This window comes from Schistocerca piceifrons, chromosome 1 (assembly GCF_021461385.2).
Source record: "Schistocerca piceifrons isolate TAMUIC-IGC-003096 chromosome 1, iqSchPice1.1, whole genome shotgun sequence".
Taxonomy (NCBI): domain Eukaryota; kingdom Metazoa; phylum Arthropoda; class Insecta; order Orthoptera; family Acrididae; genus Schistocerca; species Schistocerca piceifrons.
Window position 1 is genome coordinate 1,082,419,797 of NC_060138.1, and position 144,179 is coordinate 1,082,563,975.

A 144,179-nucleotide genomic window follows, 5' to 3' on the forward strand; every position below is an offset into this window, starting at 1 on the left:
TCGCAAGATTACTACCGTATTGTTACGCCGAGGAAGAAGATACAAAGACAAGGCAGATATGAAAAAATATACATAAAACAATTAGAAACTTCTAAATAACAAACAATATTCAACCAGTGGACAATTCGCTATAAAGAGTCTCAGTATATTTTAAATAGTGGATTCAACCGGTTGTCTGTAATATCTACTCTAGGAATGTAGTACACAACACATACCCATCTACTTAACCTCATTGATTCAGTGAGGCATACAAAACCAGCGAACATTTGAATACAAATAATTACATCCTTATAACATTGAAAACCAGCGATCGCTAGAACGCAAATCATTACGTTGTTACTGAGAGAGTGGTAAATGTAAAAATACATTAGAAATGTGACCCTAATTGCGTAGTAAAATATTCAACGTATGAGAGTCATAGTTTGAACTCAAATTGCCTTACAAGAATATGTGGTGATGCACAGACAAATTAAGTTTAGAATAACAATATATTATACAGAGTATATATCTATAATCAATTATCTTAGAAAATAGATTAAGGAAAGGCAAACATACATTTCTAGCATTTGTAGACTTAGAGAAAGCTTTTGACAATGTTTATTGGAATACTCTCTTTCAAATTCAGAAGGTGGCAGGGGTAAGATACAGTGAGCGAATGGCTATTTACAATTTGTACAGAAACCAGATGGCAGTTATAAGAGTCGAGGGGCATGAAAGGGAAGCAGTGGTTGGGAAGGGAGTGAGACAGGGTTGTAGCCTCTCCCCGATGTTATTATCTGTATATTGAGCAAGCAGTGAAGGAAACAAAAGAAAAATTCGGAGTAGGAATTGAAACCCATGGAGAAGAAATAAAAATTTTGAGGTTCGCCGATGACATTGTAATTCTGTCAGAGACAGCAAAGGACCTGGAAGAGCAGCTGAACGGAATGGACAGTGTCTTGAAAGGAGGATATAAGATGAACATCAACAAAAGCAAAACAAGGATAATGGAATGTAGTCGAATTAAAACGGGTGATGCTGCAGGAATTAGATTATGAAATGAGACGCTTATTGTAGTAAATGAGTTTTGCTATTTGGGGAGAAAAATAACTGATGATGGTCGAAGTGGGGACGATATAAAATGTAGACTGGCAATGGCAAGGAAAGCGTTTCTGAAGAAGAGAAATTTGTTAACATTTAGTATAGATTTAAGTGTCAGGAAGTCGTTTCTGAAAGTATTTGTATAGAGTGTAGCCTTGTATGGAAGTTGAAGATTAGACGGTAGATCACATAACTAATGAGGAGGTATTGAACAGAATTGGGGAGAAGAGAAATTTGTGGCACAACTTGACAAGAAGAATGGATCGGTTGGGAGGACATATTCTGAGGCATCAAGGGATCACCAATTTAGTATTGGAGGGCAGCGTGGAAGGTAAAAATCGTAGAGGGAGACCAAGAGATGAATACACTAAACAGATTCAGAAGGATGTAGGTTGCAGTAGGTACTGGGAGATGAAGAAGCTTGCACCGGATAGCGTAGCATGGAGAGCTGCGTCAAACCAGTCTCTGCACTGGAGACCACAACAACAACGTATCTATAATCAAATGATTCAAATCATCGTCATCAACATCAGCAGCATCTGTTTCGCCACCAATAATATTTTAGGAGGAATAGTAATTTCACGAGGTGGTACTACAGTCTAATTGGAATAAATCGTTATGTATAACATGTAAACAAATTTTACTGGTTACAGAGACACAGTTGGTTACAGAGGTAGGTCTGAGCTTCCATTTCGTGCGTTGGTACCCAAGTTACTATGGATTTATTTACCAAATGTCATTTTAGTTTTGAAGTCCAGGTTGTTAAATTGAACTTCCAACAAGAACATATTCTGTGACTGCGTGGTGTAGTATGGTGGCCAATTAACTGAGTAGGCCTGTTGCGTCACCGCATCGTCCTACAAGGCCCCGTTATCCAGAATTTTCTGAAAAAGAGCTTCCAGAGTTGTTAGAGGAGATCCCTTAGGCTACAGTGATGGGTATGTTCTTCCAGAGGGCCACCTCCTCCCCATTCTAGTCGTCAGACCTAACATAACGTTGCTTGATTTGTGGCTCGGCAGAAATGATCACGCTTATTGATCACCAAGGTTCCTGGACTTTTCTCTTTTAGATTTTCTGAGTTCCGGTGTGGTTGAAAGGAGAAGTATACAAGATAAACACAAGAGATGGATTCATTGTTCCGATCATGAATATTGCTGTCCTCATAAACAAAAGCCAAGAAGACCTCGAGAGAGCTACACACTGTGTTGTCAAGAGAATTCGAAAGTGCATTGAAGTCGAAGGTGGAATTCATGAAATTCATGTTTGAAAATCATTTGCATTTGTTTAACATTTTCTGTGAAATTTTTTTTGGAGTGTATGCTATCAGCTGTAACTCTGTCTCCAATAAAAATTGGAGCGATGTTGCATGGAATGTGTACTGGAAATCATCTATACTACCACTTCTTAAAACACTTCCTATTCCTACTGAGTAATCTTGTCAGAATAAGCTCACTAAGTCGATTGGAGTTTCGAAGATAAAATAGTTACTCGTGCAGTAGTGTGCTTTGAAATGAACGTGTAAACGTGATGCATTAATATTACGAAGCAGGCATACATATTTTCTTTGTATGCAGGTGGAGGTAACTAACAGAAACCATCAAAATTATGTCCGGAATGGGTAAAAAAATTACCGTGCTGTTTACGCCAAGTTATAGCAGACAATGTGGTGAATTTCATGGCGTACGTAACTATTTCTTAACTTTTACGACTTTCGATTTGCGACGCCAGTTTTGGTCTTCTTTTATTTTTTTTATAGAACTGCATATTTTTTTCCTGCGACAGTCAGCGTCGACCTGTCCTACGTCGTATGCACTTCTCGCCTAGACGTGCTACGAGTAGCCGCAATTCGAATACTACCGTCAATTTATTTACGTTTATTTAAGTTTGTCAGTAATTGTACAGCTGATAAGAGTAACAACAAATAGGTCCAGTATGGGCTGAAATTATCTTACGGCAGCGAAACTTTGTACATATTCTAGTTCGTTAATGCGAAACCGATTTACGCTGCAAAAGAATTCTTACAATTTTGGTCACCAGATGCAAATATGGCGGTTTGAGTGCAAGAAAGACGTATAGTAATGTTTCCATGTGTAATAGATTATGAATGGGACGTGGACAAGGAAGATCAAACAACTGAGAAAGACATACTGTTCATTTTACTACTAACAACCGCTTATCCAGTTTGCTCAATATGAGCATTGGAGACGTCGATGAAATGCTGTCAGGTGCAGATTTTCACCTGGTGGCCGAAATTGGAATTAATTTTTTCCAGGATTAATTGGTTCCGCATTAACGCATTAGCACATCTACCAATTTTTGCTGTCATACGATAATTATAGCCCACACTGGACCTCCGTGTGTAACAGCACTTTAATTTCAACCACATAATATAAGAAAAATAAGTAAAAGCAAATACATAGGACACTTAGTTGATAAGGTTTTTATAAGGATCTCATTTGCGGGAATGTGGCGTTGGAATGCGAAATATATTTTAAGGTCAGATCATTTCATAGCAGCTTTAGCTGCAAACAGGTGAATCTGGAATACCGGATCTCCTCAGTCCATTACATACCATTTATAATGGTGTGGTGTTATTGGCCATGAGACCACTTTAGGGGTTGTTCGACCGCTTGGTGCAAGTCTTTCCGCTTGACGCCACTTCGGCAAATTGTACGTATTCATGATAAAGGTGACTTGAAACGATTAGGACAACAGAAGCACCCAGTGTCCGGCTGGGAACCGAACCTGGGACCCTGTGATCGAGGGGAGCGACTGCAGTTGCGAGAAAGAGCCGATACTTCAGCAGCTAGGAGGGCTGACAGGTGTGATTCTCAGAGAACCAACATTGTTTGCGCACCTTGCATATCAAGGCAAGCGTCGCTTGTACACGTTGTGCAGTGAAAAGCGGGTTGGCCACGTGGAGCAGCTCGTATAGAGCGCACAGTTCGGAGCTCACTGGCTCCGCTGTGTGCGTGTCTTGAAGGGGAAGATACGAAAGTGTGCAAGCTTCCTACTTTCTTTTGTGATCAGGACTTTAATAAAAATGGCAAGGTAATGTTAATCAGAACACAGGTAGGAGTTGTGATCTAAATAACAATAGATTTATTCATTCTTAACATCACAAGACACATAAAATGGCTAAAGAAACGTCACACAAACATTTTTTTGACAAACGCTTTCACTAATATGGGTGTATGGTGGACAAAGTGATCCACTGTGGATCGATACACGACACTAATCAGAACAATAATCGCTTTATCTGACTTCACACAGCCGGCCGAAGTGGCCGTGCGGTTAAAGGCGCTGCAGTCTGGAACCGCAAGACCGCTACGGTCGCAGGTTCGAATCCTGCCTCGGGCATGGATGTTTGTGATGTCCTTAGGTTAGTTAGGTTTAACTAGTTCTACGTTCTAGGCGACTAATGACCTCAGCAGTTGAGTCCCATAGTGCTCCGAGCCATTTTTTTTTTTACTTCACACACTTGCATCCGGGGTATAACATTAAACCTACGCCACAATCAAGCATCTATACTATTCCATAAAGAAAAATATGGCTCCAAATAACAGGGTGCTGAGCAGCATATAATGGAGCCTTACGCCGTAGCAGCGAATACCTTACCCTCCTGGTGGTCAGGGCGGCACACCACGATGCGTTCGGCGATTGAAGTCATGGACGGCAGCAATCTGTTATTAATGGCACGCGCCCGAAATATGCAAGTCCGTGGGTTCGCGTTCGGCAAATTCGGAACGCAGGTATTTCCCTATGAGCCTCTGAAACCCCGGTGATTCCAGTGTGCAGGTGGTCCCGCTTGCTGGGCTGCCGATCTAATTTGACTCCCTGCCACGACTACGCGTCACGGAATATGTCAAATGTTTAGACGCCAACTCAAAACAAATAAATACACCCGTTGTGTGCGTAATGATCGAGGCAGTACCTCTGACGGTTCAGATGGTGACTGGCACAGGCTCTAAGTGGCATACTAGCAAAGGACATAAGTCTCACCGGTTAGGTAAAGACCTGCAATTCTTTACTCTCTTTTTATCAGCTTTCCTCGCCAGCTCAGTAGCAAAGCACATTTACATCTTAGACTACTCCCACTTTAGCACAAGCCAGTCACGAGCTGGAGCGCCGCATTCGAAGATGGGAGACTGGCCCTTGCTCTGCATACACGTATTTGATCAATCATAGACTTTAAAGTTAATTTGGAGAAAATGAAAAAAGAAAGATTCAGCTCTGCGGCCTCTTTCCCACGCTTTTACGCAATTTCTTTTCCTAACAACACTATCTGGATTGAACCACAGCCCTCCATAAAAAGATCGTTATCTCCCCTGTTCCGTCCATTTCGAACTTTCCAAAGAACGGCCATAAACTCACTAAAAGCCTCGTGCTTTCACTAATATTTTTTTGTAACAGAGTCTGGACGCCTGGGCGCCAGTGACCTGCCGCACGGAAATTCGCAGAAAGCTCACAGTTGTCTCATCAGCTTCCTGCCTAACAACGGCCCATCCTCTGCTTTATTGCCAGTTTTAAATGCTCTCCCCATAGCAGCTGCGACTTCTCGGTGGTAGTCAGCCTACCTGACGCTGCCGCCGACCAACCGGCGCCATCCAACGTGTCTGCACAATGACACCGCCGAATTTGGCGGTCCGCAAATGTTGTCGCCCAGGTTTCCGCAGAAACAACGCTTCCCTCGGCCCTCAGCCGCCTTACGCTTTTACTGCAGTCGTTTAAATTGTGACCCTATTACTTTGAACGCAGGTAACGCTGACCGCTATTCCTTCATTAGAGCACACAAGCAAGACCGTCAACTACTGTCCACCTACTCATCATGATGTATGAAGTCAGATCGTATCCAGGTATAGAAGCCAAGTAATAAAGATGAATAATCTAAGAACACCACGCAGCAAATACCACATTAGAAGTGAGAGAGTCATGCAATATCTCAAGGCATTTGATGTTTAAACTTATTTTAGATACAAACGGTACATTTCTGAACTTGATTCCATAATCAAAACTTTGTCTACAAAGTGTTGTCTACAAATTTCAGAAATTTGTATAGGAATTGTGAAACACCAAATAGAATTGTTGGATACATTTTACATGGCTTGTTTCTGAAGAGTTGAAGGGACAGTAGAAGAAAATATCTGCAGGGCTAGATACAACTAAGTAACAATTGGGAGCCTGAGCTGTGCTGCAAAAAAGGAAGTTTTGGATTGATAATAGCAATTATAACGCTCAGAAACACCATTCCCAGCCTTTGACACCATTTTTAACAATAAAAATAGTGCAATTACTCTAAACAGTAGTAATATTGATTTGATACAAACCACAAGAAATCTTCAAGAGTGAAGAAATCTGTTTTAGTGGCTAGATAAAGATTAATAACACAACAAATATTCTGACACATTACTACAGTGTTACAGAGCGTTTATCGGGATAAAAAAATGTTCAAATGTGTGTAAAATCTTATGGGACTTAACTGCTAAGGTCATCAGTCCCTACGCTTACACACTACTTAACCTAAATTATCCTAAGGACAAACACACACACCCATGTCCCAGGGAGGACTCGAACCTCCGCCGATACTTATCAGGATAGTCTACACTATTCCTTGGCTGTTGTTCTACACGTTTGGAAAATTTCAGCATATGCTGAGATGGCAAAAGTCATGGGATAACGATATCCACTTATACATATGGCGGTAGTATCGAATACACTAGGTATAAAAGGGCAGTGAGCTGCGTTACTGCTAAAACTACGTGCTAGAGAAACCAAATTGCAATTTAACCGCAGATACTCAAAAGAGATAGGAAGCTGGGGATCTTTGCTGATGGATGAACTCGTGGTTGGTACATAATTTTAATTTCAACTACAGGACAAATGTAATTATTACAAAATTACAAATCAGAATAACAATATGAAAATTTTAATTCAGACCTTTGTCCTCTGAAGAAAATATACAACTGACTTTAACCAGAAAAACTATGTGATTGAATTATGAATTAACATAAACAGTATTTTTAAAATAATAATTAAATTTGATTGAAAAAGGAACATTTTCACCACCATAAGCAGACTATTAAGTTCATTGCTTTTGTAACCAAAATTTACACAACTCTAATGATTCAGCTTAAGTTACTTAAGAAAAGATCTCGTCCGTCCCAGCGGACAGGCCGTATACTTAACTAAAGGATGGAAGCGCGGCTTATACACGGTGGTACTCGGAACAAACGAGTAGAAAGCAACCGCCAAGCAATTTCGAAGATCATCATGCTGCAAGCCAGGGCAGAAAACACGCCGAACACACACTATATCTCAGCCTGCCCGCCAAGGCGACAAACCCCAGCTGCCCCAACTACCAGACCATTCCTGTAACAGCAAATAATTCACGCGGCAGACAAATGAAACTCGTGATTCACCTTTTTCAAGACCATGCAAGGCTTAGTAAATACGTGACTATCTGTAACATGACTGAAAACCAAACTGAGACATTTTCTGAATAAAAGACAAAATTACATTGACTTGACAAAAACTCTGCCCTTCATATTGGTCTAAACCCAAAATTGGGCGAAGAGCACATTAATTAACAAACTACATAGCCCGCCCGGTTGGCCGTGCAGTCTAACACACGGCTTTCCACTGCCCCTTATAATAACAATAGTTAACCAACTATTACCAGTTACAACCTCTGTTGTTGTACAAGAAAAATTAATCTTAGCTCCTACAAAAGTAATAGGTCCATTTAGTAGCTCTTCTTGTGCTACATTATTAGGAGTAACAGTAAATGTATCCACAGTCTTGTACATAGGCATTCTTGATCTTCCTGCATATCTTCTCCTCCTGTACGGCATGGCTGTGTGCTCAGTGCGGCTGCCTGGAGTCGAATGAGCATGCAGCTGCCTGTACTGCAGAAGTTCCTACTGATAAGCGCCGCCACACTGGGCGCGACAGGAAGTCGCGAGCAAAAAATCCGACATGGCGGCAGGAAGCTGTATTTTTTCCAGCGGATCGCGCTTAGTTAGAACTATAGCGCGATCCTCCGAGCTCTAGCGGCGGCCGAGCGAAACTCGTTCAAGGTCACCCAGCCAATTTGTGTCGAGGTCCAGTGAACCGGCCATTCTGGATATTTTTTAGTCGGTTTTCCATTTGCCTCGGCGAATGCGGGCTGGTTGCCCTTATTCCGCCTCAGTTACACTATGTCGGCGATTGCTGCGCAAACAAGTTCTCCACGTACGCGTACACCACCATTACTCTACCACGCAAACATAGGGGTTACACTCGTCTGGTGTGAGACGTTCCCTGGGGGGTCCACCGGGGGCCGAACCGCACAATAACCCTGGGTTCGGTGTGGGGCGGCGGAGTGGTGAAGTAGACTGCGGTAGTCGTCGTGGGGTTGTGCACCACTGCAGCTGCGGCGGAGACAGAGCCTCTCCGTCGTTTCCAGGTCCCCGGTTAATATACAATACAATACAATACAATACAACATACTACATCAAATTAACACTGCAAGGAAACTTTAAACCAAGCAGTAAAACTCTAGACTTCGCAAGTTCAGTATAACATTTAACTGATCTCCGGCAGATACAACATGCCACCATAAGTTTCACAAATCTTCACATGTAACAGCAGAATATGAATCATATGTAACTTAATGTTTCCAATTACGCGACGAGGAGCTGTCCAGTATGAGATGACGGAACCGCCACCGTTTCGCACGCAAATGCGGTGACTGATCAGCACCGCACACCCGGGGCATAGCAAAACGGCGAGGCCCAGACACAGCGGATAGAGACGAGGGCCTGCTTTCAAAATGGCCGATCGGAGAGAGAACCCGGCCATACACCAACCCGGAAAACCAAAGCTGAAACGTCAGAGATACAAGAGCAGACGAGTGTCGATATCAGCTATGCAAGTGGAGCCTAACTAGCGCCTGTCGCTATGGCTCAGGCAGTGCATTGGTGAAGCTGTCATTTGTACACACGTGATTCAAGGGAAAATTATGGCCGCATGACTGGAATTAACAGATTCTCAATGCGGAGTGGTAAGGGAGCTAGATGCATGCGACATCCCATTTCGGAAATCGTTGGGAGTTCAGTATTCCGACATCCGCAGCGTCAAGAGTGTGCCGAGAATACCACATTTCAGGTGTTACCTCTCACCACGCAAAACGCAGTGGCAGACGGTTTTCACTTAACGACCGAGAGCAGCAACGTTTACGTACAGTTGTCAGTGCTAACAGACACGCAACACTGCTAGAAATAACCGCAGAAATCATCATGGGTCGTACGATGAACGTGTCCATTAGGACAGTTCAAAAATGGTTCAAATAACTCTGAGCCCTATGGGACTTAAATTCTGTGGTCATCAGTCCCCTACAACGTAGAGCTACTTAAACCTAACTAATCTAAGGACATCACACACATCCATGCCCGAGGCAGGATTCGAACCTGCGACCGTAGCGGTCACGCGGTTTCAGACTGTAGCGCCTAGAACCGCTCGGCCACTCCAGGCGGCGGACTTTATGTTCCCAACCAATGATGGAATTCTTATGTATGACAATATGCCTAGTCAACGTGCCGCAACTGTTCGCCATTGGTTTAATTCGAGCGACATGAATCCAAACGAAAACTTACAAACCATAATACAAAAGTCAATTCGTACACATAATTCTGCACTGGCAACACTTTCGCAGTTATGGACGGCTATAAAGACAACCTGACTCAGAACTTCTACAGGAGGCGTCTTGATTCTATGTCACGTCGAGTTGTTGCACTACGCCGAAGAAGGAGGTCCGACACGATTGTTGGAAAGTATATCATGACTTCTCACTTACACCCTTTCTGACCTGGTCGTACGCACTGCTTCGATTGGGATGTGTGTGTCTCCTCTTGGTGCAAGCTAACCGACGACTATTGTAATTGTTCCATGTTATCATGCATACTAGCTCTGGGACGAAGTTGACATCTGAGCAGGTTCCACACATGTAATACCGCAGACAGAACTAGAGATAGTGCTGACCGCGGGAGTACGTCAGCATCATGCAGTCAGCTCGTAGGGATACGTGGCGTGTGTCGACGAGCATTGTCCCGTTGATACGTGGCAGTATTATACGGTTGTGCCGTCATTGTTCCCCCAAGTCATGCCCGATGGCTTCCCACACCAGGAATACTCAACTGTGCCTCTCCAAAGCATTGGAAGAGCGAGACCTGTCACCAACTCGTCTTCATACGAGCTTCCGATGGTCATCTGGGGTAATGGGCCGGCAGAATCGCGAGTCATCACTGAACAAACTTCAACGGCATGCGTCAGCAGTACATACTCGCCAGTCAGGTCAGCACTGCATTGTGTCGTGGTGTTAACGGCAGCCTATGCGCGGTACTGTAATTCCTCTAGTCCAGCTGCTGATAGTCTGTGGCCAATGGTGCAGTGTTCTACAGAACGTAGCAAGAGTCCGTTACTTGTATGAATGAAGAGTCTCACGTCAATAACATAGAATTTAATGTTCTCGGGTTTCCGACAGCGTCAATTGCTTAAAACTACACGAGCTTTCGGTCAAGCATTCCTTGGCCATTGTCAAGTGGTATGACTGCCAACGGTCTGTTGGTACACCCTTATACAGGGTGTTTCAAAAATGACCGGTATATTTAAAACAGAAATAAAAACTAAACGAGCAGCGATAGAAATACACCGTTTGTTGCAATATGCTTGGAACAACAGTACATTTTCTGGCAGACAAACTTTCGAAATTACAGTAGTTACAATTTTCAACAGATGGTGCTGCAAGTGATGTGAAAGATATAGAAGACAATGCAGTCTGTGGGTGCGCCATTCTGTACGTCGTCTTTCTGCTGTAAGCGTGTGCTGTTCACAACATGCAAGTGTGCTGTAGACAACATGGTTTATTCCTTAGAATAGAGGATTTTTCTGGTGTTGGAATTCCACCGCCTAGAACACAGTGTTGTTGCAACAAGACGAAGTTTTCAACGGAGGTTTAATGTAACCAAAGTACCGAAAAGCGATACAATAAAGGATCTGTTTGAAAAATTTCAATGGACTGGGAACGTAACGGATGAACGTGCTGGAAAGGTAGGGCGACCGCGTACGGCAACCACAGAGGGCAACGTGCAGCTAGTGCAGCAGGTGATCCAACAGCGGCCTCGGGTTTCCGTTCGCCGTGTTGCAGCTGCGGTCCAAATGACGCCAACATCCACGTATCGTCTCATGCGCCAGAGTTTACACCTCTATCCATACAAAATTCAAACGCGGCAACCCCTCAGCGCCGCTACCATTGCTACACGAGAGAAATTCGCTAACGATATAGTGCACAGGATTGATGACGGCGATATGCATGTGGGCAGCATTTGGTTTACTGACGAAGCTTATTTTTACCTGGACGGCTTCGTCAATTAACAGAACTGGCGCATATGGGGAACCAAAAAGCCCCATGTTGCAGTCCCATCGTCCCTGCATCCTCAAAAAGTACTGGTCTGGGCCGCCATTTCTTCCAAAGGAATCATTGGCCCATTTTTCAGATCCGAAACGATTACTGCATCACGCTATCTGGACATTCTTCGTGAATTTGTGGCGGTACAAACTGCCTTAGACGACACTGTGAACACCTCGTGGTTTATGCAAGATGGTGCCCGGCCACATCGCACGGCCAACGTCTTTAATTTCCTGAATGAATATTTCGATGATCGTGTGATTGCTTTGGGCTATCCGAAACATACAGGAGGCGGCGTGGATTGGCCTCCCTATTCGCCAGACATGAACCCCTGTGACTTCTTTCTGTGGGGACACTTGAAAGACCAGGTGTACCGCCAGAATCCAGAAACAATTGAACAGCTGAAGCAGTACATCTCATCTGAATGTGAAGCCATTCCGCCAGACACGTTGTCAAAGGTTTCGGGTAATTTCATTCAGAGACTACGCCATATTATTGCTACGCATGGTGGATATGTGGAAAATATCGTACTATAGTGTTTCCCAGACCGCAGCGCCATCTGTTGTTGAAAATTGTAACTACTGTAATTTCGAATGTTTGTCTGCCTGAAAATGTACTGTTGTCCCAAGCATATTGCAACAAACGGTGTATTTCTATCGCTGCTCGTTTAGTTTTTATTGCCGTTTCAAATATACCGGTCATTTTTGAAACACCCTGTAGACGCCAGCTGCCGGCTGTGACGTCACTGGTGGCCGTGACATTGCCATATATGGGCATGTTTTGAGTCGGCTTTCGATGTGCCCTCTTCAATAGCGCAATCGCTGGATCCCACTCTGCGCTGAGCTGCAAGCCATCGTGTCTATTCAGGGTGTCTGTGGTAATTTTTATATCAATAGCTTCCTTTATTAAACTGTCCCAGAAGCCATTAGTGCGAGCCACGACAGAGGTATCGTCAAATTTTATATGGTGACCGTTTCTTAACGCATGCTCAGCTAATGCAGATTTCTCTGGATAGCGTAGGCGATAATACCTTTCATGTTCTTTCCTGTGTTGTTCCACAGTGCGCACTGTTTGTCCGATGTACTTCTGGCCACACTCACAAGGTATTTCCTAGACTCCAGGTGTTCTGAGACCTACTGTATCCTTAACTGGTCTCAGTAATTGACGGATTTTCGTTGAGGTCCTGAAGATTGATTTGATCGTGTCTTTTCAACAGGCGATTTATCTTGCCTGACACAGAGCCACAGAATGGCAGCAGAGCAAGTTTCTTTTCCTGCTCTTCGTCGGTGGTCTTATTCTGATATTTCCCAGAAATCACTTCTTTCACTTGAGGGGCGCTGTAGCCGTTATTCCTGAAAACCTTGCATAGGTGGCTGAGTACATGGGTTAGGTTATCGTCGTCTGATATTACTCTTGCACGATGCACCAATGTTCGTAATATTGTGGTCTCATGTGATGGATGATGATGGCTGGTGGCATGCAGGTACAAGTCTGTGTGGGTGGGTTTTCTGTAGACGCTGTGGCCAAGGCACCCACTTCGTTTACGGTGGACAAGGACGCCAAGGAAGTGCAATGCATTATCTTCTTCCACCTTCATGGTGAACTGGATATTACTGTTGATGAAATTGAGGTGTTCCAAAAACTCGTCTAGTTTCTCGAGTCCGTGTGACCAAATGACGAACGTGTCGTCAACGTATCGAAAGAAACACTTCGGCTTCAATGGCGCAGTATCTATGGCAATAGCCTCAAAATTCTCCATGAAGAGGTTTGAAACAGGTGGAGTCAACGGGCTACCCATTGCTACGCCGTCTGTCTGATCGTAATAATGGCCGCTGTACACGAAATAGGAGGACGTAAGAGTGTGCCTAAATAGCTCGACCACGTCACTTACAAAGTACTGGGAAATTAGGTCCAAAGCGTCTTTGATAGGCACATTCGTAAACAGCGCCACTACATGAAAACTGACCATAATATCATCCTCACTAAGGCGTAGATTAGATTAGATTAGATTAGATTAATACTAGTTCCATGGATCATGAATACGATATTTCGTAATGATGTGGAACGAGTCGAATTTTCTAATACATGACATAATTAGGTTAATTTAAAAACATACCTAAGTTAATATAACAACTTTATTTTTTTGTGTTTTTTGTTTTTCTTTATTTTTTATTTTTATTTTTTTTATTTTTTTATTTTTTTTCTTAATTTATATCTAAAAATTCCTCTATGGAGTAGAAGGAGTTGTCATTCAGAAATTCTTTTAATTGCTTCTTAAATACTTGTTGGTTATCTGTCAGACTTTTGATACTATTTGGTAAGTGACCAAAGACTTTAGTGCCAGTATAATTCACCCCGTTCTGTGCCAAAGTTAGATTTAATCTTGAACAGTGAACATCATCCTTCCTCCTAGTATTGTAGTTATGCACACTACTATTACTTTTGAATTGGGTTTGGTTGTTAATAACAAATTTCATAAGAGAGTATATATACTGAGAAGCTACTGTGAATATCCCTAGATCCTTAAATAAATGTCTGCAGGATGATCTTGGGTGGACTCCAGCTATTATTCTGATTACATGCTTTTGTGCAATAAATGCTTTATTCCTCAGTGATGAATTCCCCCAAAATATGATGCCATATGAAAGCAATGAGTGAAAACAGGCGTAGTAAGCTAATTTACTAAGATGTTTATCACCAAAATTTGCAATGACCCTTATTGCATAAGTAGCTGAAATCAAACGTTTCAGCAGATCATCAATGTGTTTCTTCCAATTTAATCTCTCATCAATGGACGCACCTAAAAATTTGGAATATTCTACCTTAGCTATATGCTTCTGATTAAGGTCTATATTTATTAATGGCGTCATACCATTCGCTGTATGGAACTGTATGTACTGTGTCTTATCAAAATTCAGTGAGAGTCCGTTTACAAGGAACCACTTAGTAATTTTCTGAAAGACAGTATTGACAATTTCATCAGTTAATTCTTGTTTGTCAGGTGTGATTACTACACTTGTATCATCAGCAAAGAGAACTAACTTTGCCTCTTCATGAATATAGAATGGCAAGTCATTAATATACACTCCTGGAAATGGAAAAAAGAACACATTGACACCGGTGTGTCAGACCCACCATACTTGCTCCGGACACTGCGAGAGGGCTGTACAAGCAATGATCACACGCACAGACAGCGGACACACCAGGAACCGCGGTGTTGGCCGTCGAATGGCGCTAGCTGCGCAGCATTTGTGCACCGCCGCCGTCAGTGTCAGCCAGTTTGCCGTGGCATACGGAGCTCCATCGCAGTCTTTAACACTGGTAGCATGCCGCGACAGCGTGGACGTGAACCGTATGTGCAGTTGACGGACTTTGAGCGAGGGCGTATAGTGGGCATGCGGGAGGCCGGGTGGACGTACCGCCGAATTGCTCAACACGTGGGGCGTGAGGTCTCCACAGTACATCGATGTTGTCGCCAGTGGTCGGCGGAAGGTGCACGTGCCCGTCGACCTGGGACCGGACCGCAGCGACGCACGGATGCACGCCAAGACCGTAGGATCCTATGCAGTGCCGTAGGGGACCGCACCGCCACTTCCCAGCAAATAGGGACACTGTTGCTCCTGGGGTATCGGCGAGGACCATTCGCAACCGTCTCCATGAAGCTGGGCTACGGTCCCGCACACCGTTAGGCCGTCTTCCGCTCACGCCCCAACATCGTGCAGCCCGCCTCCAGTGGTGTCGCGACAGGCGTGAATGGAGGGACGAATGGAGACGTGTCGTCTTCAGCGATGAGAGTCGCTTCTGCCTTGGTGCCAATGATGGTCGTATGCGTGTTTGGCGCCGTGCAGGTGAGCGCCACAATCAGGACTGCATACGACCGAGGCACACAGGGCCAACACCCGGCATCATGGTGTGGGGAGCGATCTCCTACACTGGCCGTACACCACTGGTGATCGTCGAGGGGACACTGAATAGTGCACGGTACATCCAAACCGTCATCGAACCCATCGTTCTACCATTCCTAGACCGGCAAGGGAACTTGCTGTTCCAACAGGACAATGCACGTCCGCATGTGCTCTAGAAGGTGTAAGTCAACTATCCTGGCCAGCAAGATCTCCGGATCTGTCCCCCATTGAGCATGTTTGGGACTGGATGAAGCGTCGTCTCACGTGGCCTGCACGTCCAGCACGAACGCTGGTCCAACTGAGGCGCCAGGTGGAAATGGCATGGCAAGCCGTTCCACAGGACTACATCCAGCATCTCTATGATCGTCTCCATGGGAGAATAGCAGCCTGCATTGCTGCGAAAGGTGGATATACACTGTACTAGTGCCGACATTGTGCATGCTCTGTTGCTTGTGTCTATGTGCCTGTGGTTCTGTCAGTGTGATCATGTGACGTATCTGACCCCAGGAATGTGTCAATAAAGTTTCCCCTTCCTGGGACAATGAATTCACGGTGTTCTTATTTCAATTGCCAGGAGTGTATAATAAGAACAACAAAGGACCCAAGACTGACCCTTGTGGAACCCCATTCTTGATAGTTCCCCAGTTTGAGGAATGTGCTGATCTTTGCATGTTATGAGAACTACTTATTTCAACTTTCTGCGCTCTTCCAGTTAGGTACGAATTAAACCATTTGTGCACTGTCCCACTCATGCCACAATACTTGAGCTTGTCTGGCAGAATTTCATGATTTACACAATCAAAAGCCTTTGAGAGATCACAAAAAATCCCAATGGGTGGTGTTCGGTTATTCAGAACATTCAAAATTTGACTGGTGAAAGCATATATGGCATTTTCTGTTGAAAAACCTTTCTGGAAACCAAACTGACATTTTGTTAGTACTTCATTTTTACAGATATGTGAAGCTACTCTTGAATACATTACTTTCTCAAAAATTTTGGATAAAGATGTTAGAAGGGAGATTGGACGGTAATTGTTGACATCAGATCTATCCCCCTTTTTATGCAAAGGTATAACAATAGCATATTTCAGTCTATCAGGGAAAATGCTCTGTTCCAGAGAGCTATTACACAGGTGGCTGAGAATCTTACTTATCTGTTGAGAACAAGCTTTTAGTATTTTGCTGGAAATGCCATCAATTCCATGTGAGTTTTTGCTTTTAAGCAAGTTTATTATTTTCCTAATTTCAGAGGGAGAAGTGGGTGAGATTTCAATTGTATCAAATTGCATGGGTATGGCCTCTTCCATTAACAGCCTAGCATCTTCTAATGAACACCTGGATCCTACTATATCCACAACATTTAGAAAATGATTATTAAAAATATTTTCAACTTCTGACTTTTTGTTCGTAAAGTTTTCATTCAATTTGATGGTAATACTGTCTTCCTCTGCTCTTGGTTGACCTGTTTCTCTTTTAATAATATTCCAAATTGTTTTAATTTTATTATCAGAGTTGCTGATTTCAGACATGATACACATACTCCTGGATTTTTTAATAACTTTTCTTAATATAATACAGTAGTTTTTATAATTTTTGATAGTTTCTGGGTCACTACTCTTTCTTGCTGTCAGATACATTTCCCTTTTCCAGTTACAAGATATTTTTATACCCTTAGTAAGCCATGGTTTGTTACAAGGTTTCTTACGAGTATATTTAACTATTTTCTTGGGGAAGCAGTTTTCAAATGCATTTACAAAAATGTCATGAAATAAATTATATTTTAAATTAGCATCATGTTCACGGTAACCTCATCCCAGTCTAACTGCTGTAGGTTTTCCCTGAAGTTTGCAATTGTTAAATCGTTGACTGAACGTACTACTTTGGAGGACTGTTTAGTATTGCAGAATGGAGCTATGTCATATATTGTAACTAGCTGTGCACCATGATCAGAAAGACCATTCTCAACAGGCTGAGCATTTATCTGGTTAAACTTATCTTGGTCTATAAAGAAGTTATCTATCAGTGAGCTGCTATCCTTTACTACCCGAGTAGGAAAATCAATAACGGGTGTCAAATTGAAAGAACCGAGTAATACTTCAAGGTCATTTTTCCTATTACCCTCTTTCAGGGAATTACATTGAAGTCCCAACAAATAATAATTTGCTTCCCCCTGTCTGACAGATAGCACAACAAGGAGTCCAAATTTTTCAGAAATAGATGAAAATTTCCTGATGGGGACCTATATACAGTTACAATTATAAATGTGCCTTTATTTTTATTTGGGCTCACAGGCACATGCTTCTATATGTTTCTCTACACAAAACTTTTTTGTTTCTATACTTTTTGCACAACGATAACTTTTGACATATATGGCAACTCCTCCTTTCTCCATATTTTCTCTCATTGATTCTGCTGATAAATTCTGCTAAGCTTTTTATATGATGTTCGGAGAGTCCCACATGCTGAGCGAGGGCAGTGCTGCCGTAATTATGGAGTTCGAGGACTATGATACGAAAATTTGTGCGCTACTGAACGAAGATACTTATCGGAAGCTCCCGACATCAAGAATAGTAAGAAAAACATCAGAACTTCTTAAGCGATATTCAGTGAACGATATTGTGGTTAAGAATCTTCTCCCACAGGCGCCTAGACCACCTACTGCTTATGGTTTACCGAACATACACAAGGACGGGACGCCATTTCGCCTTATTGTGTCTGCAACAGGTTCTCCAACATACAAGCTGGCGAAGTACTTGGCCAAGCTCCTCGCTCCACATGTGGGACACTGCGAACGTCTTACGCCTTCACACGCTTTGTATGCAGTACCAGGCCTGGCAGCAACAATGAACAGGATTAACACTAATGCGCTATCACGGTAATTAACACAGAACTGCAATTGTAACCATTTATATCGAAATTACTTGGACATCGGACCTTATATCCTGGACCGTTTTATTTTTTGGGTACCTAGTGTATAGTTTATGTTGATTTAGAAGAGATAGGTAATCCAGAACTAGAGTCAGAATTTAAGAGAGCTTCGGTGGACTTAAGCTCAAATAAGGCAGAAGGGATAGATAACATTCCACCAGGATTACTAAAATCGTCAGGGCTTCACCTGGCAAGAAAACGTTTGTAGTTAGAATGTATGAGTCTGGCGACATACCATCTGACTTTCGTAAAAATATTATCCACACAATTCCGAAGCCTGCAAGGGCTTACAAGTGCGAGAATTATCGTTCAATCAGCTTAATAATGGCTCTGAGCACTATGGGACTTAACTTCTGAGGTCATCAGTCACCTATAACTTAGAACTACTTAAACCTAACTAACCTAAGGATATCATACGCATCCATGCCCGAGGCAGCATTCGAACCTGCGGACGTAGCGGTCGCGCGGTTCCAGAGTGTAGCGCCTAGAACCTCTCGGCCACTCCAGCCGGCTCAGGTTAACAGCTCATGCATCAAAGTTACTTACAAGAATAATGTACAGAAGAAAGGAAAAGAAAATTAGATGACGATCAGTCTGGCTTTAAGAAAGGTAAAGGCACCAGAGTGGCAATTCTGACATTACGATTCATAATGGAAGCAAGACTATAGAAAAGTCAAGACACGTTTACAGGATATTTTGACCTGGGAAAAGCGTTCGACAATGTAAAATGACGCAAGATGTCAGAAATTCTGAGAAAAATAGGAGTAAGCTATGGGGAGAGACGGGTAGTATACAATATTTACAACAGCAAAGAGGGAATAATAAGAATGGACGACCAAGATCGAAGTGCTCGGATTAAAAAGGCTATAAGACAGGGATGCAGTCCTTCGTCCCTGCTGTTCAATCGGTACATAAAGAAGCAATGATGGAAAAAGAGACAGCTTTCAGAGTGGAATAAAATTCAAGGCGAAAGGATATCAGTGATACGATTCGCTGACGACATTGTTATCCTGAATGAAAGTGGACAAGAATTACACGGTCTCCAGAATGGAATGAACAGTTTAATGAGTACAGAGTACAGGTTGAGAATATATCGAAGAAAGATTAAAGTAATGAGAAGAAGGAAAAATGAGAACAGCGAGAAACTTAACATCGGGAATGATGGTCACGAAGTAGATGAAGTTAAGAAATTCTGCTACCTATGCAGGAAGATAACCAATGACGGACAGAGCAAGAAGGACGTCAAAAGCAGACTAGCACTGGACAAAAGAACATTCCTGGCCAATAGAAGTATACTATTATCAAATATAGACCTTAATCTTAGGCACAGATTTCTGAGACTGTACGTTTGGAACACAGCATTGTATGGTAGTGAAACATGGACTGTGAGAGAACTGAAACAGAGAGAATCGAAGCATTTGAGATGTAGTGCTACAGAAGAATGTTGAAAATTAGGTGGACTGATAACGTAAGGAATGAGGAGGTTCCGCACGGAAACGGAGGGGAAAGGAATATGTGGGAAGCACTGTACAAGGAGTAGCGACTTCATGATAGGACGTTGTTAAGACATCAAGGAATGACTTCCATGGTACTAGAGGGAGCTGTAGAGGGAAAGAAGTTTAGAGGAAGACAGAGTTTAAGATACATCCAGCAAACCATTGAGGACGTAGGTTGCAAGTGCTATTGTGAGGTGAAGATTTTGGCGCAGGAGAGGAATTCGTGGCGGGGCTCATCACACCAGTCTGAAGATAAAAACACAACCCACTTTAGTATCTCACTGCACATATAATATATAATATTAACTATTCATTATATCACTGTCCCACTGTTAACATCATCTGTTGTATATCTTCGCAATTAACATTCTTTTTGAAAGATTTTGCATATCAGTGTCACGGTGCACAGCATGTTGTGCAATCGGGAAAAAACAGACCAAATGTTGAACGTAGGGTAAAAGGCGTTGCAGACAAACATCTAGTACACCTCCAACAGCTATCTGAAACTTATGTGGTTTTGTGAGTAAAGCTGACGCATCTAAAATGTACGAGAAGACAGCGGTAAACAGTGATTTCTTTATTGTCACAACCCTTTTTGTTGCATTAAAACAACGTCCTCAGGTGAAAACAGTGTCGCATTAGCGCACCAATACACCCCCAACGTTTGTAGTAAAAAATTAAACTCCTGAAGAGGGGAAGTTGTCAAATAAAACAGGTCATCTGGCCGAATAGCGCGGTGGCACGCCTGTGGTGATTGCAAGGGAACAGCACGGAAGGCGGTGAGGTGTGACAGTAAAGAAGTCACCAATTATAGCTGTCAGCCGGTTCATTTTATTTCAGTTCAGCATGAAATTTAATAGCTGTCGCTGGCCGCATCTCAAAGTTCTGCTCATTAATAGGTTAACAAGTTTTCATGAAGAGGATAGAACTTGCATTCGAGTAATTTTCTGTTGGCAACGCATCTTATAGGACATTACTGCTCTGTCAGACTGCCAACTTTCGTTGTCCTCATTAAACACTTTTTCCAACAGACGTAGAGCTTAAACGTGAAAGTCGTGGCAGCTGGCGTGGAACTTGTTACAGCTTTATACCGCAAGTTCTCAGCAGTGCGTATGCTTCTCTGAGGCTGACAGCACATCCTCTGCAAATGAAGAACTTAGTGACCTTAATTGTAGGCGAAATTTATTTACTTGCGGCAGTTGTACTCCAGTAGCTGAATGCTGTGTCGCGAGCAAACATATTTTTCTCCTTTTTCCTTTGTATTCACAACAAGACAGGTTCCGAGGAAAAAGTCTGTTTAGTGGTTTGTACTTGAAGTTTCTTCGTGTGCTAGCTCATTAGAAAGAAGACCTATTCTCGTTTTTGGAAGTAAATTACACATTTGAGGGCAGGGGAAGCCTCTGTGAAGAACTTGCGGAAATTCATAAAAGTCTATACTCTTGGCAATAAACTGAACATTGTGAGGTCTACTTGACATCAACGAAAGTAATCTCAGTTCCCATGTAGCGAGTGTTCTTTGCGGAAATTTGTTAATTCAAAGAGCCTTTCCTATAATATTTTTAAAACAATAAAATATTGTTTTCACTTTAGATAACTTTCTCGCTTACACATTTCAGCCACTCTTCTCGAAATGCATAAAAGTAGTCAGTTGTTGCCGGCTGCGCTGGCCGAGAGGTTCTAGGCGTTTCAGTCCGGAACCACGCGGCTGCTACGGTCGCAGGTTCGAATCCTGCCTGGGGCATTGATGTGTGTGATGTCCTTAAGTTGGTTAGGTTTACGTAGTTCTAAGTCTAGGGGACTGATGACCTCAGATGTTAAGTCCCATAGTGCTTAGAGCCATCCGAACCATCTGTCAGTTGTTTGTAGAAGAGTTTCATACTATTAGTTTAGCGCCTTCCACTTTGTTCATCAAAAAATATATTGTCAATGCTTTACTCTAAAGTTTAGAAAATAGGCCAAAAGGTGTGTGTTATTCCGCAAGTATTTGTCGAAGTATATCTTAGCACCCTCAACAGCAGTTATTAAAAATAAAAAATAAAGAAGACCTTCTATCGAATTTTCGTTTCACAGTTATTTACAGTCTCTGTTGCAGGACATTGATAGCACCTGCGCTAAGTTAAATACACTCCTGGAAATTGAAATAAGAACACCGTGAATTCATTGTCCCAGGAAGGGGAAACTTTATTGACACATCCCTGGGGTCAGATACATCACATGATCACACTGACAGAACCACAGGCACATAGACACAGGCAACAGAGCATGCACAATGTCGGCACTAGTACAGTGTATATCCACCTTTCGCAGCAATGCAGGCTGCTATTCTCCCATGGAGACGATCGTAGAGATGCTGGATGTAGTCCTGTGGAACGGCTTGCCATGCCATTTCCACCTGGCGCCTCAGTTGGACCAGCGTTCGTGCTGGACGTGCAGACCGCGTGAGACGACGCTTCATCCAGTCCCAAACATGCTCAATGGGGGACAGATCCGGAGATCTTGCTGGCCAGGGTAGTTGACTTACACCTTCTAGAGCACGTTGGGTGGCACGGGATACATGCGGACGTGCATTGTCCTGTTGGAACAGCAAGTTCCCTTGCCGGTCTAGGAATGGTAGAACGATGGGTTCGATGACGGTTTGGATGTACCGTGCACTATTCAGTGTCCCCTCGACGATCAGCAGTGGTGTACGGCCAGTGTAGGAGATCGCTCCCCACACCATGATGCCGGGTGTTGGCCCTGTGTGCCTCGGTCGTATGCAGTCCTGATTGTGGCGCTCACCTGCACGGCGCCAAACACGCATACGACCATCATTGGCACCAAGGCAGAAGCGACTCTCATCGCTGAAGACGACACGTCTCCATTCGTCCCTCCATTCACGCCTGTCGCGACACCACTGGGGCGTAAGCGGAAGACGGCCTAACGGTGTGCGGGACCGTAGCCCAGCTTCATGGAGACGGTTGCGAATGGTCCTCGCCGATACCCCAGGAGCAACAGTGTCCCTAATTTGCTGGGAAGTGGCGGTGCGGCCCCCTACGGCACTGCGTAGGATCCTACGGTCTTGGCGTGCATCCGTGCGTCACTGCGGTCCGGTCCCAGGTCGACGGGCACGTGCACCTTCCGCCGACCACTGGCGACAACATCGATGTACTGTGGAGACCTCACGCCCCACGTGTTGAGCAATTCGGCGGTACGTCCACCCGGCCTCCCGCATGCCCACTATACGCCCTCACTCAAAGTCCGTCAACTGCACATACGGTTCACGTCCACGCTGTCGCGGCATGTTACCAGTGTTAAAGACTGCGATGGAGCTCCGTATGCCACGGCAAACTGGCTGACACTGACGGCGGCGGTGCACAAATGCTGCGCAGCTAGCGCCATTCGACGGCCAACACCGCGGTTCCTGGTGTATCCGCTGTGCCGTGCGTGTGATCATTGCTTGTACAGCCCTCTCGCAGTGTCCGGAGCAAGTATGGTGGGTCTGACACACCGGTGTCAATGTGTTCTTTTTTTCATTTCCAGGAGTGTATTTCTAGTTACAATCAAAATTTTGTTACTTGGAATACGCTGTTATCAACGACAGGAAATCTTCGACATTTAGTCTATAATATTCAATTTATGGACATAAATAAGGAATTAACGAACGCCAAAAATGGTAAAGGCATGGGATTTCTACAAAATTCTTTTTGTTTCTAGATGTAAGGGTGAAAACATAAAAAACACATCTGTAGGTAGAGCTGACGTACATCTCTTGGATAATAATTCTATGTAAATAAAACCTGCCGTACATCTCTTTAAGTATAATTTAATGACTCAGTGTAACCGACCATCACATGCCTCAAAATTGTTCAAATATTCGGAAATACGAAATTTGGTAAGTCTCAGCCTCAAACAGAATGCAATTCTTTGGGCACGCGATTATTGCAGACGAGCCCCCTTGTAGATGATTTCAATTTTATGCTGTATTGAGGAAATTAGACACACTGAGAACCGTGGTCGTAGTACAGTTACAAGATCATGGAGGTATATTCCTCTTTCAAACTAAACGAAAAGCAGTTTGCTTTTGCCATACGCATATCGCTTCTTTTACATGTGAAGCGTCTTCAGTGACCTGTAAAACGTGTTTGCTTCATGCATATAATAAATGCGTTATGTAGTAATTGCAAGTATGCTACAATATTACATTTTCTTTCGTTATTCTCTTGTTTTTAAGGTCAGTAACAAGTATTGCTGCACAATTTTCTTGAAATTAAAATTTCGTTTGCTGTTACGATTTCCGAGGTTGTTAATCCATCTGTGTCGTCGTGGACATGTATTTACTCTGTTTTCACACTCCAGATGGCCGCTTCCTCGACGACATTTATTTCAACACTTTGTAATGAATGCGTGTCTTTACACTTTGTCATGTTGCCAGCTGCTGATGTGTTTATCCTTCGTCTTTTGTTTGTGTTGTGGGGTATATGGCTGGTTTGATATCTGCTCATTTATTTTGTGTGTTTGTATGTGTATGTATGCGCGTGCGTGTTTGTGTGTGTATGTGTGTGTGTGAGAGAGAGAGAGAGAGAGAGAGAGAGAGAGACGGAAGAGGAGAGATTTATTGTTACAATTTGGTAATTAATTACTTCCTCTTTTATTGCAAGGGCTCTTTGCTTAAGAAAATTTTGCTGTTGTTATTGTTCACTCTAATAATTTTAATGTCCTGTTCCATGATGAGTGGTTCATGTCAATGTTTAATCAGGTTTGCGGTAAAGGTAGAACGGCTGTGTTCGTACTTCCAACTTCTTATATGTGCTTTGTACTTAGGTTTGAAGCTCCTGCCTATGTAGGTGGTTCAAATGGTTCAAATGGCTCTGAGCACAATGGGACTTAACAGCTCTGGTCATCAGTCCCCTAGAACTTAGAACTACTTAAACCTAACTAACCTATGGACATCACACAACACCCAGTCATTACGAGGCAGAGAAGGTGGTTCGATTAACCCTCTGCCAGGCTCTTAAGTGTGATTTGCGGAGTAGCCATGTAGATGTAGATTCCCAGATACACTGATTCACTTCCTTGACTTTCTGTCTATATATATTTGCTTCTTGATATTTATCTGGTTTGTCTATTTCTGTTTGTGAATGTGAGTGGAATGTGTTTCTTGTTCTGTAAGCAATATGTAATCCTTGTTTCTTTATTATATCTGCTACTATGTGTGATGATCTGCGTTTGTGTGTTAGTGTGTGCCATTCCTTTCTGTTGTCGTGTCGTGACTTTTATTGTAATAGAAATATTGTGCTGTGGTGTCGCTTGCAAATAGTACGGCCCTCATAAAACCATCAGATTCATACCTGCGTTAGAGTCGTGAAGTCCAAAGCAATCATGGTCCTTCCATTGTCGAAATGGGGCACGTTGTGGTATTCTCTCTCTTACACGGGCTTGACAAGATACCGGTATCAACCAAAACCGAAATGTGAGTTTAGAATTACACTCTCTTTGCGTAATAACTCCTTTTACACAGAAAGTAAATTTCGTCCCTCCTACCTATTTTCAGTGCCTGGACTGTAATGCTAATTGTTTCCATATCCAATGTTGATGTCTATTTGACGTTTGTTGCGCGCCGCCTTCAAGAAGCTGGAATTTTAATTGTCTTCAGTATATTTCATTCACAATGGTAACAGAAGCGCTCTTTTTCCAATACGACAGCAGTCTAAGATTCAATCACTAAAAAGCATACAAACGTACATGTCTGTAAGCTTTCGTGGCCGTTGTCATTGCTGATAAAATTTCCTGAGAAGTTTGTGCCAGCCAATTTCCTCTTAAAATTTGTAAAATTTGTCCAGTGTTCGACGTTTCGTTCCCCCTGCTGGGATCCTCTTACACTGGAATTCCGAAGGAGATGGCGCAGGGGTTGAATGCTGTACTCGCAATCGCGAGGACGACGGTTCATATCCACGACCCATCATGCTCATTTAGATTTTATGTGATTTATCTAGCTCGGTCCTGCGAAATGGTAGCATGATTTCTTTGAAAAGGCTCAGCCGACTTCCTTCCCACTACTCAACCAATTCAAGAATGTGCTCCGTCTCAAATAACCTTGTTGTCTACGGGAAGGTAAGCCCTAGAGATCAAAATACGGTCTTGTTTGCGGAGGTTTTGAGTTTCAAATTTCAATGACGCGTTTCACCTGTGGTAGGCATCTCCAGATTAACTGCAGTGCAAAAAATTACAAAAATAGGTATAAGAAAACTTCCTCATCCCATTTCGTGTTAGAGCGTACTCTACGGAAAAAGATTTTACGAAAACTTACTCACGGGGCACGCCGTCCATAAAAATGATTATACGATTCAAATACACGGGAAAAATGCGATTAGGATATTAAAAGGTTGAAAATCCCAAATGCCTCTCAAATGTGTTCCTGAAAAGAACCGGAATGATGAAAAACTGTAACGAATAAATTTTATGGTTGGATAAACGTGAATTATTTGGATTTAAAAAGGATAGGAAACTAGACCGTGAAAATACATACAGAAAAATCGTTTGGTTACCTTACTCACTGGCATGCACAGCACAGCTTCACGAAGCGGGAGCACAACACATATGAAGGATGCCGTGGTCAAACTCAGAATCTGGAAAATTGAGCCACAAGAGGAAGTAGTGGTGGCATCTTCACCGAGAGGTAGATTAAGGATGCGATCAATTAATGAGCTGAAAAAGTCACTTTACAGCGCCTTGGATGACAACATGAAGCATGTGTGACTGCATCACAAGTGGTTGGCTCCTTATGTAACCCTAAACGTTCGACAACGTCAAATGGTGCAAGATGTTCGAAATGATAACAAAAATGGGATTAACTACAGGGAGAGACAAGTAATGTACAACATGTAAAAGAGCCAAGACGGCCGGCCGCTGTGGCCGAGTGGTTCTAGGCGCTTCAGTCCGGAACCGCGCTGCTGCTACGGCCGCAGGTTCGAATCCTGCCTCGGGCATGGATGTATGTGATGTCCTTAGGTTTAAGTAGTTCTAAGTCTAGGGGACCGATGTCCTCAGATGTTAAGTCCCGTAGTGCTTAGGGCCATTTGAACCATTTTGCAGCCAAGAGGGAATAATCTGAGTGGAAGACCAAGAACGAAGTGCCCTGATAAAAAAAGTTGTGAGACAGGGATGCGGTGTTGCGCCCCAGTATTTAATCTATACATCGAAGAAGCAATGATGGAAATAAAAGAAAGATTCAGGACTGGAATTAAAATTCAAGTTGAAAATATAAAGGTTAAGATTTGCCGATGACATTGCTATCCAGAGTGAAAGTGAAGAAGAATTACATGATATGCTGAAAGGAATGAAAAGTGTAATGAGTACAGACTATAGATTGAGAGTAAGTCGAAGAATGACGAAAGTAATGAGAAGTAGCAGAAATGAGACAAGCGAGAAAAATTAACGTCACGAAGTAGATGAAGTTAAGCAATTCTGCCACCTAGGCAGCAAAATAACCTATCATGGACGGAGCAATAACATAAAAAGGAGATTAGCATTGACAAAAAGAACATTCCTAGCCGAGAGAAATCTAATAGCCTTCACTTGAAGAAGAAATTTCTGTAATGTTCGTTTCGAACACAGCATTGTATGGTAGTGACACACAGACTGTTGGAAAACCGGAAAAGAAGAGAATCGAAGCATTTGAGATGTGGCGCCAAAGACGAATGTTGAAAATTAGGTGGACTGATAACATAAAGAATGGTGAGGTTCCGCGTAGAACTGGAACGGAAAGAAATTTATGGGAAACAGTTACAAGTGGCATGGTTAAGATGATAGGACCATTGTTAAGACGTCGAAGATTATCTGCTATGGTACTAGAGGGAGCTGTAGAGGCAAAGAACTGTAGAGGAAGACAGACACTGTAGTGCATTCCTAGCCGAGAGAAATCTAATAGCCTTCACTTGAAGAAGAAATTTCTGTAATGTTCGTTTCGAGCACAACATTGTATGGTAGTGACACACAGACTGTTGGAAAACCGAAAAACACACAGAGACACACACACACACACACACACACACATACACACACACACACACACACACACACACACACACACACACACATATATATATATATACAGGGCTATTACCAATGATTGAAGAGATTTCATAAATTCACTGTAGCTACATTCATTGACATATGGTCACGACACTCTACAGATACGTAGAAAAACTCATAAAGTTTTGTTCTGCTGACGCCGCACTTCAAGTTTCTGCCGCCAGAGCGCTCTAGAGCGCAGTGAGACAAAATGGCGACAGGAGCCGAGAAAGCGTATGTCGTGCTTGAAATGCACTCACATCAGTCAGTCATAACAGTGCAACGACACTTCAGGACGAAGTTCAACAAAGATCCACCAGGTGCTAACTCCATTCGGCGATGGTATGCGCAGTTTAAAGCTTCTGGATGCCTCTGTAAGGGGAAATCAGCAGGTCGGCCTGCAGTGAGCGAAGAATCGGTTGAACGCGTGCGGGCAAGTTTCACGTATAGTTATGTGAAAGATTCAGTGTTTAAACCTCCTCTGCCAAGAAACGTGCCAGAACTGCGAGCTCGCATCAACAATGCTTTCCAACTCATTGATGGGGACATGCTGCGCCAAGTGTGGGAGGAACTTGATTATCGGCTTGATGTCTGCCGAATCACTAAAGGGACACATATCGAACATTTGTGAATGCCTAAAAAAACTTTTTGAGTTTTTGTATGTGTGTGCAAAGCATTGTGAAAATATCACAAATAATAAAGTTATTGTAGAGCTGTGAAATCGCTTCAATCATTTGTAATAACCCTGTATATGAGGGTAATCCCAAAAGTAAGGTCTATTTTTGTATAGTTACATAGTCCTGTTTATTTCTACAATGGTCTACATTAGTTTATAGCTTGAACATTTAGGTATTTTTCGACATAATCACCATTTCTGTTGATGCATTTTTGTAGATGCTGTGGCAGTTTTTGTATGCCCATGTCATACCAGCTCGCCGCCGTGCTGTTCAGAAAGCTATGAACCTCTTCTTTCACTTCGTCGATGGAGCTGAATCACTTTCCGGCCAAATGTTCTTTCAACCTAGGGAACAGGCGATAGTCATGGGCACCAAGTCAGTAGTATAGAGTGTGTGGGTGATTATGTTCCGCTGAAACTGTTGCAGGAGAGCAACGGTTTACCGAGCGATGTGTGGGCGAGCGTTGTCATGGAGATTGTGTACGCCATTGCTCGACATTCCTCTTCTCCGGTTCTGAATTGCCCGTTTGAGTTTTTTCAGAGTCTCACAGTACCTGTCAGCGTTAATTGTGGTCCCAGCGATTCAGCTCCGACGACGAGGTGAAAGAGGAGGTTCATAAGTTTCTGAACAGCATGGCGGCGAGCTGGTATGACATGGCGCATATAGAAATTGCCACAGCATCTACAAAAATGCATCGACAGAAATGGTGATTATGTCGAAAAATAGCTAAATGTTTGAAAGGTCTCTGTTGGATTCCTTTCATGTTAGTTTCTTAAATCTGTTGTCATTTATGGCATACATTCCACTTCTGAATTTCTCCATCTGGTAGGAGACTGAGCAGTGGAACGTGTTACTTTTACACATAAAAAAGAACGATCTGTTACACTACTACACTTTAAAACACAGTTTATGTGTAATTCATGTCACACAGGCTCATATGGAACCTACATGCACTTTTTTTTATATAGTGTATATGATAAGATACTGTTATCCCCCTTCCCTTCTGTATGAAAGGATGAATGAGCAACTGTATTTCTAGTTCCATGCTTGATGGTAGCAGACAAGCATGTCTGCTAGAGAACAGTAGGACCAACATCAGAACAGGTAGCTATGGTGACTTCCGTTTGTATCTGTGAAGCACCCTTGGTAGGGGCCCACGCCAGTCTGTCCGCGGTGAGCGTCTGACGTGGTAAGATCTCCAGCTAAGCGCGTCTCTGCTAAGTCCGTTGGACAATGGATTTCTTAAGTTCAGCCTAAATGAAAATTTAATCACCCATATTTCAGGTTTAGATCTAAAATATCTCATGTTATCTTAAATTGCAACGCAGTGCAATCCGAGTGTGAATTTCAGAATATCTTCCAGTAGTTGCTTTGTAACTACTTTGTGAGTAAAGTGGAACCATGTGTTTATGATCCGTAACTCTAAGATCATCGATCTTAAATGCCAATGTGCATAAGATTATAACGTCTCGTCTTGACAATATTTTTCAATATAGGAACTTTCCTTTATATTCAACCCACGTGGGGTGTACTTTGTGAGACCAGTACCACATGCTTATACAATTTTTTGACCCATCAGGTTAATAGTAAGACGATAGTAACCAGTTCGAGGTTTTTCTTTTGTAAATTTCATTTCAATGAAATTTATTTTAATTATCAAAATTATTGTCGAGTTACACTCTTTGTGTAAATCAAGTTGACCACATGAAGCATGTGGTGTAATCATCAAAGTAGCCCTCAGCTATTCTTTTTGGGAAGATTTCACAGAGAGTTAGTATGAATTTAGTATACCAGTGTGTGGTAATTTCATGACGGACAGGATTGCGCTACGAATGTAACTTCTTTGGGTGAAAATTGAATCGGTTGGTTGTGGTTAATTTCCTCTTGCATATGTTTCAATGTTCTTTGTGTGTTATTTTATGAATGTAGTGTTGTATGCAGTCCCCCAATCTTGGCTCCATATTTTATGTGTTCTGTAAGATTACAAACTCACAGTTTCACAATCCTAAATAAGGCACCAATTTAATCATGAATCAAGTTCAACATGCTGAAATTTTAACGGAACAGTGATCAATGTTAAAATAAATGTCCAAATACAAACTGATTTATTTCGTTTCATTTAAGTTCTCTTTATATATATATATATATATATATATATATATATATATATATATATATATATATCATTGGTTGTCGTAAGATGACTATTAAAAGAAAGATTATAATTAATGTTAGTCTGGTTGGGAATTTGGTAAGCTAGACTGGATACCTGTTGAAACAGTTGCTCAGTAATGCAGTAATGCAAGGTTAACTTCCCCAGATAGCTCACAGCTTTTAACCCGCTCTTATTGTTTTGAATATCAGCACCGCTTTCAGAGCAACTTAATGCATCAACATTACATGTTCAAGCACTAAACTGATGAAAACAGTTGTAGAAATAACAGGTCAATGTACTTATAGAAATAGGAGACCTTACTTTATATATATATATATATATATATATATATATATATATATATATATACACTCCTGGAAATGGAAAAAAGAACACATTGACACCGGTGTGTCAGACCCACCATACTTGCTCCGGACACTGCGAGAGGGCTGTACAAGCAATGATCACACGCACGGCACAGCGGACACACCAGGAACCGCGGTGTTGGCCGTCGAATGGCGCTAGCTGCGCAGCATTTGTGCACCGCCACCGTCAGTGTCAGCCAGTTTGCCGTGGCATACGGAGCTCCATCGCAGTCTTTAACACTGGTAGCATGCCGCGACAGCGTGGACGTGAACCGTATGTGCAGTTGACGGACTTTGAGCGAGGGCGTATAGTGGGCATGCGGGAGGCCGGGTGGACGTACCGCCGAATTGCTCAACACGTGGGGCGTGAGGTCTCCACAGTACATCGATGTTGTCGCCAGTGGTCGGCGGAAGGTGCACGTGCCCGTCGACCTGGGACCGGACCGCAGCGACGCACGGATGCACGCCAAGACCGTAGGATCCTACGCAGTGCCGTAGGGGACCGCACCGCCACTTCCCAGCAAATTAGGGACACTGTTGCTCCTGGGGTATCGGCGAGGACCATTCGCAACCGTCTCCATGAAGCTGGGCTACGGTCCCGCACACCGTTAGGCCGTCTTCCGCTCACGCCCCAACATCGTGCAGCCCGCCTACAGTGGTGTCGCGACAGGCGTGAATGGAGGGACGAATGGAGACGTGTCGTCTTCAGCGATGAGAGTCGCTTCTGCCTTGGTGCCAATGATGGTCGTATGCGTGTTTGGCGCCGTGCAGGTGAGCGCCACAATCAGGACTGCATACGACCGAGGCACACAGGGCCAACACCCGGCATCATGGTGTGGGGAGCTATCTCCTACACTGGCCGTACACCACTGGTGATCGTCGAGGGGACACTGAATAGTGCACGGTACATCCAAACCGTCATCGAACCCATCGTTCTACCATTCCTAGACCGGCAAGGGAACTTGCTGTTTCAACAGGACAATGCACGTCCGCATGTATCCCGTGCCACCCAACGTGCTCTAGAAGGTGTAAGTCAACTACCCTGACCAGCAAGATCTCCGGATCTGTCCCCCATTGAGCATGTTTGGGACTGGATGAAGCGTCGTCTCACGCGGTCTGCACGTCCAGCACGAACGCTGGTCCAACTGAGGCGCCAGGTGGAAATGGCATGGCAAGCCGTTCCACAGGACTACATCCAGCATCTCTACGATCGTCTCCATGGGAGAATAGCAGCCTGCATTGCTGCGAAAGGCGGATATACACTGTACTAGTGCCGACATTGTGCATGTTCTGTTGCCTGTGTCTACGTGTCTGTGGTTCTGTCAGTGTGATCATGTGATGTATCTGACCCCAGGAATGTGTCAATAAAGTTTCCCCTTCCTGGGACAATGAATTCACGGTGTTCTTATTTCAATTTCCAGGAGTGTATATATCCTTCACCCACAGTTGTCCCAGGATGGCTGAACACTCGGAGCACTTTAGTGGAGTGCTGATGAAGATTCCAAAAGACAAATCGAAATATCAAGCACTGGAGAAGATTTAAGAGTAGATATGGCGCGGCTTGACGAGTCAGGTTTTATAGTCACTGAGTAGTACGTCCCTGAGCTCGGCGTTTCCTCATTGCAGGTCCAGCCCCCGTTAGCTACTCCTCCGAGAAGCGCTCTTCTAGGATGCCGGGAGCGGGCGGCCGCCTACGCCTGCCCTCGCTGGGCACCGACTCGCCCTCCAGGTCCTCCTCTGGGGCTGCCGGCGGCGGCGGCGGCGGCGCGGTCAGCCAGCAGCAGCGCGTCGTGGTGATGGGCGCGGCGCGCGTCGGCAAGTCGGCCATCATATCGCAGTTCCTGTACGACCGCTGGCCGGCCAAGTACCGCCAGACGGTGGAGGAGCTGCACCGCGGCGAGTACGAGCTGCCAGACGGCGCCGCGCTCACGCTCGACATCCTGGACACGGCGGGCGCGCACCAGTTCCCCGCCATGCGCGCCCTCTCCATCGCCACGGCGCACGCCTTCCTGCTCGTCTACGCCATAGACGACGACGCCTCCTGGGATGAGGTGCGCCGCCTCCGGCAGCAGGTGAGCACGGCACCCCTGGCATAACCCCCGATGCCGAATGGGGCCATATGTTGTTGTTGTGGTCTTCAGTCCTGAGACTGGTTTGATGCAGCTCTCCATGCTACTCTATCCTGTGCAAGCTACTTCTTCTCCCAGTACCTACTGCAAACTACATCCTTCTGAATCTGCTTAGTGCATTCATCTCTTGGTCTCCCCCTACGATTTTTACCCTCCACGCTGCCCTCCAATACTTAACTGGTGATCCCTTGATGCTTCAGAACATGTCCTACCAACCGATCCCTTCTTCTAGTCAAGTTGTGGCACAAACTTCTCTTCTCTCCAATCCTTTTCAATACTTCCTCATTAGGTATGTGATCTACCCATCTAATCTTCAGCATTCTTCTGTAGCACCACATTTCCAAAGCTTCTATTCTCTTCTTGTCCAAACTATTTGTCGCCCACGTTTCACTTCAATACATGGCTACACTCCACACAAATACTTTCAGAAACGACTTCCCGACACTTAAACCTATACACGATGTTAACAAATTTCTCTTCTTCAGAAATGCTTTCCTTGCCATTGCCAGTCTACATTTTATATCCTCTCTACTTCGACCATCATCAGTTATTTTGCTCCCCAAATAGCAAAACTCCTTTACTACTTTAAGTGTCTCATTTCCTAATCTAATTCCCTCAGCATCACCCGACTTACTTCGACTACATTCCATTATCCTCGTTTTGCTTTTGTTGATGTTCATCTTATATCCTCCTTTCAAGACACTATCCACTCCGTTTAACTACTCTTCCAAGTCCTTTGCTGTCTCTGACAGAATTACAATGTCATCGGCGAACCTCGAAGTTCTTATTTATGGGGCCATATGTACGAGGGTAATCCCAGATGTAAGGTCTCTTATTTTTTTATACGTACATAGACCTGTTAATTTCTACAGCGATTTACATTTTTCGACATAATCACCATTTCTGTCAATGCATCTTTGTAGACGCTGTGGCAGTTTTTGTATGCCCATGCTATACAATCGCGCCGCCATGCTATTCAGGAAGTTATGAACCCCTTCTTTCACCTCGTCGATGGAGCTGAATCGCTTTCCGGCCAATTTTCTTTTAACATCTACATCTACATTTATACCCCGCAAGCCACCCAACGGTGTGTGGCGGAGGGCACTTTACGTGCCACTGTCATTACCTCCCTTTCCTGTTCCAGTCGCGTATGGTTCACGGGAAGAACGACTGCCGGAAAGCCTCCGTGCGCGCTCGAATCTCTCTAATTTTACATTCGTGAAGTCCTCGGGAGGTGTAAATAGGGGGAAGCAATATATTCGATACCTCATCCAGAAACGCACCCTCTCGAAACCTGGCGAGCAAGTTACACCGCGATGCAGAGCGCCTCTCTTGCAGAGTCTGCCACTTGAGTTTGCTAAATATCTCCGTAACGCTACCACGCTTACCAAATAACCCTGTGACGAAATACGCCGCTCTTCTTTGGATCTTCTCTATCTCCTCCGTCAACCCGATCTGGTACGGATGCCACACTGATGAGCAATACTCAAGTATAGGTCGAAAGAGTGTTTTGTAAGCCACCTCCTTTGTCGATGGACTACATTTTCTAAAGTCTCTCCAAATGAATCTCAACCTGGTACCCGCCTTACCAACAATTAATTTTTTATGATCATTCCACTTCAGATCGTTCCGCACGCATACTCCCAGATATTTTACAGAAGTAACTGCTACCAGTGTTTGTTCCGCTATCATATAATCAAACAATAAAGGATCCTTCTTTCTATGTATTCGCAATACATTGCATTTGTTTATGTTAAGGGTCAGTTGCCACTCCCTGCACCAAGTTCCTATCCGCTGCAGATCTTCCTTCATTTCGCTACAATTTTCTAATGCTGCAACTTCTCTGTATACTACAGCATCATCCGCGAAAAGCCGCATGGAACTTCCGACACTATCTACTAGTTCATTTATATATATAACTTAGGGAACAGGTGATAGTCACTGTGGTTCCAGTGGGCATAAACTCTACCAACAATACCCCTTTCCGATCCCAAAAAACCGTTGTTATGACTTCACCGGCAGACTGTGTTTGTTTAAATTTCCGCGGCTTTGGCGAAGAAGGATGCCTTTACTGGCGTGATTGTTGCTTGGTCGCAGGTGTAAAGTGGTATGCCCAGGTTTCGTAACCGGTGACAACTGAGTCCAGAAAGTTGTTCTGTTCGGCTGCAAGGTGATGAAGCAATGTGCGGGAAGCATCAACTCGTTGCCGCATGTGGTCCTCAGTCTCCATGCGTGGCACCCATCTTGCGCACACCTTCCGGTAGTTCAATGTTTCCGTTAAAATTCTGTGAGCGGTGCTTGGAGAAACCTCAGGAACCAACGAGCAGAGATCATCCAGGGTGATCCGCCGATCTTCACGCATGCTTTTCCCAACCTTCAGCACAGTCTCCTCAGTCACTGACAATCTCCCGCTCCTTTGTTCGTCGTGAATTTCGGTCCGACCAGGTGCATACTCTCTACACCACTTAACGAATATTTTTGTCATCCATGCACGACTCACCATACACTTCCATCAGCTGGCAATGGATTTCAATCTGCGCATTGCCCTTTGCGTTCAAAAACCGAATAACAGCGCGCAGTTCGCACTTGGCGGTAACATTCAACGGTAGCTCCATTTTCAACTGCTGCCAAGCCAAGACTGAGCGCCTCAGCGCGGCGTGCTCAAGTTTACACACAGCGCGTGAAGCACTCTGCATAACAGTGTGACCAACTGCCATACAAACAGAGTTCTGTACTTATAAAAAAGTAGGAGACCTTACTTTTTGGATTACCCTCGTATGTTCTCCACGAAATACACAAGAGCTAGTCACAAACTTTTAATAATCATCAACCAAGTCTTTTAGTTATTACCAATAACAGTTTTTAAAGAAATCAAAGAAACATTTATGAAAATGATACAGGAACTAGCCTCATCAACTCACTCTTCAAAATTAAAAAAAAAAAAAAAAACAGTTGTGACTGTTATAGTTTCCTATTAGAACAAAAGAGTAGATTCCGAAATGGCTATTTATGCAGAAATGACACACGATGAAGGACGTGTCCGAATGGGATGCATATCGGTGGAATCGGTGGATATGACGTACATATACAGACGAACAAATTGATTACGATTTCAGAAACATCGGATGCTTTATTCAAGAGAAAGAGCTCCACGTTTAGAGCAAGTCAATAACGCTTTGTCTACGTCTGGTCCTTATGCAAGCAGTTGACTTGGTATTGACTGCCAGAGTTGTTGAATGTCGAATAAACCTGAAACCGTTTCTTTACCAATACTTTATATTGATTTCAATCACACAGTAATCATCTTCAGCGCAAGACTACATTATGTGATCTCGTAAAATTATGTGCAAAATACAACTGCAAACGCAGGTGTTTATTGTGAAGAATATGCCAGCTAGCAAGTAAGATTAAAACTGGATGTCCACCAACGAAGACAAGCAGTAGAATCTCTCGTCAAATGCGAGCAGGCGTTACCTTGCGGAAATGTGGTCCCAGAATGGCATGACATGAAGGGAAACTAGACTGAGCGTAGCGTGCCATCGAGGTATTGCTGTGCTATAACGGCGCAGCGGATGACAAACAAAGGGGCTGTGCTTTGACAAAAAGGAAATGGTACCCCAGACCACCAATCCCAGTTGTTGGGCTGTATGGTGGGCGACAGTCAGGTTGGTATCCCACCACTGTCGGGGAGTCCGCAGACACGGTTTTGGGGCTCATACGAAGCGGGACTCATCACTGAAGACAATTTTACACCAGTCAATGACATTCCAGGCCGAAGACGTGTCTGGATGCTCCTGGACACAGGTGGGATACTAACCCGATCGTCGTCCGCCATTTGACTCGACGATCAGGGATGGTCTGGGATACCACTTTTCATAACACGACACCTTTGATTGTCATCCGCGGCACGTTTAGAGCGCAGCGGTACATCGTTGATACTCTGCGGTCCATTTTATTGCCCTCCATGGGAAGCCCTATTGGGTTTACATTTCTGCAAGATAGTGCCCGCCCGCACACGGTAAGAGTTTCTACTGCTTGTCTCTGTGGTTGCCAAACCCTACCTTTTCCAGTAAGGTCGCCCAATTTTCTCCCAACTGAGAACGTTTGGAGCATTATGGGTGGGACCATCCAACTACCTTGCAATTTTCACGCTCTAACGCGCCAGTTGGACAGATTTTGGCACGATTTCCCTGAGTGGGACATCATACAACCGTTTCAAGCAATGCCAAACCGATTAACTGCTTACATAACGACCAGAGGTGGACGTTACTGGATTGTTGTTTCTCTTGAATAAATGATAAAATTTTTCCGATATTGTTATCGTTTATTTGTCTGTAAATGATCCATCGATTTCCATGCCATTTAGATAATTCCGTTGTGTTGCCTCTTATTTTTCTTAGCGTGTACAGAATTTTACAGAACGGACGTGAAGGCTACTTAGCGACACATCAAGCTGTTACTGATTTCGATAAAGCTTTTGACGTTAACAGAAACAAACTATGGGACATACTGATTGGAGCTGTGTAACCTATTCATCTTACTGAAGATGTAAAAAGCTTAGACAAAGACACAAAAATAATGATAAAAGTTAGCAATAATAACACTAAGATATCGTAAGGGACTCAGACAGTGTTGTATCCTGTCACCAACCTCATTTAATGTGTATGTACATGATCTGATTCAGAACTGAATATAGCTAGTAAACCCAGGTATGCAGATTAATGGAAATAAATGTCACTATTGTTATGAATGGAGATGATGTAGCAGTTTTGGAAGAAAGTGGTGAGTTACAAAAATCATATATAAATTGTCTCTCTGGGAAAAGAGAATCCAGGGTATAACAAAATGTATGGCTTAAATTACAGGACACATTCCTCTCACGTAGACTAAGAAATTATGTCACATGAACATGGGTCTGGAAATGCTTTGTTTCCCACATTACAACTCATTTTCGCCAACTCTTTATCAGCTGGCTCGTTAACTAATTCTTATTAACTAAGCTTTATTTTCTATGGGTAATCAAGTCCAGTGGCAGTAGTCGTACTGGAAGTTCTTAAGAGTGAGCAGTCGTCTATCTAAAATAGACGCAGGCTTCACAAAGTACAGTCAATGCCGCAAGGTGACAGATATTGCAACACTTGTCTCTACAACTGAGTGGTGCCAGTTATCATAACACTATTGCATATGCTGGAGTATTTGCTCAGCAGAAGTAAGTCCTCTTGCATCGCTGTAAGTTTTCCAGTTAGTGATGGAAGTCGTATTCTGTGACATCGTCTAGGTAGGTCAGGACTAAGAATGCTTTCAGTGATTTATCTGCCACAAGTTGTAATTTTAATCAACAAACCACCAACGTGTAGCTCTAACTGTATCACTCTTTTAGGTCTACCTTACTCATAGCAAGTTGCATCTATCACTTTGTATTCGTACATACAATACACCCAGTTTGTACCTGACCTTTGCAAATAAGACTGCAGCACCAGGATTTCCTGTGGGCACCCCTTCTCCGCCACTTTATCTAAAAACAGTAGAACCTCACATACATCCAAATTAATCTGGACACCCTGGGCTGGGCATACCATGATCCTCTATCTTTGGCGGTGAATGAGGTGAACCATCAAATTTAGCGTGTAGTCATTTTTGTAAATCAACACCTCTCCCATTCTTATCTGAGCGTACTTTCTCAGATCTTCCTATTTCATTGGATAGGGATTGGTGCTGAAACATTTGTACCATGTGTCGGCAGTTGACACGAGGAACTGGACCTCTACGTAATGTCATTTTCAGTCGATACTGATTCCACGGTCATGACACAATGGGAAAAAATCGTAAGACGAAAAAATAATTAACATAAAGTAATGAAAATTCGGGAATACATTTGTCTACTAACATATTAAAGTGATTAACACTGCAAGATCACAGGTTAATGTGTGTGTGAGATAAGCCACTGTAAATGTGAAATTCTGGTACATTAATGACCTGTGTAACCACCAGAATGTTGAATACAAGCATGCAAATGGGCGTGCATTGCGTTGCACAGGTGTCAGGTGTCAGTTTTTTGGGATGGCGTTCCATGCCTGTTGTATCTGTTTGATCAGTACAGGGAGAAACCAACTTTGATTCCGTAAGGAACCGTTGTGCAAAGCGACTGTACACTATAAGGAAGGAAGAGGCATACAGCAATTACCCGCATTCTCATTAATTTTTATTATTCTTGCAAAATCTAGATTTGTGCTGTAAATAGCCATCTTCAGTGCATTTGAGTCTGTTGAATTGTAACCCAGATTCAATGGAATGTTTATTTACTGCTGAAATCTAGATTTACAAGAATAATAAAAACTAATGATATTGCGATTGATTGCTGTGTGCCTCTCTTTCAATAAAGGAACGGTTAATGCTAATTGAGGGTGACGCTGGAGTTGTCACCCGATGATGTCCCATATGTGCTTGATGGGGGACAGATTTGGTGATCGAGCATGTCAATGCGACATGTCGACACCCTGCAGAGCACATTGGTTGACAAGAGCGGTATGTGAGCGTTCATTACCCTGGCAGAAAACACCCCATGGAATGCTGTTCATGAATGGCAGCACAACAGGTCGAATCACCGAACTGAAGTACAAATTTTCATTCAGGTTGGGTAGGGTAACCATGAGAGTGCTCTGCTGTTATATGAAATTGCATCGTAGACAATAAAACCAAGTTTAGGTCAAGTGTTTCCATCACCCAAATAGGGTTTTTTGCAGGTCCTCAAGTGGACACCTTGTAACCGAAACATGGCCGTCACTGGCACTGAGGCAGAACCAGCTTTCATCAGAAAACATAACGGGTCTCTACTCTACCCTGCAAAAAGCTGTTGTTTGACACCACTGAAATGTCAAATGGCGGTGGTTTGGACTTAGTTGAATGCGCAATGTGTGCATCTTGGCTCGGAGCTACCCTTGAAGTAACCGATTAGCAACAGTTGTGACATTGTGGTGCCAACTGCTGCTCTAATTGCTGCTGCAGAAGCAGTACGGTGAGACAGAGCATAAGCCGAACACGATGGTCTTTCCCCCACAGTAGTCCCTGTGGTCATCCAGAGCCCAGTCTTCTTATGACCATACATTCCCGTGACTACCGCTGTCTACAGTCATGTACAGGGGCTACATTCTTGCTAAGTCTTTCTGCAGGATCGCAGCAGCAACATCCAGCCTCTTGCAGCCCTATTACATCTCTTTAAAACTCAGCGACATATGGGTGTGTGTTTTGTTCTTAGCATAAGTTAGTCTAAGTAGTGTGTAAGTCTAGGGACCGATGACCTCAGAAGTTTGGTCCCTTAGGAATTCACACACATTTGAACATTTTATTACACTCGGTGCATTCGGTCGTATTTATGGAATGATGTTATTTTATATAGGGGAAGTTGGGGTATAATCGGCTGTGGGTGTGAAACCAGGAACTCTCATTTTTGTTCCTTAAACAATGAAGACAACAGGAAACTTCAGTACCGTCATGAGACTTGGTGGCGTCAGACGCGATGTTGTTGAGCAAAATGATTTAGTAGATTTTTGTGGTTCTGTATCTTACATTGTGATATTTTGTGTTCAGTAAGGAACTTAAACCATCGTATTAAAATCTCAAACCGGTAATACAATGAATAATACTTTTATCAGGTTTTATGAACATATGTCACATTAAACGTTTCTTCATCTTCTTTCTTATCCAGGAGTAATTTTATAGATGTGGTACAGCTGGGGTAAAGCCTGGTACAAGCAGTGGGGTAAAACCGGCACTGCCTGATATTACCCCATGACTTCGTTACGTATTACTTATATGTGTGACGTAAGAAGTATATGCTTTTAACGGTGCGCTATTTGTGTGTACACGTTTTAATTTTATAATTTAATATAGAATTTACAATTATTTTGCGCTAGTTTATGGATTATTTTTGTCGCTATAATTTGAATAATTATCCCTTATTGAATAGGAGTATTTTCAGTTGAGAGGGGACCATTAAGTGCTTTATACTCTCAGGAAATGAAGAGAGGACTTAGCAGCCATCCGGGAAGAGTGGCGACCCAGTACCAAATGGCTCATTTGATTGGAATGCATATACTGCAACAACAACAACGCAAAATGACCTATATCGATTTAGAAAGACAGGTATTTTCCCACTTGATGCAAATGGTGAGCAGGACTTTGCGCTGTTAAATACAACAGAAAGAGTAATGCAAGATTCCCGGGAAACAAAAGTGTCAGTTATTGTTTGTTCTCCGCATCCTGGCGCGCCCACTGATTTACAGATACAGCCTTCGTTCGCCGTATCACCAAAGAGTGTAAAGCCAGTTCCTCATTACGAAAGACCATTCTCAACCAGATGAAGACGAAAACGCGGCGTGATCGCGCAGTCTTCCTACAAAAATGAATTCAATGTCACAAAAGCGCCTTCCTAGCCGGTTAAAAATTTATTGAAGAATTCCGGGTCTAGAGCATAAAAAAAAGTCGGAACAGTCTGAAAACGTATGGGGAGAAAGCTATTCTGAAGATGAGAATGAAATGTCTTGTCTTCTTTACAAAGAGATCTACTCATAAACAAGAAAATCAGATGATTGAGTAATGTATTTAAAATGCGAGAAGTGGGCCCATGAGGATTGTACAGAGATGATGACTTGCTTGATTGTAGCTGTGTCCCATGCATCAGACAGAAAACATAAAATTACATTTTCCGTTTCTACCCCACAGAGTACCTACTTCTACCCCAAGGTATGGGTAAACCGTATATTGCATAGTGGCGAGTTACATTTAATACAATTTAAACCATAAAAAAAATCTTCATAGTTCATATATGTTGCTCATTCCTCGTTTATCCTTCACTCAAATAAATCTGAAGTCCCAACAATGGAAACTGTCATTGTCATCTTGCTTTCTCCATAGCTAAGAGATTATACCCCAGTTTCTCCTAATTATTGTGTGGTTTTTGCTTATTTTCGAATTAAGAAGTTTGTCAATGTACACATTTGGCATATATTGGACTACTTGTTAATTTTAGTGTTTATTACGAGCACGAAGAATGGACGTGTGTCTGCTATACAAAATCATGGGTAATAAAGCACGATTTAAATTAACTCATTAATTCAGGATTCTTGCTATGTCTGATCATACGTAGGGTAAATTTTTCAGTTGAACACCTGCTTTTTATCCCTTGGATGCATGAGCGTCTTGAGTCGCGAAAGGGAATGAGAGGCGTCTAGAACACCCACACCACACCAAAAATAAAAAAGCGTTTCATAGAACACTGATATCAAAGTTTGGTGGTTTGATGCCACATAATAAATAAGGAACTACTTAACATGATACTGTGAACTTCATTTTAGTACATAAAATACAAAATTATAAAGTACGTTATGATTCATCTGAGATTATACGAAATTTTTGGGTTATACCGTGCTTAAACAGGAATTTCTTCTCATGAAAAATACTATTTTACAAATAATTACCTATGTTTTTGTGAATATTTTTTGTGCATTTGTTGCACGTTCCATCGCTTTTTCTGCCTAATCTATGTGGGCACACGGAACATCTTTTTGGTGATCTTTCAGTTCTCTGTTGGCGAGTAATGTCACAACTTGGCATGGCTTGCAGAAAATTCTTTTGGAGGTGTGAGTTGTTACATTTTGCCCTAATTTCTTGAGGAAAATGCTCCTTTCTTCAGAGCTGCCTTCAAGCTAGTTGGCTATTGCTGTCAAGATAAACATAGTATTTATGGGTACAAATGTCCACATGGCAAAAGGCCACCTTCTTGACGGTCTCTGGCTTCTGGTCAGGAAAACCAGTTCCTTATTTAGTTTTGTTGTTAAGTAAAACTTCTCTGGCTTCATTTTACCTCAACTGTGGCACTGTGGTGCAGAGATCTGAGCTGTATGGCATTTTTGTTTTTTTGGGAATATAATTTAGTTGTAAAACAGTCATCAGGATCGTATGATGAAGATAAAAATTCTCTGGGTCCGGAAGCCTTCATTACTGGTGCGACTTTCTTTTGTTCTCGGTTCGATAACTGTAATCTTTTTGTAACATAGTTCTTCATATAAAGAAACACTCGTGAAAAAATTAACCGTAGTAGAATTTGTTGAGGTTTCTCCAATTGTGTATTTACTGTAGCAAAAGCAACACAAGTTTATTTTGTTTTGTCTGGTAGTTGTCCAAAATATGTATTCATCTTCTCAGATGTAATATCTGCCAATTTTTTTCTTGCTACTAGCAAAGCGCCTACCATCTAAGTTAGTACAATGAGTGATCTCCTCTAACATTCCTGGCGAGGTAAAATAATCTCATGCATTATTAGAGTGACAGTTACAATAACTGCTACTGATTGAAGTCCAATTTTCATGATACTGTGTACTCGAAGTGATTGCGTGGCGGTGGTGTTATATTCCACTGAGTTCCACACCAACCAATAAAGAAATCATTGCTTCTGTAGCCTGCCTTTCCTTTGACGGCTAGGAGGCACGGATTCACTCTCTTCGGGACCAAAGGTGAATCACTATCATCTTCGTGATCAAAAAGAGCTTCAATTTCAAGATTTATTACTTCAAAATATCTATTAATTATGCTGACTTCAGACGACGTTCTTTTTTCTTCTCACTGATGATATGGGATCCATGCTATAAGTGAAGAACAGAAATATCTTCCGTAACTATTCTGTCCGTGAAACTGAACTTATGCTCACCTGAAGCAGTTTTGCCGTAAAGAAATATAATTAAACTCCAAAAGAACACTCAGTTGCAGCTTCTGCGGTACATCTGACTTTTACACGGTGAGTGTAGGAGTACCAACGGTTAACTGTTGTAACTAATCTTGCCTGTATAAGGTGCCATTCCGACTAATAATAGACTACTCGAAAGATGACTTGTTAGCAAGGGGGTCTAACCACTATCATGCATTTGGTGTGTGAAATTACAAAACTAGTAAAGAAAAATGATTAATTGGACTTGCAGCAAATAATGTTTTCCCTTAACGAAGTCGATTGCATTCCCAAATATTATACAGAACGTGAACTAAAATAAATAGTTTTTAATACATTTTAATGGTGAAATGGAAAGTGTCCGGCTCCAAACGACAGCTGTTATGCACCTTGTGATTAAAGTGAGTGCTGGGACTTTGCGATGTCTTTTACAATGTACTAAAAAACTGAACAAGTCTCGAAATCGTATCTCATTTTGTTATATCATGCGTATAAATATTAGGAACTGTCCCTGTTTGTATCGACACTTCCCGCAATTCGTAAAACAAAAAAAAAACAAAAAACAAAAAACAAAAAAACAAAAAAACCAAACTCAGATTCGTATATCGAAACCGATCAATGGTGGCAGGGAATGATTTGACAGTTTAAACTTTATTCTTCAGATTGAAGGTACTATATATACTTATCACAGTAAATATGAACTGCATGCAACGAACTGTCGCTTAGTTAGCGTAACTGAGCTCAAAGTGTGAGTCAAACATCCGCAGACTCTGCTTGCTTATCGAATGTAGTCTCAGTTATGCGACTGGATTTGTGGTTTCCTGTCAGAGAGTTCACAGATGGTAGTAACTGGCGGAAAGTCATCGAGTAAAATAGAAGTCAATGCTGGTGTTTCCCAATGTAATGTTAGAGGACCTCTGCTCTTATATATATATATGAGCAGCCGTCTTAGGTTGTTTGCAGATGCTGTGCTCGTTTATCTTCTAGTAAACAAAAGATCAAAACTAATTGCAGAACGATTTAGACACCTATTTGGCACGAAAATTAGCAATTGACCCTAAGTAATGAAAAGTGTGAGGCCATACATATGAGTGCTAAAAGCAATCCGTTAAACTTTGGTTACACGATAAATCAATCAAATCTGAAGGACGCAAATCAACTACATACCTGGTTATTACCATTACGAACAACTTAAATTGGAAAGAACACACAGAAAATGTTGTGGTGAAGGCGAACCAAAGACTGCGCGCTATGGGCAGAACAACTATAAGATACAACAGATCTACTAAAGTGACTGCCTATACTAGTGCTGTGCTGTGTGGGATCCTTACCAGGTAGGATTAACGGAGTACATCGAGAAAATTCAAAGAAGTGCAGCACGTTTTGTGTTATCGAGAAATAGGGATGAGGGAGTCACAGCCATGATACAGGATTTGGGCTGGAAACCGTTAAAACAAAGGCCGTTTTCGTTGCGGGGGCATCTTGTCACGAAATTTCAATCACCAACTTTCTCCTCCGAATGCGAAAATATTTTGTTGAAGCCGACCTACACAGGGAAAAACTATCATCATACACTACTGGCCATTAAAATTGCTACACCACGAAGATGACGTGCTACAGACGCGAAATTTAACCGACAGGAAGAAGATGCTGTGACTTGTAGATGATTAACTTTTCAGAGCTTTCACACATGGTTGGCGCCGGTGGCGACACCTGCAGCGTGCTGACATGAGGAAATTTTCCAACGGATTTCTCATACACAAACAGCAGTTGACCGGTGTTTCCTCGTGAAACGTTGTTGTGATGCCTCGTGTAACGAGGACAAATGCGTACCATCACGTTTCCGACTTTGATAAAGGTCAGATTGTAGCCTGTCGCGATTGCGGTTTATCGTATCACGATATTGCTGCTCGCGTTGGTCGAGATCCAATGACTGTTACCAGAATATGGAATCGGTGGGTTCAGGAGGGTAATACGGAACGTCGTGCTGGATCCCAACGGCCTAGTATCACTAGCAGTCGAGATGACAGGCATCTTATCCGCATGGCTGTAACGGATCGTGCAGCCACGTCTCGATCCCTGAGTCAATAGATGGGGACATTTGCAAGACAACAACCATCTGCACGAACAGTTTGACGACGTTTGCAGCAGCATGGACTATCAGCTCGGAGACCATGGCTACGGTTACCCTTGACGCTGCATCACAGACAGGAACACCTGCGATGGTGTACTCAGTGACGAACCTGGGTGCACGAATTGAAAAACGTAATTTTTTCGGATGAATCGAGGTTATGTTTACAGCATCATGATGGTCGCATCCGTGTTTGGCGACATCGCGGTGAACGCACATTGGAAGCGTGTATTCGTCATCGCCATACTGGCGTATCACCCGGCGTGATGGTATCGGGTGCCATTGGTTACACGTCTCGGTCACCTCTTGTTCGCATTGACGGCACTTTGGCAGTGGACATTATATTTCAGATGTGTTATGACCCATGGCTCTACCCTTCATTTGATCCCTGCGAAACCTGACATTTCAGCAGGATAATGCACGCCCGCCTGTTGCAGGTGCTGTATGGATACGGAAAATGTTCGACTGCTGCCCTGGCCAGCACATTCTCCAGATTTCTCACCAATTGAAAACGTTTGGTCAATGGTGGCCGAGCAACTGGCTCGTCACAATACGCCAGTCACTACTCTTGATGAACTGTGGTATCGTGTTGAAGCCGCATGGGCAGCTGTACCAGCACACGCCACCCAAGCTCTGTTTGACTCGATGCCCAGGCGTGTCAAGGCCGTTATTCCAGGCAGAGGTGCTTGTTCTGGGTACTGATTTCTCAGGATCTATGCACCAAAATTGCGTGAAAATGTATTCACATGTCAGTTCTAGTATAGTATGTTTGTCCGTTGAATACCCCTTTATCATCTGCATTTCTTCTTGGTGTAGCAATTTTGATGGCCACTAGTGTAATAAAATAAGGGAAATCAGAGTCCGCACGAAAAGATATAGGTGTTCGTTTTCTACCGCACGCTGTTCGAGATTGGAATGATAGAAAATTAGTGTGAAGGTTGTTCGATGAACATTCTGTCAACCACTTAAATGTGATACGGAGACTAGCCATGTAGATGTAGAGATGTAGATGTAGGAGGAGTAATCGGCTGCTTAGAATCCTGTCGCGTCGCTTCTCAGATCAGCGGTCGTGAAGCTGGAACAGCGGTAACGGGGTTCTCATCGTAAGTAGTCGTCGGCGAGCTGTGCGCAGGCCGCGCCCATGGTGTTTCGCAGCCGCCAGCGGCTGACGTGCGCCGGCAGAGCGGCGCCCACTTCGCAGCCCCCTACTACCCTTAATTACCAGCGAGGGCGTGTCCGACAGGGGATACGCTGCGATCCAGCCTTCCGCGTCCCATCCCCCTGTCGGACCCCTAATCCGCCAAACTTCCGTAGACACTCTTTGCCGTAGCGGCGTAACTTTCCCGTGGCAACTTTGTCGCAGTATTGGGTAGATCACAAAAGCCTGCGCCCCGGCCACTGCTTTCGTCCCTGCAGGGCTCACGTTACTGATTTCGCACGTCGACAAATTTCCGTAACAGAAATAATGTCAACCTGCCGCAGAAGTGCTAACATCGGGTGGAATTTAATATATTTCGGAAATATTAACAGGAAATACAGCGCACGCACTTATTAGGGCTCGTCTCTTGCTACAGTAGTCGGCCGCAGTGGCCGAGTTGTTCTTGACGCTTCAGTCAGGAACCGCGCGACCGCTGCTCTCGCAGGTTCGAATCCTGCCTCGGGCATGGATGTGTGAGATGTCCTTAGGTTAGTTAGGTTTAAGTAGTTCTAAGGTCTAGGGGACTCATGACCTCAGATGTTAAGTCCCATAGTGCTTAGAGCCATTTGAACCACTTTTGTTTCTTACTACAGTAGAAGTCCGATACATCGCGATCGGATGTACCGTGGAGTCGGATATAACGCGGCTTAAAGTATGTCTGCCATTATATCATAATATACCCTTTATGAGTCATTTTTGCACTCTCAGCCTATTTTATAAACTTCAGAAAAATCGTATTACAGTCTGCATGTACTCTTTCTGCAGTGTAATTTGATGCTGCAACCTCCAAACTCTCTCAACTACGAGGGTAATCCCAAAAATAAGGTCTCCTATTTTTTTTCTAAATACATAGGCATGTTTATTTCTACAATGGTTTACATCAGTTTACAGCTTGAATATTTACCTGCCGGCCGGAGTGGCCGTGCGGTTCTGGGCGCTACAGTCTGGAACCGAGCGACCGCTACGGTCGCAGGTTCGAATCCTGCCTAGCGCATGGACGTGTGTGATGTCCTTAGGTTAGTTAGGTTTAATTAGTTCTAAGTTCTAGGCGACTGATGACCTCAGAAGTTAATTCGCATAGTGCTCAGAGCCAATTGAACCAATATTTAGCTATTTTTCGACATTATCACCATTCCTGTCGATGCATTTTCGTAGACGCTGTGGCAGTTTCTGTATGCCCATGTCATACCAGCTCGCCGCCATGCTGTTCAGAAAGTTATGAACCTCTTCTTTCACCTCGTCGTCGGACCTGAATCACTTTGCGGCCAAATGTTCTTTTAATCTAGGGAGCAGGTGATAGTCACTGGGCGCCAAGTCAGATCTATAGCTGGGTGGGTGTTCCACTGCAACTGTTGCAGGAGAGTAACGGTTTGCCGAGCGATGTGTGGGTGAGCGTTGTCATGGAGAATGTTCCTCTCAACGTTCCTCTTCTCCGGTTCTGAATTGCCAGTTTGAGTTTTTTCAGAGTCTCACAGTACCTGTCAGCGTTAACTGTGGTCCCAGCGATTCAGCTCCGACGACGAGGTGAAAGAAGAGATTCATAATTTTCTGAACATCATGGCGGCGAGCTGGTATGACATGGGCATACAAAAACTGCCAGAGCCGCTACAAAAATGCATCGACAGAAATGGTGATTATGTCGAAAAATAGCTAAATGTTCAAGCTGTAAACTGAGGCAAACCATTGTGGAAATAAACAGATCTATGTACTTATAAAAAATAGGAGACGTTACTTTTGGGTTTACCCTCGTATAACCAAAATAGATGGACGTAACTGATCTCAACCTTTGGTTTGTCTCACCATCATATCAGCTTTGAATACACTTCTCTCGGTTGACATTGTAGCACAGTCAGCAAAGTGATTATGCAACAGTGGCTGGGAATAGTCGTAATGAGCATTTCATGTGGATCAGAAATTATTTATTTTGTTGTCTGTATTTCTGTGTTTTTTTACTGAGTCATAAAAAGGAAAGCGTTATCTGTTGACAGTGTGAAGAATTGTGAAACTAAAGCAAGTTTATGGCGCGAGAGTGATTTATATGAAGGAACAATTAGGGGATGGATAAAAGGAAATAAACTTAGTAGTTTTGTAAACAAGGTCGAAAGTGATGTGGAAATGCACATAAGAAGCACTAAACTAGGAAAAGACAGTGAACTTTAGAAATAGGTTGAAATAATAAAGAGACGTGAATGTGTACTACTTTCTGAGAAAATTATTAAAGCCCAAGATGAAAATTGCAGTTTGATTTACGTGACAAAAAAGGTTTAATAGCTTCAGACGGTTTGTTTACAAGATAGAAATGTCACCATGGCATTCGCCAAATTACCATTGAACGAGAATCAAGTTCTTCCGACACTGAATCTACAGTGTTTCACAGTTTCTTGATATTCTACACGATGTAACTATAAGTGAAAATTTAAAAATCGTCAAATGTATAATTATGATGAAACAGAGCTCTATTATCGATTGGTTCCAACTAGAACTCTCGATACAAAATTTCAGGAAATATGATGGATTTGAAAAAGGAATAAAAGAATAAAACTCGTCTTAGCCGCGAATAAATCGGGAAACCATCAGCTGAAACCTTCTTGTATGGGTAAAGTAAAAACCAGAGATGTTTAAAGCTTGTAAACGCGTCATCATTATAATTCATTTTCAAGCGTACAAGGAATGCTTGGTTGACATGTGACATTTTCACCAGTTGGTTTCACGAGGAGTTTGTTCTGTCAGTGAGAAAGCACCTACAGTCACTTAAACTGAGAGAAGAAGCTCTACTAATCGGTGATCACTGTCCAGCTAACCCATCTGCTGATGCGTTGCATTCAGGAGATAGAAAAACATAAACCTTGTTTTTGCCAAAAAAAAGGCATTAATTTAGGTGTACACGCTATTTGGTAAGTCTCTGAAATGTTTTACTTCTTATGTTCTTTAAATTTAAATACAGTATCGCTCAGTATGTATAATATTGTACTACACTTTCTTCTTAACTTTGCACTTGTAGTTTGTCATTACACGGTTCACTGTCGATGTACCGCGTGTACGCTCTAACACGGGAGAAAGCATGTGTCCCGACAACCGTGTTATATCGGGATTCTACTATAAATAAAATGTACGTTCCGTTTCAAAGAAAGTGAATTACTTCTTTGCCTAGAGTCATGTCTAATTCGTTGCGAAATAATCGGAAAGTTATACGTCTTTTTTAAAAAAAAAATGTTGATGTATGAATACCCTGGCAGACAAGGGTTTTAGCTTTTTCATGCTCTTCAGAGACAACGCAGTCGTTGCAAGAAGACTACGCCCTCAGGAATTTACTACAAAATTTAACCTACTAGATCGAGTATTTCGAGGTGAAGGCCCTGGAGGAAACCAAACTGATCTTCCATTACGTGGGTGGCACGTTTTCCACATGCATGGGACATGCATAGTACACATACAGTGTACAATGGAAGTGGAACCTGATGGCGTCTTCAAGGTTTCTTGACGACCAGGTGAAAAGACCACCAGACAGCAAGATGGGACATAGCCTACACATACCGATCTATGTCTACACGCCGCCAGTATCCATCACAATTCCCAGTGTGAAAGCGTCTTAAGCACATTTGTTTGATCTATTGGTTGGTTGGTTAGGGGGAGACGACTAAAATCCAAGGTCATCGGTCCCATCGGATTGGGTGAGGGTGGGGAAGGAAATCAGCTGTACCCTTTCAAAGAAACCATCCCGGCAGTTGCTGAAGCAATTTATGGAAATCACGGAAAACCTAAATCCCGATGACCGGACTCGGGTATGAATCGTCGTTCTCCCGAACGCGAGCCCAGTGTGCTAACCACTGCGCCATCTCTCTTGGTAAGCGCACTTGTTTACAGAGCACGATCCATATGCGGCGAAGACAGTCTTCCATTTGAGATGAAGCACCTGGAGACAGAATTCCGAAAGATGAGTACTACAGCAAACAGATAAGGCGTGCTTTCAGACAGGTTGTACGTAGACAACAGCAGGAAGAGAAACAGGATCACAAATCACTAAAGTGCATCGCTTTTGTCGGCAATATCTCCAGAAAAGTAAGCAGAATCCTGGACCGCCACAGTGTCTAATGTGTACCTCGCCAGCCTCGTAAGACCTCGACACAACTACGTTCAGCAAAAAGTATCGGCCTTAGTAAAACACGGTCTATCGAATTACCTGCCAGTGCGGCAAAGCATAAATCGGGGAAGCTGTTCGTCCAACAGAAGAGAAGTTCCTTGAACGTGGACGCCACACTGAATAGCCTTCTTCGCCAAAAATATTGGTATCGTAACATATTCGGTCTTTTCTGTGCTGTATGAGAGTAGCAGAGAGACAGTAACAGTGGAAGAGAGAGGAGACACTGCCAGTGGGAGAGAAAGACAGAGGTGACAGTAGAGTAGGAGAGAGAAAGTGGCAGTGAAAGGGAAATAGAGATGGATGAAGACAATAGCAGTGGGAGCCAAAGGGAGAAGAGATATGGATGGTCAATGAGATACAGTGGCAGTAATGGAGAAAGAGAAACAGGTGAAGATGCAAGTAGTGTGAGCAAAAAAAAAAGAGAGAGGAGGCAGTCGAAATGCAAAATGCAGATGAGTGGAGACCATGTATACGCTTGGGGGATGGGGGGAGGAGGGGGAGTCAGTGGAGCCGCCCAGTCTGTTGTAGTCCATCACTTACGTATAGGGGAGGTCGTATTTTGGACCAAAATGTTAAATACGTGGTTACAAGGAAAAAATAAGTTGGACCCTCCAGAATTTTTTGAGCTGTCCATGTGTGGGGGAGATAGCAGCATTGGCAAAGATAGACAGAGGCAGACAGTGTAAGTGAGAGAGGAAAGAGTGGCAGTGGGATATACTGTAAATAAATGGGAGAAGAGACTCATACACACAATGGCAGTGAGAAGGAGATGCTGAGTATGAAGGCGTAGCTGCAAAGAGAGACTGGGTAAAGCGATTTAGAACGTTCTGCAAATATGTTCGCACACCAAAGTTTTTGTGAGGAAAGTGGAATGACGATTGAGACGCAGCTTGTTTACCACTTTTCTGTAAGAGTCTTTTAAACAGGAACATATTCGTCTCTTTTATGCTCCAAGAGGAGCGGTTTTGCACTGGCTTTTAATATGATCAACTCAGTTTCAGAGTGGTGTGCATTGTGTATTAAACCGGGGACTTAGAAACGACGGAGAGGCTTCGTCCCGCCGTGGCCCTCAGTGGTTCGCAACCCCACAACAGGCCACAGCAGTCCACCCACCCCACCGCCGCCCCACACTGAAGCCAGGGTTATTGTGCAATTCGTCCCTCAGTGCAACCCCCAGGGAACATCTCATACCAGAAGAGTGTAACCCCAAATGTTTGTGTGGTAGAGTAGTTACGGTTTACGCAGTTTCGGAGTTAGCTATACATTTGGTGATTGGTGTGAAAATTGTGTATGATTATGGGAGAAAACAAAAATGTCGTGACAGCCGTAATTTTATATAGAATTGGGTGTAAAAAGAGGAAGAAAGCAGAATTAGAGAAGTGAGTGAATACAGATGAATATGCCGGAGATGGACGACAGAGAAGGATACAGGAAAAAGATAGAAATTCACAAGTGGAGCAAATAAGGGTTTAATGAACATCTCGGAGGAAGAGCGGGAGAGCGTGAAGAAGTTCTGGGGGGAGAAGTGGAAAATGCAATCCGTGAAGCGGCTGCACGTTGTCCTACAGAGACTGAAACGCTAGGGGAAGAAATGGAATGAAACGTTACTGGGCTAGGACCAACCGTCGGGTATACCGGTCGTCTGGTGCAAGTCTTTTTAGTTGATGCCACTTAGCGAATTGTGTGCCGATGAGGATGAAATGATGAAGACAACGGCCACTCCCCAAGCGGAGAAAATCCCCGACCCGGCCGGAAATCTAGCCCGGTCCCCTTACATGGCATGCTACGGAGGTGGACGTGAGGAAAAAAATATTACAATCTAGACCAATAACGTGTCAGAAAATGAGTACAATAAAACTATGATACAACATATACTAAATAAACATAAATCGATAAGGTGAAACTTTAACATGTTACTAAAATAATTAGCATCCAATCAGAGATACGTTTTATTATTGACGAGGGAAATACTGAAGAATCTAACAATGCACAAAGATGTTGACAACAAGGAAATTTTATTTTTGTTTCTTGAGACCACAGCGCGATTATAATTGCATTATGTATAAGAACGTTATCTGATACGGAAGTTGTTCCATTAGGAATTCTTATCGCTGTATGGGAGACGTGATACAACAAAATAATAATTTCTTAAGTACTTTCATTTGTTATACCATCTATCAGAACAGATGGTCGGCGTTTAAACTTGAAAAACTTAGCCAAACTATCACATTGTACTTACGCAATTATACTACCAGTACGGAATCCTCTATTAGATAGAAATACAGCACGTCCATAAACATATCATTACGTCAAAACTAGTTCCGCTAATACACACACGGACGATGAATATGTATGTAGGACATCAATCTACGTCGCCCATTCCCTCTAGTGACAACGCGATCAGTCGCCATGTGAAGCTTCACTGCTCTCTGTATCCGAGCTGAAACGCATGTCTTCAGCAACAGTTGAGCATATTGCTAACAGTAAGATATGGGAGTCAGGCTGCGACTGGTTTCCTTCTTCCCTCTTTCACAAGTTTGATTTAGTGCTACAACTGTAACGAAGCCGTCGTTGAAGCATTAAACTGTAATCTTGTTGTCTCCTTTCACTTTCGTGAAATCGCTTGGAGGACAGCACTAAAGATCTAGAACTTAGTAAGATATTTTCAAGTTTAGTAGTCCCATCTGTAACATACATTCGTCGTTACAGGATTTTGTATTTATTACTTGAGGGAATTACCGCACTGTTTTAGGGAAAATAAAACATTAAGCTCAGAGAGTAGAATCGCGAATTGGAGACAGATAGAACAGGTAGGAAGGTCTAATTGCCTAAGGAATTAGACAGTGTCCAGAGTTCGTGAGAAAGAGGACTCTAAGTCAATTATAAAGATGGAAACATATCACCTTACCAAAGGTGGTTATGTAAAATCCTCAATACATACGTCATGCTCAACTATATGTACCATTACAAATATTGTAATGAAGCACGTTGCAAATATAAGTAAATAACATAGAACGCCATTAAGTAGGCATTAGACACGAAGCCTTATATGCAGTATAATGCCTCATAAAGAAAGGAAACATATGGCAGAAATACTACAATTGATAGGAAATGTGTGAGATCAGTTAAAGTATATGGAGAGAGCAGAAGAAGGCATAAAGAAAGAGCTATAGTGATATGAGACGGTTACAGACACCATTCGGAAGACTCGGAACTCTTTCTGATGCCACCAACAAAGAGTAAGACAACCAATGTCGTCTAGTCAAATCTTTGTATACTTTTTCATTAAAAAATCAAAGGGTTTGGCTCAACGAAATGGAAAAAATATTTCAAATAGCTGCTAATTTCACACGATGACTTCTGTAAATATGACCCTCCGGAGAAGAAACATGGTGGACAAAATGTTACTACTCAAATGCGTAGAGAGGAAAAGAAGGAAGATCTTCGAAAATGAATGCGAGAATATGGCTCACGTTATACAAGGGAAAAAAATTGAAATAATAATCTCCATAACTGCAAAAATCACTAGTTCATTAATTGTGGATTTTGCCGGTCAACCTTGTCGTTTGTCATTGTTAAGTCTACCCATTTAAATCGACCTGAAGGTCTACTACACGTAATATTCACTATGTTTTAAGCCTATTGTGTATGCTAGTTTCATCAGAGCTTCTTTTCCATAGGGGAAGACTATCACTAAGTCACGATCTGCATCTTATTAATTAAAAAAATTCTAAGCGTCCATTTGTTGGAAATAGTGTATCTTAGTGTTTATATAAGTAGTGGAGCATTCATTCGTTTCATGCGGCAGGAATTTTCCTTGCCGCCTCAGAGGGTTTCTGACTGAATGCTGATGTTATCTACTCTCTGCCCTCACTATTGATCTGAGAAAGAAGTCCTGTTTATACCGATCACAAACAGAAAACACAAGAGTAACAAACGAGTACTAACGCATTGTCGGCGACCACTGTACTGAAAAAATATTTGGCTTGCCTTTCAGGACACTTACACGACCGGTAGCCGTAAAACCTTCAAAGGTTAAAGTTAGTCTGCGATGTTTACCCTTTTACGATAATGCACCGCGCTTGGCACATAAACTGTGGGGACAAGACTGTAGTCATACCCACGAGGAATGGCTGCCCCGTGCGTCTCGTAACATGTCCCGACGGGGTGACGTGCTTGGCTGAAGGCTAGCGGCCTCATCTCCAACTAATCCCTAGACCACCTTGCAGACTTATCGAGCAACATATACTGTAGGTGCAGAAACTAACTCTAACAGAAATCAAGATGCATTCGTGCAAAAGCAGAATGTGCCTTCCGTTAGTGAAGCAATTTATTGCTATTATTATTTCTTCCTTACATGTACTTAAAGAGAATAGTTAAACATGATATCTGGCTTAATGGTTTCTACCTTCTTATTCTTCCAATACCTCTTCATGAATTCAATGCTTTTCTTTTTTTCTTCCCACCAAGGTTTTTTTTCTAGGATTCTCAGCAATCTATGCTTCGCAACTAGTGTTAAAACACCAGATGAGATATTATGATTTCTTGTAAATCTTACCTAGTTTCGTCAGTCCCACCTATTTTGGCCTTCTTCGAATTAATTAAGACGAGTAGTATTTTGGTGAGTTTATTGTTGTCCCATAAATACCAGTAAACACTCAGTTGTATAAAGATAGATCTTCCACGTATAAAACAACTCTCATTATGAAACACTGGATGAATAGTGGCAATAACATGCGCTCCACTTTAAGCAAAAACGTGCTTTTCGCTCATGTAAATGTTTAAGACGTTATATCTCCTAATATCGTGTAGAACTTCCTTTTGTCTGGAGTAGTGCATCAGCTCGACATGGCATCGACTCAACGAGTCGTTGGAAGTCTTCTGCAGAAATATTGAGTTATGCTGCCTCGATAGCCGTCCATAATTTCGAAAATGTTGCCAGTGCAGGATTTTGTGCACAAACGGACTTCCCGATGATATACCATAAATTTTCGATGGGATTCGTGTTCTGCAATATGCGTGGCCATATCATTCACTGGAGCTATCCAGAATGTTCTTCAAACCAATCGCAACAATTGTTGCTTCATGAGATGGCGCACTGGCATTCATAAGAATTCTATCGTTGCTTGGGAACATTAATGCAGGTGGTTCAAATGGCTCTAAGCACTATGGGACTTAACATCTGAGGTCATCAGTCCCCTGGACTTAGAACTACTTAAACGCAACTAACCTAAGGACACCACACACATCCATGCCAGAGGCAGGATTCGAACCTGCGACCGTAGCAGCAGCGCGGTTCTAGACTGAAGCGCCTAGATCCGCTCGGTCAAAGCGGCCGGCAAGATTAATTCCATGAATGGCTGGAAATGGCCTCCAAGAAACTAAACATAACCATTTCCAGTCAATGACTGGTTCAGTTGGACCAGAGGACCCAGTCTACTCCATGTAAACACAGCTGACACCACTATGGAGACACCACCAGCTTGAACGATAACTTATTGACAACTTGGGTCCATAGGTTTGTGGGGTCTGCACCACACTCGAATCCGAATCTTCAATCAGCTCTTACCGACTGGTACCATGACTCAACTGATCAGGCCATGATTTTCCAGTCGCCTACGGTCCAACCCACAAGGTGACGAGCGCAGGAGAGGCGCTACAGCCGATGTAGTGTTGTTAGCAAAGGAACTCGCGTCCTTCGTCTGCTGCCGTAGCCCATTAACGCCAGATTTCGCCGCACTGTCCTCACGGATACGCTCATCATACGTCCGACATTGACTTCTGTGGTTGTTTCACGCAGTGTTGATTGCCTGTTATCCGTGACACCTCTATGCAAACACCACCGCTCTCGGTCGTTAAGTGAAGTCAGTCGGCCACTGCGTTACCCATAAAAAGAGCTAATACCTGTAATCTGGTATTCTCGGCACACTCTTGACAGTGTGGTATCGTAATACTGAATTTCCTAATCATCTCTGAAATGAAATGTCCCATGGGTCTATCTTTAATTACCATTCTGCTTTCAAAGTCTGTTTATTTCCTTCGTGCAGCTATAATCACGTCGGACACCTTTTCACAAGCATCACCTGAGTACGACTCACAGCTCCGCCATTGTATTGCCCATTTATACCTAGTGTAAACGGTACTACCGTCGTCTGTATACGTGCGTTTTGCTATCCCATGAGTTTTGTCAGCTCTGTATACTCTGGGCATTTGCTCGGCTGCCTCATGAAAAACGCACAGATAATAACTCTAATACTTACTGCGTTAAACGTGTAATACAAGGTTGATCCTTCGAATGAGAAGATTATGACAGGATTAAAATTTTTTAAATTCGGTCGATAATTACTCGAATTTTGAAAATAAAGTGTTATTTGGCCCTGGAAGCAGTCAGATATGCAACCCGCAACCCGCAGCTGGGTTCCAGGATAACGGTTTAGTAATACTGATGGCCACCGTTTTTCAAACGTCTCTTGCACATGGTTTTGAGAAAGTTATCCATGTAAATGTCAGATGTTCTCTTCTTCATCCAGTTTTCCTTTTATTGTGTTTGATTTCTGTTTCCCCAAGTATTTTCCGGTTCTGTTTTATAGTTTCTGCTACTTTACATATCACTCCAACTGTCTGATGTATGGTGTGTTTGCGGTAAAAAAAATGTCTTGTAATGCTGCAGTTTCACATCGTGGGAAATTAGTTACCCGCGTGAGTCTGAATGTTGAAGTTTCATGCCTTTCTCTAGGTGTACGATATTGCACAGCCCTTATGGTGGTATGAGCTCTCCAATGTACCACCGAGCGAGGTGACGCATTGGTTAGCACACTAGACTCGCATTGGGGTGGACGATGATTCAATCCCGCATCCGGCCATCGTGATTTAGGTTTTCCTTTATTTCCCTAAATCGCTCCAGGCAAATGCCGGGATGGTTCCTTTGAAAGGGCACGGCTGACTTCCTTCCCCGTCCTTCCCTAATCCGATGAGACTGATGACCTCGCAGTTTGCTCTCTTCCCCCAACCCATCCAACCCGCCCTCCAATGTACACCAATGAGCCACAACTGAAAGACCACGTGCTTAAAAATGTGTTCGTCCACATGTTGGTCGCGATACAACAGCGATTCTACATGACACACGAGTAGATACGACAAGTCCGTGGTAGATTTCGAGAGGCATGAGTCATCCAATTCGCCTAAATTGCGGATCAGTGGACATGGAAGTTTTTGTGTATGGTACATCGTCATAATCTAAAAAGCTATAGTGGAGGAACCAACGTTTCGGCCACACTTGTCTTCTTCTGGGTCTAGACCCAGACTATAATGGACAAACCAATGTTTTGGCCACGGTTGCTGTGGTGTTTCTCTGCTTCTGTACCCAGACTTCACTGGACAAACTCTATACCCAGACTAAACTGGACAAACCAACGTTTCGGCCACAGTTGCGGTAGTCTTCTTTTGGTTCCACGCCGTGCTTTATTGGATTACTAGCCTTTCGACCACGGTTACAGTGGCCTTCTCCAGGGTCTAGACACAGACCATATTGGAGAAACCAAGATTTCGGTCACGGTTGCAGTATCTTCTCCTGGGTCTTGACCCTGACCATACTGGAGAAACCAAGACTTCGGCCACAGTTGCAGTTGTTGAAACGTTGGCAACTCTAGTAGTTTTCTTTGCATTATCATACAGTGCCATAGTTTAGAAAGTTTTATGTTGCCTGGCTGACAGCAGGCGTCTCGTTGACAATTAGGGTCAAAGTTTCTTAGGGTCTGCTCCACACTCGAGAGACCTACCATCAGCTTTTACCAATTCAAATTGGAACTCATCAGACCAGGCAACGGTTTTCCAGTAGTCTAGGGTCCAGCCGATATTGTCACTAGCCCAGGAAAGACATTGCAGGCGATGCCATGTTATTAGCAAAGACTCTGGCGTCGATCGTCTGCTGCCATAGCCCATTAAGGCCACTGTCCTAGTGGATATGTTCATCGTAAGTCCCACATTGTTTTATGCGGTTATTTCACGCATTGTTGCTTCTCTGTTAGCAGTGACTAAGAAAACGTAGCTGCTCTCTGTCGTTAAGTGAAAGACGGCCACTGCGTTGTCTATGGTGAGAGTTAATTCCTGAAATTTGTATTCTCGGCACATTCTTGACATTGTGGATATCTGAATACTGAATTCCCTAACGACTTCCTAAAGGAATGGCCCATGTTTCTAACTCCAGCTACCATTCAGCGTTCAAAGTCAGTTACTTTCCGTCGTGCGGCCAACATCACTTCGGACACCTTTTCACAACAATCATCTGAATACAAATGACAGCTCCGCCAATGCACTGCCTTTTTATACCATGTGTACATGATACTATCGCCATCTGTACTTGTACATATTGCTGTCCAATGACTTTCGTTACCAAAGTGTAAAATGAGCGCCGGCCGGAGTGGCCGTGCGGCTCTAGGCGCTACAGTCTGGAGCCGAGCGACCGCTACGGTCGCAGGTTCGAATCCTGCCTCGGGCATGGATGTGTGTGATGTCCTTAGGTTAGTTAGGTTTAATTAGTTCTAAGTTCGAGGCGACTGATGACCTTAGAAGTTAAGTCGCATAGTGCTCAGAGCCATTTGAACCATTTTTTTTGTAAAATGAGCGATCTCTACCATTTTTTGGATAACTAATGGATCAAGCAACACAAATGCTTCTGCACTTAAATAAAGTGGTTTTTTTATATCAGTCATCAAGTTCCACATCCTACAAGTTGCTCTGTCCAAAACGAGGTGTGTCCATGATGAACGTCCTCCAATCTACAAATCGTATCTGAAATTAAAAAAAAAAAATGAACGACGTTTCAAACACAGATTTAGTTTTGGATGGAAGCTCTATTTGGTACTGTTGCAAGACGATGGAAGCATCTCTGTTTAAGGTGCCAGCTCGTCCTTGGCGTCGTCGTCTCACGCCACTATGTGGGGGGACTGTTCTGTATTCCTTTTGTTTTTATAATATTAATTTTAACCATCAGATGTTTATTGTCCCATTAGTCATCTACCTGTTTCCTTATTAACCATCATGCAGGATGTCTATCAACATCAACATTAAAAAAGTAGTGAAAGTACATTGCATACAAAAATAGCAAATCTCAACCAACTTATGGAGCTGAACCATATCGAAATTATCCACAATTGGATAACCAGTTTGTCTTAGATGCTGACAGTCATATTTTATGTCAAACGTACAGACATCACAGGAGAAACGAGACGGTCAATTTCTGGAAAAATAACTCAGCAGTCAAGCTGTATCAAAGATAATGCGTTTGTACCACGTAGGTATATAACAACATCCTTCAGCATCACTGATTAGGTGAAGGAATGGAACATCTTTTCCGACATCTTTGACTTAACGTAAAGAAAAGCAGAGAAATCATGATACTGAAAGTCACAGTAAAAGCAGTCACAAAATAAAAGTGGAACCACAAATGGTTCAAATGGCTCTAAGCATTAAGGGACTTAACATGTGAGGTCATCAGTCTCCTAGACTTAGAACTGCTTACACCTAACTAACCTAAAGACATCACACACATCCATGCCCGAGGCAGGATTCGGACCTGCGACACTAGCAGCACCGCGGTTTCGGACTGAAGCGCCTAGAACCGCTCGGCCACAGCGGCCAGCATGGAACCATATATCAGTGAAACCCGCTTTGTCTACAACAACAAATGTGTACAATTGGTTCATGGTGCAAAAAAAATACAGAATAAAATCAATAATGTTAATATAAAGTGCAACATTGAATTTCACTGATACTTCACTTACAGCAACACCCTTTATGCAATAATAGTCAGACAGGGTATAAATTCAGAAACATCTAATCTCTTTTTCGTAACTAAACGATATTTTTCAAAAGAGGCTGTATCGAATGTTTTAAATCAAAAGAAACAGTGCTATACAATTGTGATCATCGTCACAAGATGATCAGCTACGTAGTCCCAGGTAATGTAATAACAGATTTAATGTGTAATTATCTAGTGACAACCCTAAAATCATCTATAGCTCAAACTGTAAGGGCTATCCTTAAATAATAATTATTATACTAACGAACATTAAGTCAAAAACAATGTGTTGCGGTATGTGGTAAAAAAACAGTGCCAAAAACGACCTAGGTATCAGGTTACACATCTCTGTTATCAACTGTGATGGATGTACAGAACAGTAATGATTAGGGCATACGATTGACATCAATTTCTGAGGTGCCAATGTAGAAACAGCATAGAATTAGATAATGCATCACTGAAAAGTTGTGGATATTAATCAATCCATGCCTAAAAATGATCTAATCACGCTACTTAAAAATAAATGAGCCTCCTAAGAACCCATCCAAGTCAATGGCTTTACATGTCTCTATGGTAATACCTACTTACTTATCTGGTGATTGTCCTTGGACTTTAAAGAAGAGCCCTTTCAATTTGAGGTATAGACGATTTTAGGTTTGAAATTAGATAATTACACGTTAAGTTGGTTATTACATTACCTCGGACTACATAACTGATCATCTAATGACGATGTACACAGTTATATACCACTGTTTGTTTCAGTTTAATACCTTAGTTACCCTTTCGAAAAATATCGTTTGGTTAAAAAAAAAGAGACTAGATGTTTCTGAATTTACACCCCGCCTGACGTCTATCATTGCACAAAGGGTGTTGCTGCTGGTGAAGTAACACTGGAATTCAATGTTGCAGTTTGTATTGCCTTTATTAATTTTATTATGTAATTTGTTATAGACCATGAACCAGTTGTACACATTTGTTGTTGTAAATATATCTGGTTTCTTTATATGTAGTTCCACTTTTACCTTGCAGCTGTTTTCACTGTAACTTCAGTATTAATGTCTCTCTGTTTTTGCTTACGATCAGTCAAAGATGTCGGTAAAGATTTCCGTTCCTTCACCCTACCAGTGATGCTAACAAATGTTACCTATGTAGTACAAATGCGCTATCATTGATATAACTTAAATGCTGAGGGACTTTTCCAGTAATTATTCGTCTTGTTTCTCCTGTGATAACTGTATGTATGGGATGTTTTTGACTAATCTGTTGTACCCTGTAAGTGCAAATGGAATTTTGCACCCATATATTGGTTGAGTTTTGCTGTTTTTGCATGCATTGTATTTTCACAAATTTTTTAATGTTGATAATGATAGACATCCTGGATGATGGTTAATAAGCGAAACCGGTAGATGAGTAATGGGACAATAAACATCTGACGATTAAAATGCATTTCATAAAATACTTTAAGGCTGTGAACCTCACCTCATGGAAAAATTGCGAATCATATCCTGTATCCATATAATCCTCTATGAAGGGAGGGCCTTGTGATGCCTGCGAATAGGCTTTGGTCTCAACTCACACATCCGACATCCGAAGGGAACCGCAGCGCAATGTTTTCCGTCGCTGTCGCCTTCGGCTGACATTGGGACATTGGGTAGACACGCTCGTGTGTCTACCTGCCTGTCAGGTTCAGGGCCGTTATGGGCGTGGGGTGGGGGCGGGGTGGGGGGAGGGGGGGGTGGAAGTCGCCGGCCTCCTTGGGGACTACGACGATGTCTGCATCGGCATGGTGATCGTGTTTATGAACATGTTCTTCCGCATCAGTCGACGCAACGATGGTGCGACATCCCGACTCGAAGTCCGCACCGAGCGGTAAGCGTAGTGGTTATCCATTAGCCATTTGGGATGACGACGGTTCAAAACCGCGTCTGGCCGTCCTGATTTAGCTTTTCAGTGATATCCTTAAATCGCTTAAGGCAAATACTGGAATGGTTCCTACTAAAGGGCGCGGCCACTTTCCTTCTCCATCCGTCCTTAATCTTATCTTGTGCTCCGTTTCTAGTGACCTCGTCGGGGTGACGGGACGTTGAACACTAATCTTTTCCTCCTCCTCTAACCCCGCCGTAGGCACGATTAATGCGTCGGGCGGCCGTGGGGAAAACGTAGATCGGCTATGGGGTGGAGTCACTCCTTCCTTTGTGAGTCGGGAAGGCGACCGTGAGGCGGCCATCCCGGCGTTAGCGTCCGCAGTGACGTCCGAGTCATGGTTGGGAGACCTATGGCTGTGGTCGACGTGGCCGTGCGCCGGACTTTGGAGTTGCCGTCGTCGCGGTGAGTGCTGCCGTCCTGCCGATTACGTCACCGGCAGGACTGTCGTGGTGATCGGGGGTGGCATGTCCATAAGAGGAAGCTGCGCAACACGTCGTTGAACGCATTCTGACCGCAGATGGTCTTCTTTCTCGTAACCAGAGCGTGTGCGTGGTTCACCATCGTACAAAATCATAGTTCTGCAACCTCCTATCCAGAGGGATGATCCGAAGCACGATGCGAACTTGCCAAACACTGTCCAGGTGGGATACGTCCTGAACTGTGCACACTTTTCGGCAACTTGTTCGATGACCATACCGTAACATCGTAGGGCCTCGAACACAACGTCCGCAGGAAGTTCACAACTGGCCATTAAAATTGTTACACCAAGAAGAAATACACATGACAAACGGGTATTCATTGGACAAATATATTATACTAGAACTGACATGTGATTGCATATTCACGCAATTTGGGTGCATAGATCCTGAGAAATCAGTACCCAGAACAACCACCTCTGGCCGTAATAACGGCCTTGATAAGCCTGGGCATTGAGTCAAACAGAGCTTGGATGGCGTGTACAGGTACAGCTGCCTATGCAGTTTCAACACGATACTACAGCTCATCACGAGCAGTGACTGGTGTATTGTGACGAGCCAGTTGCTCGGCCACCATTGACCTGACGTTTTCAATTAGTGGGAGACCTGGAGAATGTGCTGGCCAGGGCAGCAGTCGAACATTTTCTGTATTCAGAAAGGCCCGTACAGGACCTGCAACATGCGGTCGTGCATTATCCTGCTGAAATGTAGGGTTTCGCAGGGATCGAATGAAGGGTAGAGCCACGGGTCGTAACATATCTAAAATGTAACGTCCACTGCTCAAAGTGCCGTTAATGCGAACAAGAGATGTCCGAGACGTGTAACCAATGGCACCCCATACCATCACGCCAGGTAATATGTCAGTATGGCGATAACGAATACACGCTTCCAATGTGCGCTCACCGCGATGTCGCCAAACACGGATGCGACCATCATGATGCTGTAAACAGAACCTGGATTCATCCGAAAAAATTACGATTTGCCATTCGTGCACCCAGGTTCGTCGTTGAGTACACCATCGCAGGCGCTCCTGTCTGTGATGCAGCGTCAAGGGTAACCGCAGCCATGGTTCTCCGAGCTGATAGGCCATGCTGCTACAAACGTCGTTGAACTGTTCGTGCAGATGGTGGTTGTCTTGCAAACGTCCCCATCTGTTGACTCAGGGATCGAGACGTGGCTGCCCGATCCGTTACAGCCCTGCGGATAAGATGCCTGTCATCTCGACGGCTAGTGGTAAGAGGCCGTTGGGATCCAGTACGGCGTTCCGTATTGCCCTCCTGAACCCACCGATTCCATATTCTGCTAACACTCATTGGATCTCGACCAACGCGAGCAGCAATGTCGCGATACGATAAACCGCAATCGCCATAGGCTACAATCAGACCTTTATCAAAGTCCGAAATGTGATGGTACGCGTTTCTCCTCCTTACACGAGGCATCACAACAACGTTTCACCAGGCAACGCCGGTCAACTGCTGTTTGTGTATGAGAAATCGGTTGCAAACTTTCCTCATGTCAGCACGTTGTAGATGTCGCCACCGGCGCCAACTTTGTGTGAATGCTCTTAAAAGCTAATCATTTGCATATCACAGCATCTTCTTCCTGTCGGTTAAATTTCGCGTCTGTATAACGTCATCTACGTGGTGTAGCAATTTTAATGGTCAGTAGTGTAGTTTCAAAATCTGATCCTTCTTATAGCAAGATGAGCACGGTCAGCTGTGACGGGTCTCACGTTGCCGTGAAAGTGACAGATGCGTCGTCCACGGTTCGCCTCTCGTATAATTTTGCAACATGCCGCGTCGTTAATCATCTTCACGTAGACAATACTACCATGGAAAGATAGCTCTCTGTAATGTCGTTTCGGCGGTATCTTCGCTCTGGGTCAGAAATCGTTCGTCATCCAGTGTAATGAAGGCAAAACGTTAACCGCATTGTCGCTTTGCGGTAGTTGTATTCCATGGTGTATGGGTCAGTAAACACAAAAACCGGCTGGCTGCGCCTCGCTGCGGAACGCAGTCACTCGTCCACACTGTAGCACAGCCGAACACAGTAGTCGTTGCACGAACTATTCTACACGCCTCCGTCGGACCAAAATTCTCAACTTATCCACACACTACCAATGAGTGCCCCTTGCCCATTATTCTCATTACTTGAGGCATTTCGCCAATTCCCGTAAGACTTAGAGCCTTGTGTGCATCTGCACTGAAGATAACATTGGCCGTCTCTGTGGTGTCTTATTTCAGACTTGCCAGAGCGAACAGAAACTATTTTGATCCAGCAGAAATTATGATTTAAGACAGAAAGGAATTTCAGACCTTGGCTGTTTGTGGGAATTGATTGAAATCCATGGGGAAGTTAAAAATTTGTGCAATGGGCAACGGGCAAAGGGCAGTACAAAAGTATTGTGTGGTGTAACTTGAGAATTTGGGTCTGATGGGAGGTAAGCTACGGCAGTCCACTTGGAATGACCACTGTGTCCGGATGGCTTAGTGGACGAACGATCTCATGATCGTAGTGGTGCTGAGGTCAGGGATTCACTGGCATACGTTACCACCTACGGTGAAGCTTCCGGCAGCTTCCTTAAGGGTCCGCAAATCGAGCACGCTGGCTGTGGGTGCGGGTCTTCCTGCTGACAGCACTACTGCATTGCGTGTATCTGATACTATCAGATACTTAGGACTCGATCTGCGGTGCATGATAGCCCAAACTGCCGGGCACCTAGTTCACCGTTTATGAGCAACGCGCTTGACATCCACTAAGGCGATCTACGGCTTTCTTCGGCAGCTCAGGTCACCGAATGTAGTTGAGGGGAAACATCTCCGCTTCTACTTGCATGCTTTTTGTCTTGCCACTCATGTCCAATCTGGATGGTACCTTACGGCCAAGGGGAACCGTGTATGCCGGTCACTCCTTCATGGGATTCACCTTGCAGACAGCCCGTTGTGTGTCTCTTGGGATGTTTGGATACGGACGAACATCGACCGGTGTGAAGATCGACGAAAGTCTCGGGTTCCTGGAGCGACATACGCTAGCCCTAATTACCCGAATGAACTCTCATCAGATACTTACTCACCAGCTCCTCTTTCCGGAAACCGTGAAATGGATTTGTGGACTCGCAGTTCACCACTTGTTCTCTGACGGTGACAAAAATGTCCTTCATTTTTTGGCACTTGCTGAAGCGGTTTCCTTCAATTTCCTTTGTAGTGTCTTCCTTAACCCAGCCCAGAGCTGGGGTGTTCCTGCCATGAGAAATCGATCCCCGCCTCTTCCACTCTTAGAACCGGTTTATTCTCTGGTCATCGGAATGTTCTTCCTCAAGTGTCTCACTGGCGTCTCCTCCTGCCGTTGCAGTAGGTATTACTGTTAATTTCAAAACAATGGACAGAGCGTCTGCCTAGCAAGCACGAGACCCGGTTTCGAAACCCAGTCCCTCACAAATTTTCAACTTTACCATTTGACTTCAATAAATGCCCACATAGCCAATGTTTTAATTCCTTTCAGTCTTAATTCATAACGGCTGCTGAATAAAAATGATGTGTGTTTTTCTGACTTGTCCGAAACAATTGACATCATATGTATAAAAGATTCACTGTTGTCATTACTGATATGGTGATTTGAACCTACAGGCAGGCACGTACAGTTTGACGTTATTACAAGTTCCGCTATATATGCTGGACAGAGAACATATCTGTCTCTTACTCTGTTACTCTTTCTCGGTTCTCGACGTGGTCGGCATTATTGTATATCGGTTTTAGCAGTGTTAGTAGCATTTAGTTGCCGGTTGCTATTCCTGACGTCACTAATCCTCCCATGAAGGAACCTGCGTACCTCGTTTCTTTGGGTCTAGTGTAGATGTCGTGGTCACTTCTGATAACGTTTTATAAATGTTTGCGTAGCGTGTACCTGAGCTGGGACGTGGGTACCAGCCCAGTGTTTACCTAAAAACCACATCTCAGCTGACCGGGTCAGCGGCCCTCGTCGTTAATCCACAGGATGGATTCTATCAGGGCTGGTTCGCCTTCCTGTGTCCCGGGTTTTGGTGCTTTGAAGCTCTCGGCTATCCGGGTGGTTAGGTCAACATATCTGTTACCATACACCAACTGTAATTATGGACTATATTTCGAAACAAGAAAAGGGATATGCTTACTCACCATTTTCCGTGAGAAAACTGATAAAGTTCACAATACGCTACCAGTCGGTTAATACCCATTAAAAATAAATAAATCATAATCATCAAGAAAGACAAGAATTTTTGTTGCCAATCTACTGTTTCAATATTAACAGGTAATTACAAGACCTTCCTACATGACGTTGACAGTGTAACCGTTAATTTAAAGTGAATATCAAACTTACGTTGATTATAAATAAAAATTTATGATTTATGTGTAGAACATGAAGCTAAGGGATATTTTGTCTTCTAGTCTGTTTGGAAGTGAGACCAGCAAAATGACATGAACGGGAAGTGATACACTGATGACTTACCACAATCAGTGAACGTTTATTGGTCCACTTTCCAGTTGAAACTACGGAAGATCCGATGTGGGAGCTTATAGACAATGTGCTATAAAAATTAGCATAAAAGTTGTCCATAAATGACTAATCACTGACGTCAACCGCTAACCGTGAAGACATCCGCAAGATGACGCCGGCCTAATCAATGCTGATATATGAAATTAAGTGGTAGAATTATTGTTTTCTGTGACTTTCTTACACATTGCTAAGCTGCTCCATAAGTCAGTACTTCACCTTTACACTCTATCTGCGAAGGACACTTTTAAGCATACGAGTAATCATTCCCCGCTAACTCCAGAAAGCTTGTACAGATGTCGCGCGTTATCGTCTTCTCCGTTCTTGATAATGATCTCACACGTCTGTTTCTCCAGAAATAGATTACTCATAAACTCATGTACCTCAATCCAGAGCCGGCATCTTATAAAGTACATTCGTTCTCAAAAGAAATCTTTGAAAAAATTGATCATGATTGGGCAATATTGTTCCGTTCATGGAAACGTTTAAAGATGAAGTGTCACAACAGTGTACTTGGACAGAATGGACAGTGATTAGTTTGGTGTCCCACAGTATTTTTCCGAAATTGTATAGGAAACCACCCAATAGCCTATAATCTGTCGCAAATTTTGTAGTCAGAATACCCGTGGCACATGTTTCAAAGGTCACATTCCCGATATCTGGCTATAGGGCGGTCAAAAAATTTTCGTTTGAGAGCATTGCTGCAACGTATATGCAACATAGAGCGACTCTGGTGCGGGTTTATAAGAACCGATTAGTGTGGTCTACGTGTCTTTCCGACGTGCTTCCGCTAAATACAGAAACGTCAACTGTTATGGAGTTAGTATCCAATGCGTCCAAAGAGGGCTAACGTGATGTTATTCTTTTCTTGGCTGCCGAAGAACTAACACCGGTGAATGAAGAATCAAGAATGAAGATTGTGTATGGCGCTGCATGTCTATTGAAACCACCGTTGTGGAATGGTGCACCAAGTTTCGTGCTGGTCGCGATTCAACACGAACGTCGCCATATGGCAAAATCATGTCGCATAAGTTAGGGCAACTCATGTGGGAAAAACTCGTGCACCCGCCCTATCGTTCTGATCTCTTCGCATGCCTTTGGACCCTTAGAAAAACCTTGAAGGGTCAACGATTCCTGTCTGACGAAGATGTGGAGCAGGCAGCTGCGAACTGCTTCACATAGCAGGACATGATGTTTTACCAAACATGCATCGGTGGGATGATTATCTCAATGTTCGCGGTGGTTTTGGCTTATCTATTTTGGACTTAACGGCTTTCTATCAGAAACTTTTTGACCATCCCTTATATTATTTGGAATAAATAAGTTGATTTACAAGTATAGTACATTTTTGTCATTGGAAGTACGATTACATGCTAATTACGTCCGTGACTTACTTTTTACGTTAGGTATTAGTCTCACATCTATGCAAAAGTATGGTTATGTTGTGAACAGTGGAGCAATTTTCCCCCCTTTGAATTGCAATCTTATTAAATGAAACAACAAGTTTACTGTTACCAGTCACCGTTTTATTTTTTGACGACGCGTTTCGAAGGTTTAAACCTCCATCATCGGGTGGATTTACATTAGTTAGTATTACATATGTGTGTATGTTGTGTTACGACATTTGGAGGAACTTGTGGCACTGCCTAGTGGAGAAACAAGACACTATTTCAGAATATGGATTTGGATAACTTTTGACAAAAAATTAAACTGATATTTAATGGTAAACTTTAATAAGTAAACTAGAGTACCTCCAGTGGTCACAGGTTCCTTTTTCTGTCGTAACACTTCACATGTATACTGCCACATTTGTAAACAAATATGGCGTCTGGAATCAGCTGGGTGCAAGTTTCGTACAGCAGAAGAGAAGACATAATCGCAAAGTGCAAAGAATATACATTGTAACAACATTATTACAGAATAATCGTTTAAACCATTTGGAGGTGTTTGCTTTGAGGTGTCAAATATATATATCTTATTTTTAAACTGTCATGAAGTTGTTAGCAAAAATTTGCATTAACTGAATATTGTCTCGTGCTCTTGTTGCTACGACGCCTAATTTCTTGAACAGTGGCCTATATGAGATTTGAGCATAAAACCAGAAATTAAAAGTTACCATCTTTCTGACATATGAATTCTTCCTAAGTGTGGAACTGCTCTAAGAGATTATACATTAACATTCATAAATCAAAATTTTCGAAATATTTGGCTTTTGTCGAATGCAGTCAACTGCTTTTCTTATAAAACTAAACAAAATATACAGAAAACCAATTAATAATTGCAATGGAAATTTAACTTTCTATTCTTTCAAGACTTCACTATGATGTCTGCAGTATTAGCAGAACCTACTACAGGCCGTGGATGAAAATATGGAAACACCAAAAAACAATACATTACCGTACCTATTATTGTGTAGGAAAACCATTTGAATTCAAAACAGCTTCCATCGTCTCGGCGTGGACAAATGCAGGGCCTGCGTGATTTTCAATGGAATCTTACATCATTCCTCCTGCAAAATAGTGGCAACTTTGCATGACAATGATGGAAGTGGATAACGACTAAACATGCTTCTCTCCAAAGTAGACCACAGTGACTCAACAATATTGATATCTGATGAGTGTGATCACCAGAGAATATGGAGCAAAACCGATTCCATGTCGTCATGGAGCATAGTATCACCAGTGAGGAATAAACACTGTACCATTGGAAAGACCTAATCCCTGAGAGCAATGCAACCTTGCAGAACAACCATGCGGCCCATAGAGTATCACGATACTGTCGCGTAAGAAATCACCGAACCTCCGCCATGTTCCAGTCCTAAGACGTAAACTTGGTCGGAAGTTGAAAACAGTGCAAAGAAAGACTCGTCATTGCAAATGACGTTCTTCCATTCCTCTATAATCCAGGTTTTATGGCTTCCGTACTATGCTTTCGTGTTACAGGCATTTGTATCAGTGATGAGTGGTTATGGAATTCTAGCTCGCCGTGCAGTTCCCGGTCTTTGGAGCATCCTTTGTATTGTTTTGGTGCATACAGTTCTGCAATGACTTTTGCAGTCGTCTCCGTCTAATATTTCGTCACAATCCTCTTCAACAACCGTTCGTCGCGATCACTCAACATACAGTTTCGTCCGCGTCATGAGTTAGTGTATGATGTTCTTACACTTTCCCGGTATGCGGTATAAATTTTCGATACGGTGCCTCTGGAAACACTAAAACACTTTGGCTTCCTCCGTTATGGATGCAGACACTACACTAGCACCTACAGTTCGCCGCGTTAGAATGTACTGAGCTCCGACATAATGCGCTCACAGCTCCACAGAGTACTATTCTGACCACGAGTGACTCTTGCAACGCGGTGAGGACATCGAACATGTGCCGTCCGTGACCAAATACAACAGTGCAACCTCCACGCTTAGTTAGCATCTGAATTTATATTCAAGTATGCACCTCTCACGGTGATTCCATATTGTTGTATTATGAATTGTTTTGTGTAAAATTGAAGTATTGATACACACAGAAACTACACTGATTTCACTGTCAACACTTAACCGTCAAAAATCTCCCACCGTTTTGCAAGCGTTGATTACAGTTGCAAAGAGCAGTGATACACAAACGAGCTTTCGTGGAAAAACTTCGAATCGCAGAGTTGAAAGTACCAACACAGTATCTATGTTCTATAACATGCGGAGCGCACGTCCAATTTCGATAAATATACTCGACTTTTTCCACACCCAGCCGAATATGATATTGATTTGGTTTTTTGCGCTGAGAGGAAATGTCCAGCCTCAGAAGAGATAACGTGCTCAATAGTGGCAGAGTTTTATGTGGCAGAAAAATTACGGCAGTCGCGGCGATGTAATAAATGCGCTGTATGGTCAGCAAGAGCGCTACATTCTGCCCTAATTGGATTTCCCACAGCCCAGCTATACCATTCGGCTGTTTCCTGGCTTCTACTAAATAACGACATTTACCATTTGTATTCTCTTTCTTTGTGTTCACCCATTGTCATAAAATTTGGCGAGATCTGTCATGTCTTTTCATATAAATCATGCATTCTTTTGACTCAATCATTGAAATACTTTCATAAAAATATCCTTCTCGTTTATCTCAGGTAATCAGTATTTCTCCCCAAATTGCCACGAATCACGAAGTTGTTCTGAAAGAGCACCTGTTTGAATCAAAGTAACACGAACGTAATGTTCTTAAATAAGCTTGAAGTATGTTTCTATTTAAGAGAGATTATGGGATCTACGTTCTTGTGGCATCCACAAAGAGAAGGGAGAGAAACTTCTACACAGCCAAATAATTTGGCATGAGCAACTAAACCAGGTTACAAACCATGCTTCGTCGAACGAATACCAGCACAAAGGAATTTTTCTTCAACGGTCGCAACTACAGACATGTATGCATTGGAAACGTAATGTTTTCTTCTTTTTCTTCTTCTACCCTTCAAGACTTAGCCACGCATATTCCGTCTTCAGTTATCACTGCCACCTCGTACCGAATCTTTCTACGTCCTTTCTTTCTCTTGGCTTGTATAATATGGCATGATGTGGGATTTTCTCTGCACTCATTCTTGCAGGTGATGTTTTCATAATCTTTTATTTTCCACGATATTCATATTAATATTATAAAAATGTGGTTCATTTATAATACTTTCATTTCTTTTACGGCCTTCCCTAGTATCACTTCTCACTTTTCTAAGAAGTCTCATTTCCGCTACTTGTAGTTTACTTTTATTGCGTTTTCTAGGGATCCATGACTCACTTCCCTATGCCAGTACAGCTGTAGCCATGGTATTATAACATTTTAATTTCGTTTCCTTGCGTATACGTATTTAGTTCTGGAGTGTTTTGTTTATAATTCATTTTCCTGATGGATATTTGTTGATCTCATTTTCCATGACTTTGTCTGTGTCCTAGCTTATGTCGCATCCTACATAATTGCAGTTGGAGACCTGCTGAAGTAGGGTATTATCTGTTATTATTTTTGACTGGGTAGGTTACTTCCCATAGTGGGCTATGATTTTAGTTTTCGTTGTTGACATTCGAAAGTCAATTCTCTGTTCCCTAATTGATGTAATTTATACAATGCTTTTTGTGACTCATCTTCACTTTCTTCCAGAATTGTAGCGTCATCTACATAAATAAGGATATTAGCATATTTTTTCTACAAATATGTATACCCGGAATTAAGTCCTGTCTTCAGCTATTAATCAAATTATCTGCATATAAATTAGATGAAGAACTTTAATGTTATGGAATGAAATCTAAAATTAAAAGGATAGGTAAAAAATAAGCGATTGTAAAAAGTGTGGAATGCTTATTTCACTAAAGAATCATATGTGATATGCGTATGATGGGTCATCAAGAAACGGTTGAAGTGCCAACATACCCAGCGACAGAGCATAAATTATAAGATGGACCGGTCGACATGTCAACAACTATCCGCTGTACACCCAGCAACTTCAGTTATCTATTTTACACACTTTAGTGTACTATCCCCCATGGATTTTTCCGAGGACGAGTGGCTTGCATGCCTCAACGACACGGGCAGCCGTACCGCGGATACAACTGCAACGGAGCGGTATGTGGGACAAGCTTGTGAATCTTGAAGAAGGCAGTAGCCATTTCAGTCGTTGCAGGGACGGCAGTGTGAATGGCTGAGTGATCTGGCCTAGTGCAATTGGCCACGCGAGTTTGCTGTGTTGCTGCTGCAAATGGACGAAAACAAGGGGACACAACAACCGACATGTTTCCCGAAGCCAAGCAGCTGCACTGTATAACTTAAGGGCAGGGCATCCACTTGGGTAAAAAGTTCCAGAGATAAAATAGTCTTCCATTCGGATCTCCGGGCAGAGATTGTTCAGGAGGATGACGTCTATCAGGAAAAACAAAACTGGCATTACCGATCGGAGCATGGAATAGTAGGTTCCTTAACCGGACAGAAACGATAGAGAATTTAAAACGGAAAGGAATGGGCTGAAGTTAGGAATCGTGGGAATCAGTAAATTATGGTGACAGGAGGAGCAAGAACCTTGATCAGGCGAGTACAGGAGTACAAGGAAAGGTAATGCAGATGAAAGTCTAATAACAGTAATGCGTGAAAGCTACTATAAACAGCGTCTGAGCGCATTATCGTAGCCAAGACAGACTCGAAACTAACAACCACCACAGCAGTACATGTTTGTATGCCAACTGGCTCATCAGATGAAGGGATTGAGAGAATTTATAATTTGTTCAGGTAGTTAAGGGAGACGAAAACGTTGTTACTAAGGGATACTGCAATTCGACAGTAAACAAGGAAAAGTATTAGATGAACATGGATTGGGGAAAAGACTGAAATGTGAAGTCGCCTGGCAGAATTTTGCACTGAGCATAATTTAACTACGTACTAATACATGTATTATGGAAGAAGGTTGCATATATGGAAGATACCTCAAAACAATGAAATGTTTCACATCGATTACATAATGGTAAGACAGAGATTTCGAAGGCACATTTTAAACTTCAAATAAGTTGTAGAGGCAGATAAAGTCTGTGGCCGTAATTTACTGTTTACGAGCACCAGATAACAAATGAAGAAATTGCAAAAAGGTAGGATTCTAGGAACACGAGACCCAGATAAACTGAAATAACAAGAGGGTTATGTGAAGTTGAAATGGAGCTTCAGCCGACAATTGATGAAACGATTGCAACAGAAGATGAATGGGTTAGCTTTGAGGCACGAAAGTGTGAAAGGAGAAGAGGATAAAAAAGGCAAAAACACAAGGCCCAGTGAAAATTCTTGGATAACACCCGAGATGCTGAATTAAAATGACAGATGAAGAAAATACAAAAATGGAGCAAATGCAGTAGGCGAGACAGAATACAGGTGTCTAAAAATTGAGATTAACAGAAGGTGCAAAATGTCTAAGCAGTAATGTAAAAATGCAAGGCTGTAAAACTATGCATGTCTAGAAGAAAAGCGATGCCCCCTGCAAGAAAATTAAAGAGATCTTGGGAGAAAAGAGAAGCAGCTGTGAGTTCAGATGGTAAGCCAGTATTAAGTAAAGGTGAAGCACATTACAGAATGGCTAAACACGGAAAATGAAGATATTACCGGGTAAATGAAGATGAGATGGGAAATTACTGGAAACAAAATTTGACAGTACACAGAAGTCGGATAGGTCCCCGGGATTCGCGAGAAAGTCAGCCACGACAGAAATATTCCACCTGGTGTGTATGTTGTATGAGACCTACAAAATATCCTCAAGGTTCAAGAGGAATGTGATGGTTCATGTGATAGAGCATATGATAGTTCCAAAGCAAGGCAAGTGCTGACATGTGCGAATATTAGCGAATTATCAATTAGATTAGTCATAGTTCTAAAATATTGACATGAATAATTTACAGAAGAATGTTAAAACTGGTAGAAGACGGCCTAAGAGAAGATTATTTCAGGTACAGAAGTGTAGGAATACGCGAGGCGTTACTGTTTCTACGATTTAAATCGAGAGATAGCATTTGTAGAGTTACAGAACGCTTCTGGAAATGTTGACGAGCTATTTTCGGTGACATGCTCTAGGCAGCAGGTGTAAAATTCGGGGAGTGAACTGTTGTTTACACCTAGTACAGTAAATCGGCTGCACTCAAAGAAGTCGAAGAACATGAAACAGAAGCAGTAATTGGAAGTCTGGCTGCGTTTTACCTTATTCATGATTTTATTCAGTACGTACATAAAGTGTGAAGCATACCAAGGAGAAATCTGGAAAGGGAATTAAGCTTCATGGGGAAGGATTAAAATCTTTTGATCAAACTTTAATTCTGTCAGCGACGGAAACGGACTTGAAAGAACAGTTCGATTATATGAATAGCGTCTTGTAAATAGGTTGCAAGATAAACATCAACAAAAGTAAAGCTTTTGTTGTGGATTGAAATAGAATTAAATCAGGTGATATTGAGGGACCTAAAACAGGAAATGAGACATTAAAAGTAGTGGATAAGTACTGCTACTTGGCAGCAAAACAACTGATGACGGCAGAAGCAGAGAGGACATAAATTGGTTTCTGGCAATAGCAAGAAAAACATTTCCGGAAAAGAGAAATTTGTTTTCATTGAATATAAAATTAAATGCTAGGAATTATTTTCTGAAGATTTTTTCTGGGTGAAGCCTTGTACGAAACTGAAACGTGAACGATGAAGAGAATTCGAAATGAGATGCTACACAAGAATCCTGAAAGTTATATGATTAGTCGAATATATAATGACGAGATACTGAATGAAATTGAGGAGAGGAGAAATTATTGCCACATTCTGTCCAAAAGAAGGCATCATTTTATGGGACAAACACTAAGTAACAAGGAATCGTCTCTTTTGTAGTGGAGCCAAATCGGGTGGAGGGGGGGGGGGGGGTGGCGTCGTGGGAGAGGCCTTAAAACTGTAGACGAAGACACTATAGAAGAAGATCAAGGATCAAATACAGTAAACAAGTTCTTAAGGATGTAGGCTGCAGTAGTTATGCAGAGATGAAGAGCCTTGCACAGGATAGTCTGGAGTGGAGATTTGCATCCCACCATTCTCTGCCGTGAATATCACACGAATAACAATAGAGTAATGTAATTAGCCAGTTGATTGCAATGACATCGATAAATGTTAAGCTCTCTAATTACCAAATTTAAATCCGAGAGCAGTAGTAAAGAAAGAGGTTAAGGGACGACTGTGACAAGAAATATAAATGCACACGTATATGTATAAATGTTTACTTTCACTTTGGTTGCAGTTATACTATCGTTGATATGAACATTTTATGTTTATAGTTTTGTTACCAGATGTAATTTAAAAGCAATTCGTCAGGGTTGGCTGGCTCTGAGCACTATGTGACTTAACATATGAGGTCATCAGTCCCGTAGAACTTAGAACTACTTAAACCTAACTAACCTAAGGACATCACACACATCCATGCCCGAGGCAGGATTCGAACTTGCGACCGCAGCGGTCGCGCGGCTCCAGACTGTAGCGCCAAGAACCGCTCGGCCACTCCGGCCGGCCGCAATTCGTCAGTATCTACCGTTTAAGTGCATTAAAACAAAACCAAAACTGTATTTAAATTGAAACATATTCCAATAAAGCTTATTATTCTCGGATAACGTGTTCTAAGAATGCCTTACTAAAGCACTGCTACGAAATTAGGAATCATTTGTTTATAATTATGACTAAAATCGACCAAATCCCAAAAATGTTGAGAAAACTAACTCCAGAATTAAGGATAAATTGAATAATTTTGCTGCTAAACTTGTGTCATTATTATTGAAGTCAATAAGTAACAACCACTTTCGTAACTCATGCAAGCTGCATACGCATGAATTGAAATGATTACTGTAGTAACTAAAAAGTTGATCAAGTTCCCTCATCAGCACGGTAATACTGATGTATGAGGACTATTAGAAAATGAACGCTGTTTTCATTGTGCAGCTGCTAATTTGTTGAAGTCCGCTTTGTACGAATTTTCTACCAATAATTGAAACCCTTTCTATGCCGTGATCGTATGAAGCTGGCCGGCCGAACGACGGACATTACAGAGCACATTTCTCAAAGACACAGTATAATGGAGTGCAAGTTTCGAAATGAACGAAATGAAAGTACACAGAAATGGCCCGAAAACAAACACCACAAAACCACATATAAAGACACAATTTTGAATAGGTGTTATGAAACAGAAATTGTTTGTAGTTTTTTTTTTTTTTTTTTTTTTTTTTAAGACAGAAAATGCGTAATACTTCTAAAGCTAAGAAAAAGATATACCCACATTCAATTGCAACACCGGATGTAAGTGTGATAAATTCATATTGCTTATAGCTCACGAGTCAGTCACTTTGGTAGTAACTGGTTTTGAAAGTCCAGCACTGGACGAAACTAGAAATTTTCGTTAACGTTGGGAACCGCAACATTACCATTCAGTCAATTAAATGCTAGTTTATTAAGGAATTTGAATGCCTGTAAAATGGTAAGTGGGAGGATCTTAACAAAGCGAACGTTTTAAGTCAATATAGGGTAGCAGTCGAGGAGAAGTGTACTCGTGGCTGCAGCTAATAGACGAATGTGATAACCGTGCAACATGCTCTCGATTCCTGAAGCGACGGCGGTGCTTTTCCACTTCGTGTATGTTTACCTTAGCCGTAGCACTGTACATATTGCCCACAGTTGCTAACAGCTTTATAATGGAAGCGACTGTAATCACTGTTAACCAACATTAGCGCTTGACACAGAATATCCACACTGCATTCTACCTTCACTGAATACAGTATACTTCATATAAAAGTGCATTATTATGGCAGCACTCGTAAGTATGCTATGTAATGAAATTTCCACTGTACGAACTAGGCCAATTACACATGATTGTTACAGTACGTTTGTCCCATATACCAGAAAATACACGGCAACTATCGCAAGGGCAGGCGACGCCCGACAACAGGCACTTCATTTTTCTTTTGTGCAAGAAGCTGTTTGTTTCAATGTTCTTGTTTTGCTGTACATTCCTCGTTTCCACCCTTCCTTTCATATTAAATACATCTTCACAGATTTTTACTTTAAAAGTCGCTAACGTAAGTACAATTTGGTAATACACAAATATTTAAACTTTCCTTGTCAGAAGGATAGGACACATATTTTGAAACCGATAGTTTCCCAGGAACACTACAGGCAATTTTTTCCGTTCAGTTTGTACCCTTTCCTGTCTTCGGTTACTCTAAATATAAAAATCTAATCCTCCGATTCTACTACGACTTCGTTGGTAATTTCTACTATGTTCTTCTACATACGTGGACTATAAAATATTATCTTTTTGTCATCTCGTAGAATTGGGTATACTGCCGGTGTTCCGCGTCTTCCCAACACGAGTCTCAGGGAACACCTGATGAAGACGCCGAGTTACGACGTCGAAATATCGTGTTGGGAAGACGCGGTGCACCGGCAATACACCCGATTCTACGAGATGACAACACATCACCGGGAAAGTCTTAGAAATTGTATTCTCTTTTTGTTATCAGTTTTCAAACTTGCTCTTAAGTTTAACTATGTTTTGGTGTGCTTTATTTGCAGTATAGGTACACACTAATCTTGTCCTTATATACATCTTCTGATGGATATTTGGACGACAGCTGTTATAATCATGTGAAATGATGACCATATCTTTCGCTGAAAGTAATATGTCAGCACAGTACTGTGATATATCATGAGAAAACCCGATCTGTTCTTATATCCCCGATTTTATTCTCCATTTTCCCAGTTTAATGATATGAAAAATATCTCTCGGACTGCTGAGAATACTTTGGTGAAATTTAACCCCATTGCCTGACGTTTCTTTCAAATTTACGTTTCTCACAACGTCTATCATGTCTAATCGAAGCTTAACCACTGCAGTATGGACTCTTCAGTATACCAAAAATTTTTTAATCCTAGACACAGTGGTTAGGCAGCAGATAGCGAATTGTGAATTGAGAGAAGCGAGCAGTTTTACCTGTCACCGTTTCCCATACCATCAAACTGGATGACTTCACCTGATACCTTTTGTTTACTGGATCGTGGGGACATCAAACAACTTTGTTTGAAGCAGCAAATACTTTTCTCGTTCACTTATCTTGAGCATTGAAGAGAACAACGGTAATAGGGAGACGACTTTAATTAAATCCTTTGATTCTGCATAGGGGTGGCAACGCCGCAAAACTGTCCTGTCGGCACTAATGTGCTCACGGTGAGTGCTCTACCATGAAGCTAGGGAGCCCGACCCTGGTAGAGGAAAACTCGACTTTGTGTGCCAGTATAAGCGGGGAGCAGAGACTCCCGAAAACTGTGTAGTGACAAACACAGAGAAAATCCTAAACGCGACTAGCGTGAAATAGTGAAACAACTGGCATGCGGAACCAAGACACAGCGTCATGCGAGAGTCATGCCAGGTGCGTGTTATTTAATCTCAGGGCATGAACCAACTGGCCTGGCTTGTCACTGCCGGCAAGTAAACCCTTGAGTCAGTATTTCTGCACATACACATTCTGCATGTGCCGCCCATGATAGCTTTCAACAACACACTGCCACGAGCCCCATTGGAGCTCATCTGTGTTCATATGTATGTCCGATGGCGGGATACTAAATCCGGCCCCTCATAGAGCCGAAAGTACCTTACTTCAGCCATGACCTCCGTAGCGAGTCTACCACCTACGTAGGCAACGATTCCCCTGACTTCGCCGGGATGGCGGAAGGTGTTGAAGATTGGCGTAATGTCAGGTCCACAGGCATCAAGGTGTAACCCACGGGTGAGAGATGAATGGAAGGTGAAGTTTGCAGCCGCACTGGCTTAGCATCAGGAATCCTGGGAGCAAAGGCCTATCACGCCCTATTCCAGGGGGGAAGGAGGATAGTGCTTTGCCAAAACAACAGCTACACAAAGAAATTGCGGCGGGCACCGAAGTTCCGGGGATATGACTTGCGTTGTATCAAATCCAAGAACATGGCTGGTGGCCATGCGAACATTCCGCCGGACTACATCCAATCATCGATGTTGTCTGTTACGTGGCAAGAAAGCTAAACAGTGCGACATCGTGTGACGTGGTTGATATGGACTTCTTGATGACAGTATTGAATGTTCACGCAAACCTATTCATCTCTGAGTTAGAAGCTGGGTGAAATGCGGCAGTAATCAGATGCTGGATGCTGTTGCGAATGCAAAAATTCTCAACCTCCGTGACACAAAGCATTTAATCAACTGAATAGTTTTGTAAAATGACTGTGTTCGTGCAGTTTACGTTTCTCACTTTAGACTTTACCTACACCGTATTCGACTTGGTGCACGCTTCATCTGATAATTTAGCAGAAAGGTGTAAATTTATGTTAACATTCACATAAATTTAAACAAGCAAATGTCTTTTCTGCAGACAAAAGGTACACTAAAAAGAGTTACAAAGATTATTGAATAGCACTATTTTAAAAAAGGCTTGTCTTTGGTTTTGTTGCTCCTATTGTTTTATTTTTCATACACTGATAAACATAGCAGAGTAGATTTAACCTCTTCAGTCCCGAGGCATCATATACGATACGTTCGGGTTGTACTTTTTTCTCGGGCGCGCACGCAGTTGAACGTCTTCTAGCCTGTGGTATAATGTACGATACACATAACACTCGCAATGTTCACTTGTTCGTCCTTCTGCAAAGCATCTCGAGCTGTCGGATTTCATTAAAAACTCCGGATTCTATAACTGCACAGAATGTCTTGGCGAAATGAAGAAGAGGACAAGTCTTTTTTTAATTACAAAACTTTTCACAGGTTTTAATAACTTGTTAAAATTCTACATCCATTCATCGGTTAATAGCTAACTATGAATTAATACTGTAACGGATTTATGAGTTTTAAACTTTTGGGCATCATATATGATACCACGGGACTCAATGCCAAATTTGTTTACGTCATTGGAAGTGGCATTATATTTTTTCAACTTGATTTCCGGGGTTGTCTGACGTGTTCAGAAGAATAAGTCAAAAGTCCAGGCATAAGGCTGCAAAGCGCTTATCTTTGTATGATGAGACCAGTGCAAAGTGATGCTTTCCTTCACTATTGTCAGGAATTTCTCTTCACATCCCACAAAAAATAAAATTAAAGGAGGACAATTAATGTTAACTTAACAGCAATCCGTGTGGTAATATCAGGAAGAGCAAAATAAAATTAAAGGAGGACAAGTAATGTTAACTTAACAGCAATCCGTGTGGTAATATCAGGAAGAGCAAATACACTTTTGCTATGGTAATTTTGTTTAAGTATTTCAAGTTATTTACTTACAGTTGTTGAAATTTTTGCTGCCAAGTGTGTATATTGAACTATCTCAAAATGCAGTGCAAATATGAGGAATGTGTGTAACGTATTCAATTTTTTTTGTGATAAAGGAAGAAGAAGTTGCAAATTGTGTGTGTAATTGTCCTGCTTGAGTCCTGGGATGCCTTACATTATATCATCTATGAAAAATTCAGTATGGTTTCTGAAATAATTTTGAGCGTATTTCTTTGTCAACTAGCATTCACAAAACGCAAATAACGCAATAGTAGCACACTTGCATTTTAATATGTGCACGGGACTAAAGAGGTTAAGGAAATAAGTTACATAACACTCAGCTCTTCTGGTCTTTACACAATCAAACGTGACACATCTTACGTTCAGACAGTTACAAAATAACCAAATTGAAGATAACAAATATTTCTCATGAAGAATACTCTGTGTATAATGTACACTGCAGCACATGTCATCGATTTTACTCTCTTAAATACACAAACATCCTATGTTCTATAGATGGCGTTATCCACAATTGGCTTTTACGTTTCTGATGGGCTCGCATTGTCCTAGAAGCATATTAACAACATGTCAAATCGCCCAATCCCTAGCTTTCAAAACCTAAGTCGCTAATGCACATACGTGTGCTCGCGCTCGATTCAGAGATCGTACGTTCAAATCCTGGCATTGCAAAAATTTCCATCGCTAGTATTTTCCCAGAAAGGCAATGACAGTTAGTGTGATAAATTCCCTGGTCCTCACACTCTTCACCAATGTTCTGGATGAAAGATTTCACCATTTGTAATGAATTGACGCACATGGCACTGTAGATGGTGATCCATCCATGGGATGGGTACGTTAATCTCGGCGGCCCTCTTCATGCCATCCAAGAGGAGCTCTAGGCTTCAAACTCTCCTTCTGACATCATAAACATCAACACAAACACAAGACTACACTTGCGCGCACATCGTAGTGTGCTAGCGTGGTGGGATAGAATAAAACGTTGCAATCGATTGAGTTCGGGTTAATACATGAACACTTATTCATTTATTAATAACATGAGTCAAGGTAAATGCCAAGTACGGATTCCTTGAACAATAAATCTGTCCTAAAAATGGAAATCGAGGACACCGGAATGTCAAACACTCTCACTCATAAGAGTTCTACAGAATTCGGTATCCCGAGAAATTAAGCTGAAGTATAATAACTAGTAAGTCCAGTTTTTACTCAGTTTCGGAATTGCAATATTTACCAAAACACTCTTTAATCAAATTCTTTAAAATTAAAGTTTGACTTAAAATCTAAAATATCAATTTAACTGTATTTTATAAAAACACGTTCTCATTTTAATATTTTACAAACAGATGGCTACCAGCTCTAATTTTGCATAGTGTCATGAGAACAATGGTCATTTCCCTGGCATAGTCATATGTAGCCCAACAACTCATACTGTCACGGCATGTATTTTGCCAATATACAAATTTAAAACAGTTTCTCAATCTCTGATGAACTTCATTTGGTGCACAATGAAACAGCAAAGAACTCACGACTGGCGAGCTGCTTGGTATACTTCCACTTCCTTATTTTTGTGGCTACTATTTTGAGAAGTGGAGTCTCCGAATCTTTGGGACCATTTGTCAACTTATTAACAAACCTAACTAATACTGGCCATGGCACACACAGAGATTACATTGCTTTTAATACCATCTTGTCACTGAAATGCACTTGCAAAACCTCTTAATGACGTTGTCTTTTCTCAACATTTCAACTACCCGCCCAGTCCTCGCTCACTACCGCCTAGTACTGTGAACTATGCACTGTGCACTCCACAGATACGTAAGGATAAGCACGTTGCATAACTGCGTATCCTTCGTAATGCGTCAAAAAACTTCAAAGAAGTAATCTGCAATTATTGTTTTCGCCTGCCTCACCAATATTATTCAAACGTATTACGTTACACATTTGCATATTTATTTTACAAACTAAAACTCCCTCTCTCAACATACAGTCGTCTTATATACACTTCCAGAACATCAAAAATATTCCCTTGAACATATTAACTTCACAGAATCATTAACTCATTAAATACAATATCATTAACTATCAGTCATTTACATATCTGTGAGAAGCTGTTCTTTTATACCCAGTGGTACTACGTATTTAATTCATACTGTCGTCTAGCGGTAGACAGTGACTAACGAAATAAACTCTAACAGAAGAAAAAACGACATACAACGATGGAATTATCCCAATGTGACAGAAATCGATAGATGTGATGCCCATATACAGACAAACGAATGATTACAATCCCAGAAAAATTGGATGATTTGTTCAAGAGAAAGATCTTCATTAATTGAGCAAGTTAATAATGAATTGTCCACCTTAGCAGTTATTCAGCTTGAAAACGACTAATAGAGTTGTTGGACGGCCTTCTGAGAGATATCGAGTAAAATTCTGTCCATCTATAATGTTACGTCGTCAAATTACTAATCTGGTTGGAGGGCCCCACCTGTAATAGGCAAGAAGTAGAAACTATCGCTGTGTGTCAGCATCAGGTACTTTGCTGAAATCTAGGCCCAGGATGGTCTGCCACGAAGAGCAGCAAAACGGGTTGTAGAATGGTACCGAGAATTCTTCCGGATTGTATGGCCGTGGTCAATGGAACTCTTCTATCCCTGACGTTTCGTCCAAAGCTACGTTGGAAATCTTCGGAGGTGCTCCTGGTTGTGCTGAGTCATGCCGACTGACGAGTCGGGCGTCGAAGAACGGCCTAAATACCTTGGAAAGTGGGCGTGGTCTAGATTTCACTTCCATGGACCATGGCCATACAACCCGGAAGAATTCTCGGCAGCTGAAACATCCGGTCGCGAAAGCCTTTATTGTGATTGGGGTGTAGAATGTCGTCGACATTCCACTGTGCTGTAAGGGCGCCACAGATGACAAAGAGGTCCTGCTATGAAATGAAATGGCACTCCAGACCACCACTCCTAGTTATTGGGCCATATGGCGGGCGACGGCTAGGTTGGTATCCCACTGGTGTACGGGGCATCTCCAGACACGACTTCGCTGATCGTCAGGGTACATTTCAGACTCATCACTGAAGATAATTAAACTCCAATCAATGAGATTCCCGGCTGTGATGATCACTGAAGACGTGTCTGGGGACGCTGTGAACAGTGGTGGGATACCAACCTGACTTAACTATCAGATGGCCTGACAACCCGGAGAGATGGTCTGAGTTCCATTTCTTTTCACAGCAGGACCCTTTGCTTGGTATCCTCGGCACCTTCACATCGCAGTGGTACGTCGATGATATTCTACTCCACGTTTTGTTTCTTTTCTTATCAAGCCATCCTGACCTTCATTTCTGCACGGTAATGCCCACTGATACACAGCTTGAGTTTCTGCTGCTTGTCTTCGTGCTTGTCAAACCCTATCTTAGCCAGGAAGGCAGCTGGATATTTCCCCAGTTGAGAACATTCGGGGCATTATGGGGAGGACTCTGCAAACAGTTCAGAATTTTGACCATCTAACGTTCCAATTGGGCCGAATCGGGCACGACAGCCTTCGGGAGGACATCCAACAACTCCATCAATCAACACCAAGCCAATAACTACTTGCATAACTGCCAAAGGTGGAACAATGTGTTATTGTCTTGCTCAGTTGTGGAGCTCATTCTCTTCAATAAATTATCCAACATTTTTCCAAAATTTTATTTAATTCTTTGTCTGTACTTGTACATCAGATCTACCGACTTCCTTCCCATTCAGATAATTCTTTACTGATGCTTCTTTTCTTCAACTTATAATGTAGTAGTTACATTGTTTGGTCACCAGACGGGAAAAGAGTGCAGGTAGTCCGTGGAGCCCCGATACTTATATGGTACTTGTGACCCACTGTTTTCTAATGTAGCGAGCAGATGGTGCGGGAGCGCCGTTGTAAACTTTTTCTATATGTGACATCTCGTCTTGCTATATCTCCTCCCAGTTATTTTGAAATTTGATTGAAAATAATAGAGCAATACAGTGTGTCAGTCTTCAAGCAGCCTGCCTTGACCACTTCATCAGGGATTAAAGGTAAACAAGACAGAAAGTACAGCTCGTATAGAGAGGTAAATATATTTACGCACCCTCTTTACGTATATTTTCTCTTTTGTTGCACCTCTTGACATTGTATGGCATTTGCAAACGACCTGCCACTTTTTAAACACATGTACTTGAATGATGTTATTATTTCCAAATTGTTGTCGTGTTCTTCAGTCCTGAGACTGGTTTAATGCAGCTCTCCATGCTACTCTATCCTGTGCAAGCTTCTTCATTTCCCAGTACTTGCTGCAACCTACATCCTTCTGAATCTGCTTAGTGTATTCATCTCTTGGCCTCCCTCTACAATTTTTACCCTCCACGCTGCCCTCCAGTGCTAAATGTGTGATCCCTTGATGCCTCAGAACATGTCCTACCAACCGGTCCCTTCTTCTTATCAAGTTGTGCCAAAGACTCCTCTTCTCCCCAATTCTATTCAATACCTCCTCATTAGTTATGTGATCTACCCATCTAATCTTCTGTAGCACCACATTTCGAAAGCTTCTATTCTCTTCTTGTCCAAACTATTTATCGTCCATGTTTCACTTCCATACATGGCTGCACTCCATACAAATACTTTCAGAAACGACTTCCTGACACCTAAATCTATACTTGATGTTAACAAATTTCAATTTTTCAGAAACACTTTCCTTGACATTGCCAGTCTACATTTTATATCCTCTCTACAAATCAGTTATTTTGCTCCCCAAATAGCAAAACTCCTTTACTACTTTAAGTGTCTCATTTCGTAATCTAATTCCCTCAGCATCACCCGACTTAATTCGAATACATTCCATTATCCTCGTTTTGCTTTTGTTGATGGTCATCTTATATCCTCCGTTCAAGACACTGTCCATACCGTTCAACTACTCTTCAAAGTCGCTCTTCAGAGTCGCCTATTCTACTAATAATAGTTTACATAGGAATTTCATTCACTCCTTGCAGAGTAAGAGCGATAAACTTTTCCCATCAGGAGTATATAAAATTACATGCGGGGATTGCCCAAAATTTTACATCGGGCAAACGGGGCGAGATCTGGGTCTCAGGTATATTCCTACTAGAAGCGGTGACGGTACTAAGGGCTCTACTTATGCGGAACAACTTGTGCAAACGGCTCATGCGCCGAGCCGTCTAGTTAATATCGAGTTACTTCATGCCGAGGTTAAGGGCTTAAAACTGGATGTTTTGGAAGAAATGCAGATCTTTAAGCATCTGCAACATGCTAAAGACAATATCCTCTATGACCAACTCCTACTAAGAAATAGAAATTTTTTTGAAGGTTTTCCACCTTTACTTTGTTCTTCGTACTTGTAAATCTGATGGTCGTGCAATTATCACATGCGCGCGCTGATTGGTGAGCGCGGTTGGTCAAGCTGTTCATCTTCTTTCTTTTTATCCTCTTTTCCTTTTATGATGAAGGTGATTTTAACCCGTTGAACACCTCACGTTTTATCCCTGTATCTTAATTACCACGACGTCTTTAGATGACGTCCCGTCAGCTCCCTTCCCCCTCCCCCCCCCCCCAAGGCTAACTACTGGCTTTTGGTATAGTTTTTAGAGTTCCTCCTGTTGTCATAGGTAGCTTAATATGTAAATTTCTTTACTAGCATAAGCAACCGTGTGCGGTTATTTTTAGGTTTTATCTCCTATTGAGCTCGTCTCTTGTTCTATCCATTTCATTTTTTGATATACGTTGATCCGCTGTTGGAAATATATGGGCTATTTACCCCCGACCCATGAATAAACTTTCTCGTATTCGTACGCGCATGCGCAATCAAGTAACTTCCCTTGTCTTGCGCTTGTGCATAGATAGCGGGTCAGGCTTGTAAGTGAGCGACCGTTTGTAGCGGCAGTTTATGCCGGGTCATGGCCCATCGAACATAGGCCGGTGTGAGGTGGAGCGTACACCCTTCAGTTAAGTAGAGGTTTTGACTTTATACATATGTACTGCTTTTTCCTTTTCTTTTTCGTTTATAAATGTATAGCTATGGTGTTCTTTTAATTGACAAAGGTCTTCTTAGGCACTTGTGGGTTTTATTGTTGTTCTGAAGGAGGTGTAGTTATCTACGCCGAAACCTGGGTTAATACTTAACACTAGGTGCTTTTTTCGCAATCGAGGCGGGTTTTTAGTTTTTTAATATATTAACCAACGATTGCTGACGCCCTGCGATGTTGAAAGTTCTTATGCTCTTCCAAGTCCTTTGCTGCTTGCCAAATTAGTTGATTGAAAATTGAGTGAAAGTATATTTCTGTGAGTGACACTGTCCCAATAGGGAGTTAAGAAGAACTGTAATATCGTGTTGCAGATTGTGGAAGCGCGTGGCAACGGCGTGCCCATAGTGGTGGTGGGCAATAAGGATGACCTGCCGGACGCCGAGAGGCAGGTGGCGCGCGAGGTGGCCGAGACGACGGCACTATTCGAGTGGGAGTGCGGCTACGTGGAGTGCTCGGCCAAGGAGAACACGCATATCATCGACGTGTTCAAGGCGCTGCTGGCGCAGGCAAAGGTGCGCTACAACCTCAGCCCGGCTGTGCGCCGCCGCCGCCAGTCGCTGCCCAACTACCCGACCGCAGGCGGGCACCACGGCCACGGCCAGGCGCAGGGGCAGGGGCAGCAAGCCCGCGGCACGCGCTACATGCTCAAGAGGAACTCCTGCTCCGTCGCATGAGCGCCTCACCCTTCACGGCCGCTGGTCGGCCGCTGTTAGTATTGGATATGGCGGGGCTCCGCAAATGGCTTCTTTGGGCGATCGCGTTTCTACCAGCGCCCAGAACACGAATTTTTTAAAATTTCAGGTGGGGCACATGGCGAGCATTTCGAGCTTTACCTCGACAGGCTTCTTATAGCAGTTTCGCAGTTTACTTTCAGTCTTTTGCACGAGCTACTATTGAAGGGACAACTGTCTTATTTCCAGACAACATCATCTGGAACAGCAACAGCATCGTTACAAATGGAGCTCTAGTTTTGTTGCGCTTCAAAGAGAAAAAGTTTGCTGACATACAGTAAAGAAATTGCGATTAGTACTTAACCAGATACTTCACGTATAATTAAGGAGGCAACTTCGAGGAACATTGTATTGCCATGTAATGCTTAGCACACTGTTATCTGCAGTCAACGTTAATTTAAAATTTACGTGAGGGCGGGTCGAGTGAAGTTGAAGTGTTTGCTGTGTGCCGTAACTGATAACCAAGCTCACACCATTTTGCTTCAGTTTAAGCTTAATGTGTCCCCGTTGTGTTTTATGTACAAGGTTTGCAAGGTTGACGTTTTCTGGCAAATGATGAAACGGAATTCAAATCGCACCGATATTTAAGCGAAGGTTGCGACTAAACGAGACAAAAGTGAGATCGCACTTTTGGAGCAGACAATGTAAAATTATCTGTGTAGTAACCAGCAGCTATTTACAAAATATCTCTGTCTGCACACTGATTAAATAATTGACACCTAATACTCTTATTGCTTCAATACAGTTAGTCGAATTTCCGAGGTCTCTTCAAGCTCTCCTACCGTCGATTGTGGAGAGTCCTCGAAAGTTCGACGGGAAATCTTATTCTGATGTTATATTTTAATGGTTCATCAGTCATTATATAGTTTAAGTTGTTTGTCTTCCTAAAGGGAATACTGTAGCAAGACCATTATAAAAACTCAGGCGGTTGTTAAAAAGCAAAATTTTTGTGTGGAATCGAGTGGGAATGAAATTGAGGAGAGGCTGATTATCGTTGCAACTCACAAGTTCACTGTGTCATTCAAATCATTTCTTTTCTTGATTATTTTGCATAACATTTCGCATTAACTTTGGAAAGCTTTTACAACGTAGCTATCTCAATTCATTCCAAGACAATATTTTCTTTCTTTCTTAGGAAAATGTTTGACCGTATCTCAGAGAAAAGCTTATTCTACTTCAACGCAATGTTGATCACGCATGATTGCCAAAGATCTATCTTCGATTAAAGTTGCTCATTTCATTGCGTCATAGGTACCAGACTGATGTGGAAATTTTGTAGTGACAATGTATTTATTACAGATATTGTAAGGCATGTGGGTTATTAATTATATTATGTCTTCTAAATTTCCCCTAATGCTTTCTTTAATCATTCAGATGACGATATCATTACATGATACTTTGTAAATATTTGTGACTTCAAAGGTCCCAGATATATGTGTGTTTGATGGCTGTAATATTTGTAAACAGGGGTTGTAGCACCCTCTGTAATTTCACTTATCTATATGAATATCACTTAATCTATTCGAACAACGATTTTTTGGAATTCATATCAGATTTGTAGACATCGTTTCCGTCATTTTGTGTGTTCCATTTTTATTTGTGCACTCTAGCTTTTACGCACATATATGTAGTGCTGACAGAACATATATTTTTAGCCTTTTTTCATTTTCTTGTTCGTACACTACACTAGCGTCTTTTCTCAGGAGCACTCCTTTACGACGCTTTCCAGTGATATTTGTAGAGGGAAAGTAACAGGTATATTTTTCTGTAAAGCTTGGTTTGTGGTCGCTGGATACACATGAAAATGCCAGGAAACGATAGCATGCTTCTTCGTGGAGCAATGAGACCAAGACAGCAAATTTCTGTACACGTTTTTTCTGCTAATCGTGTCGTGCGTAAAATGTAAGCATCTCACTTGAATGTTGCAGCTGTTGAAGAATGAAATCTCAAAACTTAATTACAAAATTGTGTCCACCTGCAATATATGATGGAATCTATTTCCATACAGACTTTGTCCATTAATGTGGATTACGGTCATTTTCTATTTCGGTTAAATTTACGATGGTATCCGCATTTTCTTGTTTTTACTACGTCTTGTAACATTTGCTACTGTCGTGTAACTAAATTGGTAAATGTTTCACAGCCCTATCATAATAATTACGTTCTCTTAAAGATACAGATCTGCGATACTGATACCATGAGAATGCATTGTTATTGCTGTGATTTCTCAATAAGGATATTTACTGTTCACTAAAAATTATTTTGGACCTAAAAACATTTCAATACATCGTCCTGGAAATATAGATAGGGTTTTGTGACGATGCAAAGAGCCTCTATATTGTCAAATATGTTCCATGAAACAGCTTTTCATATAAAACTGTCGTTAACAAGCGCTTCGTTTCGCTGTCTTGTAACAGCACGATTTCGTACAGGAAAAGAGTTTTGTGAATAAAGGCGGGGAGAGGCGCTGCTACTGACTGCGCTACGCTTACCTTGGCTTTGTGTGCCATAAGGACCGATCACAAAAACGTTGCCTTCACGACGTTGGGGGCTCTGCTTTGCTGAAAGCTCCGACTCCAATATCCTCAGGTATATGAGCACTGGGGTGGAAATAACGGTTGCTCTCTTTTCTTCCTTTATACAGTTATAAGGCAACCTCTGAGCTTTGCCAGGTCATTCACTAGCGTTTTTAGACGCCAATGAAGGCAAGTGAGATATTATTATCGTCACTGTATCGTTGAATCGAAGAGCTTCCTAAGATACCTTTCGATGCTTCTGCGTCTGTATATTGAATATTCACGTTTATCGGCTTGATGAGTACCAATGTTGTTTCAGGTCTGTAGCTGTCTGTATTAAATATTTTTTGATTATATTTTGATTGTCTATCACTCATCTTTTCAAAACGTCGAAGAAAACTGTAGTATAGAAGTTATCAAAGAAAAAAAACTATGTCCACGGAAAGTTCGATTTCACCAGCAAAATCGAAAATATTTTATACGAGGTAAGATATACAGGACACACCAGTTTGTGCCAAAATCTCCAAGTACGACTTTTCTGAATGCAATGAACTGACACTTACCGTCTCAGATCGGTTACTAGTTGCGAACCCTAGTGAACAGGCAACACTACTGCAGACAGTGACATGTAGTGTGAATTTTAAGGGTAACAGATGATTGTCGTAGCTGCCCCTCAGTGCTATACAAAGGCAATGCATTACTCACTAGATAGGAGAATGAGAATGGCTGTTATGGACGTTATGATAATAGTAAAATAGCCACAAGTATACTTGTGACCACACTTTTTAATGACGTGTTTAGAAAATATCATCTGATTCAATTAAGGGAACAGAAACCATACTATGTACTGAGTCAAATTAAGTGTGCCATTTTGAATAGGAACTAGGAATTACGTCGCAAATACATTGATCACTTCTTCATCGAAAATAGGAGCTAGAATCCATCATATCTACTGCTTAATTTATGTATGACGAGTCATTCTTGATAAAAAAAATGAACATTATGAAATTGATCTCTAAACTTCCGAAAAGGATTGAGGCTGTAGTTGGTTCTGTGGAATGTCACCTATTTTTATACCATACGGAAGCTCGATAAATGTGTTGAGAATTATTTCAGATCCCATACACATAATATGAAAGATTAAGTTTCCGAATATGTACGGTGTACATGCGTTTTACATTATACTGAATCGCACACGCTAAATCTAAACATAGAATACAGCGTTAGTCTTCAACGCTTAGAAAGATAACTGGAAAACGTAAGTCTAAATATCAATACAGAAAGTTTACACATATCCCAAAATATATCTATTAGTGCTCTGTGCTGTTAAAATGATTCTGTACCAATGAGCACGAGTCACTGCAGTTTTCTCAACATATAAATACTTTACGCGTTATTCGAATAATTTATTTAAGTGTTTGATAGATTCTAGTCTGCTCCATGTTTAAGTTACAGCGAAAAAGTAATTTATATCTCGTCCTTCAGTGATGAACGCTTAAACAGACCTCCTAAGTATGTTACACCATCACAGTACACATATAAAGTAATGACATGTTTCAGCAAGAGTAATTGACATCCTGAATGATGTAAAAATCAATTGCTGCTATAACTCGGAACAATTCATAAAAGATAACATTCGGCATATTTAGTTTGATGCGTGCCCATAAAGCCAGAGAAAGGGATTACGTGAGGAATTATATCAGTATTTATCCCCCTTAGTACTATATTTACTCCTAGTAGCACATCCGGCATATATTATTTGCATGCTCACACATGAACTAATGACAGATTTCAGTGAGAGGCTTTCTGCGCGATGTAAGAATCAATTCCTGCCATGACTCAAAAAATAAATATGTGTATGTAGTTTTTTGTGTGTCTAGAAAGCCAGAGAAAGGAATTATGTCAGGAATAAGATATTACTGTGCGGAATTATACCAGTATTTATCCCCCTCAGTACTATATTTACTCCTAGTACCACATCCGGCATGTATTAGAAGAATCTCATGCATGAATAACTCATTGTCATTTCGTTATATCATAATGTTGTAGAAATGAAACGCAGAAAACTTAGATATACTACAGTGTTATATGTAATACAATACAACATAAAAGCGTCATTGTAGTAGAAGTTTTGTTAAGTTTATAAACAATTTAAACCAGTTTGTTTATAAATATTTTAACACTTTTTGTCATTGTCTACATCTAGATGGTTGTATGTGTCACAACCACATGATTCATGCAACTGATTGCCATACAATTTGATGTATTTTGTACATATGTGTTAACTTTATTAATAAAAGACTAATATTCATGAACTTTGTTTTTATATTTGATGATTGCCTTTGTCCAAAAGTAAACAAGTAGCAAAACTAATAGCTACAATTCAAATTTTTTTACATCACTATGGCTGATTGGTAAAGGCCACGTGTCAGTTTAACGTGAACCGTGTACTTTACTGACTAAACAAAAACATGTATAACACAGACAAAAAGGTCACAGCCTCTAGCTACAGAATTATTGCGAACTCTCCTGACAAACTGGGTTGTTGAGCCAAGTCGTAACGACCACCTTTTTAATAGTGTACAGGTCTGCCTCGGGAACACGACACAGCAGAGTTTGTGCATGGCAACGATTCGACATGTTCTTGGTACGTTCCCGGAGGCATGTGTCACTCTATGTTTAAGCCAAGGTCACACAATTTGTTAAGTGACCTCCGGTGAACAGCAGATAAATTAAATAGGGTCCACTGTGGTGGTAAACTTACACGCAAAATCTCCTCTTGCTTGCCCTTCAGTGTCTTTAAAGTTGCACAGTTAAAATAGGATAGGTTGTATGGTTTACAAACATTAATTTACATTCTACTGTATATGGTTGGGAAAACGAAAGGTAATGGAACGGCACCAACTTTCAGCTTTCTGAAATTTACGTAGTGCGCAAGGAAACAACTTTCCTTGAATTTATCCGAACGTAGAAAATGGTTTAATCTGTTGAAAATCTTGCCTCCTGACAAAATTTAACAATTTTTCCAAAGGCTGTCATTTTGAAACAGGAATGCACGCACATCATATAATCACGTTGTAAATATATTTAGCAGGTAAGAGCATTAACATATAAAACATCTAAGAAATATCCACCTACCGGTGAAGGTAATATTGGTTCCTTTCTCTAATTTATTTGTGTAATTTAATTCTGTGCAACCCTTCACCAGTTTTCTTTACGCAAACTGGAATATGTAGACAGCAAAATGATGACTAACATATACTGCATATAGCCTCCAACAAATATGAAACGTTCGATCTGCGTCCTTAACAGCCATAATACGTTGAAATCAGTATTATATTAATACCTTCAACTGCTGACGGGCATTGGTATATATCAACGGGGACAGGTGAAAATGTGTGCCTCGATCGGGACTCGAACGCGGGATCTCCTGCTCACATGGCAGACGCTCTATCCATCAGAGCCACCGAGGGCAGAAAGGATAGTGCGATTGCAGGGATTTATCTCACGGACGCCTCTCGCGAGACCCACATTCTCATCTTCTATGTACACACACTACATTCGTAGTGTCCCATCCCAACACACTCATTACTCGTGGAAGTCATTCTCACCAAGTCCAGTAAGAGTTCAGGGAATATGTGTGCATACGCACAGAAGAAGGTCATGGCCTGTGTTGTCAGAACTATATACTTATATGGAGATGGTGTCTGTTCTTTCGGACATGTCAGAAAGAACAGGCACCATATCCATATAAGTATATATAATACGTTCAGGTGACAGAAGTCATGAGATAGCGATGAGCACATATACAGATGGCAGCAGTATCGCGTACACAAGGTATAAAAGGGCAGAGCAATGTTGGAGCTATGATTTGTACTCAGGCGCTTCATGTGAAAAGGTTACTGACGTCATTATGGTCGCACGACGAGAGTTAACAACCTTTGAAGGCGGAATGGTAGTTGGAGCTCGTGGAGTAAGACAGTCCATCTCGGAAATCGTGAGGGAATTCAATGTTCTGAGATCCATAGTGTCAAGAGTGTGCTGAGAACACCACAAGCCGGCCGGTGTGGCCGAGCGGTTCTGGGCGCTACCGTCTGGAAACGCGCGACCGCTGCGGCCGCAGGTTCGAATCCTGGCTCGGGTATGGTTGTGTGTGATGTCTTCAGATTAGTTAGGGGACTGATGACCTCAGAAGTTAAGTCCCATAGTGCTCAGAGCCATGATGGACACCAGAACACGGACAACGCAGTGGCCAACGGCCATCACTTAACTAACAAGACCAGCGGCTTTTGCCTAGAGTTGCCAGTGCTAATAGATAAGCAACAGTGCGTGAAATAACTGCAGAAATCAATGTGGCAGTGCGACGAACTTATCTATTACTCCAGTGAAGCGATATTTGGCGTTAATGGGCTATGGTAGCAAGCGCACTTCTAAGCTCGACCATATCAGCTGGATTCTAGACGACTGGAAATCCGTAGCTTGGTGAGACGAGTGCTGATGTCAGTTGGTGAGAATTGATGGAGTGTTTGAGTGTGGCCACTGACACAAGTTGTCAATAAAGCACTGTAGGCTGGTGGTGGCTAGACAATGGAATCTACTGTGTCCTCTGTTCCAGCTGAACGGATCATTGATGAAATGGCTAGGTTAGGCTACATGCATACCATCTGCAACCATTCGTAGTTTCCATGTTCCCACACAAAGATGGAATTTTTATGGATGGCAGTGCACCATGTCACAGGGCCACAATTATTCACTACTAGTCTGAAAAATAGCTCGACAATCTGAGCCAATGGTCTGGCCACCCATCGAACGTTTATGGAACATCCTGCACCGGCACCGACAACATTTTGGCAACTATGGACGGCTATAAAGGCAGCATGGCTCGATATTTCTGCAGGGGAATTCCAACGGCTTGTTGAGTCTGAAATGGTCATATGGACGGGTCACAAGGCTAAGCATACAAGGGTGTCGAGTGTAAGGGTTAGCCCAGCAACAGCATCATTCACAGATTGCATGATGACAATTTATTTGTACAAGTTTAACCAGTGAGTGCAATTACACAATTAAGAAAATTTCTTCCTGCATGAAATAACGAATGAAATGCTGTATGCACACTAAACAAAATGTTGTTAAGGAAGTAAAAGAGATGTTCGTAAGGATTTCAATAAATTCTAAGTTAAATAAAACATGCACCTAGCGCTCAATACACTATTTGTCAATAACAATTTATGTCTTCAAAACAATTTAATCGAAATTTTCAGTTTTAGAAAAATGCGCACCTGGGGCTTATCAAACCAATCGTCAATAACAATTTATGTTTTTGAAACAATTTCAGTGATACCTACAGTTTCAGAAAATTGCGCTATGGTGCTTACTAAACTCTGTTAATAACCTTCCAATTAGTAATCGTAATTACGAAACTGTGTCAACGTGCTCGCTAAGTCTTTAACTGATAGCAGTTTGTGTTACAAGATATTTAAGATCAAAATGCGCCACGACGAACAGCAAATGATGAGTTGAAAGACAACAGGTCAGTGTGAAGAAAGCTCCAAATTTAAATGTTAACAGCCATAAGATGTGTTTAAGAAAGTCGGATATATACGACAAATTTATTATTGTTCTTTCTCCGGCCTTGAACCGTAAAGAGACAGACATGGGATGGTTCGGACGCTTCTAACAGCTAGATCGGTCGGCCCCTAAGAGAGCGGCGCCAGACCTGTGACCGACCTATGGCTATCGTCCGTTTACTTGGGAGATGACATAGGCCCACGGATGGACTGAACTTCAACAGACTACAATTTTAAATCACCGAAATGTTGATGACAAAGGTGAGCGTCTACAAAAGGAAAACAAACCAGTTTAACTCAAGGGAAGTTAGACTGACGCTCCTACATTGGTCCCCACAAACAGTATCTATGGCTCTGAATTTAAGCTACAAGAAACTGGGAACTTAATCACATGTCAGACAATTGATATTGTTTCTGGAACATCAACAACGGCCGCTAAACTCAGGATGGAATATTAGCCTTATAAGGGCACGGCTGTACAAAATGTTGACTGTCACATACTATACTGCTCCGGAACATTGGCTGTGATAGACAGCGACTTACTGCAACTCAACAAACGGTAGAATTCTTGTCCATAAGCTCCACTAGAAGTTCAAAGCAGCGATTCCTTTACATGCAAACATGCATTTATCATACGAATTGTCTCACCAGAATCAGAAACTGGAATTGGCCACATGGGTTATCGAGAAGTCTTGGATGGAAATCAGCACCTGAATCAGCTCCTCCTAGCGGTGAAATGTCTCACCAGAATCAGAAACTGTAATTGGCCACACGTGTTGTCGAGAAGTCCTCGATGGAAATCAGCACCTGAATCAGCTCCTACAAGCGTTGATACAGGTGTTCAAACACCACACACTCGAACACGAAGACAGCAACCCCACCGACTACAGCATGGTCAGTTCGCTCGGCTCCGAACGCGGTACTCGCCGTATCCACAACAATTTCCCAACTGCCTTCCCTTTCACAGTATGGCGACCCCCCTATACCCCGCGATCCCACTCGTTGCCGCCGTATCGTTCGGGCCCTCTCTCGGATTTTCCTCGTACCACCAGCCAGCCAGTTCTGCATGCGAGGATCGCGAACCAGCTCGTTAGCCATATATCGAATCGAGCGCCATGGCTCAGAGACCACGCCATGCCGAGTTGCACAGCACGCCGGGCAGAAAGAGGTCAAACACAACATTAGGAGGTATCCCGTTACTTTTTTCACTTCAGTCTGGTACTGAATAGTCTCTTACCAGCTGAAGTTGAAAATATTCCACGCCTGCCGCACCCTCGTGGAGTACAGTTATTTTTACAACTTCTTCGGTCGAAGCTTATGCAAATCGCAGAAATTACAGGTCGGTGGTTGGTGGCGGCAGAGCTGGCGCCAGGTGGCGTCTCAGTTGTATTCCACAATGTTCAAATCAAGCGAATTTGGTGGGCAAAAAACCAATATGAGTTTACTATCGTGCTCCTAAAACCACTATAGTATAATAATGCTGACTTCGTGGTACGGTCAGTTGTCCTGCTGGAAGAAAATGGTTCAAATTGCTCTGAGCACTATGGGACTTAACATCTGAGGTCATCAGTCCCCTATAACTTAGAACTACTTAAACCTAACTATCCTAAGGACATCACACACATCCATGCCCGAGGCACGATTCGAACCTGCGACCGTAGCGGTCGCGCGGTTCCAGACTGAAGCGCCTAGAACCGCTCTGCCACACCGGCCGGCCCCGCTGGAAGATGCCATCGCCTTGAGGGAAGGTATCAAGTACTAAGAGACGCAACTGGAGGGACGTAATGTTCGTGTAGCCCATGTGTGTCATACTGGCGTTGCTACCATAGGTCCCTTGGAAGTCCACCGAATGTCCCACACATATAAAAATGGCCCCACTGGCCTACATCCCTGCTGCAGTGCGTGTTTCAAGCAGCTGCTCGCTTGGATAAAGTATCTGATCACTACGGTCGACCTGGTGTAATAAGAAACGTAATTCATCCTATCAGGCTACATTTTCCCATTGATCCACAGTCCAGTCTCCACCATTCCGTACCAATCATAATTTGCGATGTTGTTTTTGGTTCACATGGGAACACGAAGGCGTCGTCTACTGCCGAGCCATATGTTTAGCAATGTTCGATGATCGGCTTGTTCCGAAACACTTGTGTCTGCACCAGCACTGTACTCTGTCATTAGACCTGTCACCGATCGCAGCCTCCGACCACTAGGTACCGTGGGGACGCAGCAACGTAACTTTACTAACAATTCTTGGTTTCACGGTCCTTCCTCACTTACCACAGAAGCTCAAAACAGTAGTATGCAAACAGACAACAAGCTTCGTAATGTCCGAGATACACTTTCCCAGTTGTTGAACCATTGCAGTCAATCAGAATCACTTTCGTCAGTGGGCGTGCCAGTTTGCGGTCTGTATCGTTGCTAGAACTATTCTCCGTTTATTTCTGCTCAGCTTGTATACTTTCTTTCCCTTCTTCATGTCTGCTTTGCTATGCATATACCTAGCCAGTAAAATGAGCAGGTATCTGATTCATGGAATCATAGGGATATTTATTAAGTGGATAAGAATGTTACTGTGTTTTCACGGCAAATCTCAACACTGTGTCAAAATAAAACTTTGTGTGTTCTGTGTCATGTCTCTCAGTCTGTGTCTTTCTTCCGCCATATAACCGGTCAATTCTTTCTCGTTGATACTTCCTTCCTCCTCTTTCCACTGCCTCTAATAATCTATATCGTGGGATAAGATGGAAATCTTATAATCCTTTGCAGTGCGTCACGTCTTCCAATGAAGCAGTTGTATAACGATTGAATTCACGATATCCAGTAATTTGTGGCGCTATACGACAAGTTCGTTTATTTGGGTAGAAGCATGTGGGGCCTGAAGATGGCATAATGAAATGCCGAAACTGGTAACCTTCAAAATAATGCAAAATAATACTTTAAAGTACAACGCTTTGATGAATTTTATTGACATTGACAATCAAGTCACAATCAGCCAAAGAGCCACAGCTTAATAGCCTGATGCATTTAGATACAATTAGTGGCAAAACAAATCAGTTTTCATCTTCAAAAGCACATAAGGCGTTTAAAAACGAATAGAAATTTATTGCAATTTTTACAAACTAAGTTTCATAGCCAACTCCTCAAACACATAAAGTACAAGTATTTGATGTAATCCTGACGTTAACAGCACAGTAAATATTTAAAAACGATTTAATACGATAACTTTAGCAAAATAGTATGTATGTGGGCGCCAACAGGACATCAAATAGTCTACTTAAAAACTCTTCCAATAAATATTGCTTTTGGTGAAATATTTCAGTCTTTTCACGTTACCTGAAAGGCACACGGTAGCAACACAAATAACCAATACAAAAAATACTAAGCGTAATACTATTTCACAAGCCTCAGAGAGAAGGAAGTATCTTCTTTTTCAGTAAAATCTGAAAATCCATCAATTTCGAAAACACTAAATCTTACAGCTTGAAGACATTATTTCATTCCAGGAGGCAAGATTGCACGAGACAAACAAACGACACCATCCGGTCCGGGACCTCAGCTAAGAAAACAACGCCATGAAGAAATCAAATGCTTCGAGAATAGCGCCGTACAAACCTCGAGCAAGCGTACTACAACATTCCAGTCACACTATTATGCTCCTACAGCAATAACATACACAGTGAATAGCCTTTCAGCAGTGGTGGGTTGGCCGCGGTGTATGAAGGAGCCACAAGTTCCAGAAAGACTGTGCATCAGCATACTCACCTGGAGACAGGAGCTAGTTGGTCCGTTGAAGTATTCTGTCATGATGATTACGCTATCAATCTGCATACCCGAGATCAGTAATATTATGCAGACATAAGTCAAAAACGTACTGTTCAGCACCGCCAACTAGCAACTAAATCCCATTCTGGCTCAAATGGCTCTGAGCGCTGTGGGACTTAACTTCTGAGGTCATCAGTCCCCTAGAACTTAGAACTACTTAAACCTAACTAACCTAAGGACACCACACACATCCATGCCCGAGGCAGGATTCGAACCTGCGACCGCAGCGGTCGCGCGGTTCCAGACTGTAGCGCCTAGAACCGCACGGCCACTCCGGCTGGCTAAATCCCATTCTGCCAATTCTTGCAGGATAATCCCAATGTAAACCGCAGCTGACAGTTTCACTAGCTTGTAACCGTCACTTCCACATATACATGTAATTTGCCATTGTGCGCTGACTTACATGCATCACACCAGTTTACGAGCACGAGAGAGATGGAGAGAAAGAGAGAGAGAGAGAGAGAGGGACAACACTGGATACCTCTCAACTGTTAACAGCGTCTGCTGGTATAAGCATAATGTAGAAGTGATTACGTGATTATTTAAGAATTTCCCGGCGTAATGACTGATGATATTCTTCCTGGGAACGCAGCCGGGTAATGGAGCAATCTTAACACCAACGTCACTCTCGTTTGCTCAGTCAGACAAATCCGCAGTGACAGAACACTGTCTCAATGAGGAATATTAGATTTATGAGACAGATGACGGTTCCTGCTTGCCGCTGAAGGAGTCTACTGATATTCGATTATCTGATAACATTATTAACAGGGATAAGGGATCCCCTTCGAGTAACAATTCGAAAACTATTTATCTGATATTAAGCAACAACGGTCCACAGGTAGACCAGCAGATGCCTTCAGTGTTCTACTAGCAAAATATCGTTTTTCTTATTTCTTCTTTGCGAAAAACGGTTTTTCTTGAATAAGTAAAAATATACCTCCGATCGAAAAACGTTACGAGAGGAAGTTGTTAGGCTTAAAAAGATCTATCAGTTGCTCTTTTGTAAGTATCAGTAGCTTCCTTACCTAGCAAGATAAGTCGAAAAAAACCATTAAAAAGCAGGTTCTTTGTAACTCGTATACATTCATGTCCCTATACTTACTAGTTACTGAAAATAAAGCCCTAGGTGAGTAAAAAACATATTCGTTTGACAAATTAAAAAATATTTTTCGAGATATATCGATTCTTGGAAAATAACCGATTTTAACAGTTTTTTATATATCTCTAAACTTAATGAGGCACTCGATACTTTTAAAACAACAGTCGGGAGATCTTTTTAAGCCCTAGAAATTTCTTGTTTAACACTGTTCGATCGGAGCTATAGAGTTTTACCTATTTAAGAAAAACCCGTTTTTTGCTATTTTGTGGATTTTATTGGCCATGTTCGCCACCTGGGATCAAGTTTCATGAAAAAGGAACTCTGTTCAAAAATTAATTATTTTCTTGTAATTATTTTTGCAAATTTAATATTAGGCTGTCAGAGAATGATTGGACCACGCTGTTCGCCTGCAGGACCCCAAGGAGTCACCCCCCTTGTCGTCGTCCACCGGCTGACTCCGACACCAGGCACCAGCCGATGTTATGTCCACTTCCTCGTCGCCCAGAGACAATCTTCAGTCATAACAGCAGCTGTTGCGAAACTTCTCTGGAATCGATAACCTGAGTCGCTCCCCGAATGGCTCACAAATAATGAAGACAGAAACATAAGTCCAAATGAGGATATAAAATGTCTAAAGTATTCATCAGATCATGAGCCTCCTGCATTAAGCTAAGAAAACTCTCAAAAGAGAAACATACCAAAAACAGACTAAACCTACAAATATTTAATTCCTAGTACAAAAAAATAAGCATGTATATTATCACTACTGTAAGAGCAGAGATTGGAAACGTTAACGGACTGAAACTGCGAACATTTAATTCACAGAAAAGCTAAACACATATTTCATCACTAATGAAAGAGCAGAGATTAGAATCATCATTATAAAATCCTCTACAAAACTCTATAATTGAAAATAATAGTTTTGAAAAAGTTTATCTACCTTTCTCATACAATACGTTAGCTTTTAGTATACCTCTGTTAGAATGTCAGTCTACACCTGCCATACAAAGAAGCATTGTGCATTAGGAACAAAATAAAATCCACATACATTACCAACGAAACAGAAAGCTTCATGAAATCTTACAGGAACATGGTTATTCAGACTCAAGTTGCAATACTTAAAAAAAAACCCTTATAAAGTGCAAAGTTTTCAAGGCAATATAACTAAAATTGGCACAGTTGTTAAGCAATGTCATGCAGATACACACATACGTTTTCATGCTTATTGAAGTCATTCGCTTTTAATTATAAACAGTTGACTTTTTTCAAGAAGGTGAGTACAAATATTCCTTTTTCGACAACTGTCAGAATGAAATTAAGATATCTTTTTACGAAATATAATATACCATTACTACAAATATCTGTGGAGGATAATCATGATATCTCCTTTTGCTAGACCTTTACAGCTCTCCAAACCTCTTTGAAGAAAATATCAAATCTTAGAGCTTTTCTCTTACATAAATCCCGTATTATTGTACTTAATAAAAATTCCTTTTACAGAATGTTTCGCCGTTGTATTGACTAAGTGCTTGCCAAAGTAGTATAATGTCAGTGGTTTTCTAGAAAAAGCTACATACCGTAGCCAAAATGTAAGTGAATCAAAGATTTGACAGCGTTTGTATTAGGCCTTACCTAGGTGAATTCGTGAAAACCATACGTATTCTACTTTTCATCCTCAAGCAGTCTCTTCTTTGCTTGTCCTCTTGGATTAAGCTGATTTTCAGATTGAGTATCAATAATGTCAGCTGCATCAATTCTCCTGTTACAGATTTCTTTCAATATCGATATTGTGAAAGCTCCTGGATCAAAGCCAAGCCTCTGTAGAGTCCATAGCCAGCCGTAGTGGCTGTGTGGTTCTAGGCGCTACAGTCTGGAGCCGAGCGACCGCTAGGGTCGCAGGTTCGAATCCTGCCTCGGGCATGGATGTGTGTGATGTCCTTAGGTTAGTTAGGTTTAAGTAGTTCTAAGTTCTAGGGGACTGATGACCTCAAATAGTTCTCAGAGCCATTTTTTGTAGAGTCCGTAGTCTGCCAACATTAGCAAAGTTAAAAACTAAACAAGCATTGTCTATTGTCAAATCACAATTTGTGAAAGATGTTTGTATTTTATTAATAGGATTAAGTAGGAATAATTAATATTTGTCATGTTGGAAATAATTGTGGTAGCAGAGAATGTCTGCACCAAAGTATTGTTGACAAGAGAGACCGCAAATTGATATAATTTTATAAAAGGGCGGGAGAGACCGCGTATGTATACATTTTAAGAAAAGAGCGGGAAAGACCGCGCATTGATACATTTTGTAATGGTAGCAGGGATTGTCTGCACTACTTCTGTTAATTTATCCCTAATATTCTGGATTTAAGTGTCTGTAGAAATTTTCGCCTCAATTGTGTGTGATTGGATTTCCGTGAGCCTCTCTTGTATTTGAATATTTGTCTCCTTAACCGTTTCGATTTCTTCCGAAATCGAGTGTATGTAACTGTCCACATAAATTTTCCCTGAGCAAACACTTTCTTTTTGTCTTCCTGTCGCTGTTTATTAATTGTTTGTAATAGTTCTTTTCGTTCTTTATCCTGCGATCGCACCAGTTTGCGGTGACATATCAAACAGTTTTCTGTGTGATTGTTAAAACGTTCATCAATGTGAGCGTTTTGTTTACAAAAGTTCTCTGTCATTGTATCTCGTATGCTAACCGCGAATGCTTCTTGTTTATCTGTTATTTCTTGAAACATGGCGTGTAATTCTTGGTTTGATTTTTCAGCGACTGCTTGAATTTCTACTTTGATTTCATGTTTTAGATTTGCTGATTCTTATGCCCTCCTGTTAAAGTTTTGATTCATGTCTTGTCTCATTTGTAGCAAAAATGCCATTATTGGATCCGTTTCGGATTGACTTCTGTGTGTATTTGTATTCGTTGTTAAATGTTGTACATCTGTGTTCATTTGAACATCCTTAGACGACTGTAATCGTGGTTTTGGAATTTTTCTCAATGAAACTGTGATATCCGCCACGCAGATTGTGTATCTGTGTACCGTTTGAATCTGTTTCGGCACGTAATGGATTCACACTGTTTGACTGCATTATAGTGGTTTCGGTACTTAAACTATTATGTCTGCTACGCGTAATTTGTGGCTGTGGAGCGTCTGTTGTATTTAAAAACAAATTATGTTGCACTAATGTCTCATTATCAGTTGCCATTTCTGAATTTGATTGTTCGTCAAAAGATTCCATATTATTACTGCTCTCGAATGTCTGTTCACCTAATGTTTCACTACCGTGTTTTCCACACGTATTATTTCTGTCTATTCCTGAAAAGAATTTCTCGTCACTATTTTCTACACTTTTATCACTTTGAGAATGAGTAATTAGTCAGCGGGACATTGTCTATAATTAACACACGCAATAAAATATATCACTGTTCAAAGCGGATTTAACACTGAACAAACACTTTTCAACGCAGAATCAATAGAGCAAACAGAATTTCCGATGGGCTGTGAATTAAAGGTGTACAGTTTAGTATAAGCGTTGCGCCACTTACACTAGCTTATTCATACAATTGTGAGAGTCAGTATATTCATTTTCACAGTAGATTCACTAAAGAGTCTTACCGATTGGATGTCGCCAAGTGAAACCTTCCCGTCGTCTCAGCTATATCTCTTTTGTTACTGATAAACTTTCCTGTTACAATAAACTATGAAACCTTTCCTTAGGATTTCTATCTCTTGCTTAATAATAACAAATGAAATCTTCCCTTTGAAATTAATTCTCTCTCAATCTTCGCATACAAATTTAAATGCTGCTTATTAAAAGTGATTTTCTGATTAGTTCGACGAAACATGGAATGTGTCGTCGTCGTGGCCCTCAGTCGTTATCTGCAATAACCGAAAACTGTTCCTTACCTTTTTTACTGTTACTGGATCGCCATCTGACTGCTACATCGAACTGCGACATGAATATACTTACTCTGTTTTGCTATACTCTATTAGCTGCTGGTGGGCTTTCGTAATAAGTGGCTGTATTTATTACCAAAGCTGAGGTTATTCATTAATATCAAAGCTGACGTTATTCTATAATTAATTTGATTGAAATTATGTAATTCATAGTTAAACTTTTTCTTGACAACAATAAAATTTTGCAAAGTTTTACGTTGATGGTTTTTGGGATGGACTATAATTAGAAATGCAATATTGCTGGCAAAAGTTAATTATATTCTGAATGAAAGGATTTTACAAACGTTCAAATGGGACTTACTTTTTACAATAATCTTACAACTAGCAATGCGCAAACATACCTTCAGCGGTCTTGAGTTTCTCAAAAAAATTAATTCGATAATATTAGTTCTTCTTATTATAATAGTTAGCTGATGTCTCTGTACATCCGTCTATAATCTCTTGTAAATCATAGCTAGTGGCTGGCAGGCACACCGCTCCTCTCAACCTCTCGCTTCAGACCTGCTACCGACTCGCTTCACTTCTCGCTTACTGCTGACTTCCTACGAACTCTAAAGTGCCGTTTCTTCTGCCGACAATGCTTTCTGGTGCAGACAATCCCCGCTACCCTTACAAAATGTATCAATGCGCGGTCTTTCCCGCTCTTTTCTTAAAATGTATCCATACGCGGTCTCTCCCGCCCTTTTATGAAATTATATCAATTTGCGGTCTCTCTTGTCAACAATACTTTGGTGCAGACATTCCCTGCTACCACAATTATTTCCAACATGACAAATATTAATTATTCCTACTTAATCCTATTAATAAAATATAAACATCTTTCATAAATTGTGATTTGACAATAGACAATAGAAATATACACATCTTACATAACCCTCCACTGGATTTCCTTAAAATTTTCCTACGTCGTTAAGTCATTTGGACTTGACGTAAGGAGAAAATTTGATTATAGAAATATGTGTAGTAATAAGTAATTTAATGATAGAATATTTCTTTCAACAAAGCACATACATATACTGTCATAAGAATTTGTTTTTCTAAGTCTAACAAAGAGAATATTCAAAAGAGTATACATCAAAATATACAAATAATATGAGTCAGTAATTTGGAAGTGTACATCAGGTAGTAAAAGTTATTTATATTTCTAATAGTAATGGATGGCAAAAATGAGAACATAGTTTATGTTTCATTATAAATTGGCGTCTATTGGTACCATATTCAAGGAAGGGAAAAAAAGGAATTGGATAGCATGGTCAAAGCACTGGCAACTGTCTGTGAATGCACTCAAAAGTCCGTTTCTTTCCCTCACATAGCACAACACCAGGATTCGCCATGTGATTCCGTCGTCTCTTTGATCCATAGTTTTAGTGTAACCAAACACTAAGTTAACCTTCGAATTGCCTGAGTTGCCGCAGCTACATCCGGTACATGTTCCAACTCCAATTGTCCATTAGTAGTAATGGTGTGCATCTTGGTATGCAAGCACCTATTGACGTACATCATGACTGTGGTGTGCATCTTGGTATACCGACACCTCATAGAAAACATCGTAGATTGAAGTAACGTGGGTCACTATTCACTTTGTTTGTGTTCCATAAGCATGGGGATGCTCAGGAATTAAGGCACGGGTGTAAGCATTTTTTCAAAAGGTTCACGGGATATGGTTGATACCGTTATTACCAAATTTTACATCATGTCTTTCCTCTGTGCTCATAAAAATTATCTTTACCGTATTCTTATTTTACATGGCGGTAGGAAGGCATGGGAACGTCACACAAAGTTCTGTCATACAGGTCCTATTATCTACGGTTCCGTTTAAACGGTGTCAAAGACAGCGAGATTTCTTGCTAGGAGACCCTCTCCAGCCTCGACAGGTGTCTCGTACACAAGACCATGACCCCACAAGAAGAAATCAGGTGGGATGAGGCCAGGTGAACCTGGCCACGAAACGGGATCTCCTCTGTCCAGCAACTTTCCAGAGAAAGTCTGATTTAAGTGTTCACATACCCTCAGACCAAAGTGAGCTGGAGCTCCATCATGTTTGAACCGCATCCATTGATGAATAACAATTGGGATATGTTCCAGGAACCTGGGTAGTATATGTCTGATAAACACTCTGTACTCTGATCCATTTAAGAACGGAAGGAGAGAAAATGAACCCACTATGTAATCAATGACTACGCCTGAGTATACGTTTACTGATCACCTGTGCTGTTGGCTCTTTATAACTACAGTGCGCGGATACTCATCTACCCAAACATGACTATTACGCTATTTAGTCTTCCGTCTCTGGTGAAACAGGGTTCATCCATGAAAAGTACATAGGCAGGGCTTTGAGGATAGACTGCAAGGCGCTGCGAGAACCGTTTACTGAAAGCGACATGAGGCTCGAAGTCCGCAAGAGTCCAATCAAGCACTTTCTGAAGGGTGTTTGGTTGCATTTACTTTAATACTCGCCACGCATTACCCTGTGAAACATTCAGTTCACATACAACTGATCGAGTGCTTATTGCAAGTGCCTTATCCACTCGAGCTAGCACTGAATCTTCGGAGTCGGGGGTCCATGTAGTTCGCCGCCCTTCTCCATCGTCATACGAGCTGCAATGCTTCACGTAATAATTATAACGTCCTTCGAAAGACGAGTGAACCGGATGTCTCCTAAGCGAATATTTGGTTCTGTACAACCTTTCCGATTCTCGGTTGCTTCCATTTGTAAACTAAAACTATGTCCGCAAGTTCCGTCCTCAGGAACAACTCCATTTGGTTAAGGCAGATCGACTTTAGTTCTTCACCGTAAAATACACAGGCTGCAGTCTACTGCAGTACAGATATTTTTCAAAAGGATTTCTCATGTCACTGTACAGTACGTCATCTGCATTGGATATTAGTTGAGTTATTATTCGAACTTCTATAAATAAATGCTCGTCTATACTGCCTACACTACAACATTAGCAACAACATTACTGCTACATGCTTTCCACTGTCACAGGTATCATAACGAGTTTCTGGACCTGTCTCCCTTTCCTCAAATTTATATATTTACCTGTCTCCATCATCGCAGAAAGTTTTTAACATCATCACGGAATCGCCCTATATAAACACCAAATTGATACATCGCGTTGGCAGAATGATTTTTATCATTTAATCATTTAATACTCGTGAACTTTTACACTAGAGGTTGCGAGTTAAATGTTCAAGCTGAAGATGTTGTATAGTGTTTTAACTTGGCACAAGTTAGCAAACGATGCCAATTAGCGACAGTATTTTCCTTATTTGATGACGGATCCACATCAGTTAACTGAAAGTTCCCAGGAGGGCGCTCACGCGTAGTGTGCAGTTGTATTGATGCCAAAGTTTTGTTGTAAGTGACGGCGCTTTAACAAACTGAACCAAATATTTAATACTGAAAAGATAACTGCTTCACATCAAAAAGAGCAAAGAAAAGATCAACGCCGTCATTAAGAAGCAACAGACTACATTATGTAAGTGGAATAAAGAAGAATAAGAAGAACGTTTTCGAGTATTACTTGTCGTAATATAAGAGGCAGTCAAATGCAAACGCACCGGACAGAAAAACAGATGTAATTAAACAGTTCATTATTTCAAACGTATAGCTGTGAACGTGTTTATTCTGCTGTGAGACAAGATTGTCAGCACCTTCATGGAAAAATACTGACTTACGAAACCATGAGTGTAACCAGGCATGCGTCTCTTCATCCAAAACAAACCGACGGCCCAAAATGCCTTCCTTCATGCTCCAAAAATTGGTAATCGCATGGGTACAGACGGGGACTGTATGGCAGATGGCCGGCCGGTGTGGGCGTGCGGTTCTAGATGCTTCAGTCTGGAGCCGCGCGACCGTTACGGTCGCAGGTTCGAATCCTGCCTCGGGCATGGATGGGAGTGATGTCCTTAGGTTAGTTAGGTTTAAGTAGTTCTAAGTTTTAGGGGACTGACGACCACATATGTTAAGTCCCTTAGTGCTCAGAGCGATTTGAACCATTTATGGCAGATGTGTAAGGGCTTCCCTGCGAAACGTCTGCAGTATAGTCGAAACAACCAAGGAATCATGTGAACAGGACCAGATGCAAAAAATACGTCAGTAACAGAACATTCACGTACGTGTCGCGATGCTATTTTCACGTTTAAAATGTTCATCAAAATATATAAACGGCCAAATTGACAATATGTGTATGTCAAAAATTTATGTCAAAAAGTACATCAGCAACACACACAACGTTTACGTCGGTTGTTACAATGATACCACCACATCTAAAATACCTGTAGAAATAGGTAATGGGTGTAGCCTTACTTGAGGCCACGTCACTCGTGGCACAAAAGTCAAACAATTATCACCTAATGATTGTAGATATTTTTCAGTAATTTTTCAGTTCACTAAGCACTCTCTTCGTTGGGAAAAAGATAATGCATCATATTCTACAATACAAAAATATAATCGACGTTATTGTCTGTCTAATGCCGATTTTTAATACCTTTGATCTGTCTACTTGAGGCTCTTTTCCACTGATGGTAGGAAACGAAGTTTTGAGGACTGCTGCGCGATTTTCAGTGAAAACTATGGATCCAAGGCCTTAAAGTGTTTGTAATATTTATGAAAATACGTCAAGGCAATATGTAACACTAAAACAATACGTATGGCCCGCTTAACAGAACTACAGTTGAAAGGCATAGGTTAAGCTGCGCTTGTCGACACCTTATGTTCTATATCTGTACCATACTTTACAAGGTACAATTATGAAACGCAAATTAGATATGTACACATCTAAATTATCTGCATCATTTACGAAAATGCACATGGCTTGGTTATTGGCAAAACTGAAGAAACTTTCAGATTAGTGGACGAACCTATTTCCATCTGTGTACAGCGCATTACAGAAACTAAAGAACGTAAAAATTTTTTCTACAACATTACAAAATATGCGTGGACTTTACTGCTTATTTAAGATACATATATGAATAAAGCCGTTCACTATGGTTTGGAATTTCTGCGCAGGAAAAGGAGAATCACAGACATTTGACAGACAATCATAGGAATAAGGAAGGTAAGTGCGGAAGAGCCTCGCATAACACAAGAAATATTTCAGTTGATCGACGAAAGAAGGAAATACATAAATGGTCAAGAAGATACAGGAAATCTCTATATAAGTCACTTAGGAATGTAATAAATAGCAAATACAGGAAATCCAAGGGAAATGATTTCAGGAAAAGTGTGAAGAAATGGTTGTCGGTAGGACCGATTCACAGTATAGAAAAGTGAAACCAAGCTTCGTTGGGATTAAAACCAAGGATAACATTAAGAGAAATGAAAAAATAAATGATTGTCAGGATGACTAATGCAGGGTTGAGGAAAATCAAAACAAATTTCGAGAAATTAAAAGCTAGGGTGGTACGGGAATCTCACTTATAAAGTTGGTGGAGAGAGCCGATAGATGGAAAGGCCTCTACTAGGGAAGGACGTCACTGATAGCGTGCTAGAAGAAGAAATAGCGGAGACACAGAGGACACAATGAGTCTAACAGAGCTTTGGAAGACGGCAGAACGAGCAGATAGCATTTCGTCGGAATTTGTAAAATCATTGAGGGAAGCTACAACAAAACAACTGTTGGAGAATTTATGAACTCGGAGACTTTAGGAAAAATATCATCCTCACAATCCCAAAGACAGCAAAGGCAGATAAATGTGAGAAGAATCATATGAACAGCTAATGCATCTTAACTGCTGACAAGAATTATATACAGAAAAATGGCAGAAAATTGAAGGCTGTTGGATGACGACAAGTTTGGCTTTTGGAAAGGTGAAGATGCCTGAAAGGCAGTTTTGACCGTTGCGACTGATAAAGAAAGCAAGACCCAAGGAAAATAAATAAATTGTTATAGGAACTGTCTCTCTCTCTCTCTTTCTCTCTCACATGCACAGACACACAAGTGCCTTTCCATATTGGCACATCTTCTCATCACTCTTTTTCTTCTTCTGGTGCACTCACAAGCGAGCACACACACACTCACACACAAATAACTTCATTTTCATTTCATAAGTAATGATAAATATACAAGAAAAATGTCAATGACAATTTCGGCACTAAAATTGTAGATGGTGATATCAACCAAACTCATTGTTTAATAGATTTTGTAAATGGCACTTGTCAAGTCTGTTGTTGTTGTGGTCTTCAGTTCTGAGACTGGTTAGATTCAGCTCTCCATGCTATATGTCAAGTCTATAATGTAAATATGTGTTATTTTGCAGTAATGAATATAATATAAACAGATATATCCTTAATGTCGACAATGTGCAATGGAAGTGCTGAACGACGAAACTCTCTATTTCAATAAAAACTCTTAGGACGTAACTTTAATCATGAGCTTTGGTTTATTTGCGTTTTGCAAAGCATGTGGAAGTTGTTACCTGTGCCGAAGTTTATGAGGTGGTGTAAAATTAACTCACTGGAAAACACGTTATGTATTCACCAAGAACAAACCAACAGATACTACTGGCTGTAAGTAATGCAAGTAAATCGATCTCATAATGTGAATAAATCTCGCCACACTCAGTGCTTTCATGTTTCGTTCATACATTTTGCCACAGCTAATGCTGTGCTGAAAATATGCAATGAATGTGTACCATCTGATGATGAACTGCTAGGTTATTCAAAGTTGGTAATGGAAAATAAAAATTGAATAATAAAACAAAAGACGACTGTTTGCAATGATTTGCGGAAAATAGTTTTAGTGGAAAATGATGCTAGATGATGATGTTTAATTTGTGGGGCGCTCAACTGCGCGGTCATCAACTCCCGTACAAATTCCCAATTTTTTGCACAGTCCAATTTTTTTTCCTCAGTCCAAAATAGCTACTGTCACGAATGATGATGAAATCATAAGGACAACAAACACACACACACCCAGACGACGAGCTGCAGACATGATGCTATATGTTTGAACTTTTGAGAAAAGCAGGGAAAGACGAATAACGTGCAATATGTAGGGTACTAGAACGAACGGATACCAGTAAGAATGGACGAAGAAGAGTGAAGCGCTTGCGTTAGAAAGGGTGTAAGACAGGGATCCAGTCTTTCGCTTCTACTCCACAACCTTTAGCAGGGGCTTCTTCTTCTCTAGGCCACCAGATACCAGAAAGAAGCCTCACTTCCTTTCAAAGTGTTGCAGGAGCATGTTGTTAATACAAGCCGCTGTACACAATACTGAATCATAGGGAAGCTTTCCGCTATTGCAACTTCTTTGTTAGTTGACTTATGGGTACCTGCACATGAACGTTTAAATTTGAATGGATTAGCTGTTGGATGTGTAGACAAACACAATCGCCCAATTTAAACACCATAGTCGAAATTCAAGTGCAATTTTACCCAAATACGTTTAAAAAATGAGCGGGACGCGGTGCAATATAATTAAATTTTGCATCGGGGTAAACCTCAGAACTCGTCAGAGCAGTAGCCTGGGATACAATACGATCACCAGCCTAATTAGGCAATGACGAAAAGAATGAAATGTCGTGTGGCTAGGTACTCCCGTCAGGTAGACCGGTCACCTGGTGTAAGTATTTTGCGTTGACGCCACTTCGGCAACTTGCGCGTTGATGGGGATGAGATGATGATGATTAGGACAACACAACCCCCAGTCTCTCAGCGGAGAAAATCTCCGATCCAGCGGGTACTCGAACCCTGGCCCCTTTGAACGGGATTCTGGGGCGCTGACCACCCTGTCAAAGGCGCGATCGAAGTCTGTCGATACCAGTGCGCCGGCTGTTGTGGCCGAGCGGTTCTAGGAGCTTCAGTCCGGGACCGCGCTGTTGCTACGGTCGCAGGTTCGAATTCTGCCTCGGACATGGATGTATGTGATGTCCTTAGGTTAGTTTTTATGTAGTTCTAAGACTAGGGGTCTGATGACCTCAGTTGTTAAGTCCCATAGTGCTCAGATCCATTTTTTGATACCAGTGCACCCCGGAAACGATATGTTGTTACCAGTGCGATAACATCGCAGTAGTCGCTGAGTGTCGTTAGTATAGTGCTATACCCTCCTAGTTGGGTTTGGTCGAGTGATATCAATTGGCGTAGGATGTGTTTAAAGTGTGCTGCAAGTATCCTAGTGTAGATCATGTAATCGCAATTAACAGGGGTCGGTGGCCGGTGGGCCTGTATCCCGCTGAGGGTTTGTGGATAGGGATGATCATTCCTTCCACGAAGGAGGGTGGAAGAAGCACTTTGGGAGCCCATTGCGGAGTCATGAGATCTACAAATGTACGCTAAAACTAACGGAAAACCGTCTGGCCCCGGCGATTTATGCTACGCTCCCATATCAAGTGCTTCCGTTACGTCATCAACTGTCACTTCCCCTGTTGACTCTCTGTCGGCCGTCTCGTCAAGGCACGCTGATAGCGTTCGTGGGACCTCATGAAATGCTGCCTGATCGTGTTCCGCTTCTTCGTAGAGATGACCGTAGTGTTCCACAAAAGCGTTGGCAATGTCTTTTTGCGTTGTTATATGTCGGCCATCTGGCAGTAAGACCGTCTGTATTGAGGTTCCGCGGCTCCGTTGTTTTTCTCTTATAACGTGATACATCGACGGTGATTCTCCACGGACTCGTTCAAAGGCCCTTGCGTGGACTGCGACACCCTCCAGACGGCGTCGCGTTATGGAAATTATTTGGGCCTGCGCTCGTTTTATAGCAGCACTCAGATCCTGTGAAGGTGCTTGTTCAGAAAGTGCGCGGAACATCATGAAATAAAATTCCATCGAGCGGCGCCTCCACATCATCTGCTCTCCTCCGTATGCAACTAACGCTCGACGCAATGCAGGCTCAACGCATTCCAGCCACCATTGCAACGTCGTCGTATACGTCGGGAGGCGTCGTTCACATACGTGCCAAGTGTCTTCGATCAATCGTCTGCACTCAGTTTCCCTGAGGTGCGCTGTATTCAATTTCCAAACAATGCGACTCCTACACACTCGTTGGCGAGTTAGGGAGACCGAGCATATGTATGCTACGTGATCTGAAAAGGCAACGGGCCACAATTTCGCATCGAGGATCGCAGATTCGAGACGACATGTTACGTAAATTCGATCGAGGCGACTAGCAGAGTGACTTGTGACATAGGTATATCCGCGTCTGTCGTCATGTATCATCTCCCATGAATCGATGAGTTTCATGTCCTGTATCAATTGAAGCAGGTAAAAAGGAATACAAACTTTCTCAAAGATGAGATCAACAGAAAGTGCAAAATGGCAAAGCAGCGATGGCTAGGGGACAAATGTAAGGATGTAGAGGCTTATCTCACTAGGGGTAAGATAGATACTGCCTACAGGAAAATTAAAGAGACCTTTGGAGAAAAGAGAACCACTTGTATGAATATCAAGAGCTCAGACGGAAACCAAGTTCTAACCAAAGAAGGGAAAGCAGAAAGATGGAAGAAGTATATAGAGGGTCTATACAAGGGCGATGTACATGAGGACAATATTATAGAAATGGAAGAGAATGTAGATGAAGTGGAAATGGGAGATACGATACTGCGTGAAGAGTTTGACAGAGCACTGAAAGACCTGAGCCAAAACAAGGCCCCGGGAGTAGACAACATTCCATTAGAACTACTGACGGCCTTGGGAGAGCCAGTCCTGACAAAACTCTACCATCTGGTGAGCAAGATGTATGAGACAAGCGAAGTACCCTCAGACTTCAAGAAGAATATAATAATTCCAATCCCAAAGAAAACAGGTGTTGACAGATGTGAAAATTACCCAACTATCAGTTTAATATGTCACAGGTGCAAAATACTAACACAAATTCTTTACAGACGGATGGAAAAACTGGTAGAAGCCGACGTCGGGGAAGAACAGTTTGGATTCCGTAGAAATACTGGAACATGGGAGGCAATACTGACCTTACGACTTATCTTAGAAGAAAGATTAAGGAAAGGCAAACCTATGTTTCTAGCATTTGTAGACTTAGAGAAAGCTTTTGCAATGTTGACTGGAACACTCTCTTTCAAATTCTAAAGGTGGCAGGGGTAAAATACAGGGAGCGAAAGGCTATTTACAATTTGTACAGAAACCAGATGGCAGTTATAAGAGTCGAGGGGCATGAAAGGGAAGCAGTGGTTGGGAAGGGAGTAAGACAGGGTTGTAGCCTCTCCCCAATGTTATTCAATCTGTATATTGAGCAAGCAGTAGAGGAAACAAAAGAAAAATTCGGAGTGGGTATTAAAATCCATGGAGAAGAAACAAAAACTTTGAGGCTCTCCGATGTCATTGTAATTCTGTCAGAGACAGCAAAGGACTTGGAAGAGCAGTTGAACGGAATAGCAGTGTCTTGAAAGGAGGATATAACATGAACATCAACAAAAGCAAAACGAGGATAATGGGATGTAGTCGAATGAAGTCGGGTGATGCTGAGGGAATTAGATTAGGAAATGACACTCTTAAAGTAGTAAAGGAGTTTTGCTATTTGTGGAGTAAAATAACTGATGATGGTCGAAGTAGAGAAGATATAAAATATAGACTGGCAATGGCAAGGAAAGCGTTTCTGAAGAAGAGAAATTTGTTAACATCGAGTATAGATTTACGTGTCAGGAAGTCGTTTCTGAAAGTATTTGTATGGAGTGTAGCCATATATGGAAGTGAAACATGGACGATAAAAAGTTTGGACAAGAAGAGAATAGAAGCTTTCGAAATGTGGTGCTAGAGAAGAATACTGCAGATTAGGTGGGCAGATCACATAACTAATGAGGAGGTATTGAATAGAATAGGAGAGGAGTTTGTGGCACAACTTGACGAGAAGAAGAGACCGGTTGGTAGGACATGTTCTGAGGCATCAAGGGATCACAAATTTAGCATTGGAGGGCAGCGTGGAGGGTAAAAATCGTAGAGGGAGACCAAGAGATGAATACACTAAGCAGATTCAGAAGGATGTAGGTTGCAGTAGGTACTGGGAGAGGAAGAAACTTGCACAGGATAGGGTAGCATGGAGAGCTGCATCAAACCAGTCTCAGGACTGAAGACCACAACAACAACAACAACATCAGTTGCCACAGCTCCGGGCATGAATTATAGTGTGGGTGTTGATCCTTTAGTGCTAGCACGCAGTTGAAGCCGTCTCCAAAAAAGACATGTTCATACTGGCCTAAGAATAGTTGTGCAACCTCCTCTGCGTAAAATCGAGATAGATCACGCCGTCTGCCGGACCCCGACGGTGCGTAGATGTTGACGATTCGTACTCCTAGCACCGTTTGTGCCAGTCCTCGCGCTGACGGCAGGTACACCACGTCCTCGGCCGCCACGTAGAAATATCGCTGTTCAGCTGCCGCCGTCTGCAGTGGGTGTAATGTACTATCGAAGCCATAGAGGTCGGGGAAGCTCTCGACACACATTTCGTGCAGAAGGATGATGTCGACGTCTGACGCATGCAGCATGTCTCGTAATAATTGCAGTTTGACCATCCGGTGGACGCCGCACCCGCCATTGCGGCTGCGTCGTCGGTCTGTGGATCAGTATCGGGTTCATCGGCCCAGTTCCTGTGCAGGAGGTCCATCTCTCCGGCCGAGCTGACCTAAGGCGGAGGTGTTGCTGCGGTGGGTGGAGGGACTTCCACCGACGGTTCTCCGTCCGGTGGGTCTGTAATCAACCCATATCTCGTGTGATTCACATCGTACTGCTTTGTGGGAGGTAAAACCTCCCGTTGCGCATCCGGAGTCACTGTATCGTCGTTACATGCAAGTCTATATGTCGTGGAATGCATAACCCAGGTGTCTGACGGTGCCAGCCGTCGCTTCTTGTGGCGCTTCGGCGATCGTTGCTTGCGCGTGTGCGCCTCCGTGTCCGAGTGCGAAAGTGACTCCCGGTGCTCAGGGACGAAAGCATCTGTCGGCACAACCGGAGGGTTAACGACGTCGTCGGCGCGGGAGTGGCAAAAGTGTGCGTCGCTTCTACAAAGGTGGCGGTCACTGCTGCGGTCGGTTGCCGTAAACAGTCAGGATGTTGGAGCGGGTCATTTTTTAGATCGGATCTGTTCGAAACGCGTCCGCATACGCTTGTGTGAGCAGCGTCAGAGTGGATGTAGGCACGGGTTCGCTAGCTGGAACTTGCTGAGTTCTCCGCTGCGTACATTAAGGGACGTGGCCCTCTTCCCGCATCCAGAGCATGTTTTGAGTTGTCCGTCGTACATGACTATTGCTCTGCATCTGCCGGTGAACAAGTATGACGGTACATGTTGTGTCAAATCTATTCTGATTTGTCGCACTCGCCGGCCGCGGTGGCCGTGCGGTTCTAGGCGCTGCAGTCCGGAACCGCGGGACTGCTAGGGTCGCAGGTTCGAATCCTGCCTCGGGCATGGGTGTGTGTGATGTCCTTAGGTTAGTTAGGTTTAAGTTGTTCTAAGTTCTAGGGGACTGATGACCTAAGATGTTAAGTCCCATAGTTCTCAGAGTATTTTTTTGTCGCACTCCATTGAGAACGGGGTAGGTCCTGAAGTTGAACCAGTTTTCCTTTGCTCTACGTGGCTAAGCACTCTTCCATATGGGCGTAAGGCGTTAGTCATCAAGTCAGACGGAACCTCGAAGGGAAGTTCGAAAATACGTATGCTTAGTAAGCCCAGTCCTGCATGATCAATAGTTACTTCTCCAACATGTCCATCAGAGTGACGAAATTTGAGTCCATGTTTAGTATCTCGAATTATTCTGTCACAAACTGCATCGTTAATCAGTTTGACGTAAACGACACAGATCACTGTGAAGAGGTGCATTCCAATACGTTCGTTGTAGTTAACTTCGTCGCGTAGCAACCTTTCAGTTTCATAGGCTTTCGGTCTCGGATATTTATTCGAGACACTAATCTTGAGCCAGCCGCAGTGGCCGAGCGGATCTAGGTGTGTAGTCCGGAGCCGCGCGACTACTACGCTCGCAGGTTCGGATCCTGCTTCGGGCATGGATATGTGTGATGTGTTTGGTTAGTTAGGTTTAAGTAGTTCTAAGTTCTAGGGGACTGATGACCTCAGATGTTAAGTCCCATAGTGCTCAGGGCCATTTGAACCAACTAATCTTGAGAGTCGACTTTTGGTATGCATGTGCCATTCTATATTGAGTCTTCGAAACGTGCGAGTACGCCGTATAGGTAAACAACCGCTCGCGCCCGAACTTCCACAGCACTGACGTAAGCAGACGTTCGTGCCGCAGTGCCGCCGAAGGCAGACTGCCACCCAGCTGTCGGAGCGGATAGGCAATGATCATATCGTGGAAAACGACACAAATGTATCATTTAGCTTAGGTGAGGTGAGATGTAAGATACGCTCGCTGCAAAACGATAAAAATTTATCTTTAAACGACGTAGTATGCTCAACACAGTATAATTACTATTTAAACACAACAGCACGCTTGCTCTTTCAAATTTGTAATTAAGACCTACAGATGTTTGTGAATTCCTAAGGGATAAACCCCGAGGTCATCGGTCCCTAGACTTACACACTATTTAAACTAACTTAAACTAACTCATGCTAAGAACAACACACACATCTATGCCCGACGGAGGACTCGAACATCCGGCGGGAGGGGCTTCGTGACATAGCGCCTCCAACCGCTCAGCCATTCCGCACGGCTTTATAATTAACGTACACAGGCTTGACAAATCACTGATAGACACCACTGATCGTAAACGATCAGCAATTCCGCAGTTCAGATTATAAAAAGGGCAACTGAGATAGCAATAAAATACAGAGTACAATAATAGTCTAAATTCACTCAATGAACAAAGTTTGTTCATCTGCTGCTAAGGAAGAACGCCATAGATACATGCGTGCGTCGGATAATTAATGGACCGGTTGTGACGTAATTCTGTTGAATTATCCTTTCTCTTTTAGAAATTATACTCCCCATTACTAATATTGATTGGAAGTCAGTGGAACAATATGTACTCTGTAGGATAGCTGCCATAAATTTTTCGACTTATACAATCTTTTTGTAGTAGTCTAATAGAAACATAACAGACATATGCAGGGTCGAAATAGCTATACAGGTCATTTGTTTCATTCAAACAACAATGTTGTAATTAATATCAAGTCTGATACAAATCTATCGATGACTTACGAGAAACTTTACCATAGAAAATTTCAAGTCTACATTTATAATCCATGGGTAAAATGCCATATTTTGATATATGCCAGTGCGTAGGAAAGCAATTGTAGTGGGACGAAATTAAGCATCACCCATCCACCAATGTCAGCCCAGTTTGCAGGTGACTATAAGTTTAATTTAGTTTTGTTTATGTATTTTTCTTAATATTTGTAATAGATGTGAATTATCTACAAGTTTTGTATTTTTTTATGTGTTTCATGTACGGAGAGGGCGGCGCAACGAACGGAGACAGCATCTTCGTTGCCGCGACCAGAGAGGAAATTGCTGGCCGCTATACGTCGCGGGTCGACAGCCTCGGAGCAACAGAAGATCCTGGAACCGAGTTGTTGCGTCGTGCTTCTAAAAATTAAAAATGAATTTTTTGTACTCTTTTTGTACAACAATGACGTCATATAGAGCTTAATTTTATTAAAAAGTCAGTCCTATTTTGCCAACGGTCAAGTTCACATCTGTATGTGTAGGAAGCTAATAAAATAGTGTATGCTACTAAAGTTGAAACATGTGTTCTGAGGAATTATTTATGAAGAATTATGTGAACGGATTAATAATATATTTGACAAGATTATAGAATTCTGACAGCGTTCATCGAAACTTTGAATCTCAAAGGTTTATTTAAGGTGTGATTCTGATATCGATTAAATCAAGATAACGTGTGTCAATATAATTTCTGAGGAGAAACAAACGAAATTTAAATCGTAAAAGTTTACGAAAGACAAATTGGCCCAAGTGATGTAATTCTTTGCATACGACTCAACTGATGTTTTACAGTTTCGTTCAAGAACCATTCTATGACAATTTAAAAAGCATATGAATCATTTTCAAGTGGGTTGTAACTGACGTAGGTGACGAAGTCTGCAGATGGTCATATTGTTGTTGTTGTTGTGGTCTTCAGTCCTGAGACTGGTTTGATGCAGCTCTCCATGCTACTCTATCCTGTGCAAGCTTTTTCATCTCCCAGTACCTACTGCAACCTACATCCTTCTGAATCTGCTTAGTGTATTCATCTCTTGGTCTCCCTCTACGATTTTTACCCTCCACGCTGCCCTCCAATACTAAATTGGTGATCCCTTGATGCCTCAGAACATGTCCTACCAACCGATCCCTTCTTCTGGTCAAGTTATGCCACAAACTTCTCTTCTCCCCAATCCTATTCAATACTTCCTCATTAGTTACGTGATCTACCCATCTAATCTTCAGCATTCTTCTGTAGCACCACATTTCGAAAGCTTCTATTCTCTTCTCGTCCAAACTATTTATCGTCCATGTTTCACTTCCATACATGGCTACACTCCATACGAACACTTTCAGAAATGACTTCCTGACACTTAAATCAATACTGGATGTTAACAAATTTCTCTTCTTCAGAAACGCTTTCCTTGCCATTGCCAGCCTACATTTTATGTCCTCTCTACTTCGACCATCATCAGTTATTTTGCTCCCCAAACAGCAAAACTCCTTTACTACTTTAAGTGCCTCATTTCCTAATCTAATTCCCTCAGCATCACCCGACTTAATTAGACTACATTCCATTATCCTTGTTTTGCTTTTGTTGATGTTCATCTTATATCCTCCTTTCAAGACACTGTCCATTCCATTCAACTGCTCTTCCAAGTCCTTTGCTGTCTCTGACAGAATTACAATGTCATCGGCGAACCTCAAAGTTTTTATTTCTTCTCCATGAATTTTAATACCTACTCCGAATTTTTCTTTTGTTTCCTTTACTGCTTGCTCAATATACAGATTGAACAACATCGGGGAGAGGCTACAACCCTGTCTTACTCCCTTCCCAACCACTGCTTCCCTTTCATGTCCCTCGACTCTTATAACTGCCATCTGGTTTCTGTACAAATTGTAAATAGCCTTTCGCTCCCTGTATTTTACCCCTGCCACCTTTAGAATTTGAAAGAGAGTATTCCAGTCAACATTGTCAAAAGCTTTCTCTAAGTCTACAAATGCTAGAAACGTAGGTTTGCCTTTCCTTAATCTTTCTTCTAAGATAAGTCGTAAGGTCAGTATTGCCTCACGTGTTCCAGTGTTTCTACGGAATCCAAACTGATCTTCCCCGAGGTTGGCCTCTACCAGTTTTTCCATTCGTCTGTAAAGAATTCGTGTTAGTATTTTGCAGCTGTGACTTATTAAGCTGATAGTTGGGTAATTTTCACATCTGTCAACACCTGCTTTCTTTGGGATTGGAATTATTATATTCTTCTTGAAGTCTGAGGGTATTTCGCCTGTTTCATACATCTTGCTCACCAGATGGTAAAGTTTTGTCAGGACTGGCTCTCCCACGGCCGTCAGTAGTTCCAATGGAATATTGTCTACTCCGGGGACCTTGTTCGACTCAGGTCTTTCAGTGCTCTGTCAAACTCTTCACGCAGTATCATATCTCACATTTCATCTTCATCTACATCCTCTTCCATTTCCATAATATTGTATTCAAGTACATCGCCCTTGTATAGACCCTCTATATACTCCTTCCAGCTTTCTGCTTTCCCTTCTTTGCTTAGAACTGGGTTTCCATCTGAGCTCTTGATATTCATACAAGTGGTTCTCTTTTCTCCAAAGGTCTCTTTAATTTTCCTGTAGGCGGTATCTATCTTACCCCTAGTGAGATAGGCCTCTACATCCTTACATTTGTCCTCTAGCCATCCCTGCTTAGCCATTTTGCACTTCCTGTCGATCTTATTTTTGAGACGTTTGTATTCCTTTTTGCCTGTTTCACTTACTGCATTTTTATATTTTCTCCTTTCATCAATTAAATTCAATACTTCTGCTGTTACCCAAGGATTTCTACTAGCCCTCGTCTTTTTACCTACTTGATCCTCTGCTGCCCTCACTACTTCATCCCTCAAAGCTACCCATTCTTCTTCTACTGTATTTATTTCCCCCATTCCTGTCAATTGCTCCCTTATGCTCTCCCTGAATCTCTGTACAACCTCCGGTTCTTTTAGTTTATCCAGGTCCCATCTCCTTAAATTCCCACCTTTTTGCAGTTTCTTCAGTTTTAATCTACAGGTCATAACCAATAGATTGTGGTCAGAGTCCACATCTGCCCCTGGAAATGTCTTACAATTTAAAACCTGGTTCCTAAATCTCTGTCTTACCATTAAATAATCTATCTGATACCTTTTAGTATCTCCAGGGTTCTTCCATGTATACAACCTTCTTTCATGATTCTTAAACCAAGTGTTAGTTATGATTATGTTGTGCTCTGTGCAAAATTCTACCAGGCGGCTTCCTCTTTCATTTCTGTCCCCCAATCCATATTCACCTACTATGTTTCCTTCTCTCCCTTTTCCTACACTGGAATTCCAGTCACCCATGACTATTAAATTTTCGTCTCCCTTCACAATTTGAATAATTTCTTTTATTTCATCATACATTTCTTCAATTTCTTCGTCATCTGCAGAGCTAGTTGGCATATAAACTTGTACTACTGTAGTAGGTGTGGGCTTCGTATCTATCTTGGCCACAATAATGCGCTCACTATGCTGTTTGTAGTAGCTTACCCTCATTCCTATTTTCCTATTCATTATTAAACCTACTCCTGCATTACCCCTATTTGATTTTGTGTTTATAACCCTGTAGTCACCTGACCAGAAGTCTTGTTCCTCCTGCCACCGAACTTCACTAATTCCCACTATATCTAACTTCAACCTATCCATTTCCCTTTTTAAATTTTCTAACCTACCTGCCCGATTAAGGGATCTGACATTCCACGCTCCGATCCGTAGAACGCCAGTTTTCTTTCTTCTGATAACGACATCCTCTTGAGTAGTCCCCGCCCGGAGATCCGAATGGGGGACTATTTTACCTCCGGAATATTTTACCCAAGAGGACGCCATCATCATGTAATCATACAAGTAAAGCTGCATGCCCTCGGGAAATATTACGGCTGTAGTTTCGCCTTGCTTTCAGCCGTTCGCAGTACCAGCACAGCAAGGCCGTTTTGGTTATTGTTACAAGGCCAGATCAGTCAATCATCCAGACTGTTGCCCTTGCAACTACTGAAAAGGCTGCTGCCCCTCTTCAGGAACCACACGTTTGTCTGGCCTCTCAACAGATACCCCTCCGTTGTGGTTGCACCTACGGTACGGCTATCTGTATCGCTGAGGCACGCAAGCCTCCCCACCAACGGCAAGGTCCATGGTTCATGGGGGGGGGAGGGGGGGGACATGGTCATATGTCAAACGAAAATCGGTTATAAAAAACTTACGTCGTTACACTACACCGTCGCGACCTTATAAACAGGACGCGTGTGTAACTAAGGCACACAGGTACGAAACAAAGCATCAAGAGTCCTTCGGAAGTCAACGCGAGTTTTCGTGGAGCCTTCACCAGCCAGCGGCGACTTCGCGGGTGTGGGCACCTGACGGAGCGCAGCCAAGCAGTACTGTCACGCAGTTGTTCCACGAGAAGGCGCATCTGTTGGGCAGCAGCTGAACGCTGCAAACCCCGACAACCTTTTTTCTCCCAAAACTAATAGGCCCAGTACGTCAGCTGCGGGGCGTTCCTCCGGCTGGTATTAGAGGTGTTGCTGAGGGCTTCGCCTGTCTACGGCGGTGCCGGGCGTGGTTGCAGCCAGAGACATCTCCGGTGTTCGACTCAGCGTCCTGCCGGTTGCGGAAGCGGGGTCGCAGCATCTCAGCGGCTGCATCGACGGCTGTTACATCTGCAGCCCATAGCAGCACACTGATCATCGAGAACTACAAATTACAATATTAGTGTCCGGTGAGTTTGTTTCAAGTTGGAAGTGGAGTGTTGTACGCAGGGAGTGTGCTTTTACAGGATTGTTGATTACAAGTCTGCGTGTGTAAATAGTTAATATCTTACAATAATGTCGGGAAGTGAAATGTCAGACGAAGAGCAATCTATGTCCGATAGGAGCATGAGATCCCTTTTTAGGGCGATCGCTAAATTAAAACAATCTAACGGGGATTTTCTAGCTGAATTAAAACAGTCTAACGAATACTCTACTGCTAGATTAAAAGAGGAACTAAAACAGGAATTAAAACAGTCTAACGAAGAATCTGCCGCTAGATTAAAAGAGGAACTGAAACAGGAATTAAAACAGTCTAACGAAGAACCTACTGCTAGATTAAAAGAGGAACTAAAACAGGAATTAAAACAGTCTAACGAGGAATCTGCTGCTAGATTAAAAGGGGAGCTAGAAAAATCTGCAGACAGGTTACAGGAACATCTTAATGAAACCAGTCGAGAATTAAGTGATAAAACAGAGGCTTCTAAAGTTGAAATGCAGGAAAAATTAGTATGACTTAGTAATAAGATTGCTGATAATTGTAAAAGGTTAGAAGAACATATCCAGGAATCGCGCGAGGAAAAATCTCGCATGCGAAACGATATTACTGACTTAACTGAGAGACTAGATAGTGTCAATATCTTAGTTGTAAATGAAATACAGAAAAATAACGATATGTTACGAGATGAATTTTCTATGCAAACAGAAACTGTTCGTAGAGAATTATTGGAATCTATTAAAGAGGTCTCTACCAAACCTGTAGAGATTTCTTCAATAGATAATGTAGAATTAGAGACATTAACTCATCAAGTAGAAAAGGATCATACCGAAATCGAAAACATGAAATTTTTAATTACTGAAATATGCAGTAACCTTGAGACTGCCAAAGATAATAACATTGACGAAGGTACAGAGCGTTCACATCGTGAACACAGTGAAGAATCGATATTAGCTAATCGCGTATCCAATACAGAAATGCGAATACAGGAAATTACTAAACGGTTATCGGAATTAGATAATAATGAAAACATTTCAGATAGCAGAGGTAATAACATAATCAGAGACAACAGTCGCATCGAATTTGCTAGCTCGGACGACAACAATATGAATAAAGCAATCACGGCAAGCCAATCCGATGCAACTCCGTCTCTGAAATCTAAACAAAATCCGACTATTTCTCTCGCAGAATGTCTGGATGACATAACGACAAATTCAAATGTAGCAAGTCGATTTCCTGTATTCAAACCAGGAGGCGAACTTCACCCTATAATCTTTATAAAAGCTTTTGAAACATCATTATCTCCTAAATGGAGTAATGAAAAACGCATTCAATTTGTAATAGGACATTTAGAAGCAGAAGCTGCGGAATGGGCAGTACTGCATAGAACTGAATTTAGGGATTGGGATGATTTTGTTAAGCAGTTTAAACAAAATTATTGGTCAAGAGGAAAACAACAACACTTAACATTAGAGTTGTTAGACCATCCTCCATATTCTAAGCGGTGGGGAGGTTATAGGAATTATTTTGAATGGCATTTAAACCGTGCTAAATTAATTGAAGAACCAATTATTGAAAGTCATTTAATACGAGTCCTAATTAGTAGGTTACCGTATTATGTAAAGGAAAGAATGATAGAAAGAGAATGGTCACAGCCGTGCGAATTGTTAAGATATTTAGAGCAGTAAGATATACTTAATAGAGAAAGGGAAGACGAGAAGTTTAGATTTTGTAGAAATGACAATCCTCGAAATAATAATAATTCAGAACCATGAAAAGCTAACAACAACAATCATAGCCGGTTTTGTTATATAAAACGTCAATCTAAAGATAAAGAGAGCCAACAAAATCGTGGTAATAACTCTAAAGTGCGGAAATTACACAATAACGATCATGAGATAAATCATCCTCAAGTAATTAATGAAGGTCAAGTGGTAGGTGACGTTATCACAGAAAGTTCGGAAAACTAGTAAAGTCCTTTAGTACGGGTCAACTAAAGGGAACTGTTAGTCAAGATTATGCAAGACCTAATTGCAATTTATCATTGAGCTGCCAAAAGGACGGTGACTGGCAACAAGATTTACTTCAGGAAGACAATCAGATAAGGGAGAATATAACTTATAAACCCGTTATTAAAGGTTATATTAAAGGTACCGAAGTAAATATTATAATTGATTCGGGTAGCGAAGTAAGTATTTTATCTAAAGAATTATTTCAGCTTAAAAGAAAATATTGGAATTTCCCAACCTTACCTGTAACTGGGGTGACAATTGTAGGAGTTTCTGGTAAAAGAAGTCAAAATATTACTGAGGAAGTTTATCTAACTTTTGAAGTTGCTAAACAATTAATTGCTCACTCTGTACTCGTCGTAGCCAACTTAAATGTGGCCATAATTTTAGGTATAGATTGACTGTGTAAATATAAAGCAATATTAGATTTTAAAGACTCTTCCTTAACCATCCATAAGGAGGCATTTACTTTTAAAGTGAGGTTTTCTAATAATCAAGTACCTGAAAATTGATACGAATCCTTACAGATTAAGTACGCACCAACCATGAACCTATTAACAGATTTTAGTGATCTTGAATATGCAGTATACCAATGTCAGGCTAGTAATAGTATCGAAACCGAAGTGAAAGAAAAATGTTATTCTACGAATTGTCTATCCGAACAAGAAAAGGAAGAGTTGGAATCTTTGTTGTTAGAATTTAGAGCCGTCTTCTCAGATGAACCGGGGAGAATTAAAGATTACGTTTGTAAACTTAAGATTAAAGATCAAAAACCATTCTTTAAGAAACCTTATCCCATTCCAGTACAATTCAAAGAACCGGCTAGTAGAGAAATAAGTAAGATGCTAGAACAAAACATTATCGAACGATCATGTAGCGCTTTTAACAGTCCGTTGTGGGTAGTTAAGAAAGCTACTGGTGGGGTGCGACTGGTTCTGGATGCCCGTGAATTAAATAAAATTATAGAGATGGAAAGAGACAGACCTATTCCTATGGAGGACGTACTTCTTAAGATTGCTGGTTCTCGTTATATGAGTACAATGGATCTTACCGCCGGCTACCATCAAGTAACATTACACCCGGATTCGCGGCAATATACGGCTTTTCTTTTTGAAGGCAGATCATACCAGTTCCAAGTTTTACCTTCTGGACTTAATATATCAGTGTCAACTTTCATTAGAGCATTAGATTCTGCTTTGGGTCAGCAATTGTTACAAAAGATTATTTTATATGTAGATGATATTTTGGTAGCTACTAAAACGTGGGAAGAACACGTAACGATATTACGGGAATTGTTTAACCGTTTAATTGACAGAGGAATTACTTTAAAATTATCTAAGTCTTACTTCGGAAAGGAGGAAGTGAGATTTTTGGGGCATATAGTGGACAGTAAAGGTATTAGGCCAGACCCAGCACGTATTGAAGCTATTGCTCGATGCCCGAGTCCTAGAAATCGGAAACAATTGAAATCATTCTTAGGAATGGTAGGATTCCTGAGAAGATTTCTTCCAGGGCAGGATATTGTTAATCCTAAATTACTAGATTTATTAAAAGAGAAGTCAGTATGGCTCTGGGGACAAGAGGAAGAGGAAGTTTTCAATAAGATAAAAGGAGCGTTAACCGAAGCCAAAATGTTATACCACCCAGATTTCAATCAGGACTTTTGTATGTGTACGGATGCCTCTGATTATGGTGTGTCTTGTGTAATATTCCAAGGTGATCTGACCAATGAAGTGGGATTATATCGGCCTATTGGATTCGCTAGTCGAACTTTAAATAAACATGAAGGAAATTATTTTGTATCCGAGAAGGAAGCTCTCGCAGTGGTATGGGGTTTTCGACGATTTAGAGGATTATTAATGGGAAGAAAAACAATTGTATATACTGATCATCAGGCTTTAATCTTTTTGAACAATTGTCGGTTACTTCACCGTAGGCTATTACGTTGGGTATTATGCTTGCAAGAATTTCAGTACGAAATTAGGTATATAAAAGGATCTCAGAATGTAGTTTCGGATGCTTTGTCGAGGCTTCCCGTAGGAATGGAGAATATTAACATTGCAGAAGAACCAGGAACAAATTACCATGTTTATTTCCTTTTAACTCAGGAGAACGAACGTAAGGTTAAACGGATAGTAACTGCTAAGATGCAATCAAAGAAATGACGATCAATATAGGGACCTTATACAAAACCTTAATAATGGGGACGAAACAGTTAACACCCGGGGCGTGTGGTTATATTTTAACGACTTGTTGTATTGGAAAGCACAGAGGTAACACCAGAGATGGAAAATCTGCATTCCGAAAACTGTTGTGTATGAGTTAATTACTTATATTCATGAAGGTTACGGGCATTTCGGAATTCATAAATGTATTAAACATCTAATGAAGTATTATTATTTCAAAAATATGTCCCGTATTGTGAGAAGTATTATTAGGGCTTGTGAAACCTGTCAAAAGGTCAAAGTTAATAACAAATCTAAGCGTTATAAATTGTATGCTGTAATTCCTCGAGGTCTGTGGGATCTACTGTCATTAGATTTTTTCGGCCCTCTGCCTCGTAGTTCAGGAGGATTAACTTATGTGTTTGTTGTAATGGAATGTTGGTCCAAACATGTGAAGCTATATACTTTGAAACGAGCGAATACTGCAAGCGTTATACGCTGCCTCACCCGAAATTACTTTGTTAACTGGGGCATTCCTAAACGACTTATGTCTGACAACGGTAGTGCCTTTATTAGTCAAAGATTTCAAGATATGATAAAACAATATGGAATCAAACATATCTTAATTTCGAAATATCACCCTCAAAGTAATTTAGTAGAAAGAGTCATGAAAGAATTAGGACGATTATGTAGAACTTATTGTGCCCATAAACATACTCGGTGGGCCAAACTAATGCCTGAATTCGAAAAGATATTAAATGAATTGCCTCACCTAACGACGGGATTATCACCTATAGGCAAACGAATTATAGGTGAGCCTTTACTAGCTGCTCTACCTTGGCCACCAGTAAATGAGATCCAACAATGCATCCCAGACGAAAAAGTTTGCGAACGGATTGTTAAAAATGCCGAACGGAGAATTAAAAGTTATAATCAACATGCTATAGAACCCTCATTTCAGGTAGGAGATCTTGTGTTAGTACTATCTCATCCAAAAGTTCTAAGATCGGTAAGGAATGTAGAAAATTCTTCTTTATCTTTGAAGGTCCATATGTTGTACATAAGATTGTACATCCCAAAGCGTTACTTCTTATGGAACCTTCATCAGGTGTAATTAAAGGATTATATAGTGTTGATCAAATGAAACCCTTCATTCCTAAATAAGTTAATATTTAGTATATGCTACACACGGAAGAGCGTTCATAGTTTATTCATGTGAAGTTTTTCGTGATAGTTACGTGTTATTTTAAATAAATGACAGAAAGCTTAAACAAGTGTTCTACAATAATCTACTGGTACTTCAAAAAGAGAAAGATAACCAAAAGGGGGATTTATATGGAAGAAATTTTGCTATTAGGTCAAAAGGAATTTTGTATATTTTAAATTTACTCGGATAGTAGGAACCAAAGGGGATGGTTAATAGTTTTAGGGACCATGGGCGTCCAGAGCTATATGGCTCACGAGAACATAGCAGAGTGCGTTTAATAGAGGTTTGTAATAGTGTTAATATTGAACACACCAAACGGGGCTCTCTCGCTTGTTTCTCCTAAATAAATTGCCATTACCCAACAAGGTGTCCGAAGGTAAAGAAAGCCGTTCCGAGATTCTAAAGAAAGTTTTGCTTGATTTCTTCTTGACCTCAGGCATAAATAAAGCATTAGGGAAAAGAATGGCGTAAAGTAAATAGTACTATTAGTTATTGTGAGAAACTTATTAGTGATATACATTTTTGGAAAGAATAACTCTAGTAAATAAATGAAACTGAAACTGATCTATCACAATTTGAACGCTCTGTCCTAATATAACAACGTTAAAGAACGTACTAAATTAGTATTTATTAGCAACTATTAAATGAAGAGGAGTAATCTCCATATATTCGGTTATGAATTACCATAGTAGCAAAATTAAGAGTAAATGACAAATGGGCACAACAATATCGTATTAAAAAGATTAAATCTATCTAAGAGCAAGGACTCTAGATTACGAAAAATGTGAGGAAAATGTATTAACATTGAAATATTGTATATTGAAAAGTTTTATTTTCGGTTAAAACCTGACAAACTGAGCTTGTGGGTGGAGTATGTAGTGGGACGAAATTAAGCATCACCCATCCACCAATGTCAGCCCAGTTTGCAGGTGACTATAAGTTTAATTTAGTTTTGTTTATGTATTTTTCTTAATATTTGTAATAGATGTGAATTATCTACAAGTTTTGTATTTTTTTTATGTGTTTCATGTACGGAGAGGGCGGCGCAACGAACGGAGACAGCATCTTCGTTGCCGCGACCAGAGAGGAAATTGCTGGCCGCTATACGTCGCCGGTCGACAGCCTAGGAGCAACAGAAGATCCTGGAACCAAGTTGTTGCGTCGTGCTTCTAAAAATTAAAAATGAATTTTTTGTACTCTTTTTGTACAACAATGACGTCATATAGAGCTTAATCTTATTAAAACGTCAGTCCTATTTTGCCAACGGTCAAGTTCACATCTGTATGTGTAGGAAGCTAATAAAATAGTGTATGCTACTAAAGTTGAAACATGTGGTCTGAGGAATTATTTATGAAGAATTATGTGAACGGATTAATAATATATTTGACAAGATTATAGAATTCTGACAGCGTTCATCGAAACTTTGAATCTCAAAGGTTTATTTAAGGTGTGATTCTGATATCGATTAAATCAAGATAACGTGTGTCAATATAATTTCTGAGGAGAAACAAACGAAATTTAAATCGTAAAAGTTTACGAAAGACAAATTGGCCCAAGTGATGTAATTCTTTGCATACGACTCAACTGATGTTTTACAGTTTCGTTCAAGAACCATTGTACGACAATTTAAAAAGCATATGAATCATTTTCAAGTGGGTTGTAACTGACGTAGGTGACGAAGTCTGCACATGGTCATATGTCAAACGAAAATCGGTTATAAAAAACTTACGTCGTTACACTACACAATGCCTCCGAAATTTTTATTAAAAACTCTTAAAGCTTTTAAAGTGTAACCAACTTTATCAATATTATATATCTTGATCCTCCATGTCTACATATTTATTTCTCAACATAGTCATCCTGCCGACGAACACATTTCTCCAAACGAGAGAACAGTTTGTTGATACTGCCACTACAGAATGTTTGACTTTGTTGATGTAGCCGCAATTTCAACTCTGCTTGCAACGTTTCATCACTATCAAAGTGAAGTCCTCGAAGGTGGTCTTCAAGTTCTGCAAAAAGACGAAAATCTGATGGGGAAAGTCGGGACTGTACAGAGGATGTTCGTTGACAGAGAACCCAAGGCGTCGGATTGTCGCAACTGTCGCAGCGCTCGTGATGGTCTGGCATTGTTATGCTGAAGGAGACGGCGCTCCATGTGTCAACGGGCTCTCCGAATTCGGAACTTCGTTACATCACGCTGTTTGTCACGCTCCGGCATAGTTAGGTTACGCTCTGCCGTGTTTTACGCTAGAAGTGGGAGCCCTCTTGCGGCAGAGTGCTTCAAATACGCATATCTAAAGAATAAGGTTGTAGCACGTTAATAATGATTCTCTTACTTAAAAATCTTTAAGAGTTTCCAAATAAAAATTTCGGAGGCACGCCCTCGTACACAAAATGCATTTTGTGTGTTCTGATGTTAACACTTTCTAAGAGATTTTAGTCGTTGTATATTTGTCTGGGCCATTTGTCCATGTTAGCCCTCTTCATAATACACTACTGGCCATTACAATTGCTACACCACGAAGATGACGTGCTACAAACGCGAAATTTAACCGACAGGAATAAGATGCTGTGATATGCAAATAATTAGCTTTTCAAAGCATTCACACTAGGTTGGCGCACTGACATGAGGAAAGTTTCCGACCGATTTCTCATACACAAACACCAGTTGCCCGGCGTTGCCAGGTGAAACGTTGTTGTGATGTCTCATGTGGCTGTAACGGATCGTGCAGCCACGTCTCGATCCCTGAGTCAACAGATGGGGACGTTTGCAAGACAACAACCATTTGCACGAACAGTTCGACGATGTTTGCAGCAGCATGGGCTATCAGCTCGGAGGCCATGGCTGCGGTTATCCTTGACGCTGCATCACAGACAGGAGCGCCTGCGATGGTGTAATCACAACGAACTTGGGTGCACGAATGGCAAAACGTCATTTTTTCGGATGAATCCAGGTTCTGTGTACAGCATCGTGATGGTCGCATCCGTGTTTGGAGGCATCGCCCGGCGTGATGGTATGGGGTGCCATTGGTTACACGTCTCGGTCACCTCTTGTTCGCATTGACGGCACTTTGAACAGTGGACGTTACATTTCAGATGTGTTACGACCCGTGGCTCTAGACTTCATTCGATCCTTGCGAAACCCTACATTTCAGCTGGATAATGCAGGTCCTGTACGGGCCTTTCTGGATACAGAAAATGCTCGAATGCTGCTCTGGCCAGCACATTCTCCAGATCTCTCACCAATTGAAAACGTCTGGTCAATGGTGGCCGAGCAACTGGCTCGTCACTCCAAGCCAGTCACTACTGGGTCAGAGCACTAAGGACTTAACATCTGAGGTCATCAGTCCCCTAGAAGTTAGAACTACTTAAATGTAACTAACCTAAGGACATCACACATTACCTGCCCGAGGCAGGATTCGAACCTGCGACCATAGCCCAGTCAGTACTCTTGATGAACTGTGGTATCGTGTTGAAGCTGCATGGGCAGCTGTACCTGCACACGCCATCCAAGCTCTGTTTGACTCAATGCCCAGGCGTATCAAGGCCGTTATTATGGCCAGATGTAGTTATTCTGGGTAGTGATTTCTCAGGATCTATGCACCCAAATTGCGTGAAAATGTAATCACATGTCAGTTCTAGTATGAATTTGAATGGCCAGTAGTGTGTAAACGGGGTGGGCAAAAATACGGAAACATCAAAAACACAGTACATTGCCTTGCATAAGACGGAATAACAAAGTCATTGACTTTCAAAACAGCTTCCAGCCGTCTCGGAGTAGATATATACAAGTTTTGTAAACATTTCAGGGGAAATCGTATACCACTCTTCTCGTTAAATAGCGGCAAGTAACGAACCTGGAGACAGACAGCGATTAGGCACACTTCTTCGTAAAATACAGAACAAAGGTTCAATAATATTAAGGTCTGATGACTGCGGCGGCTAGGGGAGATGCGATAATTTGTCCACGTGCTCGCAATACCAGTATTGGCTCTGTCGTCTTGAAATACAGCGCCAAAAATGGGGAACAAAAATTTTACAACTGGATGGGTCTGATGAGCCTAAATGGTCTTATAATCCTCAGCAATATGCGATTTTGCAGAGTAATCATGGGGCTCACGGAATACCACGTAATGACTGCCCAGATCACTGTGACGTAAACTCGGCCAAAAATTGGAAACAAAAAGACTCGTCCGACCAAATGACTTTCTTCCTTTGCGCCTTGGTCCAGGTTTCACGGCTTCGCACCAGGTTTTCTCCGCTAGGAGCATTTGCATTAGTGGTGTGCGGCTTTGTAATTCCAGCTCGTCGTGCAGTTCTGTGTTTATGGAGCTTCTTTTGGTGCTGACAGTGATCGTGAGTGCGATATTCGGTTCTGCCGTGACTGGTGCAGTTGTCACACACTTATATTTTGTCACAATCCTTATTCCGTATACAATTTCGTTCGCGTCGTGACATAGCGGATGATGTTTTTCCACTGTCCCTGTATGCGGTTTGAATCTTACAAACGGTGCCTCTTGAAACGCTGAACCATTCGACTCCCTTGGTTATGGAAGCAAGCACCATACGAGTATCAACAGACTGTCCACGTTCCAATCCACTTATCTCCGACATAATGCACTCACAGTTACACAGATTAATGTTCTGGCCACGACAGACACTTATAACATACCGAATAAGTTGGACAGGTAGCGTTCTTGGTCAAATACAACAGTGCAATCTGAAGCCTTTGCTAGTATCTGCATTTATATCCAAGGCTGCATTTCTCTCTGTGTTTCCATATTTTTGTTTAGCTCCTGCGTGGAATTGGAGCAAAAATAAATTTATGACACAACTTGATCAAAAGAAGTGCCCGTTTGATGGGACAAATCCTGACGATTTAAAGAGAAGTCATTTTGATAATGGAGGCACTTGTAGATGGAGGTAATGTGTTGACTAGTGCAAGAAGGTTCAAATGGATATAGTTTGTAGTAATTATGCAGAAATGTAGAGGCTTGCACGGGACAGACCAACGTGAAGAACTACATGAAACCAGTATTGTGACTGAAGATCACAGCAATAACAACAAGGTATTTGCTCTGTGTCTTTCCATATCTTTCACTTACCAACAAGGTACTGTTTGAGTTGATTTCTGAAGTTCCTCTGATAAATGAAATTAAAGTACAGACGTTATCCACGAAATTATATGACTCGAAATCTTATCTCCGTTATTGAACTAATTAATTTTATAGTTTTAATTTTAAATGTGAGCTATTTTATATAATAACATCCAGCCATTCTTTTTAAGAAATTTTGTTGTAACAGATTTTGAAAACCTACAAGTACTTAAAGAGAAAATGACTTAGAAGTTTGACCTTTAAACAATAATATTCGCTACCAAAAACAGATTTTGTTTCTACAAATGAAAAAAAAATGAAGACAATACATTCAAGTCTATTTGTAACGTTAATGAAACCTTGCAGTGAACAGTGGTTCAGAAAAACACTCATTTTCTTGGGATACTCATATTTGGACATGATGCACACATCATAGCCGAAGTGGAGGTAACTGTTCCAAATGGTTCAAATGGCCCAAACCACTATGAGACTTAACATCTGAGGTCATCAGTCTCCTAGACTTATTAGTATTTAAACCTAACTAACCTAAGGACATCACACACATCCATGCCCGAGGCAGGATTCGAACCTGCGACCGTAGCAGCAGCGCGTTTCCGGATTGAACCACCTAAAACCGATCGGCCACAACGGCCGGCTAAGGTAATTGTGTACGATATGCAGACGTGGCGAAGACTGTTTAAATACACATAAAAAATGCGTGAGATTTCTTTCTCCAGTGAATCCGAAAGAAAACTTGGTTGAACAGGATTATGAGAGCTTCCTCAGCCCTCGCTGTATCGACTCAAAACTGTCGGCCGTGAGCACTCCGCCATCCGCTTCCGACCACTTGCTGCATTCGCCATCACTGCTAACTGCTTTGGTTTCCTCTGCTTCGCGGACCAACAATTGTACTACCACGTTGACTTTTACTATCGAATCAACGTTTTATCATGTACACTATTTTTAAAGTCTTTGCGACAAATACCTGTGGCTCATAGATCTACCTACGGGAACAACTTTTCTTAGGAACAAAATATTCGCTGACGACTTCTGGGGAACGAGGCATCGTTTCACTGAATCCGCCGGCCCTGTGAAGGCGAAATGTCACCGAACTGTTTCGCTGGCTCTCTGCTTTGTTATTGCTCGCGTAACAACTAATATATGAGATAAAATATGTTGCTACGAAAAGAGCACTGAAATACTTTTAGGGGTGCTGTGCTGTGGCTTTCTTTCGATCATTAATTTTCAACAAAACAAAATATATTATGTTCTTGTTATTCTGGATCTGGTTTTCTCTAAAAAGAACATTGTTTCATTACTGTAACTTGCTATAAAGTTCACCATACCTTCCTTATTTCATAGTTATTGAAAAGGTTACTGAAAATTATTTCGTTATCAATACTGAGGTTACATACGCAATTTTTGTTCAACATCAAAATTTTGCACTGGATCTTTGTTAACAGTAAAACACCACTAAGTACCACGACTAACACGAGAAAAAGATCTTTTTACTATAATGTTTGCCAGATCAGAACTACGCACAGCAAGATTTCTTTTATGATATGAAGGTAAATTATCTTTTTGCACTGTTAATAATATATCATCCGCAGCCCGCGTCCACCTGTAAAACACATCATAAAATCTGCTGCTCTGGCCTGCAATTCCGAAAGCTGAAAGAAATAATTTTAGTTCACTATTACCTGTCCGCTTCTTTGCGGTATGATTGGTTTCATTTAATGCACTTTAAATACGCCGCGGCAGCGGCTCGTTCGTTCGTAGCGCAGCTCTGCACCACGAATAATATTTAAATAGCTGAAAATGTCTTAAAAAGATGGGATGAAATACCAGGCAAGCTTATTACAAATCATAATGCAAGTTTTCACTAAGTAACTCTATTCAAAACATTTAGACAGATTAAATTACTACACACATTTACAAATCAGTACCTAATGGCGTCCTTCTCTTAATCTTGACAAAAGAATGCTACAAAAGCATACAATATAGCGTCACAGGCTCTTCCAACTCGCGTCTCCAAGAAGACGTCAGAGAAATTAATGCTCGGTCACTACTATTTATACTCGTTGTGACACATTCTCATGTTGGTTTGATATTTAATAAGTATCGTCTGTGGCGGTTTCAGCACTCGCCGACACAGATATTGTCTTTAAAAAATCGGTACATAATTCTATACAAGTATAAAACATGACACATAATGGTTTTTCTTTATTACATAAAGTTCACACAATCATTGTCCACGCAATTAAAATCATCCAGTTCAATAATTCTTTTCTCCTTTTTTACAACATATGTGTTTTGCCAGGAGACGTTACAATGCCCCCCCCCCCCCCCCCCGGGCAGCAATTAGCAATTGCCTAACGTTAAGAATGTTCGGCAATATGCTGCCACTAACGTCCGTTTCGTCATTGTTTCTCACCTTATTTGCGATATTCACCATTCGCTTTGTTTGCTCTTTTGCACTATAGTTTTATTTACACAGTTTATGGTTTTCTCACACTATGCGAGGTGACCGTAGACCTAGTCCGAGTGTGATTACAGTTTTCTGACTCCCCCATTCGGGCTACGTGCGGTCAGGAAACCTGGGAAAACGGCACCGGAGCAATGATCATCTCGCCTGGTTTGCAGTAAAACGCAGTCTGGTTGTTCACCAAAAAAGTTGGCATTTATCAAATGTTCATAGATAAAGTTCCACACAGAAAGGCAATTATTAAATAGTTTTACAGTAGTATAATGACTTGTCTCTACAACTATTCACGACAAATGTTCTATCATGGTATGGCATTCGTGTCAGTTTGCTTCACTAATATGACGAAAAGATATAACATATATCATCTAACAAATTAATGTTTTGAGTTAATACACAGTAAACTAAAGAAAAAATATTTGTCACGTAATTTCGTGTCCAATAAATCATTTTCTTGTTAGTACATTAACAGCGTAGTGTACGGTTGAATGTCGACAATGTCGTACGGAGCGGGCGGCGCGAAGCAATTGTTGCTTAGCGTCGTCTGGAACGTGGCGTGCCAACGACCGCTGGGGTCGACGGTCTGCTCCCCGTGACAGCGACGGCGTGTTGAGGTGGCGCCCGTGCAGTCGCGAACTGCGCCGCACATTCACCAAAGTCGGCGTGTTGCAGTTGTTTCCCGCGACCGGCTGGCGGGCGGCACGGCACCCGTCTCTGCTTCTCGGCATGGCTCCCCGTCAAAACGCATGAAACAAATATTCCACAACCGTGTACTGTCTTTAAAGACACAGGTTATTAGGTGTGGAAGAAAATGCACCTTGGTTAAAAGCGTTTATTATTCAGTAAGCCGTCGTTTCGCTGGTCTGCACAGAATGTTTTGGCGTGATAACGGGATTCTTGTGGCTTCACAACTGAATCGCACTGTGACACTGGTATTTAGGGTTCGTCACACGCACGTTGTACTACACACTTTCATTTGTTCTTACGGTCGATATGCTGCCAGAGCGTCTCTCAACACGCGAAAATGTTTCGGATCACACACACTAAATGTTTCCGTCGAGCGATGTTTGTTTGAATCGACTCCGAACGGGTCAATAACTACCGTTTTTACACACAGTAAATTTATTGTTCGTTGAGGTCTGCACTATGACAGACGGTTGACTTATTCAGACGTATATATTGGTGCAGATACAACAGTCATCTTCTGTCCCTGCTACACACAATATTCCGTCCTTTCCTAGATTGTTTATGCGCACAGTTTATTTTTAATGCATATCAACCGTTCTTTGCATACTCACTCTCATCTTTATTGAGTCCATTGTGTTTACTACGTCATCACACACTTTTAGTATTGTTACTAGGCATATATGATTTTTTTTGTAATTATTTAAAGGTGTGTGATTTTTGGTACATAGTTTTCTTTTCCTTTTTCGGTGTAGCTTGCCAGGTTATCACCCATCTAGGAAACAAGATTTTACCATGTGCATGACAGCTGGACTTGGGCAAATTGCTCAATAAATACTTCATTTACTATTAAAATATTTTTTTAATGAATGATCTGTCCTACGGGACTACAGTGTAGTTTCCGCGTAGATGGACTTGATTAATGTTCAAGGGACGTGTCCCAAGTACACGGGCTTCAATTGAAACATCGATACATACCAAGTGTAGGTTACACGGAACGGGTTTGTCTTTCATTTAATTCTGTTCCAGTGTCGTTCTCAGATCACTATTGGCAGTAACATTACTTCACATAATTGTTTTGTACTACAAAGTCATTTTTGTTCAGTAGAAACTCTCTCAGGGTTCCTTAATTTTAACACATTACACCTGTTACATTACTATACGAAATCTCATCACTAATTGTACATACTTACTACAAATGAAAAGTGATTCAAGAAATTATTCATTACCTTGTCACAAAAATATTGTTCAGTGCTTGATGAGCATGTAGCATTTTAATGACACTAATTGTCTGTAAACAAAATCTTCAATTTGCGTGCTGTTACCCAGTTTATTGATTCTAATTTCATGTTATGCTTATCTATGAAATGTTTTGCTTCCTCAAAATTTTAAATACACACAAATTCTTTCTTAAAGCTAACATACTTATATTCTAAAACACATTTCAAATCTTCTTACTGTTACCATTTACATCTGACAGGTCACTGAATAAACAATTTCACATCTTTACGTGGATACAACCCTTTTATTTTCCCTGTCTGGGTGTGTGCTAACAAATAGCTACATTCGTGTGGCACCTTTATTACTTCAAAGGGCCCTGAATATATCAATTGCCACTTACTATTTTGCTTTAGGGTGGCTGAGGATTTGGGGTGGTTACGAATAAGCACGATGTCCCCTACTTTGTATTTCTGTTTGTTGGTTACACCTCGGTCGTACTTCTTTTTTCTCTTGGCGGCACAACTGGTTAAGTTGTCCCATACCTTTTTTATCTTTTCCTCTCTTGTTTCTGCCTTGGCTGGTAGTCTCGGGAGAGGCGTGAGCCATTCATTCTGTGTCTCATCAACCCCTTTCAATATATCTACCGGTGGGTATCCTGTACTTGAGTGGGGTATTAAAGTGTGTATTTCGACAAATTTAGGTACCAACTCAGGCCATTCTGTGTGTCGGTTTCCAATGTAAATTCTAAGGAACTTATTCAATTCTCTGAATGTTCTTTCGACTAAACTTGCTTCTGGATGAAACCGGGATACCAGAATATGCTGTATACCATGTTCCTGTAGATGATTTTTCCAAGTGTGACCCGTGAAATAAGTGGCATTGTCAGTTGTTATGGCTTCAGGTTTCCCCACTCGAGGCAAGTATTCTTGATTGATCCGTCTGGCTATGCTTTTGCAGTAGCTGATTTTATACAATAAATTGTCAAAGATTTTGAAAAAATATCGTACACTGCCAGTATATATTTCATACCTCCCCTGCCCATGGGATTGGGACCTGCTACGTCCAAAGATACTAACTGAAGCGGCCGGAGTGGAACTATGGGATGAAGTTCAAATTTTGTGGACCTATTATAGTGTTTTGCTTTCTGGCATATCGCGCAAGTCCTAACTGTTACTTGAATTTGGTGTTTCATTCGGGGAAAGTAGCAGTATCTCGCAATGAGTACTGCGCACTTCCCAATCCTTGCATGGCCCCATGCCAAGTGCGCGTGCTATGTTACGGCTTTGACAGACTGGTTAGGTATGCATACTGCCCAGCACTCTTCTTTTGTGCTACGTTTATGGTACGAAAGGTTGTCCACAATTCTAAAACCTTGCTCATCTCTATTGTTGGCACCATTTTCAATATTACTAATGATTATTGCCCACACCGGATATGATCTCTGTAGTTCAGACACATTTTTTACGCATATGTAGAAAATCCTTCCTGTAAGCATTGTCTCGTACTAAAAGCACTTTATACTCGACGGATTGTTCTAGCATTTCTGATAACTCCGGTAAACCTACCGGCAGTCGCGACAAAGCATCCGCTACTATGTGATCTTGGCCTTTTATATACATAATCTTTATTCCGTATTCTTGTAAGGTAAGCATCCATATCCTTAGTCGGGTATGGAATAGCTTGCATGACATCAAAGAACTTAGCGCCTGGTGGTCACTATACACTTTAATCTCTTTCCCATACAGATAGTAATTAAACTTTTTCAAAGCCCAGACTACGGCGAGCGCTTCCAGTTCGGTTGACGAGTAGGCTCTCTCGCAGCTAGTTAGAGTCCTGCTGGCAAAGCCGATAATCTTTGTTGTTGCCAGGTCGTTGCCTTCCTCCCACTGGAACAGGCACGCTCCCAAGCCATAGGAACACGAGTCCGTCGCAAGACAAAAATCTTTTGATAGGTCCGGGTGCTGCAAAATATTTGCATTCAGCAGGGCGGTTTTAATTACTTCAAAAGCTTGCTGACACTTGTCAGTCCAAACCCACTGCACATATTTTCCCACTGCACAGTGACTCGTCATTTAACAACTGATTAGGTACAAAACTCCTGAAAAAAGACGTAAGTCCAATGAACGCTTTCAATTGTCTCTTAGTTCGGGGGCTCGGAAATTCTCGGATCGCCTCTAGGTTTTTGTTGTCTGGGCTGATGCCAAGCGGCGTGATAAGGTGTCCTAGAAATTTAATTTTATTGCGTCCAAGTTTTGACTTTTCTAAATTTGCTGTCACACCTGCCTCTTAAATTTCTCTAATACTGTATGCAGCAATTCCATATGTTCGTCCCAAGTAGCAGTAGCGATTACCAAGTCATCAACATACATTGTGATTTGTTCTAACAAGTCTGGACCCAGTACCATGTCGAGAATAGTAATAAATACTCCAGCACTTACATTCAACCCGAAGGGAAGTACCTTGAATTGGTAACTTCGCCCTCAGAATATGAAAGCTGTGTACTTCCTTGATTCTGGCGTAAGTGGAATTTGCCAGTACGAACTTTTAAGATCGACCGAGGTCAAGTACTGCATTCCGTGGAGTTTTTGTATCTGCTAATCTAAATTTTCTGGGCGAGTTCTGACAGGTATAATAATTTCATTGATGTCTCGTGCATCTAATACTAGCCGGATTTTTCCGTTGGCTTTCGCCACTGCTACAAGCGGACTACTGTATGGGGAGAGAGAGGGCTCAATGATATCCCACTCTAACATCTTCCGAATCTCTTTAGCCACTACTTCCCTCCTCGACCAAGGGATGGAGTAAGATGCGCGATAGTACGTTTTGTTGGGCATAACCTGTATGTGATAGTGGTACCCCTTATTTATTCCTAGTCGGTCGGTAAATACCATGGTATATTCCGATAGCAGCTGGGTTAACTGTTGCTTTTGTACGTTGCTAAAACTATCAGATTCTTGTACTTTGGTTTGAAATGCATCAACATTTGTTTCAAAATTTCTATCTTCCATACTAGGATAATAAAGATCTGTCACATGTGAATAATTATCTAGGTGTAGTACCCAGCGGTTCCTACATTTGATATTAATTCGGTTGCAACATGGCACAAGTACCTCCTTCGATTTAAAAATAGACAACTCAATCCTCCTACCTTTATTAACTATGCTTAGTTTTCCCGAGGAGAGGTCGATCACTGCGTCCATCTCACGGAGAATATCTACTCCCAGAATGCAGGCCATCTTTAACCCTTTAACGATGAGGAACGAGCTCACTATGGCTTCGCCATCATAACAAATCTCCACCTGCACTTGGTGTTTAACTAATTGGCACTGTGCACTTATAGCTCCAGACATCTTGCAATTATTAACCAAGAAAGTCGGTATGCTACGTCCCTTCCCCACCGCTTAAAAACAATTCTGTAGTCATTACTCTCACTGAGGCACCTGTTTCGATGATTATATTCACTGCAACATCATTGATTTTCGCTTCTATTATGGCTTGCACATTTTCGTTGCTATCTTTATTACATTCATGGGGTTCGGTCAGTAGATCTTGCTCCATACTGTGTAAGGTGTCAGGCAAATCCAACACCTTCCATGAAAACCCTGACATGATAAGCAAATACAGTAGCATGTCACACAGCTCCGAATAAATCGTGACATTAAATTAACCAAAGTAATACGAGTAACGAGTGAGCAAATGGAGTACCACAGACTAACACAAGAATGCCTAAATGCATGTCATACCTTCCCACCGTGAGACAGACGCAGTTCCGAGGGGAGAAACGAGAACAGAAGCCGAGAGCAGAACCGTGTTAAGCGAGAAGGCCCTACGATAAGGGACGGATGGACACCCACGTCGCCTGCTAACTGCTAGGACCACACCACCCGCTTTTAGCGTGAGACTTTTTCGGGTCTCTGTTACGTTGCAAACTTTAAAAACATTGCCCCACCACGAAAAGTATAACGTTTCTAATTGAATAGACAGAATTTTTGTAGGCTGAGCTTAAGGTTAACATTGAGACCCTGATTGGTCAGATGAAAACACAGCCAGGCAGTTATTTTTTAAACCAACTTCGGTAAATTGTAGTAAGGAGGAGTTAGAGGAGAGTTACTTCCGAGACGGCGAGGTGAGCGGAGCTGTGCTGCCCGCCGCCCCCTGACGAACACTGACAAGGTAATGAATGCACGCGATGCCGCATAACAGCGCATAAAGCTTCTCTCAGAACTGCAGAAGCCTCATCTGTTACATCCCCTTTTTGCGTAATACTAGTGTCGATCGTCAATTAAAGCTCATGGTGTTCACATTTGCCACTTGAAGTAAAAATCTGAAACGCGATGATTGTTCTGTTATATAGTTATCAAGAAGCCACATCAGCCACCGTAATTTACGGCAAGTTAGATAAGTAATTAAAGATAATTGAGGGTCACTGTAGACCATTTTGATAGTTTTCTCTCTTGTGAAACTTAATTTAAATCTAGATTATAGATGTGATATGGCATAGGTCATCCTTCGATCCATTGTAGAACTTGGAAACCCATTCAGGGAATATTCGTTCACATTTTAGTTGAACGCAGTTGGTTTTTACCATCCTGTATTAAAACATTTCCTTTTATCAATAGTGCAATTTATAAACGATGTTTTGTGAGTAGAATAAAATTTCCAATGGTAAACTTAACTGCTTTTTCGACGTTATTTTACCAGCTAAC

The 144,179-nt window shown here is 41.8% G+C and overlaps 1 protein-coding gene across 1 annotated transcript; it reads left to right on the forward strand.

Moving 5' to 3' along the window:
- The first annotated feature begins 32,769 nt into the window (after positions 1 to 32,769).
- LOC124798061 (GTP-binding protein Rhes-like) lies at positions 32,770 to 90,138 on the forward strand. Its single transcript, XM_047261293.1, has 3 exons — positions 32,770 to 33,171; positions 88,328 to 88,591; positions 88,631 to 90,138. Exons 1-3 carry the CDS (start codon positions 32,770 to 32,772, stop codon positions 88,688 to 88,690), a joined length of 726 nt encoding a protein of 241 aa, XP_047117249.1. The 3' UTR covers positions 88,691 to 90,138.
- The last annotated feature ends 54,041 nt before the right edge of the window (positions 90,139 to 144,179 follow it).

Bases quoted from the DNA above. Each gene is read 5' to 3' on its own strand.
- LOC124798061 (XM_047261293.1), top strand. From the start codon at position 32,770: ATGCCGGGAGCGGGCGGCCGCCTACGCCTGCCCTCGCTGGGCACCGAC. The intron at 33,172-88,327 runs GTGAGCACGGCA...ATCGTGTTGCAG, and splicing joins TGCGCCGCCTCCGGCAGCAG to ATTGTGGAAGCGCGTGGCAA. The intron at 88,592-88,630 runs GCAGGCGGGCAC...GCGCAGGGGCAG, and splicing joins CGCTGCCCAACTACCCGACC to GGGCAGCAAGCCCGCGGCAC.